At 40.1% G+C, this 144,179-nt stretch overlaps 1 protein-coding gene across 1 annotated transcript; it reads left to right on the plus strand.

Moving 5' to 3' along the window:
- Positions 1-33,501: 33,501 nt before the first annotated feature.
- On the plus strand, positions 33,502-111,861 carry LPAR3 (lysophosphatidic acid receptor 3). Its single transcript, XM_077119489.1, has 3 exons — positions 33,502-33,600; positions 55,661-56,417; positions 111,439-111,861. Exons 2-3 carry the CDS (start codon positions 55,682-55,684, stop codon positions 111,765-111,767), a joined length of 1,065 nt encoding a protein of 354 aa, XP_076975604.1. The 5' UTR covers positions 33,502-33,600; positions 55,661-55,681; the 3' UTR covers positions 111,768-111,861.
- Positions 111,862-144,179: the final 32,318 nt, after the last annotated feature.

Consider the following 144,179-nt stretch of genomic DNA (forward strand, 5'->3'; position numbering starts at 1 on the left):
GATGTGGCAGAAAAGAGCATGGGGTTGGAAATCATTTAGATCCACCTTAGTTTAAATCCCAGGCTAACCTGCAGTTTTGTGGCCCCAGGCAAGTTAATTTTGTCTTCTAAATAATGATGATGATAAACCTCAGCAAAAATGTGACACTGACATTGAAAACTCATACCAACCCTGGTACTAAACGTTAGCTGTCTTTTCTTTTTCTCTGCCGTGTTTGTGAATTGATTCTATAGAAAATGCAATAGTGCAGACATCAAGAGAATTGCTTCTGCAGCCATTTTGTCTGCCCTTCTGTCCTCTCCCTGCTTCCTCAGTGTCCTAGGACAGACTACGCCATGCCTTCGTTGCCTCATCTATAAAATGGGGCTGATAGTACCTACCTCATAGATTCGCTACAATGATTAATTGAGTTAAATGTAAAGTGCATGGAAACTCAAAAAGCCTCATTTACCTGATCTACAAATGTACAAATCTGTGCCCCTGGGCCTGCCAGAGAGCTCTTTATTTTGTAGTGTGCTCACCATACACCTCAGGTGGACTTTGTCCTGGTTAGGACTTCCTGATGGAAGAGGAAAGGTCCCTGAGTTGCACAGGCTATCATGAACCCCAGGAGCTTCACCCTAGAGCCCACTGCCTTAACTAAACTTACCAGAATGTAAGAAAATAAAAGTCAGCTTGCTTCTTGGTCCAAAGTGGCACATGCAAAAGGGTGAGAGGGTACTTAAGAAAAGCTCTTCATGGCCAATGCCATAACAATGGGAAAGGGTACATTGACCCAGCAGAAGTCTAGGGTTTAGAAAAGCACAACAGCCCAATCTTTTCACCTTAAAGCAAGTAGCCAGTCACCTCGCAGGTGATTTGGAGTTTGAACAGCTCAACCTCAGTATTCCAATGATGCTGAGCCTTTTTCTACCTAATACTGCCACATTTTTCCTACCTGTGAAAGTATGCAAGAAGTGTTTCATGTGTGACGGGGTGCTGTGAACATCACAGACCAAACCCTAAGCACAGCATTCTGGTTTTAGGTACTTTAGGGAAGAAACATGAACAATAAGTGTAGAAATAGGAAACTGGTGATTCGATGTGTTGGAGCCAATGCTGAACACCTCTGTTTTCCCTTTTGTCCCCCTCAAGATCTTCCCCTTGTAGCACCCTAACTTGATTCTTTGCCAAGGGAGAAAAATTAAATGGAAAGTCATTTCATGATGATTCTCATCATTTCACAATGATACCCATGGCTGTGTGACCTGTACATTCACAAAGAGCCCCACGCTTGGTTTTTGCTCTGCTGTGATGGTCTTGACATTCTTAGTATTTTTTTTAATGAGGAGCCCCACATTTTCATTTTCATCTGTCCTCCAGATTGTATCCAGTTCTGGTGATATGACTAAATAACTCAGTGATTAAACCCATCTGAGTCTGACCTTTCTGGACAAGGCTAGAAATCTAGCACTGTACTCTTTCTTTAAAACAATTAATTTAAATGAAAAGAGTGAACCTCTGTTGGAATTGCTTTTTTTAATTTTATTGTTTATTTTTGTATTTTTTGGAATTGCTTTTTAACAGAAATTTGGCTTTGCCATTTCCTTTCTCTCTGTCTTCACAAAATAAGTGGCCATGGAGCTGCAAGACCAAGATCAGACTTTTGTGGTTGTTGTATTGATCAGTGTTTCCCTAGATGCTTTCCTTTGCCCCACAGTCCATCAGTGAAGAACTTCATTTTCTGGCTTTCCGTTTGATGTTTCTCCCTTGGCAAAGAATCGGTTTAGGGTGATATGATTTCGAAATGCTAGCATGTTGCCCAATTACCATATAACCTCTAACTTTGTATGATGGAATCTTCTGGAAACTGCTCCAGACACTGGTCATACAATCATTCTCTCCAAGACCTCTGTAGCCATTAGAGTTTAATGTGCATGGGCCATCTTTGATTGGGAATCTGTAGGATTGTTAAACATGCTGTATTTTGGAGAAAATTGAGTATTTGTGCTGGGGAGACTTAAAGATGAACTAAATTTCAAAATAGATACTTGAGTTGTTAGGGAAAACAATAAAACTCATGCCCGTTTAACCATTGGCTCATTTATCACTAGCGCTGCTGTAAACCAGTTGGTGGGATGATGGCAAATGTTTCTCCTGCCATCTGTCTCCACCGGACAACTAGGATGTGAATAGGAAGCGAAATGAGTTACCTCTGAACATTTTCCCACCACCTTACATAACAAGGACAGTGAAACTCTGACTTCTTAAAGACTCCTGGGAGCTATTGGTAGTGGTGAATGGGGAAGACAATTTATTAGCGTGATGTATGTTTCGAAGTTTCTAATGACACATAAATTATCCCATGAGCCATGGTACATATGGTTTAAAGAGAATTTTAAATGAAAGCCATTATTTTTTCTAGCAACACTAATAGCCTAGCAGCAGTAAATTACTCATCCTCCACTGCCTGTGGGCTGTGGTCATTACTCTCTCCTCCAGGTTGAGCAGATGTCCCCCAAGAGGAGCGTTTGCTCTGACAAAGTGGATTTACATCCTCACTGGTGAGCAGGCCATGCTAGGACTACAGGAGAGGGTATTAATAATGTCTTTCGGACCCAGCACCATGTGTTGGTGCCATCCTGTGTACATTAGCGACAATAATGGGACCACAAGTTGGGTTTTAGCTTTTGGTTGCCTTTGGGGGAAAGTGAGAGAGCTGCAATCAGCACTTAGTCTTCTACAGCTGAGGGAAAAAGTAGGCTTAGATAAACAGTGTGGACATTTTCTAGGTAATTTATGCAATGGAAGTGACCAGGACCTTTAATTTTAGGAAACACTGGGTAATTGCATGATGTGTAGAAAGAAACTGCTGATGATATTAAAGACCATTAATTCAGCATATATTTGTTGACTTCTAATCTGGTGCTAAGAACCAAGGACATGGGAGTGAATAATAAGACCCTGCCCTCAAGAAATTTGGACTCTACTCAGTCAATCACTTCAAAGGTCAAGGATATAGAAAAAACTGTAGAGAAGGAAGTAAAAAACAACCATATTCCTACCAATCCAAAGATCATTCTTGTTAATATTTTGGTATTTCAAATTTTTGTCTATATTTTTGTTGTTGCTAAAATAAGTGAGTATTTTATATCCCACGTTTTTCAATCAGTTTACCATTTTTCCCTTTATAAATAGCCTAAATAGCTCTATAATAAAAGTGTTCACAATAAGAAGAAAAATTTAATGACAATACAAGGTTAGCCCAAGGTACTATAGTACTATATGAGAGAAGAGTGGCAGTGGCTTCTGCCTGAAGTGTGAATGAAGGCTTCTTAAGGGGGATGAGACAATACTAGGATTGAAGAATAAGTAGTATTCGATGGGATGACTGTGGTGTGGAATGAGAAATGGACTTCCTGGCAAAAAAAAAGAGCATGGCTTTTTGGGAAAAAAAAATAAAGAGTGTGGCAAAGACTTGGACATTTGAGACAGAACCTGGCAAGTTAAGAAAACTAAATGTTTTGGAAAATAGTAGGAGAGAAGAAAAGACAACATGAATAACAAGGCTAGACTATAAGGACTGTGTATACCATGGAAGAGTTTTAGATCTGGAACTACATGATCTGATTTCTATCTTAGGGAGATGTGGAGCATGGACTGTAGTCAAGTAAGATAGGCTGGGGAGTCAATTACACAGGCGCTGCAAGCATTCAAATTAACAGAGAGAGAAAGAGAGATGCTATTACCTTGTCATTAAACACAGTAACAAACACAACGAGCAATTTGCTTGAAAATCGTCTCTTAGAAATATATCAGTTTTCATATATATTTTATTTACCTGTTGTTCTAGTTAATAGCTGCCAGAATGCAATACACCAGAAACAGAACAACTTTTAAAAGGGGAAATTTATTAAGTTGCAAGTTAGGAGTCCTAAGGCCATGGAAATGTCCCAATTAAAGCAAGTCTATAGAAATGTCCAAATTAAGGCCCCAACAAGAGGTTACCTTCACTCAAGAAAGGCTGGTGAAATTCAGGGTTTCTCTCTCAACTGTAAAGGCACATGGCGAACATGGCGATGTCTGCTAGCTTTCTCTCCAGGCTGCTTGTTTCATGAGGCGCCTCTGGGGGCATTTCTCTTCTTCATCTCCAAAGGTCTCTGACTGTGTGGACTCTCTCCTAGTTCTCATGGCTCTCTAGTGGCTCTGCTTGTGGCTCTCAAGCTTTTGGCCAAAATATTTTCCTCTTTTTAAAGGTTTTCAGTAAACTAATCAAGACCCTGGAATGGGTGGAGTCACATCTCCTCTAGGCAACTTACCCACAACTGGGCAAGTCACATCTCCGTGGAGATAATCTAATCAAATTCCCACCCAGCAATACTGAGTGAAGATTAAAGGACATGGCTTTTCTCAGGTACACCACAGATTCAAACTGGCACACCTGTATATGTATTTTTCTTTCTCAAAAGACTCTTTGACTAAATACTCTATTTTCTTGGAGGTTCATGCTTTTGGGCTATGCATTTGGAGGGCGGGTCTCCTTTCATAATTTCTATTATTGGGAAAGAGATTTGTTAAGTTGAATGGGTTGAATGCATATTTCTGCCACATGGATATTTCTCCTTCCCACAGTCTTAAGAAGTGGGAGATGAGGCAATACTAGGCTTTCTGTTTCTGTGACATATACCTCTCCCTACACCACCATGCTACCTTGACCAGCAGCAGTTTGTGTCTCTAAAGGTGGCAAGATTGTGGGTATAAGCCAACAAAAATCGTCTTGACATCTGTAGCCCTGAGGTTGACAAATTGCACAGGGAGTTTATGAATACTCCATAACCTCCATGACCATCTTCAAGATTTGGGGATAGAATCTCAAATGCCTAGAATCGAATGTGACTGCCTGGGAAAGGGGGGTGTTATAATAAAGTGCTAGGGGGTGCTTTGCTTTTATGCCTTACTCAGGCTAGGGCAGTATGTATGGTGGGGTGGGGGTGGGGTAGGAGGGTTAAGGCTGGGAGACTCCGAGAAAGCAGTGCCTTCATTTGGAGGGTGGTCATAAATACAGTCATGTTAGAGGAGTTTTCTTGGGACAATGTAGCCTGAGACTGGGTTGCAGAGAGGGTGGCACTGCCCCCACCACACAAAGAAAAGATGGAGTTGCGCAAATGCAAGAGTACATGTGGTGCTGAGCTATCTATTTCCATCCAGACCCCTGCTGAGAAGGTTAACAGTCTTAAACTCCTAACATTTCCTTAATATGAGGCAGGAAAAAAAAGCCCCATCAAGGATTTCCTCACATCTCACAGCTGGAGGTCAGGGGAGCTGGCTGGGTCTTGATGGCGAAGGAGAATTTTCCCACGGTGTGGGCTGCCCAGAGCGCAGGTACCCATCTCCAGCCCCGAGGGGCCTAGGGGTTAGCCTGGCACTGGCCATGGGGCACTAGCCCTCTGTGTCATGCTCAGAGGGCCAAGCTGTGGCTTCAAGGTGATCCCCACCAGTCCAGCAACCTTGGAGGACCAACGAGACCCTGTGAGGAGAAACTGTCATTGTCCACACTCCTTTCTGGACAGTGAGGTGGCCCAGCCCTACTCTGATCTCTGGGGAAAGTGCATTCGAGACTCATAAGGAGACTACTCATATGTTTTCTTTCGAAGGTCAAGTACCTGGGGCAGCTTTTGAGGAACCATAGAAACAGAGTGAGGAAGGTGTGGGTGGATCAGTGGTGATTTTTTAAAAATTAGATTAAAAAAAAAATCTCCATGGCATAAATGAATCCACTGTGCATCTGGAAAGGATGAGCACAAGCGGAGGAGATGACCGGCAGATGGAGGGGAAATTGCAGGGTCAGGGCAGAGGTGTCCACGCATTTCATAGCGTGATGAAATGACTTCACCTCGTTCACACTTTTTTTCTAGGGTTAGGGAGATTCTGAATGCATGCAAAACAGTCTGTCAAACTTTCCACATTTATATGCTCGAGACTAAAGAATTGACACGTATCATTGTTCAACCAAATGGGACAAGACCCACATATATATGTTTCTTTCCCATTGGACTCTGAATGGCAATCCATTTTCATATGGGCAGCTTAGAAGGTAAGTTATTGAGACAGAAATGGGTACAAATCAAGCAAGGCAGTAATCATTAGGAAAGTATCTTTAAAAGATGATCTATTCACTACCTTGCACCACATGGCTAAATAATTTCCAGAAGGATTAAAGATGTATATGTGAAAAATTAAACCTGTAAAAGAACCAGAATAAAACATAAGTATATATAGATCTGATGCCCAAAGCAAAGTGCTTTCTGAGCTTAAAGCTAAACATGAACCACAGAAGAAAAATCTGATAGAGTTGATTACATAAAAATGAAAAACTTCAGAAAATTCTGAATATAAGCAAAATTTTAAATGCCACTAGGGAAAACTAATTGCAGCCTATACAATTGGGTAATTATCCTTACTGCATAAAGTACTGTTACAGATTCCTGGAGGTGAGCCCCCTGAGGGCTAGGACTCTGTTTTCTGCCTTTTTTTAATTTCATGTGCCTAGAAAGGTTCCTGGTGTGAAGTAAGTGCTCAACAAATAATAATTGTTTTTACAAGCTCTACGTTGTTGAATGTCTACTGTGCACTAGCCACTATATATAGATTGTTATTCACCCCAACAAAACTTACATGTTATGTTTCAGGATCTCCATTTTACCCAAGAGAAAACTGAGAGCAGAGTAAGTGGCACAGCCTGGTTCAAACCCAAAGCCTCTGACCCCAAAGCCCTCTCCTGTTTGCCCTCCTTGCTGCCTGCCTCCTACATAAATGCTTATTGAGTGGGATTGCATGGCAGAAAACAGAAAATCAGCCCACTGTATGAGAAATGGAGCCTCTATTTTCAAACAACACCTTGCTAAGCAGCATTCCATTAACTGAAACAATGCTGGGCTAATGAAATAATCCTTATCTTTGTGGGGGAGTCAAAAAAACTCCATAGAAGTTTCCAGCTCTAACACTAAATTGCTTAGTGATTTTTGACACGTTGTTAAGCTGCTCCAAGTCTCAGAATCATATCTGTAAATGCAAGGATAATAAAATTGAGGGTATAGAGAGGTTAAATTACTTTCCAAAGTAATGCAGTAATAACTGGCAGAGCTGAGACTCAGACACATGCAGTCCGGCTTTAGAGTTGGATAGTTCACAAAGTTGATGTAATGTCTATGAAATAATGGATGGAGGCAAGCTTTCAAATGGATAAACTTCTGTACAAATTGGGTCATTGGAGATAAAACTTAAGGAAATAAGCCTGGCTTTTTGTGCAAGAATCATGAAAATTAGAGCTTGATAGGGACATCTCAGATGTCTGAGTGTTTTTCTTGACCTACTTTAAAATGTCTCCTTTTTAAAATTTACTTATAAATTTCCATAACTTAACATAGAATGACCATCCCCTCCAACGTATCCCCTTTAAGTAAGCGAGTATGTTAGTACTAATAGATCAAAGTTAGCATGCTAAAAGTTAGAGTCTTATCTAACTTGTATGTTAAAAAAAAAAAAAAAAAACCAAGAAAACGAAAGATAATTGCATCCACTTGGGGTGGAGTTTCTGGCAAGTGCAATAATGAATCACTGAACAGTTGGGATTGAAAAAGATAGCCACCCCATAAAATCTGGGCTCAACACCTCTTTCATCTCACTGGCCAGAAGCCAGGAGAGTCGGTGTTAATGATGTGTTTTAATGCCACTCATGTACTTTTCATGCCTGGGCGCAGTATTTGATCACTGTTGAAATCGGTGGTTGTACATGCATCTCAATTAGTGTACCTTTCTGAAAATGTCCTTCCTCTTCTCTCTATTTTATATAATTTGTTTTTCTGAATCATTTGAGAGCAGGTTGCATATCCCATGCCCCTTTATGCTTTAATACTTCAGTGCATATTTTCTAAGATCTAAATTAACCTCTTACAGAAACACAGTACAATGATCAAATTCAGAAAATGAAACATTGATACAATGCTTTTATTGAATCTGCAGTCCATATTCCAATTTCAATTGTCCGTCATGCTGTTTAGGACATTCTTTTCTCTTCCAGTACAGAATTCAATCCGGGTCATAATTGAATATGGTCATCAAATCTCTTTAGTTTCCTTTAATCTGAAACTGTTTCTTGGCCTTTCTTTGTCTTTAATGACACGGACATTTTAGAAGACTGCTGGTCATGATTTGGCATATACTCCCTTTATTTGCCTTTTGGTAGTGTGTCCTCATGATTAGATTCAGATTGTGCAGTTTGGGCAGGACTATCACAGAAGCACTATTGTGTCCTTCTCGGGGAGTCATATCCAGAGGCACATGAAATTGGTCTGCCTCTCATTGGTGATGTTTCTTTTGATCACTCTGTCAAGCCGTCCTCTGCTTTTTGCATTGCAGTGCTGGCCAGACTAACACAGGCCCATTCCTGCCACACAAGGGACTCCTCTGATGGGCACCTTTGGCTCAGGGACTCCCTATCAGCCTGGCTAAATCACTCGCAAAACTATGCTGCATCTGAGACTCATCTATGCATCACCTTTTCTTTTCTTCTCTTCCTCACTGGAGGCAAGCCTGAATTGCAGATTTACAACACTTCCTGCCTTTCTGGCTCACTCTCCTTTTTCCCTCACAGCATTTCCCAAATAATTCTCTTGCATTTTGAATTCTTTTCTAGTAACCTCTTTTGGAGGATCTGAACTAATGCAAACTGATACCAAAAGTGATCTGAGAAAACAGGTGTTAAGATGGAAATTTAGACTGGTTACTCATCACCTGGTGGGCAAAGAGGACACCATCCTGAAAGGTAGATGGGGAACAGATAGTCCCTGATACCAGGTGGTCCCAATTGTTTAAGATTTCACTAGTATTGACCTGGGAAAATGCCTCCTGGTAGGAGACACCATTGCAGCTGCAATGACTAGTGCGTTTAAAAGTTATGGGGAAAGAGTGGTGCAACTGTAGCTCTGTGGCAGAATTCTTGCCTGCCATGCCAGAGACCCAGGTTCGATTCCCGGAGCATGTCCATGCCAAATAAAAAAAAAAAAAAAAAAAAAAATTATGGGGAAAGCAATGCTTATAAATGCAGTAGAGTTAGCTAATTATTTCAAAGTTGATTGACACTCTGCAGAGGGATGAGAAACTGAGGACTGGTAAAAAGTAATTAAAGGCAAAGTGTGAGTGCCAGAGATCCTGGCATTTATAAAGAGGCCCTGATTTCCTGCAATGGAAAAGCAGACATACATGAGCAGTAGACTGAAGATCTGGTAGGTAGAGTTGCAGAGCTCCAGAGATGTTTAGATGTTAAGCTGTGAAAGGTCTGTTTTGCTAAGGTCGAAAGCCTGATTGGAAAAATCAGGGACCTTAACACTGGGGATGGGGACATCTGGATGAATGCCCATGGGGTTGTTGATTCTGTAGAACCCCTGAGCCCTCAGAGCCACAGAGTTAGCCCACTCTTCCTTTATAAGAGCTGGATGATGCTGCAGAGTTCTCTCCTGATGAGACAACAGGTGCATCCTGAGCATCTGCTCCCACTCTCATTCCTGGCTGACAGGATAGTAACCAAAGTTAAATCCCAGAATAAACTGGCTGGGAACCTACTGGGACTAAGGGAGAAAAGAGACTAAAAGAGTTGCAAGAATTAGCTGGCATGTATTGATGGGAGCCAAAGGAATAAGAGCTTTTGGAGTTGGATTTTAAGGGTGATTGATCATGAAGGTGGGTCAGAATGTAAAGCAGGATAATAAAAAATTATCTGACTTGGCCACATTCTCGGGACTTGGGATTCAGGACTTAACAGGATTGGTAAGACCTCAGGGGATGGGGCAAACTCACTCTTTTCCAGGTGTTCTAGTTTGCTAGCTGCCAGAATGCAATATACCAGAAACGGAATGGCGTTTAACAAGGGGAGTTTAATAAGTTTGCTAGTTTACAGTTCTAAGGCTGAGAAAATGTCCCAATCAAAACAAGTCTATAGAAATGTCCAATTTAAGGCATCCAGGGAAAGATACCTTGATTCAAGAAGGCCGATGAAGTTCAGGGTCTCTCTCTTAAGTGAGAAGGCATGTGGCGAACACAGTCAGGGTTCCTCTCACACCTGGAAGGGCACATGGCAAACACGGCATCATCTGCTAGCTTCATCTCCTGGCTTCCTGTTTCGTGAAGCTCCCCTGGAGGTGTTTTCCTTCTTCATCTTCAAAGGTCACTGGCTGGTGGACTCTGTTTCTCGTGGCTACGTTGTTCTGCTCTCTCTGACTCTCCCATTCTCCAAAATATTTCCTCTTTTATAGGACTCCAATAAACCCATCAAGATCCACCCAAATGAGTGGAGACATGTCATCCCCTAATCCAGTTTAACAACCATTCTTGACTAAATCACATCAACCAGGGAGATGATCTCATTACAGTTTCAAATATACAGTATTGAATAGGGGTTATTCTACTTTATGAAATGGGATTTATATTAAAACATGGCTTTTCTTAGGGGGCATACTTCCTTTCAAACCAGCACACCAGGCTACTATGGCAAATAGCATACAATGGGTTGGCTTAACAGCAGCATGGCTCATGGTTTCAGAGTCTAGAAGGCTTGATTCCTTGTTAGGTCCCTAACATTCTGGCTAGCCAGAAATCCTTGGGTTCCTTGGCTTTCCTGTTACATGGTAATGTACTCTTCTTTCTCTTCTGGGTTTCTGCTGATTTCCAGTTTCTGACTCCTCTCCATGGCTTTCCAGTAGTGGAAATAAGACCTGTCCTCATTCATTGGCCACACCTTAACTAAAAATAACATCTTCAAAAGGTCCTATCTACAATGGGTTTATGCCCATAGGACTGGGATTAAGATTAAAAACATGCTTATTTCTGGGGTAGGTACATACTCAATATACCATAGCCGGTTCTTTAGAACCTTGGAAAAAGTGCTGTCCAATGCTGACTGAAGTGAAAATATCTCAGTTTCCCAGACAGGTTGTAGAAGAAAGAATAAAGAGACTGAGTAAGATGGGCATGCTGGAATGGATATATTGTGTAAAGCCAAAAGACCTGCCAGGGGATTTATGCTCCATGGGGATGCATAGGAGGCACACTATCCACCAAGGCCATCAAAAATGCACTACTACAAGGTGCACCAGCATAGCTAAGATGCTTGGTGATGACTCTGCTCTGCAGGCCAGGGATGATGGGTGAGAAGATGTCACAGAGTTGGGCTCATTAATATAGATGGGGACGATGAAGCATGTCAAGTAATAGAGAACAGCTGAAGGCACTTAACTGCAAGAAGCCAGGAGAACACAATTACCAAAATGAGGGAAGATTGAAGGGGCATCCAAAGGGTTTTGACCTGCACAGTGTTGTAGAGATGGTTAACAGAGCATGGAGTCCCTAGTGGCAAAATAAATGGGTAGCCAGCAAGGGCAGTGCTTAACATCAACAACTAGAAAAGGTAAGAATGGATGAGCAGGAGGCTGAGAGTGGTTGCCCCAATAAAAATCATGATCTTTTGCTCATTCCCCAGACCTGAGTCCATCTGCTGGTCTATAGCCCACTGTAGGGTGACCAGATCCCTAGGAGAAAAGACCCTGTAATACCATGGCAAGAGTAATACCAACACTATCCATTTCCTTGGGTGACTGTACACTGGGGAAAGGAGAATTCTCAGATATTTTGAGGTCAGTTGTATGCATGGTTTGTGTTGACATTTATATTTTCAGAGACCCAAAGCACCATTATGTTCTAGTTTGCTAGCTGCCGGAATGCAACACACCAGAGACGGATTGGCTTTTAATAAAAGGGGATTTATTTTGTTGGTTCTTCAGAGGAAAGGCAGCTAACTTTCCACTGAGGTTCTTTCTTACGTGGAAGGCGCAGGATAGTCTCTGCTGGTCTTCTCTCCAGGCCCCTGGGTTCCAACAACTTTCCCCGGGGTGACTTCTTTCTGCATCTCCAAAGGCCTGGGCTGAGCTGCTAGTGCTGAGATGAGGAATGCTGAGCTGCTTAGCAGTACTACGTTGCAATCTCTCATTTAAGCACCAGCCAATTAAGTCAAACATCACTCATTGCAGCAGACACACCCCCTAGCTGACTGCAGATGTAATTGGCAACAGATGAGGTTCACGTACCGTTGGCTTATGTCCGCAGCAACAAGATTAGGTATGCTCACGTGGCCAAGTTGACAACTGAATCTAACTAACACAATTATGACTACCCTGTTAAGTATGCGACTTCTGAAGTCCAGGTAATAAATGGAATCCTGACTAAAATCTACATCACAGTGGGCCCTCTGATATCTAGATTCAGCCAGTGGTCATTCCCTCAGAACCCAAATGTGGAGACCCAGGGCCTGGGTCTCCATATTGAGAATAAGTTACTGCATGTGGCTGCCTACATGACCAGGACACATGTTAAAGGTCAACAGACCTCCTCAGGAGAAAAATGTATGGATAGTACTGTAAACTACTTATCCTGTAAAGCATTAAAACTCCTCTCCCTGATATGTTGATAAATCTCCAAACCCCCATGTCATGAGACCCTACTGAAACTCTGTTCTCATACCCTGTGGGATGGTCTTGTCCTAAACCCTTATAAACTGCCCCTTGCACCCCCACCTTCACAGAGCACTGACTTCCATTTTCTGGATGGCCACCACCGGGAAAAATCTCCTGTTTGTAAGTCCTAATAAAATTTATGTCTAGCTCTGTGCCAGACATGTTCTGTGATCTTGGGGCTGCACCAACCCAAGTCTTTCAAAAGCTGGGTTAGAACACCAAGTGAATAATTGGAATTGATATTCTTGACATTTGGAGCAACCTTCACATTGGGTCTTTGGCCTATGGCTAAGAGCTATGACAGTGGGGAAGACCAAATGAAAACTTCTAAAACTGCCATCTACCATTCCACAAAATGGTAAATAAAAAAAACAATATTACATCCCAGCATAGGAGTGAGGAAAAGATATGTGCCACTACTACAGACCATTCGTTTACCAGTCTAACTCCTATAGTAACTGGAGGGTCCTAAACAATGACTGTAGGCTTAGCCATGTAGTAGCATTGACTGCAGCTGTTAAACCATGTGTGGCATTGCTGCTAGTACAGGTTAACAGCCTGTCATGCTGCCATTGATTTGGCAACTATGTTCTCTGGTGGGTTGAATGGTGGCTGCCTAAAAGGTAAGTTTACATCCAAATCCCTGGGGCTTGTGAATGCTACCTTATTTGGAAAAAGGAGCTTTGCAGATATAGTTAAGGAAATTGAGATAGGTTCATCCTGGACTACCTGGAGCCTGGACTCCCATAAAGACACTTGTGGGAGTGAGGCAGAGGGAGATTAGACAGAAGAGGAGAAGGCAATGTAATCAGGGAAGCTGATGTTGCAGTGATGTGGTCCCAGGCCCATGGGCAGCCACCAGAGGATGGAAGAGACAAAGAATAGATTCTCTTCTAGAGTCTCAAGAGGGAGTGTGGTCCCACCAATTATGGATTTCTGGCCTCCAGTGAGAAAATAAATTTCTGTTGTTTTGAGCTGCCTAGTAGGTGATAATTTGTTATGGCAGGTTCAGAAAACCAATACACATTCTTTTCCAATTCAATTAGAAAAGGAAATCAGAAACAGGTCACATTCATTGGAATGAACAAGATTCACATATTCTTTTGTCTTAGGGCTATGCTAACTCTCCCGCCCTCTCTCAATATAGTCTGAAGAGATCTAAATTGCTTGTACATCTCACACAACGTCACGGTGGTCCATTATACCGATGATCTCATGATCAAACTCATTTTGAAAGGGAAAAGTTATTATTTTGACATAATAGAGGAAAAAAAACTATAGAACTTCTACCTTGTAATCACCTTTCCTGAATTTATTTCTAATGGATTCATGATATTTTGATTATGAAGTTAAACATATTTTGTTATATGGGTATATGGATCTAATTCCCTCCCTCTCTTCTGGATTTGTTTTCTTTGTATTTCTTCTTCATTACTTTACTCAGTCTTTACTGTTCATTTTGATAGATTAAACTATCACAAAGATAATCAATTCTAAAAAATAAAAAGGTAGTACATATTATGTGCCAGGCATAATTTCACGTTTATATGTAATGCCTCCTATTCATTACAATAGTCCTATTTGATAGGTATTATTCCTCTATTTTATAAATGAGAAAAATGTCAATGAAGTAAATTGCCTTTATTCACCCACCTTTTTAAAAAGTGCATTTATTTATTTATTTATTTATTTATTTATTTATTTATTGCATGGGCAGGCACCAGGAATCGAACCCGGGTCTCTGGCATGGCAGGCGAGAACTCTGCCTGCTGAGCCACCATAGCCTACCCTAAAAAAAGTGTATTTATTTTTAATTGTGGTAAAATATGCTTAACATAAAAAATAAAAAAATATTAAAAAAATTATTTTAAGTGAGCAATCCTTTGACATTAACGGCATTGACAATACTTGGTAATTTTCACCACTATTTCCAGACTTTTCGTCATCCTAAACCAAAACTCGTACTCATTTAGCAGCAACTCCACATTCTCACCCTCCTGCCACCCTGGTAACCCCTATTCTGTATTCTGTCTCTAAGAATTTGCTTATTCTGAGTATTTCATATAACAGAAATAATGCAATATTTGTCATGTTGTGTATAGCTTATTTCACTCAGCATGGTATTTTCAAAGTTCATCCATGTTGTAGCATGAATCAGCATGTCACTTCTGTTACTGCTGAATCCTATACCATTGTATGGATATGCCACATATTGTTTATCCATTCATCTGTTGTTAGACATTTGGATTGCTTCCAACTTTGGACTATTGTGATTAGTGCTGTATGAAGACTGGGATACAAATATCTATCTGTGTCCCTACTTTGAATTCTTTGGAGCATAAGCCTATAAGGAGAATTGCTGGACCATATGGTAATTCAATGTTTAATTTTCTGAGGAACCATCAAACTATTTTCCACAGTGGCTGCGCCGTTTTATATTTTTATCAACAATGTATAAAGATTCTTATTTCTCAACATCCTCACCAATACTTGCTATTTTCAGCTTTTTAAAAAATTCTGCCACCATCATAATGGGTGTGAAGTAGTATCTTATTGTAGTTTTAATTTTTATTTCTATAATGGCTGGTGATATTGAGCATCCTTTCATATACTTATCGGCCATTTGAATATCATCTTTGGAGAAATGTCTGTTTAATCCTTGGCCCACTTTTTAATTGGGTTTTTCATCTTTTTTGTTGTTGAGTTGTAAGAGTTCTTTATATATTCTGGGTATTAAACCCTTGTCGGAAATATGGTTTCCTAATAATTTCTCTCATTCTGTAGGTTTTTTTACTTTATTGCTAATATTCTTTGATCCCCAAACTTTTTAATTTTGGTGAAGTCCCATTTATCTATTTTTAATTCTGTTTCTTGTGCTTTTGGTGTAGTCTAAAAACCCATTGCCTTACACAAAGCCTGAAGTAATTTCCCTGTTTTTTTGTAGGCAGTTTGTGCTGTTTTGAAACTGTTGTATGCCACAGAAAGGCCATGTTCTTTAATCCTGACTCAATATTGTTGAGTGGGATCTTTTTTATTAAGTTGTTTCCATGGAAATGTGACCTACCCAATTGCGGGTGGGACCTTTTGATTAGGTGTGTCTCTACCCACTCAAGGTGTGGTTGCTTACTTGAGTCCTTTAGGAAGGAAACATTTTGGAAAAAGCTTTAGAGGCAACAGAGCCCAATAGACATCATTTGGTGATGTAGAAGAAAAATGCCCCCGGGGAAACCTTATGAAATGAGAAGCCAGGAGAGAAAGCTAGCCAAAGATCCTGCAGATGCCAGCCACGTGCCTTCCCAGTTGACACAGGATCTGGATGGTATCAGCCTTTCTTGAATGAAGGTAACCTCTTCTTGGTTGTCATAATGTGGACATTTTCATGGCTTTAGAACTGTGAAGTTATAATGTAGTAAATTGCCTTTTTAAAAGCTGTTCCATTTCTAGTATATTCCATTCCAGCAGCTTTAGCAAATCAAAAAACAGGTGCTCATATTCATTCTTTTGCATGTGGATTTTCAGTTGTCCCAGCACCATTTGTTGGAAAGACTATTCTTTCCCCATTAAGTGGACTTGGCACCCTTATTGAAAATCAACAGACCATAGATGTGTGCCTAACTCATGCTTTTGGTCTATATGTCTACCCTTATGCCAGTACCACACTGTTTTAATTATGGTAACTTTGTAGTAAGTTTTGAAATCAGTTTTGACAAGTCTGTCTATTTCTAAAGCCCTTACTTTCTATATATACTTGTGCAGGTCAGTGGAGTCTACAGAGAGAAGAAGGCCATGGAATTTGGAAGGAACATTGCTGTATCATAGCTATTTGTATTCCATATCAGCCCCTCTTCACTACAATTTTGACTACTTTTTTGAGGGCTGGCCTCATGTAATCCACCTCAAGTATTCAGGGTTACCTCAACAAGTGTAATGGGTCAAACTGTAGTAAGGCATGGCAAGATAAAAAAGAGCTAAAAACCTATTACTAAGAAAAACATTTCTTTTCATTAAATACTGAAAACAATTTTCCTTCTCTTTGGTTTACCATAGAGGAAGAGCAAGAATTGTTTTTCTGGGTCATGATTGGCTTATATTTGTTTAATACATAAATGGCAGTTGTTGCATTATTTAAAATTAGATAAAGCACATTTACAGAAAACAAATTTTACAGAAATGGTAGGTAAAATTTTAATACGAACAATCCATTATAGGACCACGAATTCATGGTAAGAATGATATCTTGCATTTATATAGTACAAAAATTTGTAAAGGTCTTTCACATACATTACTTAGTTTTATTCTCATAATAACCCTGTGCCAGGTAGAGCAGGTACTATTATCCCCATCCTATTTTCTATATGGGGAAATTATATTCTTTCAAAAACATTAGAACTAAGGAAAGAAACTTAATTGAAATGCCCATGGAGTATAAGAAATGCATCTGAAACCTGGCATAAAAGGCACTAGTTTCTGAAATTACCTACTGCTTTGCCTGGAAACTTTCATTTCTTTTATAATATTTAATATTTAATATAATTGCAAATACACTAGAGCCAGTGTTCTCAACCCGCAGAGAATCCTCACTTAAATCTATAATTCTTTTTGCTGCTCTTGGCAATCAGGATTTAATAAATAAAATATGTATATGAGCACTCAGCATGAATCATTTTCCTTTGACACTGCTGAAAATTTTAAGTGGCTTTAAACCTTTTAGATTGCCATGGAGTTAATTAAAAAGGCAAGAGAAAAGAACCAAACTGGGTAATTCTACACTTGACCTTAGCCAAAAAACTGAGAGACAATCACATTTAGTAGTTCTCTATCTGGCTTATTTGGGAGGTGGAATAGGAAAAGTGTTATACATTTTTTCTAGTGGGAAAACTTCTCTAAAGATTGCAGCCGAAGTTGTAAGAAAACTGTTTTACAGGCCAAAATCTCACCTTTTAGCAAAGCAGCTTCTTGGAGAATTATTTCTTTTATATATGTAATGATTGTCTTTATCCCAAATAATACCTTTTGCCTTGAGGTTTCTTTTGTTTGATATTAATAGAATTACATGAGCTTTCTTTCATTTGCTAATGTTTGCTTAATATGTATTTTTTCATTATGATTTAAACGTCTCTTATTCAGATAGTATTTAGCTGGATTCATTGGTTCATTTGCAGTAGCTCATAGCTTATTATTGTGATAACTGATATATGTAGACTCATTCTACAATCTTAATTTGTGTCTTCTATAAATCTTATTCTTTTTGCTTGCTTCTTTTTCCCTTTCTTTTCTTTCTATTTGATTAATGGAGTTTTTCTTTATTCCTTTCTATTTCTTTTATTTTAGTATTTACTCTTAACTTTTAAACTTTTTTACCTGACTTGGAAAAATCTGAAGTCAATCAAAATTTCTCTGCTACTCTTTAATAATATACGAACCTTAGGCATCCATTTAATTTCTTTTACGTGTCTTTCTTGACCTTTCTTCATCCTCCTCCCCTCATTGATTTTTTGGTACAAACAATTTTTATTCAGATTTATTCATGACTTTACCACAAGTCATAGTAAGATATACCATAGTAAAAATGCTTTTTGCAGGCCACTGCTTCCTCTGGTTTCAGTTTCCTTCTTCCCTTTGTAGTGCTTTTCTTAAGTTTCAATCTTCATCTGAAAACATTTTTATTTCACCTTCAGTTTTCAATAAGTCTTTAGCTAGAAGTTATATTCTAGGTTGACCATTATTTTCCTTCAGCAATTTGGTAATGACATTCCGTTTTCTGCTAGCCTCAACTATTGTTGAGAAGTCAATTATCAGTCTAAGTAACCTGTCTTTTCTTACTGTTTGTTTTTAAGAGCTATTAATCTTAAATATTTTATTATATAGATGCATATATGTAATATTTGTACGACATTACTCATATATGTATATATACAATAGACATATATATACTATTAAAAATTTTTATTTGAAATAGTTGTGCATCTTGAACCTGAGAATTCAAATCTTTCATCAATTCTGAAAATTACTGAGTCATTCATTTTTTTAAAAACTTCTTTATTGTATAGTATAACATATATACAAAGCAAAGTAATAAAAAAGCAATAGTGTTCAAAGCACTCTTCAACAAGCAGTTGCAGGGCAGATCCCAGAGTTTGTCCTGGGCTACCATGCGATCCTCTCCACATTTTTCCTTCTAGCTGCTCCAGAATATAGAAGGATGGAAAGTTTAAATTTTATCATCGCAATCCTGAGTCATTCATTTTTAAAGAAAAGTTATTTCCTTCTGCTCATTCTCTTTTGTCTCATTTTCTGGAACTCTAATTAGGAACATATTGACACTTCTCATTCTGTCTTCTAGATCCCTCAACCTCTCCTTCGTATTTTCCATCCCTTCTGTTTCTGCTACAGCCTAATGGATTTCCTTAGATATTTATTTAGTTCGTTAATTCTTTCTTCATTTGTTTTTAAACTATTGTTTAAGTGGATTCACTGAGGTTTTCATTTTATTTCAACGACTCAAATCTTCATTTCTAGAAGTTCCTTTTACTTTTTTTGATATTGACTTCTTTTCTTTTTAAAGTATCTTGCTTTATTTTCATTCTTTACCCAGCTGGACTCAGTAAGATGTGAACAGAAGATTACCTTAACCTTTTAACTGCCAATTTAAAACTCATATATGACCTAGATTTTTTTCCCTGCCTTTTGGATGAAATCTTGAGCAATTCTCATAAACGTTCCACTTATTATTAGATAATAAGTCTTGTGATCACTTTTAGACACAAGAACAGTCTTACGTGATTATGATACCCTGTTTGGTATAATAATAATTACATTTCTGAATTTCTTTCAAAGTTAAAACCTTCTTTCCTCCCAAGGTTTGAATTTTTCCAGCTGAGAAACCTGAAGTGGGGAAAGGAGAGACTGACTGCCTTTGTTGTTTTTTTTCCCCCTCCCTATGCCACTCTACTCTGACTTTCCAACCTCCCTAGGGTCTAGCTCAGGAAATATAAGAGTAAAGGGGCCTGGTACTGTCTTGATCTGGTCTTGGAACCCTCTAGATAGCAAATATTCAATTTCTGTCTCTTTCTCTTATAGAGTACTTTTCTGAGTTTCTTAGAGATACCCTCCCTCACCCCATTCCACACCATTAGGAAACTACAGCTGCAACTCCCGAGTGGACAATGCCTCTCTTGTAGCCAACTCCTTTACTGGTCCTGGGTCTCTGGCAGTGCCCCTGATGGGTCACTTCGCTTTGCTTTCAAGAAAGCTTCCACAGCAAAGTCCCCTTCGAAAGAGTCCCAGGCTGACAGTACATGGTGTGGATCTTGTTTGGTTCATAGAAATGCCAGCTCTGTGCTGCCATGCTGAGAGTGCAGTCTACCCTCATTGTGGCCCTCTTCCCTTCTCTGCTTTGCCATCTCAGGGTGGCTGAGTAATGGCTCCTCATTCTAGTCCCTGCCTGCCCAAGCTCTAGCATAGAGCCTCTCCAACTTTAACGTGCAGACCAACCCCTGGGGATAACATTAAACTGCTTCTTCTGGTTCAGTGAGTCTGGGTTGGAGACTAAGATTGTGTATTTCTAACAAGCTCCCAGGTGATGTCTAGGCTGTTGGTCCATGGACTTTGGATTCCAAGGCTGTAGGGCACATACGTCGAGTTCCTTGAATGGTGCCTTCATGTGCTTCAGATGAGGGAGGCTTCTCTTTATTTGGATATGGAGGAGATAAAACATCTCATGAAAATGTTATTTTAGTAAAATTCTCCAAAGAAATCCCCTCATTTAACCTCTTCTACTCCCATCCTTTTATAGGCTAGAGAGGGGAGACTGTCAGTGCTGGAAGAAATAGCTTTACATAACTTAGTAAATCTTGCAAAAGTATGGTCTAGCATACTGCTTTAGAATGTAAGATCCTGGTAAATATTGTATTCTAGGTCTTGGGGCTTCAGTTAAAACTGAATTTTATTGTTAAAATTTTACTATGGAAACTTAAATATATATCCCAAAGTAGAGAAAATCATAATAAATATAGAGTTTCTATGTGCAGATCAATGATTTCTGAAAAATCAGGATATAGAACATTTCCATCACCCCAGTAAGTCCTCTTGTGCCCCTTTCCAGTCAATCCTCAATACTCTGATTTTTTTTAATCACCAAAACTTAGTTTTGCTTGCTCTACAACTTCATATAAATAGAATCATACAGTATGTGCTCTGTTATGTCTGATTTCTTTCATTTAATTTAATATTTTTTATATTCATCCAGGTTGTTGCTGTATCAGTGGCTCATTCCTTTTTTTGTTGTTCTTGAGTAGTATTCCATTGTGTGGCTACATCACAATTTATTTATCCATTCATCTGTTGACGAGCATTTATATTGTTTCCAGCTTTAAATTATCAACCAATAAAGCCACTGTGAAAACTGCTGTACAAGTTGTTTTATGGTCATCTATTCTAATTTCTTTTGGGTAAATAAGTAGAAGTGGAATTTCTGAGTCATAGAGTAAGTGTATGCTTAAATTTATAAGAAACTGCCAAATAGTTTTCCAAAGTGGTTATATCATTTTGTACTCCCATCAGCAATGTATGAGACTCCCAATCAGTTCACGTTTTGCCAACATTTGGTATTTTAGTCATATTTAGTCGTTATGTGGCATCTCATGGTGGTTTAAATTTGCATTTCCCTGAAGATTTTATCATCTTTTCATGTGCTTATTAGCCATTCACTTATATTCTTGTTGAATGTCTGTTGAAGCCTTTGCCTTACCTTCTTTTTTTTGCTAGCAGCTCTATTAGATATATTTCACAGACCACACTGTGATGGTAACTTTATATGTGAATTTGGCTAATATTTTATATGCCAAGTTGGCTTGACTGTAGTTCATCATTATTTAATCAAATGCTGACCTAGTCGTTGCTATGGGGGTTTTGTGTAGATGGGGTTAAAATCTACAATCAGTTGACTTTATTTATTTATTTATTTATTTATTTATTTTTTAATACAATCAGTTGACTTTAAACAAAAGAAATTGCCCTCCATAATGTGGGTGGGCCTCATCCAATCAGTTGAAGGCATTGGGAGAAAAACTAAGGTTTTTGGTTCCTGGAAAAGAAGAAATTCTTCCTTAAGCCTCCAGCATCAATTCCTGCTGAGTTTCCAACCTGCTACCCTGCCATACAGATTTCAGACTTGACAACCTTCACAATCATGTGAACCAATTCCTTAAAATAAATTTCTTATCTATTGCTTCTGTTTGTCTGGAGAACCCTGACTGACATACAATTCACCCACTTAAAGTGTACAACCATTCAGTGTTTGGTTTTTTCTTTTCAGAAATGTGAAATCATCATCACAGTCAATTTTAGAACAATTGCATTAACTCAAAAAAAAAGCCTGTACCTTTTAGTTATCACCCCCATGTCCCCTCACTGCCCACTCATCCCCACCGGAGGCCTTACCAACCAGAAATTTAATTTCTGTTTCTACAGATTCCTAGTACCACACTGTCTTGATTACTGTTGTTTATAGGATATACATGTTGTTTATATATACATATATAGCAAAAGACCCAGAATAACCAAAACAATCATGTTGTTTATAGAAAACTTCAAAATTGAGAAGTATGAGTCTTCTTACTTTGTCCTTTTTCAGGACTGTTCATTTCATTCCAAGTTTAGGATATGTGCTGCCGAAGTGAGCACTGTCTTATTTTTTTTGATGCTATGTGAATGAAGCTGTTTTCTTAATTTCATTTTTGGATTGCTGGTTGTAAGTGTATAGAAATACAATTACATTTGTGTATTGGCCTTGAATCCTGCAACCTTGTTGAACTGTTTTAGAGGTAGTTTTATTTCTTCCTTTCTAATGTAGTTGCTGGGTTTTTTGTTGTTTTTTTTTTTTTTTTTTTTTGCCAATTGCACAATCTAGATCCTCCACTACAATAATAAAATCAAAACATATATATATAGTTGTTTTGGTGTATCAAATGATGATGTGTTCTCAATTTCTTAGACTCCTTTGTTGAAAACCAATTGACCATATATATTGATCATATATGTGGAAGCCTATGTCTACGCTTTACTCTGTTCTACTGATCTATTTACCTATCCCTATATCAACAGCACACTATCTTAATTACTGTAGTCTTGAGATCAGGGTAGGATAAGTCCTCCAACTTTGATCTTTTTTTTCAAAATTGTTTTGGCCGTTTCACTTCCTTTGCATTTTATTATAAATTTAGAATCAACTTTGTCAATTTCTACAAAAAATCCTGGTGGGATTTTTTTTTAACTTTTTTTTTATTGCAAAATATAACATATATACAAAAAAGCAATACATTTCCAAGTACATTTTAACAAGTAGTTATACAACAGATTTTAAAGTTTGGACTACAGTTCCACGATTTTTCATTTTTCCTTCCAGTTGCTCCAAGACACTGGAGACCAAAAGAAATTTCAGTGTAATTCAGCAGTCATACTCACTTGTTAAATTCTGTCTTTTCTAGTATACTCTTCCTTCTCTATATTTATTTTTCTTTTTTGTCAAAAATAACAGATATACGAAAAAGCAATAAATTTCAAAGTACATTGCAACAATTAGCTGTAGAACAAACTCCAGACCTTGGCATGGGCCACAGTTCCCTAATGGGATTTTGATTGGGATAGCGCTGATTCTAGAAATTTAATTGGAGACAGTGAAAATCTTAATCTATCAACATGGTATAACTTTCAATTTATTTCCAATTAAGATGACCTTTTATTTCTTTTTCTCACCTTTTTGCACTGGCTAGGACTTCCAGTTGTATGTCAAATACAAGTGGTAAAAATGAGCATCTTTGCTTTGTTTCCAATTCAATATTTTGCTATTATGATGTTAGCAATAGATTTTTCATAGGTGTCCTTAATCAGATTAAGGAAATTCCCTTCTATTTTTACTTTGCTAACATATTTTTTATCATAAATGGGTATTAACTTCATGTATCTATGCATTAACTGAGATGGTCATGTAATTTTTCTTCTTTATTTCACTCTATGGTGAATTGTTTTGATTTTCAAATGTTTAACTGAATTTGCATTCATGATACAAATATCATGCGAGCATAATGTATTATCCTGTTCAGTGTTGCTAGATTTGATATGCTAATTTTTGTTATAATTTCTTTTTTACGTTCATTAATGACATCGGTATGTAATTTTCCTTTCTTGTATCATCCTCATCAGGTTTTACTATTAAAGCTATGCTGGCCTCATGAAATACATAGGCAGGTTTTGCTTCCTCCATTTTCCTAAAAAGTTTCTGTGATATGGATATTATTTCTTCCTTAAACATTTGAAACAATTTACCAGTCAAGCTATTTGGACCTGGAGTTTTCTTTGTGGGGAGGTTTTTAACTGTGAATATTCAATATATTTGATAAGCATCAGACTATTCAGATTTCCTATTGCTTTTGCTGTGAGTTTTATTAAGTCATGTTTTTTAAGGAATGTGTCTTTTTCATCTAAGTTGTTAAATATATCAACATAAAGTTGCCCCAGCATTATTATCATTTATGTGTGTAGAATCAATAGTTTCCTTTTTCGTTTCTTGATAATAATAATTTGGTTTTTTTCTCCATCTTTTATTGACCAATCTACTATGGGCTTATCAGTTTTATTAATTTTTCAGTAAACCAGCTTTTGCTTTTTAAAATTTTCTTTATTTTTTGTTTTCTACTTCTCTGCTTTCCATTCTTTACTTCATCATTTCATTTTTTCCTATTTACATTGAGTTTAATTAGCTGTTCCTTTTGTAGCTTCTTAGGGTAGAAATTTAGATCATTGATTTTTAAACTTTATTTCCTTTTAATATAAGCACTTTTTTTTTACACCCATCCCATAAGCACTTTTTTTAAGTTGTAAATTTCCCTGTACTGCTTTGGTTGCTGCTCATAAATTTTGGTATGTTGTATTCTTCTTATTACTTAGATCAAATTATTTTTCTAAATTCCCATGTGATTTCTTGTTGATTCATAAGGATCTGGAGATTTTCTAGATCTTTTATTGTTATTGGATTCTAATTTACTACCTTTTCTGGGGGAGGGTGTGTGTGTGTGCATGTTTCAGGAATCAAACCCAGGTCTCCCGCATAGAAGGTCAGCATTCTACCACTAAACCACCTGTGCACTCCTAATTTACTACCATTTTAACCAGAGAATAATTTCAACCCTTATATATTTTGTTTGTTTGTTTGTTTGCTTGTTGTTTTGCATGGGTAGGTACTGGGAATAGAACCCAGGTCTCCAGCATGGCAGGTAGAGAATTCTGCCACTGAGCCACCATTGCACCAACTAACCCTCAGTATTTTTGAAACCCATTTTATAGGCCAGAATATGGTTTTTAGGGGAATATTACATGTGCACTTTTAAAATTATCTATTCTTTTAGTTGATGGGAATAGTATGCTGTGCCAGTTTGAATCTGTTGCGTACCCCAGAAAAGTCAAGTTCTTTAATCCCCGTTCAGTATTGCTGGGTAGGATCTTTGTGACTGTTTCCATGGAGATGTGACCCACACAACTGTGGGTGGTAACTTTTGATTTGGTGGTTTCCATGGAGATGTGTCTCCACCCATTCAAGGTGGAGTTGCTTACTGGAGCCCTTGAAGGGGGAACCATTTTGGAAAAAGCTTTAAAGCCTATACAGCCAGGGACCTTCGGAGATGAAGAAAGAAAACGCCCACAGGGGAGCCTCACCAGAAGCCTGGAGAGAAAGCTAGCAGATGTCCCCATGTTCACCATGTGCCTTGGTTGAGAGAGAAACCCTGAATTTCGTCAGCCTTTCCTGAGCGATGGTAACCTCTTGTTGGTGCCTTAATTTGGACATTTTTATAGCCTTGTTTTCATTTGGACATTTCCATGGCCTTAGACCTTGCAATTTAATAAATTTCCCTTTCTAAAAGCCATTCCGTTTCTGGTATATTGCATTCTAGCTTACAAACTAGAACATATGCTATAAATGTCGATCAAGTCAAGTTGATAGGTGGTGGTATTTAAACCTTGTATAACCTTAATTGTTGTTTGTCTAACTGTCCCATCAAGTACTGATGGACAGGCTAGATTAATATATAGTGTTTTAGTATAATTTGAATAATAGCACAGTAGACTAAGACTATGTTTATAGATTTATCTATTTCTCCCTTTAGTTCTGCTAAATTTTAATTCTTATATTTTGAAGGTCTTTTATATGATGAAGTGATCTTTATATCATTATAAAATAACTTTATTTTTTCCTAATAATAAGTTCATTTTTTATATCACTATAGTATACCAGCCCTTTTGGAGGTAGGTAATATTATTCCAATTTGTAATTGTGGAGACCAGGCAATTAGTATGTAGCTGTATAACTAGTAAATATGGTAGCACATTCTAAAGTTTTGAACTTCACTGTGAAGCTTAGAAGTCATGGGTCCCTTCATTAATCAAATCTTCTATGATAAACTCCTCTAACATGTGTTTTAAAAATCCTTTTGGTTTCACAACTTTTTATGTATGTTTATTCCCACATATGTGAGTCGTTCTTCTCCTTACACATTTTCATACTTTTTGTTTCTCTTTGTTATTTGCCTCTACTATTTCTGGTCATACCACAGCATAACAAAAAGTAAGCCATGTCCCAGAAATGAGAAGGAAATTAAGATTTGAACCCCTTAGAAAACCTATTATAGAAAGGTAATTTATCATGACCTGTATCCTTGTTTGTAAATGAGGAATTTATTAATGATGACATAACCAAGTATAAAAGTACATAATAGAATTATCTTTCCTAAAATTGCAAAATCTAATTTATCTTAGTCTTCTGTGTTATTATTCAAATTATACAAAAACATTACATATTAATCTAGCCTGTATCTAACGAATCCCATTAAAAAATCAGTCCTGGAGATGAGAATATTAGTGTCACATTGCAGCTTTCTTTTGCAAAACAAGGAAAAGAATTTAGTGCATAGAATGCAGAGAATTCTAGCAAGATTTATTGACACCTATTTCCTTTTTATTGCCCAGGTTTGCCAGGACAAATATTTGAGCAGCTTAAAGTGTTACTAGTAGCAGCTACTTGGTAGCTGCCTCGGGCAAGGCAAATATCTAATCATAGCTTGAGCATCAGGTTTGGGCACGGAATTAGCCTATTATATAAAGTGAAACCATTGACTGAACATGGCTTTGCTATCAGCATCTCTCACTTGTTGACTGTATGCAACCTCAATGAGGCTACCCACCCTCTCTTGAAATATCTTGCTATAGTGTGTACACAATTTCTCAGGTAGGCAAACATAATAATTGTATTTTATAAAAATGGATGTAAAGTCCATCTTGAACCCCCTCCTTCTATCAGTGACTGAGAATTTAATCTTGTCAGTCTCCAGGTCAACTAGGTTGATTCAACATTCTCAGATATTTTACATTTATACTCAGGCTTCTGATCCTTGCGTTTTCTTCCTGTCGTGACATCTAAGTTCTGAAGGAACTTTATAGTGTTCAGGTGTTGGAGTAGGGGTAGGGTGGGCAAGGAACTCCTGGTTTACTACATTCTTTTGAGAGTACTTCCCCCTCCTCATCTTTGGATGTTGGCCTCTGTCCCTGCTGCATCTATTGCAGATGTTTCCCTTCAGGTACTTATCAGCAAGAAACTGACAATACAGTTCTGCATCTCTCTGGGATCCACAGAAAACTCAGGAATCATTCCCTCCAATGTCTAGCTATGCCACGTCATCACTCCTATATTGCTATCCCATATCACCGTGGCATCGAGCTCATAATCGTTTCCTATCTGAGTCTCAGATGGATAGTAGGACACAGTAGTCTCTATTTGTATTAGTTAAGAGGGGCTAGGTTATGCTGTGGTGATAAATGGTTCCCGAATCTCAATGGCTTAGAAGAATGAAGGTTTATTTCTCATTTGCATGTCCATCCTGGGTCAGCCCTGGTGTTCCTTCACACCATCTTCACTCCTAGATCCAGGCTGATGGAGCGGCCTCTATCTGGAATGGGGCTGACATCAGGGTGGAGGGAAAAGAGGATTGAGTAAACTTTGTGCTGGTTGGTAAAGCTCTCACATTATTGGCCAAAGCAAGTCCAATGGGCAAACCTGGCATCAACCGAGGCAGAGAAAAGTAATCCTTTCCTAAGGATGGGTAGCTTATATATTTTAAAAATAATATGATGTATCACACCACTTATCAGTTCCTAAACTCCAGGGAGGATCTATGGTTCTGTAATAACGTGGCCTGCAAAGTACGTGGCCTGCAAAGTAGTTAGGGGTTAGAAACCCCATGCTCATGGCTCTCAATGTTATTACTTCTCCAACTCAAATTCTCCTTCCCTGGTCAGGAAACCCCTATCTATTCTCCAAAGAAAGTGGTCTGGCTACTTATTTGCTCTCTTCTATTTGACTGCTTATGGACTAAAGAAGTTTATGTTTAGCTTCTTTCAGGGTTTAGCTCTTTGAAGCTCTAGAGATCCCACCTTTTATAAATGTTGGTGTTTCAGATGATTTTTTCTCTATGAGTTTAAGAAAACCTATTTAGGAATGTAGGAGCTGGAAATGGACTATTTTGGTTCTTCCTGTTTTGTTTTATTTTGTTTTTCCTTTAGAGATTTTTTTGCTTGTTCCGTATCTTTCCTTTAACAGATGCTCCCAGAAACAACAAATGTTCCAGTCTCAGTGGGCTGAGAAGCCACAGGAGTAACAAAGAAGGGTCGTAAAAGAAAACTTCAATTATCTCCAAATCTGATTTCACCACAGTTGTAAAGAAGGTGAAGTAGTTGCTAAACTAAAATGTGATTGGGTGGAATCTTTAGGCTGTTGTTATGCTGAGTGAATATCTGAGGCAAGTTTGCTTTCCTTGGTGGTGTGGATTATCATTTCCCATCCCATGATCTTCAGGTCTCATTGTAAATAATTTTTGTGAAAGACTTACAAAGCTAGGTTCCTATCTTATGCTTGGGATCTTCCCTTTGAGAAGTACAGTGCTTGTGTGTGGGAGCTCTAAGCCAATAGGTGTATTAAATCAGTCTCCAAGTAAATCCACAAGAAATTAGTATTAAAGAGAAAATGAGAAAAACAGAAAGCAAATCCTCTCATTTTTGGATTCTGGTTTCTTTGGGCCATTTAAAAGTTAAATCCTCAAATCTACAGGTGGCTGTACACATTTTTCTTTATTTATAATTATTCATGTTTGAAAAGAATTGTGCTCCACGTGGCTGTATTTATGTATAGGAGTTCATCCTTTTAAATATTTTTTAAAGTTTATATGGTAAATGTTATACATATTCATTGCAGAATATTTGGAAAATATAGAAAAGTACATAAAAATAAACATTACACATAATCTCATTTCCCCAAAATAACCATAGTTAAAATATAGGAATATCTATTTCCACTATTTTTTCTTTCATACAAACAAATGCATATTTTAAAAATTAAAAAAAAACAACAGTCTTCATTATATAGTTGTTATCCTGCTTTTAATAAAAGCTTAATACAAAATGTTGAATATATTCCTATGTCATTATATATTCTTTGAAAACATGATTTTTAAGGCTGCATAATATTCCATCCTATGGATTCATGATAATTTACTTGATCAATTTCTCATTATTGGACTTTCACGTTTTCAACCTTGCCCTTGTGTAAATAATACTGAGATGCTCATATTTGTACTAAAATCTTTGCCCCCTCCCATGGTATCTTTAGAATAACTTCCTAGATGTGAAATTACTGGTTCAAACAGTATGAACAATTTCAGAGTTCTTGAAGAAATCACAGTTCATCATACCCAAGATCTCATAAATTGTAAGATGCACCATTATTTTATGTAAAACAAAAAAAATGATGTCAATTAAACATAAATAAAGGTTTCTTATCACAAACCTTTTTATAGGTATTAGAAGATTTTCTGGGCTTAGTTTAAATTAAATAATCTTATTGTTACTAGGAATGTAGGAGCCGAAGAAATGGATTTTTTTGTTTTGTTTTATTTTTGTGTATTCATAAAGTCGAAGCAGAAACCCTGGTTAAGGTATTCACTCCTACAGCTTCCTCATCCTTCTGAATCGCTTCTTGGCTGAGTATGGTCAGTGAGTGCCAGCAGAAGCAGTAGTGATGCACCACATAACTTCAAGTGCAAGGACAGCAGTGACAGCCAGTCCCACAACTGCTGCCTGCCTGACAGTGATCGCAAAGCACGTCTCCGTTTCAGAGATATTAAAATGTGAAATAAACGTGCTTCTGGGAATTGGTGAAATATGCTCTATTACAAACTGCCCATCAAAACTGTTTTATCAGTTTGTACCCTCGCCAGCAGCACATAAAATGACCTATTTCCCTTAAACCTTAGTCACTATAACCAAAAACCTTTGCCATCTTGATAGGTGGCAGGTGAATTGTTCACATATCTGTCCCATTTTTTCGGCTTTGATGTTAATCTTTTGACTTCTAGGAGTTCTCTACATGCCTCTCAATAAGTAATGCAAAAAGATTGTTAATCTTTCACCCATTATATGTTGCAAATAGTCTCCTCCACTGATTTTGATTTTTTGTTTAAAATTGTGTGATTTTTAAATTATCTGCAGAAGTATCTAATTTGCATGCAGTCATTGAATATTTTCTTCTGTGAGTTCTTGTTCCAGCCTTTCCCTCCTCCTTCCCTTCCTCCCTCCCTCTCTCTCTTGCTTTCTTTCTCTTCCCTTTCCCCACCTCTTTCTTTCTTCATGGTTTATTCCCTATCAGCTACAGACAGCCTGAAACAGCTCTTCCCAAGGCCACTGTTGCTCCTTCTGTCATCATAATTCCTTTCCATAAAGCACTGCAGAATTCTCTTTTTTTCCTCTTACGGCAACAATGTTATAAAATCTTTGTGCCCCCGGGAACACAAAACACAGCAGTTTGTATATAGAGGCAAACCAGCAAATTTGATTGTTGAAAAAGTTTTGAACTACTTTCCAGTTAGTGACCTTAAAGGCGAGGATCAGGTTTCATTCGTTTCTGATGCTAATCTTTTTTTTTCACATGGGCAGGCACCAGGAATCGAACCTAGGTCTGGGGCATGGCAGGTGTCTGATGCTAATTTTTTTCCCATTTAAAAAAAAAATTATTTATTTATTAATTTAAAAAATTAAGAACAAACAAAAACACTAACATATCATTCCGTTCTACATATAATCAGTAATTCTCAATATCATCACATAGTTGCATATTCATCATTTCTTAGAACATTTGCATCAGTTCAGAAAAAGAAATAAAAAGACAACAGAAAAAGAAATAAAACGATAACAGAGAAAAAATAAGATTATACATACCATACCCCTTACCCCTCGCTTTCATTTATCACTAGTATTTCATCTAAATTTCTTTTAACATTTGTTCCCCCTATTATTTATTTTTATTTCATATGTTCTGCTTGTCTGTTGATAAGGTAGATAAAAGGAGCATCCGACACAAGGTTTTCACAATCACACAGTCACATTGTGAAAGCTATATCATCATTATTCAATCATCATCAAGAAACATAGCTATTGGAACACAGTTCTACATTTTCAGTTCCCTCCAGCCTCTCCATTACATCTTGACTAAAAGGTGATATCTATATAATGCATAAGAATAACCTCCAGGATAACCTCTCGACTTTGTTTGGAATCTCTCAGCCATTGACACTTTGTCTCATTTCACTCTCCCCCCTTTTGGTCCAGAAGGTCTGGTGCTAATTTTAATTTGGCTTTACTAATAAAAACATTTTGGTAGAGAAAAGAGACGCCCTCGATCTCAGATGTATGGAAGGTTCTGGTGGATAATTCTTGAACATTCTTCTAAAAACTAGGATTTGGGACTACATCTTTCTTATTAGTTTGTCCTTTGCATCTTGTCCCTTTTGTTCAGTTCCTGCCCATACCTATTCATAGCTGGGTGTTCTCTCTGCTTCTTTCCCTCTGCATCTGTTTTTCTATTCACTTTCATCCCTCCTCCTTCCACCTGACTCGTGTTTAAAAACCATCTAGTTAGAATTCTTTTTCCTTTTGTAACATAGCTCACCATGTCCCTTCTCCTTTCTCCTTTTTGATGACTCATAAATTAAAGGTAATCACATCACAGATTCCCTGCACTCCTTTGCAGTGTTTGACTTCAGGAAGTTCCCAAGTTACAACATAATGTATTTCCAAAGTTCCTTTGTTAGTAAGTTGTTTGGTACTTGGAACAAATTTTCCCTGCAGACGCTCTAAATAGTGTTTACATTTCCCAGTCCAGCCTACAACAACTCTCTTAGTCAATATACTTCAGATGTATTGAGGGATTTGCTAAGTAGTTGAGAATTTTTGGTCTTCACCAGGTGTGTTGTTTGAGTTGTGCCGTTTACTCCTCTAATCTTGCTCTCATATATCATATTCAAAGTTTCTGCTTGTTCCAGTAAACATATGATCTTACTTTAGTTTCAGCTTTGCAAGTTGCACCCTTTTCTAGACAGTTCATCTCCAAGACTCTGCAGCAATTATCTGAACAACCAGATGTGGCAGCCATAATTTATACATGTTGATCAAAATTTAGCCATAAACCTGTGTGAACGACTTAGACACACCAGGTTGTCATGCTCACGGGGTGGTGGCCACTGTGTAAGGAATATAACATTATGTAGACATTGTCTTCAGAGAGAGCAGACATTTTTTGATGGCAAGGGGGAAAATATTAGGACAGTATTGTTTCCTAGGGCATGGATTCTAGTCGGCACACAGAAGGGCCCATAAGAAAGTGGAAGGAAGGAAAGGAGCAATGGTAAAAGTCTACAGGAAGACATCTAACACACACTCTTAGGGTGCGCCGGAAGGGAAGATCATTCACCTCTCCGTATTTCTCTCCTTTGAGGTCAAAAGGGAAGCCCAATTTTTAGCCTCTCTGTGACCTATTTTTGTTTTGCAGAATTCAGAGAAAACAATATGTGACTATGTTTCACACCCCCCTCTATTTTTTTTTATTAGAGAAGTTGTGGGTTTACAGAACAATCATGCATAAAATACAGGATTCCCATATACCTATTATTAACCCTCGCAGTGGTGTGATACAGTTGTGATGTGAAAAATCGGAAAGCACATTTTTGTAATTGTCCATGATTTAACTTAGGATTCATTATTTGTGTAGTGCGGTTTCATGGATTTAAATTTTTATTATTATTCTATTACCATGTATAATAATATGCATCTTCCTTGTTACCCAAACTTGGGTCTGCGGAGGCTTTACATTTCAGCTACTGAAAAGCAAAATATCTAGGACTCTTTACCCTAGGAAGCCAGGAAGTTCTTACAAGACTTTTGTGTTGTTGCTGTCATTCTTCTTTGAAATAAAAGGGCCTTAGGACAGAGGTACTTGGATATCCGGGGCCTCTAGGGGCCCCCTGCATCCTCGGGAGTTTGGAGTCCGAGTTCTAGATCTTCGGGCAGCTGCTGCCAGGTAGCGAGCCTGCCTCCCACGGGTGGGTGGGTGTACACGGGCTGCGCTTCCCGCGGCCCCTTCAAACAAACCGCTCGGCAGCGAGCAGGGAGCCAGGGCAAGAGTGCGCTTCATGTCGGGGCTCCAGCTCCGCACGGCCCGTGGGCGCTACTGGTCCTTCAGTGTGCGGCCCCTCCTCCCGGCAGGCCGCCGGCGTGCGGTCGGGTCCCCGACAGGAGCGCGTCTGGGTCGGAGCTGCCCGGCCTCGGCTAGCACAATCATCTCTGCCCGCGGATCGGGACTTCGCCGGTGGGGGGCGCCCTCGCGTGGGAGCGGTCGACCGGCCCGGGCAGGGCGGGGCAGGGCGGGGCAGGGCGGGGACACGGTCCCTGCCACCCCCCCGCCGCCGGTCTTCACCTCCGCTCGACTCTCCTCCGGCTCCCGGCGCGGTGCGAGGCAGCAGGAGAGGAGGCGCCCGGCCTCCAGCGCGCCGCGTCCTCCGCTGCTCCTCCTCCGCTCCCGGCCGGAGCCCGGCGCCCCGCGCCCCGTCGCGCTCAGCCCCGAGGGCATGCGGCAGCTGCAGGGGCCCCCGGCTCCCGGGCTCCGCCGCGCGGGCTACCGTGAGCGGTGAGTGGAGCGCGGACCGTCCGGGGCCGCCGGCGGAGCGGGGAGCGCGTGGGGAGGTCCGGGCGCAAGGTGCTCTCGTGTCCCAGCCTCTGCACTTCGCGCTTGCCTGGCTTCCAGCCCTGGCCTCAAAGCCATCCCAAGCACCTGGGACGGGATCTCCTCCGAGTGGCGCGGGGATGGGGTGGGTGGGGGCCGTCCGTTTTTCGGTTTCTTGCTGTTTTCCAGGAGCAGAAAGCGATCAGAAAGCAAAACCTGCGTTCCGCCCGCCTCTGCCGCAGGGAGGTTGACCGCGGGGCAGGCTCCGCTTTGCTTTTGCGGAGGTGCTTCTTTTCAAACTTGCTTTTACAGCCCTTGAAGATAGTTGGAAAACGGGACTCTCCCGTATAGCCTAGGGATATAACATATTTCAGCCTCCAGTTATAGCCAGTATGATATGTCACTTGGGGAACAGCAACCAAATACTGGGGTCTAAAATTTTGGGAAATAGCTATTGTTTCTGTAGCTAGTAACCCCGTTGCGGGGTGTGCCGACTTAATGAAGGTCCCAGGAATCCCTCTTCCCCACGGGCAGACAAAAGTGCTTTGTTTTGTTGCAGTATTACTTTATTGCTTGCCCTGGACAAGTTGCAACTACCCAGCATTGGTTAGAAATCTCTCAAGCGTGTAATTTGAGGAGTGACTGTGAATATTGGAAACAATTTAGTCTTATTAAGGTAATCATTGAAAAGGCCCTCAAAAGCGTGTGTAAGTCAATTTTTAACAGGGTAATCTCCACGAAATGTTTCTCCCGTAATTTGTTAGTGTAATTGCAAGGCTCTTCTCTCTCTTCACTCATTTGCCACCCAGTGTATTACCTGGTCTTTGAATGTTACTTTAGAAGTAGAGGGCAGCTCAGCTTCTCACAGTCTCTACTTTTCTTTATTCAATTGGAGAATAAAGTCAATGTCAGTCACAAATAGACAGTCCCTTCATTCCAAATGCGTATTATTCCATGGACTGCATGAACTTTTGCATTCGTCAGGAGAGTTATTGGGTTTGCCAGTGAACTGTCTATCAGCAGTTGCTAACCTTATTTCCCATGAGACTTTGGATCTAATTCTGCGTGGTCTAAGTCCAGTGAGCAGAATATTTTCTCCTTTCACCCAGAAGTGATAGTTAGAAATGGGTACACAACCTTGGCTCTGTTAACACCATGCTTGTCTAAGCAAGCTGGGCAGTTCTTAAAAGACAGCAAGCAAATACTGCCAGTGAGGATTGTGCACATGGAGTAAACTTCACCATTTTGGCAATTTTTTCCTTGTTCTCTTTTTTGCCTTTGAATCTAAAACTCTGTAGCTTTGACTTGACAAAATCTGGCAGATACGTAAATTAATTATCAGGCTTTTTTATATCAGATCAAATCTCTTAATCTGGCTGTTTTATAGGATGTTTGAAAGAACAAATCTGCACAGGTTTTGTATGAATGAAAACTGAGATGCAAACATTGAAAGATATAATTTTTTTAATGCATTAGTCAGAATTTATTCTCTCTCTCTCATTTTTTTTTTTTCAGAAAATACACAAATGTGGAAGGGCAATGGCGCACATAGAATTTTAGCCAGGCAGCAACCAGGGCATGTGCTCTCTGAGACTGGCTAAAGCTGGCTGCTTCTTTTTACCCTAAGTTTCCCAGCTTCCTGCTGAGGAGTGACAATCTACCATTGCTTAAACCCAACCTCTTATTTTTCTGGGCTGGGATTAGGGGAGTCACTTTAATTTAGATAGGAATGACCATAGCTCAGGTTACCTATTAGCCATTCTCTTTGGAGTATACCTTAGTTCAAAATGCTTTCTGGCCTGTAATTATACCCAACAGAGTGGTTAAATCTGATTGCAAGCTTCTAAGTGGCAGAGACCAGGTCCAAGACATTATTAATGTGATATGAAGGGAAGAGCAGGGCTTTGCAGTCAGACCAGCCTTTGTTTTAATCCAGGTTTTGTGGCCTTGGGCACAGGGCTTAACTTCTCTAAGCCTTAATTTTCTTATCTGTAAAAAGGAAGATAATATCCACTTGGAAAGAGAAACACTTAGCAATGCTTCTGATATATAAGACATGCTTCTTAAATGCTGGTTGCCCCCTTTCTTTTCCTCCTTGATAAACATTAAATTAAAGTATTGGCATTTGTGTAAACATGGGCACAAGCGTATTTTGTTCTGGTGAGTGCAAAGATAGATTCCTAAGCTCTAGGTGATTTAGAGATGTTATGCACATTTTCCTTACTTGCTTTCCCCTTTCTTGGCCATAGTCCTTTTGCTCCATCATTCCTCCTAAAGGTACTGAGCCTTCTCCTCCCTGACCCTGCTGATCCTTACCTCTCATCCTGAATTCTGTATGTGTGGGGAGGAGTCTCTTAGAACTTACTCCTGTCCTGGATGGGGAAAGATAGTGGTGAGATGTGTACCTGAGTGCTGAGAGTTGGTGCTTTTACAATGCTGGGTCAGAGGGACGTTTGGAGTATAGGGGTTCAGGGTTCTAATCCCAGTCCTACTTTTGTGAGCTGTTATGAACTTGAATAAATCACTTGCCATCATGGAATCTGTTTTCTCATTTACACAGTGGGGAAAATCATTCTTTCTCTACCTACCTCCATGGATTTTTGATTGGTCCAATCAAATTATGTACCCTGTGAAGGGCCATATACGTTTTGGAAAGGGGCAGGGCCTCTGGGATGTGACACTCCAGGCAGTCTCTCTGAGCACTGGCTGTATGGGGCTGGAAGGATCTCTTTGTGGGTGCTGGATGTGCTAAGTGAATATTTTACTACCTACTCTCTACATCCCTCTCTCCTGCCCTCTGAGGTTCTTTTAGACTTCTGGAAAGAAAACTTGCCAAGGATGCTGCTTGGTGGGGAATAGGAGAGGAAATTAAATTTCTGCATTGAGATTACCTAACATTGTGTAATCAAAGGCATGAGACAAAGTTTTGAGGAAGTTTTAATGCCCCCTTAAAACTACCTGTGCTCTTGCCTCCTCTCTGTTCTTCATGAACGAAAACAAAGTAGCATCTCCCCAATGAGTCAGAAGGAGGGTAGGAGTTGCAATCATCTGACAGTGAATTGGAGGGCAACTTGCCTGCTCCTTCTTGCTAATTCAGATCTCTGAGGTTCACTTTGCCATGCATTAAACTGACTCAAGGCTTTCCCCCCCTAAAACAATTGAGCAAACTGTTTTCTTCAATCTGAAAGATCTGTTTTGCACTCTGACTCATCTGTTGAGCCATGAGAATAGCACCCAGTGGGAACAAGGTTCTGACATCCTGGGTGGTGTCTTTTCCCCCTCCCCCCTTCCATGCCTTCCTCCTTATTCCTCTTCCCTCTTCACCCCCTGCATTGGCCTCTGAAGTGTCTGACCCCTGACTCCTGCCCTTTCTGCCTACAGCCTTGAACTCCCCTTTGCCAGTGACCCCTGGCACCACCCTACTTGCCTGAACCTTAGTTTCCCTCCTCAGATGTGAACCATTCATACACTTTAGCCTGGGCCAGACTGGGTGTCACTCTGGGGAACAACACACCCAGTACAGCCTGCCCCACCCCTTCCTAAAGGTGTTAGTCAACCCCCCTAATTACTCCTCATCTAGTCCTATGTCTTCGATGTTCCCTGGGACCTTAGGCTGGAGGTCCTACCAGCCCTCGCCTTGACTCAGCCAAGTGAAGACCAAGTGGTGTCATCAGGGGATGGCTGGGCAGGCAGCAGGGCTGATTGGAGGCTCTTTAGCTCCTTCATGGGCTCCACCAGTCTGCCTCAAGGCCCTCCAAGCTAACATGACATCTAAATAAAAGCAGTGGGCTTGCTTTATAAATGCAACTTTAAGGCAACCTTCCTGGTCTCCCTTTTCAGCCAGGTTGCCCCAAAGCCCTTCCTCTAGAAATTCTGGAGCTGCCTTCAGCAGGCTGATAATGTGTAAGTCAAAGGTGAATGGTGGGGTTAGTCAGAAGTCTTCAGTCCTCAAGGAGAGCTAGAAATCCACACTTCAAGAGTCAAAGTCATTGGGAGTAACTACTTACTGAAACCTAAAGCAAGGGATCAGATGTAGAGCGCATCAGGAGAACCTCAGTTTGCCTCCTACCCTAGCTGATTTTTAAGTCAGTCCTTTGAATTGGGGTCCTTTCTTTGGAGTAAAACTATTTTGTTGGTCTGGCAAGGAGAAAATAAGTAAAATCTTTTTATATGTCCCAATGGCATTAATATCAAAATCTCAATATCCTCTCCCTCCCTCTCTTTTTCCCTTACTGTCCATCCATCCATCCATCCATCCATCCACCCATCCATCACTCTATCTGGCTTTTTTCCCTGAGACTTTTGAGAGCAAATTCTAGACATTTTCCACTTCCCTTAAATACTGCAATGTGTATTTTCTAAAAAAAAAAAATAATAATAGAAGCATGCTATCTATACAACCAGCAGACAACGCACCACATCACAAAATCAATAACATTGATTGAATTGATCATATCCAATTCCCAGAAATCCGTTCTTGTTTCAGCTATTTCCCAGATGTCTTTTCTTCCTGTCTGATCTAGGATCTGTGTTACATTTTAGTTGTCATGTCTCTTCTGAAATAGTTCCTCTGACTTACCCTGTCCCTAACGTCCTTGAGGTTGTAAAGAGGACAGGTCTTAGGTTCTGCAGGCTTACTGCCAACCTGGGCCTCTTGGATGTTTCCTTATAACCAGATCAGCTCATGATTCTTGGCATGAATACCACAGAAATGAAGCTGTGTATCAGGCAGTATGTGATGCCCACCCACTCAGGGGAATAGTAACTTCGATCACCTGGTATCTGCTAGGTTTCCACCTTAAATTCATAATTTTTCCTTTGAAATTTATTGGTATTTATGGGGAAGTATTCCAAGATTATGCTAATATCCTGTTCCTCATTAAACTTCTGCCTACAGCCTTACCATTCATTAATGACTTCTGCCTGCATCAGCCACCTTCTACGAAGGCTGCCAAATGGCCATCCTTTATTTCCATCACTCCTTCTTTGTATATTAGTTGGTGTTTAACCATCAGGAGGAACATTCTCTCACCCCCTTCATTTATATATTCATTTATATTAGTAAGTATTCATGGATTCCTTTAGTATTCAATAAACTGAAATCTGTTACTGTCATTCTTTATTTTGATGTTCAAATTGCCCTCGGTTTGGCCAAAGGGAGCTCCTTTGAACTGGTTCCTCTATCCTTTGACACATCCCTATCATTCACTGAGCACTTCTTTATTTTCTGGCATTGCAAGATGTCCCATGTTTATCTTGTATTTTCCCTGACCTAGTCCTCCCTTTTAATAGAGAATAGTATTTAGAAACCAATATATAGAAGTTTGGTGTGGTCACTCTTACTGGGTGCTTCTAGCCCCTCAGAGGACAGAGCTAGGAATATACATATATGTATGCACACATATATGTTTATAAATATTTCTATATCAGTCCATGTATATATAAAGATAGGTGTGCACATGTGCATGTGGGAGGGTATAAAAATAAAATTATGAGCTCATACTAATACCTCCAATTACAGTTCAATATCTCAGGGATCATTGTATTCTTTCCCCTTAATAAAAAGTTTGCAAATATGAGCTCTGACGATGGGAGAGTGGCATTCCTTATCTTCAGTATCTTCAGTTACTTGCTTGAAGTAATGTATTTCCGAGCCAAAAATGGCATTTAGCCTCCTCTGCACCCACTTCTCTCTCCATTGCTGCTTCTCTTAGCTGCCAGTCCTGCCTGCTGTGCCTCTGTACTCACCCAACCCTACCCCCACCCCTTGCTCCCCTTCATCAGCCTCCAGAGCCTCCCGAACTCCCCTTAGTGGGTCTCTCCACCTGTAGCCATGCCTCCGTGCAGCTCTCCAATCTCCACGCCACTCACCGGAGTTTTCAGCCACATGCTGACCCCTCTGTTCTGAGAAGGAATGAAAAGAGAAAGGAAGAGAGAAGAAGATGGGAATGGAAGGAAGGTGGAGATAGAGTATATACATATTTAAAATTTTGACATTTATGTCCAAATATGCCCTCCCCAAAGATTACCTTCTCATCCCACGTCTTTTGAGAGCTATTTTCCTCACACCCTTGCCAGTCCTGAATAATTATTCACCTGTATGAATTTTGTTAATCACTAGCCCTTCACTTTTCTCTCTGTTAAACTAAACCCACAGTCAGCCCTGTATTTTACTGACTGTGTAAAATACATGTCTTAGCTCACCTTCCAGAGCAGGGTTTCTCAACCTCGGCACTATTGACATTTTGGCCTCAATAATTCAATGGTGGGGGACTGTCTTGTGCATTGTAGGGTATTTAGTAGCATTTCTGGCTTCTACCCACCTCATGCCAGTGGCTCCCCCACCCCCACCCCAGTGTGATATTGCAAATGTCCCCAAACGTTGTCAAATGTCTGCAGTGGGTAGGAGGGGTTTTGCCTGATTGAAAGTTGCTGCTCAAGATTATGATCTTCCTGAGGGCACTTTACATTTTTAAACATCTCTCTGTGCATCTCTGTGTTACTCCTGCATATGGTGGACAGCGGGGAATGTTAACTGGCCAGGGATCAGAAGAATCAGTTGCTGGGGAGAATTCACTGTTAGCAGGACCACTGGAATGTACCCATTGTGCTTGTAACTCTCTACATATGCAAATTCTGTGAATGTCCGGGAAATGAAAGGAATGTCAGCAAGGTTAAATTTCCGTGAGCTGCTCCCATATTAGTACTCTATACCCACCATAATTTCTTAAAATCTGATAGAGTCAAAGTACGGGAGTAGTTGAAACTTGTAGACTGTATGTTATTGATGGGGAAAGTAAAATGTTTTAGGTGAGCGTGTTTCTTAAATTACTTCCTTTTACGTTCTAGAAGTAATCCAGGTTGTTTGCTCTTCTGAAGCTGTCTCTGAAACAGACAAACCGACCAACCACTGCTACTTTCTATCACGTATTTAGTCTTATTCTGCCATCTTCACTTGATTATATGGATTTTTTTCCTCATAAACCCTTATCAAAAAAGTCTACTGAGAGTAGTCAATAAAAACTCACTTTTATTGACATTTTCCACAATCAGATTATATTTCCTCTAGAATCAGTAAATATTTGCAAAAGTCATTAATATCATTATGGAAGACAAATCAACTGCATGTTTCCTTTCTCACGGGGGCATACAATTAGCTACCAAAAGGGGGCCCTAAATAGCAATGTGGTAAGAAGAGCAGTGGGCTAGAAGGATGAGACCTAGTCACAGTGAGTTCGTCTCTCCCAGTTTTGGTTTTCTCCTCTATGAAATCATTATACTAACTGCCCATCTCACTGTGGGATCAAATGGGAAAGGAGATGTGAACTCACACTGAAAACGGTTTCGTGGCATATCAATGAAAGTATCTGAGGGATTCTCTGAGATCCGGTGGAGTAGTCTAGATGAGCTGTGTAATCTAGTTAGAAAGTTAAGCATCAGGATTTCCACCCAACTGGCCAAAACTTTCTTTCCCAATTAAAATTATTCATCTGGGACTAAGTGTTTTCCAGTGGTAGTGACTTGCTCACCAGCTGGTGACCCTGGGCAGTTAGAAGAGGAAAGTCTTGGTTTTTGTTTTGTTTTCCCAGTGCCCTACCCAGTCTGGGAGAGGAAATTCCTCCCGTGGTCTCTCTTTCCCAAGGGGTCTCTCTTGGACACCCCTTGCCCCGCCTCTGGGGAATAGGTTCACTTGGAGCTCACTGCACTGTCTCTGACTCCACTGGATCCAGAAGTGGGCTGGTGGTTTTACACTGGCTATATTGTTCACTTTGTCTTGATAACCCATAATCTGGCAGTTAGATTTTGTCTCCATTTTACAGCAGAGGCAACCAAAGCTTAAAGAGCCTCAATCACTTCCCAGTGTCTCATGATAATAACAGTAATGAAATTAACCCCTGTGTCAGAGGTGATTCTCCACACTTTATTTAAGTGTCCAAGAGCCTCAGAAAGAAGATGCTGTTATCATCCCCATTTTATAGATGAGGAGATTGAGGCACATCAAGGTTGACTCACTTGCTGGTGAGCAAGGTTGCAAACTCAGACACTCGAGCTCCAGAGGCTGTGCACTTTAATCACTCTGCCCCCCTGCTGATCTGCTAGGATTTGCATCCAGCCTCTGCATCCTGTGTTCTTAGACCACACGGTTTTGCCTCTGCTCTCCTTCCTTCTCTGTCCCTCCCAACCCCACACTCCTGCCTACCTGCTTTGTTTTTCGTTTTTGTTTTTGTATGCTGTATGGCAGGGTCACAGTTCATTATTTTTTTTCCATGTGAATATCTCATTATTGCAGCACTGTTTGCTGATTTTTTTTGGTTTCCTGGTTTTTGTTTGTTTATTTTGCTTGTTTGTCTGCTTTTTGGGGGGGAGGTAAGCTTCGCTATGGTGGCACTGGGCCCATACCCAGCCAGGGAATTTCTTCCCTGGATTGTTAGTTATTTTAGTGAAGGTACAGGATGACCTTGTCATTGCTCCTCATTAAATTGAGGTATTAGAGTTTGAACAATTAAATTCAGAAAGCCAGTTGTATATTCCTTTGAATTTTTTAGAAAATTTGATTTAGCTAACTTTCTTGGGAAGTACTTTCTACCATTTGTTGAGCACTTCCTATGCATCTTGCTAAGCACTTTATAAGTATTGCTTTAGTTTAATCGTTGCCATTATTATGCTAGTTTTAGAGAGGAAGGAGCAGCTCTGTGGCAGGATCAGCAGTGTGCCAGGTGAATGTCTGCGTGGAAAGAGATTTGAGCCCAAATCTAGCCCAGGTCCAGGGACACCAAAGCTTGCGTCCTTCCTCTGCTCTCCCTCCGTGGCCTCAACGCCTGCTGGGTTTTCCCTGAAGGGTGTAGGCTAGCCCAGGGCTCTGCAAGAGGGGCCATCCCTTCTCTGACCTCATGTTTTAAATACCCATGCTTTAATGAACTGTTCTTTCTTTGTTCTGACCAAAAAACACCCACTATAGCATGGAGGAGTAGAAACGAGAACACCACAGTAAAAACTCCCACTCGGAAGACTGGGAGAAACACAGCAGTCACAGGTGCATGAAAATGATGGAGCCTCATGGGCAGGAATCATCCAGATGCCCCTGCCCTGGCAGGGAGGAAATTCTGTACTTGGTCCTTGCTTCTGCTCTCTGGGGGAGGCCTCCCTAAGGCCCTGATTGTGACATTACCCCTGCGAAGATTTCCCTCTGCAACCATATCTGAAATGGGGGTTGGAAAGTGTGTGCTCCTTGAGGAAGAATGAACATGGATCTTTCCAGCCAACCTGTGGGTTCCTTGGAAGCACAATTCCTTAAAAACTTTGTAGGCTTCTGGTCCGTTGGCTTCCAGTTCATGTGCTAATTATCATATCCAAATCCTCTTCTGGATCAATAGAATTCTTAGGCATGTCTTATTTATCAACTTCTGTGCATGACCCATCCCTCTCTCCCTCTTTTTAGTGGTATGTGCGTTGAGATCTCTGAAACATGGGCTTAGCTGGGAATGTATGCTCTTGATCTGATCTTTGCTGCAGACCTGTCTTCCTTTGTTCCACTGAGAAGTCTTTTTTTTTAAATTTATTTATGAAACATAACCAAACACAAACATGCTTACCATATGATCATTCCATTCTTGTTATATAATCAGTAACCCACACTATCATCACATAGTTGTATATTCATCATCATGATAATTTCTTAGAACATTTGCATCAGTCCAGAAAAATAAATAAAAAGAAAATAGGAAAAAATTCATACATACCATACCCCTTACCCCTCCCTTTCATTGATCACTAGCATTTCAATCTAAGTTTATTTTAACATTTGTTCCCCCTATTATTTGTTTTTATTCCATATGTTTTACTCATTTGTTGATAAGTTAGATAAAAGATGCATCAGACACAAGGTTTTCACAATCACACAGTCACATTACGAAAGCTATATCATTATACAATCATCTTCAAGAAACATGGCTACTGGAGCACAGCTCTACATTTTCAGGCAGTTCCCTCCAGCCTCTCCATTACACCTTAACTAAATAGGTGATATCTGTTTAATGTGACCTCCAGGATAACCTCTCGACTCTGTGTGGCACACTGAGAAGTCTTTTGAAGAAGGCTTTGAGAAAGTCTGCTAGGGTAATCCTATTTTCTTCTCTTTAAGATTACAGAAGGAACTAACTTTTCTAACCTCCAAGGACCCCAGTTTCTGGACACTATCCATCCCTTTTCACTTTTGTTTACTGTTTCGGTTTGCTAAAGCTGCTGGAATGCAATACACCAGAAATGGATTGGCTTTTTCAAAGGGATTTATTAGGTTACAAATTTACAGTTCCAAAGCCATAAAAATGTCCAGACTAAGGCATCAACAAGAAGATACCTTCACTAAAGAAAGGCAGCTAGCATCCAGGGTTCCTGTGTCACATGGGAAGGCACATGGTGATGTCTGCTGTCCCTTCTCTCTTGGGTTGGTTTCAAAATGACTTTCTCAGCTCCTGTGGGCTCTTCTGGTTTCTCCTAAGGTGTTTTCTTCCTAAGCTCTCTCTCTCTCAGTGAGCTCTCTTAAAGGACTCCAATAAAAGATGAAGACCTGCCTTGAATGGGTGGTGTCACATCTCCATGGAAACAACCTAATTAAAAGGTCCCACCCAACAGTAGGTCCTCCCTCACAAGATTGGATTAAAAGAACTTGGCTTTTCTGGGGTAGGTAACAGTGTCAAACCAGCACATTTACACACTGCCCTGTTTTTGCCTGAGCTCATTTCTTTCTTGTAATGTCTTACTAAAAGGAGCCAATATATGCTGACATTCTGGTTCTCTCCAACTCCTTTACCTGGCTCTTCAGGCTTCCTAGGCCTATAACCTGCTCTGCAAGTTATTGTAGGTGAAAATTTCACTGGATCTTCTGCAGTGGCATATCAAGCATCACCAGCTTTACAGCTTAGGTTATCAACTTCTTTACTATCTTCCACCTGACCACTAAGCCAGTGACACATATGTTAGGTTTTAATTATGGTAGCACTTCCCATTTCTGGAGTTAATTTCTGTGTTGTTTGTTTGTTTGTTTCTTGCATATAGCCTAAGCTGCTATAACAAAAGCCCCAAAACATAGTGACTTGAAGAAAGTAGTTTATTTTTTCCCATGGTTACAGCCCTGGGGTGAGTGGATGGGGTTTGAAGGATTCCTTCCATCTTGTTGCTCTGCCATCACCTAGGGCAGTGCTTCTCAAGCTCTCTGGGTTTAAGGGTCAATTTTATTTATTCATTCCATCACAGACAAATATTTTTCATTCATACTCTATTCAGATAGACCAGCCCACTGATCATGTGCTTGATTTCACAGCAATGTCAAACTACTGTAAACTTTTCTAAGTGTTTGCTCTCAATTGGTATCCTTGTCTCCTATTTTGATGGAAACTGATCCATGGCCCACACTTTAAGTTGTGCTGTTTTAAAAACCGGATCACAGGACTATTTGTGTCCCAACTTGCAGGAAGGGCAGAGAGCATGGAGGAGTGCACACTCAGTATCCTAGGGCTAACCTGTAAGTAGCACACTTCATTTATGCTCACATTCCACTGACAGCAACATAGCCACAAACCACCATAGCTGCAAGGAGGCTGGAAAACAGAGTTTCTAGCCAGGCATCCATGTGCCTTTGATCTTCCCCAGACATGTTTGTCTTCAGATTACAAGGAGCAGGTGGAAGAGTGAGGTTAAAAAGGCTGAAGTCCACTGCTTCCTTTCCTTTAGTTTCTAGTTTCAAACTTGGCTAATCCTTAATTAATACTTAAATCCACATCATGTATTTTCCATGGTATGCAAAACTAACACTACAGATAGAGTAGGAACTGATCCTGCATTACACTGGGGGGCATTTGGGCGGTAGACCCTGGTATGCAGAACCCCACACAGTCCATCTTTGCTTTGTGTAACCCCTATAACGTGGTTAAGTCTTCCTTTATTGAGCCACTCTTCTGTGTGCTGAGACATTTACTAGGGCTTTGTAGGGGGATGTTGGAGGCATCAAAAGAATTGTGATACTGGTCTTAGCCCTTGAAAATATGACTCATTCTTCTTTCCCTCTCTGAAACTTGTTGTATTTATAATCAGGAAATGTTATGTGTACTACATCATTCTAAAAGATTTAAGAAAATCCATAACATGTAATTTTTCAAATAATGGTTTTGTAGTATTGCAGTGCACTCTGAAAGACATCTGAATTTTAAAGAACCCACGGGAAACAAGTGGTATAGTGTAACTGGTAATTGGAGGGGAAGGACTATTTATAAAATGAAGGCACAGTTCAAGGAAGCCAGCAAGAGATGGTGCAGTACCCCAGAGCTAGAAATGAAAAGGAGCAGTAACCAGCCCTGGACCTAAAGGCCAGAGGAGGGCGAAGGGGAGGTAAGCTCTCTGAAGAGGATGCCTGATGGGAGCTAACCTTAATCCACCCACAGTGAGGAAATTGCCATCTCAAGCTCACCCTCCTTCCCATCTCTTGCCGAACCTCTCATTGAGGAAGGCTGACGGTCAAGGTAGCCCGGTGCTGTGGTCCCCAAAGGGCAGCCTTCCAGGGCACAGAGCAAATGGAGAAGAGCGGGTCGGGACGCCGGAGGGCGTGCTAATGGGTAAGATCTGCCACAGCATCCAAGTGACTTTTATATTCATTGACAGGATCTGCCTACCTTTACATGATGTGATATTTTACCACCACGGGGCGCCCCCATGAGGCAGGGGAGGGAGATGTGGGGAGGGGTATGAGCTTCCCATTTTAGGAAAGAATCCTGCTTCCTGACCAAAACAGAATTCCTGCAGGAGGCTTCTCTGACTTGCATGCATAGCATCAGCCGTGCTCTCCTTCGGAATCTCTGGAGGTTTGATATGGACTGGTTCCCACCACAGCTATGTGCCTTTAAAATATTACTTCCCTGGGGTGCAAGGGTAATTCATTGGTAGAATTCTCGCCTGCCATGTGGAGACCCGGGTTCGATTCCCAGCTGGTGCACTTCCCCAAACAAACAAGCAAACAAGTGAAAAAGCAAACAAACAAAAATTCAGCAAATGGTACTGCAATAAGGGGATACTCACATGGAAAAAGAATGAAATGTGTCCCCCCCCCATACAGCAGACAATATACGCATATGTATATACTCCCTTTCTATACAGGGTTTCAGGATTCAGCCAGGCAGCACCCCGGGTTTGATGTGGTCTCCAGAAACACCCCGTGGTCACTGCAGATTGCTACTGATCTGTCTGTCCTTGGTAGCAATGGAAAACTGCCAGGAAAGGTGATTATTTGGAACAAAGCCATGTAGAGCCAGAGACACTTAAATATCCCTTTCAGGACTGCGGGCAGAGGATGGTGTCACCAAATGGAGTAGGCAAAGGCGCACAGAACCACGGCTAGGTTAGGAGAAACAGGTTGGACCAAAATTTTGTGTGCTGTGGATTTTACAAAGTAAAGAAATCAGATTTTCTTCTTGTGGGAAGTCACTTGTCATGGGCACGCACTTTAAAATTTCTCACAAAGTATTTTCTCAGGGGGATGAAGCTCTTTATGCGGAAAGAATATCTCTTTCAGCTGTTAGAATCCACACTTTAAAATTTGGCCTTCCATCTTGCTTCCATCCCTAAAGCTTACTAAAGTTTAATTACAGAGCTGTCTAAGGATTATTTGCTATATGATAGAACATACGGAGTTATGTATTATGTATTATGATTTTAAGCATTTTGATTAGCATCTTCACTTTTAATAAGAATCAGAAGACAAACTGTCTCCCCAGTCTTTATGGCCTAATGAATCAGATGAAATTAAAATTTTATAATAGATAAAGCAAGTATAATTGTAGATTTACATGATTACTTTTACATATGGATAATAAATTAAGTCAGGGAATTTGCCTGTCATATAAAATCTATGTCCCACCTCTTTTATTTAGCTTCGTTTGGTATGTTTTTGAGTTGGCGTCCTGTTTAATGAAGTGGTTTAAAACAGTCTTCAGTCATCAGTAACATGTATGGAACAATACATGTGATTATAGTTGTTTATTAAACAAGCCCTAGGGTAGAAGCTGTGTGTATATACCACGGCCTCCTGTGACCACCCACTCTTTGGAGAGAGAAAGCAGTGGTTCAGCTGACATGCAGAAGGCCGGCTTCCCTGCCTGAGGGCCTGTAAACTTTAACTGACACGATAAATCTGTTTATTCTGCTAAACTCAGGCTGCAGCTGCATCCCACCTCCCCCACCCTCCACCCCAGCCCCGCTTGTCACTACCTTTGAGCTGGTATTCGAGGAACAGAGGATCTTATCAGAACACTATTGGGTGCTTAAGTTTACGAATCCTTCCTAAGAAACAGAGTAACCAAACTTTAGCAGGGTGGAGGGTTTAGCTTTCTTAAGAAAAAGAATCTAGTGTATTAAAACAGGGAAGCAGATTTGTAACAGCTCTACACTTAGCAGGTACCCTTGAAGAAAACATAGTAGTCTTATCCAAGAATTTTAGATACCTCCAATACTTTATTACAGGACAGTATCTATTTAAGTTTATTCTCAAACAAATAGCTGCTCCTGTGGTATTGTACCATGGCAGAGGGTAAAGGAGATGCTTATGCAACTCTGGAGCTTTATTTTGAAATTACTGCACTGAAGTAGAGTCTAGAACATCCTCTACCTCTCTTTAAAATTTCTATTAATTAATTTTTAGAACAGTTGTATATTTACAGAAAAATTGAGTAGATGATAATGCCCCCTCCCCCTTACTCATACAGTCTCCCCAATTATTAACATTTTCCATTTGTATGGTACATTTGTTCCAATTAATGAACCAATATGGATCCATTATTATTAAGTGAAATTTATAGTTTATTCAGATTTCCTTAGTTTTTAACCTAATGTCCTCTTTCCGTTCCAGGAATCCCAGCCAGGATGCTACATTACATTTAGTTGTTATGTCTCCTGGGACAGTTTCTCAGATTGTCCCTGTCTGTGATGACCTTGATGATTTTAAGGAGTACCGGTCAAATATTCCGTAGATTTGTCTCACGTTTTTCTCATAACGGGGCTGGGGTTACGGGTTTGGGGGAAGAAGATTACAGAGATAAAGAGCCTTTCCATCACCACGTATCAGGATTACAAACTGTCAACAAGGATCACAGAGGTGAAGTGCCGCTTTCATCACATCACATCCACATTGTACTGTCAGCATGACGTAGACTTCTGATGTTGACCTTGACCACCTGACTGAAGTAACATTGTCAGATTTCTCTACTGAGCGGTTCCCCTCCCCTCCCCTCTTTTCCATGTCTTCAGAAGGAAGTCTCTCTACATATACACTCCTCCTTTAGGTTGGACTAGCTATATGATTTATTTGGAATTCTTCCACATGAGAGATTTGCTTTCTCTCCTCCATTTATTCATTTATTCAGTCATTTATGTTCATCAGCATGGACTCCTGGATATTTATTTTACACTTTGGGTTTTAATCCAATACCACTTTATTCATTTTCTTGCTCAAGTTATTCCAGTTTTGGCCATTGGGTCTCCTCTCTTTTGAAGTTATTGCAAAAAGGAGAGAGAGTTTCTGATTTCAGTTCTACCAGGACGAAGGGCTCCATGGTCTGCCCCTAGACTACCCTGGGCTCGCTGGTCTGCTTTAGCTGCTCTTTCAGGGGAGCAAACCCCACTCCTCACACCACTCAGCAGACAGGGGTTTGTGCCAAGTGTATATGGAGAAATGAAAAAGCAGCGAGTTCCAAATTAGAGGGTTTGCAGAAGAGAAAAGCAATAATGCTCGATTTGGGTAAAAGGTTAGGGCACAGGCATGCCTGGCTGCATACAGAAGGACACTCCATTTTATTCTGCACTTGATGAGTGTTTACAGAGTGCATACTGAATGCCTGGAACCGGGGGTGCTCTGTAACAACACAAAGTTCCTGCTTCCTAAGCACACGTTCTAGAGGGGGAGACAAGATGATACCCCAAGTAGATAATGCCAGGTAATGAGAAATACCGAACAGAAGAATGAAGCAGGGTAAAGGGCTAGCGTGCTGCGTGGGTGGGGTAGGGTAGGGAGTCCTTTTAAAGAGTGGCAGGGAAGGGGTCTATGATGAAGTGACATTAGGGCAGGAACCAGGTGGAGAAACGAGTCCTGTTACCCTGGGGGTAACTGGGGAAAAGGCTTCTGAGCAGAGGGAACAGCAGGTGCAAAGACCTAGAAACCAATGGTGGAAATGAACTGCAAGAACTAAATATGGTTTAAATCTCCCACGCCACTTTGATTTTGCCCTTAGCATTAAATATTAAAAAGAATTCAGTGAGCAAAGTTCATTGGTTCTGCAAAATTGACCTCTTTTCTTGCCACTAGTGTCTCAACTGACCTAACATCCAGAGAAGAGAGTTTTACATTCAGGGACCGTAGGAAAAGGAAATATCTGTGGTATCAATTGCTCTGGTATTAGATGCCCCCATGCTTCTTTCTAGGGAGGGAAGAGGAGAGCAGTATTGAGAGCCAGCTAAAAGACCTGGCAGCAACTTGTTTTGTAAGTTATAGCTAGAAATAAAAGCTGCTTGAGTGGTTTTCAGATGTCTTAATTTTCATAATTGCTTCCACATTATGGGCTAACTGAGCTTTGTTTTTTTCCAGAGAATCAAGTTTGGAATACATCTAAATGAAAGCTTTGCTCATGAAGTTTTCATTTGGATTCCACATTTAGACCTCCTAAACCATCATTTTATGAAGTCTTAAATTACTGAAATTTGAAGTTGTGGCAATAGCTCCAAAGTTTAGCATCTTTCATTTCTGGGTCAGAACTATCCAGATCCTTTAAACTTTTAGCGTAAAAAGAAAAAAGCAGCTTGGGATTTGGCAGAAGTAAAGTTTGGTGTCTTTAACCTGGTCCTGAAATTGACTGTATTGTGGTCTACTTTTCCTAAAATTTTAAATCATATTTTCAGAAAAGTGCCTTTTCTATGTGTCTCAGAATTATAAAACGCCACCACCAGCAACAAACTAACGGCTATTTAGAATGTCCAAAGTTTCAATCATACGGGGCACTCCTTGAGGGTTATTTGATTGGATCATTCTTTTCGGCAATTCTATTTGGACAATTCATATTTTCTTACCTGGAAATTACCAAAAACTTTAATGACCTTATAACAAATCACCCATTTATCATCTTTTGGCCCTCCTCAAGCCTTAAAATACAATTCTGTGATTTGAAAACAGATCAGTAAGTTATTTCAGTCTTAGCTGTAACTATAGTTCTTGGTTCTGTCTGGTGTTTGCCTGGGAGAGAAAGCACATTGTTGTAGACAGGAATCCAGAGTTTTCCATTTATTAGCTGTGTGACCTTGGGCAAGAGCGCTATAATATTCTTCTCTGCACAATGGGTGTGATAATTGGATCTCCATTCTCGTGGTGAAGATTCAATGAGATGATACTTGTGGAATGCTTAGGCCAGCACCTGGCACAAGCTATACCCTCATAAATATTAGAAATTAAAAACACTAATAATAGGGTGGCCGGGCTCTGATTCCCGGAGCCTACCCATGCAAAAAAAATAAATAAATAGTAATAACAAAATGGAGTAACTTACCTGCAAACACATAGTTAATAAGTGGCAGAGCTTTCTATTGTCATATTTAGGGATTGGCATGTAAGTAAGCTCTTTTAGTAGGGAAATGATACTGTAGAACAGGGATTCATTCAACAGATGCCAGTATTGTCTGCCCTGCGGGAGTGGAATGGTCTAGTGGTGGAGAGGGACAATAGATGGATAAATACAAAAGGAAATACTGGGTAATGAATGATAAGTTCTCTTATGAAGATCAAACAGGGCTTTATTAGCAAGAGACACGACTAATTTGGGTTGGTCGAGAAGGTATTTCTGTGGAAGTGATGTTTGGGCGAAGACTGAAATAACTTACTGATTTGTCTTCATATCAAAGAAATGTATTTCAAGGCTTGAGGAGGGCCAAGAGATGGGAAATGGGTGATTTGTTATGAGCTCATTAAAGGTTTTGGTGATGTCCAGGTAAGAAAATATGGTAAAGGGTAGTTACTATGTATTGGGACCTGCCAACAAGCTTGAAAGCATATGGAGAATGAGAAAATCAAAAGTACTAAATCACAAAATAGTTATTCATTTTTGGGACTCTGGGGTGATGGCTTTAAGAAATATTTTATAGGGGAGCTGGTGAAAATGATATCCTGATGGGATTAGTTGTCAGCAGGTAAAGCTTTATGGTTGCATGAAGTTTTAAGTAGGAAACCATTTTGTTTTCATTCTCACTGAAAAATTCTAAAGTGTGTTGGTAAGAGTAAATTGAGCATAGATCTTTGAGGTGTTTCCTTTGAACATTAATTTTGATTTTTCAGAGCTCTAGTTTTAGAACAAAGATAGAATACATTAAGTCGATTATATGCTCCTAAAACAGAATTTGTAAACTAGCTTTAAAAGTCTATTTATTTGTGATAGAAAAAAAAAGTGGAAAGGAAGTTTTAAAACTGTGTGCAATTACCATACTTAATTAACTGTTTACATTTTGGGATTTTTTTCCCTTATCTTTTTTCCCTATACTTTTTGGAAGTGATTGACATGTACATGTATGTGTATACATAAATACTGTTCTAGTTTGCTAGCTGTTGGAATGCAATATACCAGAAATGGAATGGCTTTTAAAAAGCGGAATTTAATAAGTTTCAAGTTTATAGTTCTAAGGCTAAGAAAATGTCCCAATTAAAACAAGTCTATAGAACTGTCCAATCTAAGGCATCCAGGGAAAGATACCTTGAGTCAAGAAGGCTGATGAAATTTAGGGTTTCTCTCTCATCTGGGAGGGCACATGGTGAACATGGCGTCATCTGCTAGCTTCCTCTCCAGCTCCCCAGGAGGCATTTTTCATCTTCATCTCCAAAAGTTGCTGGCTGATAGACTGTCTGCTTCATGGTTCTGTTGCGTTCTCTGCTCTCTCAGAATCTCATGTCTTTCTCTCTTGTTGTTCTCTAGCTTTTTCCAAAGTTCTTCTTCTTTTAAAGGTTCCAATAAAACCAATCAAGACTTATCTGAATGGGTGGAGACATGTCTCCACCTAACCTAGTTTAATACCCACTCTTGAGTGAGTCACATCTCCATGGAGATAATCTAATCAAGTTTCCAACATACAGGGCTAAATAGGGTTTAAGAGAAACAGCTGCCTTTACAAAATGGGATTAGGATTAAAACATGGCTTTTCTAGGGCACATACATCATTTCAAACCTGCACAAATACATATATATATCTATAGCTGCAATTAAAAGAATGGCATACGCTGTTTCTCATATTACCACAACTCCAAGGTAAACATGATTCCGATGGCTGCATAATATTATATTCTGTGAGTGGAAATAGTCTGTTTCACCAGTTCCTATAGGAATTTAATTTGCTCTCATTGCCTGCTTCTTCCAAAGTAGAATCCAGGAATGCGGCTGGTGGGATGGGGAGTTGCTTAATGGAAGTTCTGGTCAGCCATGGTTTTTCAGAGATCTGTCAACTTTACAAAACTTCTCAGCAGAACAATTTTTGTTAAAAGATTTCTAATACGAATGTGCTATTTTGGTTGTGATTAGGAAATTTAAATGTATATTTCTGAAGTAAAATCATTGAGGTTTTAGTGCATTTATAATTACAAACTCAACCAAATTTAAAGACAGTAATCAAAATTTTAAGAGCCATTCAAAAGGAAATTAGAACTTTTTTGTAGAATCTTAATTCAAAGATATTTTTGATATATTAATCTTGATACTGCAAATGAATTAATCAAGGATATATTAGTCAAGGATAATATAAATTTTCAACTAGAAATGCATTTCTCATAGCTATCTAGAGCATGTAGCAAAACAAAATGTAAATTATTTTTAATTATGAAAGACACAATAATTGCATCATTGAACTTTCTTATATGTTCTTGGATTGTTTGTCTTGAATTTCAGTATACTTCAACATGGTTGAAAATGGAATTTTCTCCTTTATTCAAATATTTAAATTAAATCTCACTAGCTAGTATCTCCTGTTCAAGGCTCTTCCATATGCTGCTAATGGGATCTGAAATATGAAATATTTCAAGAGTAGTTTGACCATACGCATCAGAAAACTTTAAAAAAATTTATATCCTTTACTCCATCAATGTCAAATCTATGAACTACTCTTAAGGAAATAATTGGACAAGTATGTAAAGATTAATGCAGTAGACTATAACCTTGCTTATAATAACAAAATACTGGAAACAAACATTAATGCCCAACCTTAGGGGATTAAAGTACAATACATTTAGATAATGGACTATTATAAGCCATTAAAATTATCATATGTATATTTTTAATTTGGGAAAGTTATTGTGATACTATGTAGAGACAGTGGTCTGCTATATGGAGTTTGTTTTATTTTAAATTTTCACAGTTACACACTGGTGAATGTGAGCTTAAGAGAGTGACTTTTGTTTTGCTATTATTAAAGCTGAGTCTTCCTTTCTTAAAATTGAAAGGCACCAGGACCCTTTGTGTCTTGAAACCCCTTATATTTTAAGTATATAAAACGGTATTCTACCTCCCGTTTGCTATGACAGAGAAGCAAGCATCTAATTAATTTTAAAGTATCATTACATCATTAAAATATAAACAAAAAAGAATGTCTGAGTCTGCTTTTCCTGATTCTGGACATGGTATTGGATTGCAGAATTTGTACAGATCTTAAAAGCTGGGAATTTCTATTAAGCTTGTGCTATTGGAGCCACTTCATTTCCTACCAGTAGGCAGCTGGGCCTACTGGCTGTCCCATTATCCAGTAAATAAGTTGCAACCTCTTTCCTTGTGAGGGAGTCCTTTGTCCTTCTCCCAAGAGGCTTGTTTTTTTCATCTTAAACCCTATTCTCCCTTGATTGGACCCTTCATAGATGTGGCCAGGCCACTGTGAGGCAGAACACCTGCTCCTTCCCACCAGTTTTGGACTTAAGGGGCATCTTTGGAGTCTCTGCCCAGCCTCTTCCTAGTCAGAATCCCTCATTTGTGGGGTCCAAGGGATCACGTGCTGAGAAGATAATGTCTTATCTGCCTGCCTGATACTCCACTTTGGGGTCAGCTTTCAGACATGTGTCCCAAGGGGTTGACCTTCACTTGCAGCTATGTTCTGCCGTCAACCTTGGTTGGGATGTCTGCCTGAACTCCAGGTCTCAGTCTTAGCTATGAGACCTGATTGTTCACACCTGCTGGCTTGGAGAGACCCCAGGGAGGGAAACTGAGTTGAAGTGATTGAATGGAAAAACCCAGTAAACCAATTCACATTAGTACAATATGGGTTGGGAGCCTAGAAGAAAGAGGGTAAGGAAGGGGCATGGAGACCAAAGTCTCCAGCCTTGTACCACATTCTTAGTAAGTAAGCATTGCAATTGTAGCTTGAAGGCAAAAGGAGGGTCAGGAATGGAATTAGGAAAAGTGGAAAACTGGTCTCTTGGGGAAAACATTTGGTCATGTGAAGAGTAATTCATCTTTCCTCATCTTGGCTAGAGTTTGTATGACATTACTAAGCCATTTTGATTAACCCATGAATAAGAAATGAGTTGGAAACTACCAGGAGGAAGTGTTAACATGCTGTGCTACAATTGTCACTAATGTACAGTGGATGTTTCAGAATCATTCCTGATAAGATTAGCACCTTTGACCTGTTGCTCTCCGTAAGGTCATTCATTCATTCCATCAGCCAGCCAGCCATTCAACAAATACTTGTTACATGGCAGCAGGGCCCTGGGATTGTAATAGTGAACAAAATGAATAAAGATCTTCCCTCACTGAGCTTGCCCCCTAACCTCAGAAACAGACAACAGTTATCAGTGCAAGATAAATGCTTTTATAGGAGGTTAAGGGTCTAGAGTCATAGGACAAGGGACATTTTCAGTGAAACCTGAAGGATTATAGGGGTTGGCCAAGAGGAGTTTAGCAGTGGAAACTGGCGGTCTTGTGTTTGATTTTACAAATAGTGATATTTGTTTCTCCTTTAAATTTCTTTCTAGGATGTCCAATTCTTCTCCACAATGAATGAGTGTCACTATGATAAGCACATGGACTTTTTTTATAATAGGAGCAACACTGACACTGCCGAAGAGTGGACAGGGACGAAGCTTGTGATTGTTTTGTGTTTTGGAACGTTTTTCTGCTTGTTTATTTTTTTCTCTAATTCTCTGGTCATTGCAGCAGTGATCAAAAACAGAAAGTTTCATTTTCCCTTCTATTACCTGTTGGCCAACTTAGCTGCTGCAGATTTCTTTGCTGGAATTGCCTATGTATTCCTGATGTTTAACACTGGCCCAGTCTCAAAAACTTTGACAGTCAACCGCTGGTTTCTCCGCCAGGGGCTTCTGGACACCAGCTTAACTGCCTCCCTGACCAATCTGCTGGTCATTGCCGTGGAGAGGCACATGTCAATCATGAGGATGCGGATCCACAGCAACCTGACCAAAAAAAGGGTGACTCTGCTCATCTTGCTCGTCTGGGCTGTCGCCATCTTTATGGGGGCAGTCCCCACACTGGGCTGGAACTGCCTTTGTGACATCTCTACCTGCTCTTCCCTGGCCCCCATTTACAGCAGAAGTTACCTCATTTTCTGGACGGTGTCCAACCTCGTGGCATTCTTTATCATGGTTGTGGTTTACCTGCGGATCTATATGTACGTTAAGAGGAAGACCAATGTCTTGTCTCCACACACCAGCGGGTCCATCAGCCGCCGGAGGACACCCATGAAGCTAATGAAGACAGTGATGACGGTCTTAGGTAAGAGGAACCAAGTGAGTGACTATTCCCATGCGCTCAATAAATATTTACTGAGCACCAGCTGTGTGCAGGACACTTCCTAAGCAGTAGGAATGCAGCAGTGAACAAGGACAATATAAATCCCTACCTGCCTGGAGCTTATATTCTAACGGGAGAAGATAAGATAGTAAAAAATAAGTAAGATTTGTAAAAGAAGATGTTGATGAGCTATGGAGAAAAATAAAGCAAAGGATAGAGATAAGGAATGCTAAGCAGGTGTTGTGAGAGGCAGCTTCACTAGAAGTTGACTTATGAGCAGAGACGTGAATGTGTTAAGGGAGCAATGCTATCATATGGATATCCAAGGAAGGGTGCTTCAGGTGGAAGGTGCAGTAAGTGCAGAAGCCCTGAAGTGTGCATGTGTTTTGTGCATTTGAGGAACAACAAGGAGGACAGTGTGTCTGGAGTGGAGTGAAAGAGGGACAAGCAGGAGCAGATGAGATCAGGGAACCTATAGGGGGTACTGGAGTCTCAGATTAGGTAGGCCTGTGCAGTTATTATAAGGACTTTGGCTTTTCTGAGTGAGATGAGAACCCATTGTAGGGTTTTAAATAGAGAGTGACATGAACTAATTTATATATTTTTTTTTTTTTTTTTTTTTTTTTTTTTTTTTTTAAAGGAAAGACAGAGAGAAGGAAGGAAGGATAGAAGGAAGGAAGGAAGGAAGAAAGGGAAACATTTTTAAACATTTTCTTGTTTTATTGTATTCTGTTTCTCCGTTTTTGTTACATGGGCTGGGGCCGGGAATCGAACCGAGGTCCTCCGGCATAGCAGGCAAGCACTTTGCCCGCTGAGCCACCGCGGCCCGCCCCTAATTTATATTTTAATGTCATCTCTTTGTCTGCTGTTTTGAGAAAATATTGTATTGGGGCAAAAATGGGGAAATTGGGTAAGAGAGTATTTCAGGACTGGAGGGGAGAGATGAGAGTGGTTTAAACTAGGGGATGGTTTGGAGGTGGTGAGGCATGGTTGGATTTGAATATATTTTGAAGGTAGGATTGAGAGGATTTGGATATATTTTGAAGTTAGAGTTGAGAGGACTGTTGGATATGGGAACTGGTGAGAGAAGGAAGGGAAGGTGGAGGATATCATTAACCAAGATGGGGAAGATAGCAGAGAGGGTTTAGGTAAGGAAGGTCAGAGTTTGGTTTGGGACCAGCCATGTTTAGGATCCTAATACACATCCAAGTGGAGACACTAGCAGGCAGTTGAATGTATGAGTCAGGAGTTCAGGATCAAAGTCCAGGCTTGAGGTATACATTTGGGAGTTCTTGGAGAAGAAATGGTATGTTATACTGTGAGACTGGATGAGCTTACCATGGGAGCCAATGTGTATGGAGGGAGAAGAGGACCAAGGGATGAGCCCCAGGGTACCCCCGCAATGTAAAGATTTTGGGAGATAAGCAGCAGCCAGAAAATCCAGGAGGGCATATGGTGGCCTGGAAACCAAGAGAAGAAAGCCATCAAGGAAGAAGGAGTATCACCAGTGCTAGAACTTCTGAGAGGTGAAGTAAGAGGGGGTCTTACTAGATTTAGCAAAGTGATAGTTTTCTGATGATCTTGAGAAAACCACATCTGCCAGGGTTGGAGTGCAGTTAAGAGAGAAAAGGAGGAGAAGATTTGGGACATCATTTTGAGAAGTTTTGCCTTGCATTGTGAGTTGTGTATCAAGAAGGTGCATATACTTTTCCCTTCATTTTGTTTTCTCTCTGGCAGTTGACCTGCTGCCCCCACTTCCAGTCCTGGATTACAAGTAGAATTTGTGATGTGTGGGCAAATAAGAACTTTTGTGGTACCACAGACTTTGCCTTCTAAGATAAAGAGGCCACTTCTCCCCAAGTGTCGTGGCTATAGCCATGGGGTCCATTACTTGGAGTGATAACACAGTATATTACTGTCAAGCCCCAAATGTGAACAAGTTATGAAATGAGCTCTTGGGAAACACTTTGTATTAGAAGATGCAGGGTGAATGTGGGGTGATATGGAAGTTATCACTATGTTACTAGGTTCTGAAGATTTGGGGGTCAGCAGATACACACCATGATTGTCAAAAAAATTTCAAATTCAGGATTTATTTTAATTAACAAGTATTTATGTACTGTCAATTATGTGCCAAGCATTGGTCTAAGTGTTTTACAAATATTAGCTGAATTAATCTTCCTGGCAATCCTGAGATGTAGGTGCTACAAGATGAAGAAACTGAGCAGAGATTTAAGCACCTTACCTGCCTGTTAATGGTGGAACCAGGACTCACCATGCAGTGTGTTGGCAGAGTTCACATCTTAATCACCACACCCTGCTGCCCATTTTAACTGGTTTGGACTTTTTACTGGTCTTCTCTTTATCCTATCTTCTGCTTTGCCCACCACATTCTCCTTTTATCACCTTTATAAGAGCATAGACAAGAACAAGGAAGGAGAGTTCCATTCATCATTTTTACCATTTGTTAGCTCAAGTGGATATTGATGTTTTTGAAAGAGAGTGAAGTTTGGTATTTTCAGTGATCTCTGCTCCTCCTTGCTTAATTTTCAGGCATAAGCATTTGCTTTGCTATGAGTCTTGACAAATTACCTGCCTACTTAAAGAGAACATTTTCTTCTTTCAGCATGTTGTATATCATATGCAGCATGAAATCCTAGGGAGAGAGACCAAGTTACTCTCTGTGAAATAGTCATGGTCTGTAGCCTCAGGTTTGTATGTAGCTTTATCTGAAGCAGTTATAGTCTTGAAATAAAGGAGCTATGTGGTTTGGGCAGGTGTGGTGTTGGATTAGGGGGAAAAAAACAGAATAAACAATGCAATGGCTATGTAGGATAAGAGAAGTCATGAGTTTGAGATGGAACAACATCGGGGAATTGGTTAATGGCAGGAAGACAGTTTGGTGTCAAACAACTGGGGAAATTCCTCAGTGGTGAGACCTAAGGATTTGGTGAAAGATGGGAACTTGGGGATAGAGGAAATGAAACTGAAGCACTAGGTTGTTTGAGATTTTTAGATTTCTAGGTCCTGATTTCTTTAGGGAAAGATTTGGATTTTACCTCCAGCTGTATCACTTACTACAAAGGTGATCTGAAGCAAATTAACTCACCTCTTCTGGGTTAAAGATCTTCATCTGAGGGTTAATAGATCATCCTTAAGGTCTTTCCAAGTTACAAAATTCAGTGATGCCTATTATAAGAGTAAGTAAGGTAAGTAACCAAAGGTGGGCATGAAATAAGAAGAAAGGAATGTGTGAGTGCATGTGTATCTTGTGTTACTGGGGCAGCAGCCAACACGGAGTTCTATCAGTGTTGTCACTGGGCCTGCGTATGCGGAGATGAATAGCTAAATAGTAATTTCTTTACTGATTACATGATTTTAATATCTTCATGATAAGATGCTAAACCTTTCTATCTACTGCTTAATATATGTGTTGTCAGAAGGGTTCATTTATAATTAAATCCTAAAGTTTATGGCAAACACATCTTCTTTTAAATACTAGAAAGTGAATTGATAAATATATATTAACTGCCTATTAAACAATGTCTAACAGACACATGGTTGCCTGAATTCAGTGAGCATAATAGCCTCATTTCAGAGAAAAAGGAATCAATAGGCAGGGACTGTAGAGTCTGAGGAAGTCTTCCTGGAAGGCTTGGGTTTGAGCTGAAAGTTTGGGTGGGATTTGTATTAGAAGGAGGGAAAGGAAAGCAGTAGGAGGAACAGCATCATCAAAACTTTGGTGGCAGAAAAACGTAAAAGTTATGCAGTTTTACGAGGAAGACCCTGTGGGCATAAACACACATTACAGTGCAGTGGGAAATAGCTTAACTGATTCAGGAGAGTTTAGTTGACTATCTTTGGAAGGAGCGAGGTAAACCAGATGACCTTTGGGTTCCTTTCCAGCTATGGGGTTTTGTTTGAACACAAAAGTACATAGAGCTGGATGTAGATCTGACTTTTTCTTTGTTGAAGGTGGTGGTGTGAATTTTCAACCTGCACTTGATTGGGAGGGCACTTAGGCATTGTGTTCCCATTTCAGTAGCCCCCAGGCAGAATACTTTCTCACTTCTGGGTTATGATGTGTGACACAACACTTTCTATGAAACATGTTGCTTATTGAATGTTCTTATCTAAAAGACAGTGGAGACATATGATTCTGCTTTCAAAGGGTGCCCAGGCCCTGCCTAAAAGTGAGTCCTGTATTTTGAAATTCTACTGGTCAGCAAGCTTAATTGGGTGCTGCAGCCAAACAGCAAGAAATCCCACATAGAAACCTTTTACGTTGTTGAACAACTTACCGTGTGAACTTAAGCACACAGGGATATTTTGTTGGGAATGACCTGGAGTTTCTTCTATATTGCATTGTCTCAAAATGCAAAAGAAATGAAAGGTGGAAGGGATTAGTGACCCATATTTTTGAAATCTCCATGAACTCCCCTGTCTCTCAAACAGGGTGCTGTTTTTGAAACTGTAAATTGCAATCCATTAGTGAGTAATGAAATCAAGCAGAAGGTTGTAACCAAGACTTTAAAAAATAGCATACAAGAAAATAAAATAGAAGTGAAAATGTCAGAGTGCATTGCACAAAGTATATAAAGATATAAATATTGTTTCATAACTTTTCTTCTGTGTGTGTGTGTGTGTGTGTGTGTACTGTTTTGTGATATTAAAGACTTACTATGGGTTATAGTCAAGAACACCCAAAAAGTCATAGTCTTACCATCAAATTTTCTTTTTTTTGGCCAAGGATTGAACTCTTTTGAAAACTGAAACACTTAGTTGTTAAGGGACTTTGAAATGGTCTGTAGTAATTGAAACGAAGCTGTATGTTTTCTTCTTCCTTCTTTCTCCCACCTCTCCACTTAGATCAATGCTAAATCCTCCTTCCTTCTCTCAGAGGTCAGAGGGAGGAGGCAAAGTAATGGTAAGCGAAGAAACAATACCCAGAGTTCTCATATTAGGAGGAAATAAGTGAAGATTCAGTACCATAAAGAGCCTTGCTAAGGCACTAATGATAATCCATACCTGACATTTCTGCATCACTTATGTCTTTTTTCAGTGTTTTTTAATACATTGTTCTCATTTGGTCTCATAGTAAATCTGCAAGGTAAGTAGAGAACATATTATCCTCTTTTCCCACCACTCCCCTCTATGCACCCACACTCAAGGTGAAATGAACTATGTACATTTCCCTGTTTCGAACCTCTAAGCATTTTCACATGCTGTTTATTCTACCTGGAATACCTTTCCCCTCATTCTGCTAAGAAACTCCCATTCACCTTGTCAGACCCAACTCTACCTTCTTTGAATCTTTCTTTGACCCATGTAGGTAAATCTGATTAGTGCCTCCCTGGGGGTAATCTATCTACACTATCTATACGTCAATCAATACACTTAATTGTTTATATATCTTTATTTTGAATTAGAATGTGTACTCTTTGAACTTAAGAACTGTACCTTGTTTATCTATGCATCCTTAACATGTAGTGTGCTGTCTGGTGCACATTTGTAGAGGTTATAATAGAACAAATAAATGGGGAAATTGAGGATTAGGGAAGTTAGGGGGCTATTCAAAAGTTATCATCAAAACTGGAACTAAAGGGCGGGCCACGGTGGCGCAGCAGGTAGAGTTCTCACCATGCTGGAGACCCCGGTTTGATTCCCGGTGCCTGCCCATGCTCAAAAAAAAAAACTGGAACTAATATGATAACCCAGGTTTCCACACTTCCAGTCTGGTGTCTGGGCAGGCTCTGACAGTGGGAGACAGAGGCAGGGGGATGGATAGCTATGCCATTTTATAATCTAGGAATCCAAGTTCTCGGGAGGTAAAATGATAGTACTATCTTGAGAAGGGGGGTGGGAGGATAAACATTTCTTGAATTCCTACTGTGAGGAGGCAGCATATTACATGCTTTTAGGTTTTATTCACCAAACTCTCACATTTCAGTGAGGATCTGGATTACAGGTAAAGAAACTGAGGCTTCAGTGGACATAAATTTGCCTATAGACCCATAACTGGTAAAAGTAATTAATGTTCAGCGAGTTCTATACATGGTTCTAAGTGTTTTGAATGTTTTATTTCACTCAATCTTCATGAAACTCCGATCAGAAGGTTCTGCTATTACTACCAGTTTATGGATGAGGAACCTGAGACTCAGAGAGGTTTAGTATCTTGCCCAAGATTAGTGGCATAGCCAAGATTGGAACCTTAGAAGACTGGCTCCAGTGGCCCACTCTTCCTGATCAATTACCAGTCACTAGTCAAGTGTAGGGCTATAGAGTTGACATCAACTCAAGTAATGAGAGTTATAACTTATATCTCCCTTGATTTTCTGTTAAATTTATTTCCTTAATGTCACCTGATCTCTCAATATTTAGCTTGCTCTGGTTTGTTCTGAAGATTTTGAAGCATGATAGTACCAATTACAACAACATCTGGGGAATGACAACTCCACAACTCTTCTAACTGTATGCTTACTAAAGTAGATGATAAAAGTAGGTGCTTTAGATTAGAGAGAGAACTAGATTCAAATCCTTGCCTTGCTATTTCCAGGTTGCATGAGCCTGAGGATATTACCTAAATTGATTTCCCCATTTCATAGATGGTACCATGTTTTAGTTTCCTAACTGCTAAAACAAACACCATATGATGGGTTGATTTAATAACACGGATTTCCTGGTTCTCAGTTTTGAGGCTAGGAGAAGTCCAACATCAAGGCAACAGCAAATGCCTTCTCACTAAAGACCATTACATCTGGGGCTGGCTGCCAGTGACCCTTGGTCCCTGGCTTTTCCACATGGCAGTGCACATGACTGAATCTTTTTCTTCTGGGTCTCATTGATTTCCAGCTCGCTTTTCTCTCTGGGGCCTTCTCTATAAGTCCTCTAGTAATAGGATCAAGACCTATACTGATTCTGTTGGGCCACCCATCCACTGAAGGAACCTCATCCAAAGGTCCTATTTACAAGGGTTCACACCCACAGGAATGGATTAAGATTAAGAACATGTTTTTCTAGGGCACATAACTCTAAGCCACCACATACCAGCATAGAACGGTTGTGAGGATACAAGGAGGTAATGCCCAGAAAGTACCCAGCATAGCTCTTGGTACATAGTAAATACTAAGTCAATATTAGCAACTCTTCTTAGGCTTTAATTTAAGAGCTTTGCCCTGTATTCAAGCGAAGTGTGCTGTTCAGCCTTCCCTTTTGTCCCTGAGAATGTAAACAGATACTGTGCTGGCGGGGCATAGAACCTAGCACTGGTGCCATCGTAAAGGTAGGTTTCGAAATGTGAACAAGTGGCGAAGTGGAAGTTGACCAGGTGTGTTTACAGAGGCTGCCCAACAGCTAGCAAATGGCACCAGCTCTCGGCTTCTGGAGACCCAAGCCAATCTGACCCCGTGGTCACAGAGAACTGCAAAGCTCCTGCATTGACATTATTAGTCCCTATAAACTACCTTCTCCATGGAATTCTCTTAACGATTCCTGTCTTTGGTAGATGATGTTTACATTAATAACACATTTGCTTTTATAACATTTATGAATAAAATATCATAAGCGAGACCCTGACTACCATGCATTAGCTTAATGTGAGTCTGGTAATACAGCACCGATATCTTGTGGGTAGGTCTGTAGGATGCTTCTTGTAAGAAACTGTCCCCCTCTTGCTAATGAGCCTTACCTAGTAGGATGTTTAGGGTGCCTAGTTAAAGTGCTACGATTGCCCTTCCTTGGATTGGGGAATGTTTGAAAAGAATCAGGATTAGAACCTGGGCCTTTTGACATTGTTTGCAGGCCTCATTTATGAAATGCCCTTGCATCATTAAAAAAAAGAAAAAGCACAAAACACACCTTAGGAACAGTAGGAAGCTTACCAAAAGTCCCTGGGAATTCTGAAACGTTTGTTTTCAGTTTTGGTGATCTTGCAGTGACTTCTGCAATAAAGACCTAACTTTCAATGCTGGCTGCCTTGCTTGCCTTAGTAATCAAATATCTTTAAAAAGAAAAAAAAGTGTTAAAGCTCTGCCTTCAGAAATGCTGAGAGAAATGAACAGATTGTTGGCACGCACGAGCTCTCTTGTTGCTATGTGTTGCTGTGCAGGGTTTCATATGAGACAGAGAATGACTAATCCTTTTCACAGTCAAGCCATCCAGGCACTGATACTTAGTACATTGAGTCCAGGGGTGTTCATAACTCTTGTTTTGAAATGGCTAATCAAAGGCACACCTTTGTTGCAGACGTTTTCCCTGTGTGTTTCATGACGTTGTGGCAGGGAGACATTTGTGTCCAGAGCAAGCAGTTTATGAGCGAGCACAGAAGTGTAATTGCCCCTCTGTGACTGTCTCCAACAAGACTGGCTGATGCACGTCCTCTCATTCTGAGGGGGATCGTAGTGATTGAGAAGACTGAAATATCTGATAATAGGAGAAAAACAGCTTCAAATAAAGGGGGAAAATTTATACCACTGTATGCCTCTCCATCCCGTCTTTTAAAATCACTTCCACTTCCTGAAACCTCTTCCACCATAACATGTTTTGGAGGCTGTCTCTCTTCATCTGCCTCTGTCATATGTGCCTGTCTGTCATTTCAGGTCTAGCTCTCAGTTCTTTGTCTTTGCTTTACTGTTTCAGACGCTTCCCTTTGCAATCGGTTTGGAAGTCATTTTTCCAAATTGGTGTCGTCGCTTCTGGTGTAATCCTGCTGCCTGCCTTCTACTCCCCTCACCTCCCCTTAGCTCAGTTACCCTAAATCCACTCAACTTCTTTTATTCCCCCTTTCACACTTCCAACTTCAGAACTCTTTCTTTTTTTTTGGCTTTTCTTCCTTTTAGAAATGTGGAACTTTTCTCTTCAGCTGGATCGATTATTGAGTATTTCTTGAGTGGTGCAGAAACACGACTCCAATTCTTCCACTTTGAGATGAAATTTTAGGGAGATGTTCCATAACTCCACTGGACCCAGCCCTCCTGCTGCCATCTAGACTTCTGGATGGTTCCCAATTCCAGGACTGAGCAATGCCCCCTTTTAGAGCCTTGGTTTCTGCCAAAGGAGAATGTGTTATCTGTTATCTGGTGTCACGCCACTGGGCTAATTTAACACCAGGAATAGTTAGGTGTGTCTGACCCGTGATAGAATTTGTTCCTGCTTTTAAGATTTCAGTTGAGGATGGTTGCATCCAGTGTGTGGCTAAGCAAACAAGTGGGTGAGGTTTGGGAGTAAAAGGTGCTTGCTGGGTTCATGAGCATATCACAGACTTCGGGATCAACATAGAAAACTGGGAGAAAGGGCAAGCAAACCAAGAAGCATGGGCTGGGAAGCTGTAGGTGAGCAGCCCTTCCCTCCTGCTCTGTCCCTCTGGTCCAGCCATCCACTCTCCATCCCACCCGATTGTTATTCTCAGCTCTGCACAGTACTTGAAGGAACGATCCCAGTGCCTTGACGAGCCAATGTCTGTTACAAAATTTGTTCAAGTTCACCCTGTAGCCATGGCTAGATCATTGGCCACATTTCTGGACTTCCTACTTCCTGGTGGTTTCTTATGGGTCATTCTTTTCACCCCGTGAAATATACCTGGACTTGGATGCCTGAGTGACAATGATACACAACAATGGTTATTTGTTTTCATCAAGCTATAGAGTCTACCTTCCAACGGTGGGCCTATTTTATCCTTTATGTTTCTTTGGTTTATTTTTATTGTAGTAACATATATGAACAATGTACAATTTGCCATTTTAACCATTTTTAAGCATGTGAGTAGTGGCATTAATTACATTTACAATGTTGTGCTACCATCACCACCATCCAACCTTTGTCATCACCCCAAATTGAAACTATACCCATTAAGCAATAACTTCTCATCGCCCCTCCAATCTAGTCTCAATGAACTGGCTTATTCAATGTGCTTCATGTAAGTGAAACCATACAATATTTGCTCTTTTGTGTCTGGCTTATTTCACATTGCATATCTTCAGGGTTCATCCATGTTGTCACATACATCAGATCTTCATTCCTTTTAATGGCTGAATAATATTTCATTGTTCTATATACCAAATTTTGCTTATCTGTTCATCTTCTTTTTTGTTTTTTCAACAAGAGGAGATTTCTGCTTTATGTATTTTCTCATCATAAATGTCTATTGAGACATACTAGGTACTAGGCAGTATTTTAGTTTTCTAAAGCTGCTGAATGCAATATACCAGAAATGAAATGGCTTTTTAAAAAGGGAATTGATTAAGTTGCAAAGTCACAGTTCTAAGGCTGTGAAAATGTCCAAATTAAGGCAAAGCTATAAAAATATCCAGATTAAGGCATCCAGGGAAAGATACCTTGGCTGAAGAAGGCTGATGGGTTTCTCTCTCAGTGGCAAAATATGAGAATTTGGGTGCTCCAAGAAGGTCCTCTTTAAGGTGGTGGGATATAAGCGAAATTTCCGTTGAGCACATGGAAAGGAGAGGGCATGGCATGAGAAACAGGAGGAAAGGTAGGAAGTGAGACAACCAAAACATATATGTAGGAAGACCTTATTACCAGGGGAGGAGGAGGAACAGGGCAAACCTATTTCTGGAATAAGGAATTTGTGTAGAGATGACAATCTGGTTTGAGAGGCATGATGGAGCCAGAAAGTGGGAGGCCTTGAATCCTAATATAGAGACCATGGACTTTGTTGTCCAATGTCTACAGATACCTGGCAGAGAACATCAATCTGTGAATTGGGCCTGGGGTGAATGTAATGCAATAAGGAGAGGTGGGGCCTGTGACTAATCAAGTAGATCATGCCCCATCATAAGACATTCAGATTAATTTTTTTCTTAAGTCTATGCAAGCCAAGCTGAATAAGTCTGAGGCCAGCCATCCGCCTACAGTTAAGAAGTCCCATGTGGCAATGGAGCGTCCCTGTAGAATCTTGAGGATACTGATGAGTTGAGAGGAAATTTGGAGTTGCTAGGTGCAAATCAGAGTTTTTAGGAAGATGGAAGTGGGCTGGAGAGGGAAAGACCATTCAGGGGATTGCTGGGCGAGTCCCAGGGCTCTTTGGGCAGTAGGTAGCTCAGCTGCTAGAGAGAGGTGGAGCTGGTCCATCATAGCAGATGCTGCAGGGACATAGAATCTGCCAGCTGGCTGAATCCTCACCTGGCAGGAGCAGCAGCCTGGGAGACCCAGCAGTAGTAGCAGATGGGCAGAACTGGGGCAGGCCAGTGGAACATAAGCTTGTGGAAATCTTGCAGGAGGCAGAGGTTCCCAAAAGCAGGTAGTCAGGGTCAGAGAAACCAGGAAGCCAGAAACAGGGACCCGTCATGGAGGTAGAGAATGGGAAAGAACAAGATTGTATTTAATCAAACTTTACCACTCTCCGTAAGGCCTCTGAGCTTTGGCCCTTTTAACGTCACAGTTGACCTATCTTCCTTGCTTCTCTGAGAAGATAGAATTCATCTGGCATGAAATCCCCTAATTTCCCTCCCTTCACTGTCTTAGGCAAGCTGCAAGGGCCCCCCTCCTTACCTTCTAACTTTCCACTAGAGCCTCCTCAGGAGCCTACTCGAATCCTTATTTGTGCTCTCCTGTGTGCTTGACCATTTGCAAAAACAACCCCTGACCTTTAGCTTCCTTCCTATCTGCTATATCCCTCTCCTTCTCTCATCACCAGAATTTTTACCCTTTATTCGCTTATTTTCTTAATGTCTCAAACCATGGGAAGCTAACTTCTGCCCTTCCTACTCTATTAAGATTGCCCTTGACTAGGCCGCCATTGCTCTCCTGGTTGCCAAACCCAGGGATCTGACTCGACCTTCCTGTTGTGTGGCTGCCCTCCCTTTTGCTACCCTTTCATGGTTTCCCTCCTCCTCCAGTTCTTTCTCTCTTATCTTGTCTCTCCCATCTCTGAAATGTCCAGATTCCTGTCTCCTATTGCTCCTCAGGCTCTCAAGGTGATCTTATCCAGTCTTGTGGCTGGAACAGCACCTCTACGTGATGTCTTCTAAAGCAGCGTCTCCATCCCCAGCCTCTCCCACAAGATCCCAATCTCTATTTCCAGCTGCCTGCTGGATACACCCACCTGGATGTCCTGTGGGAACACATTCCACAAAATGCATCTTCTCCTGAAAACTGCTCCTCATATTGTATTGGATCTCTGTACTGGTACCATTCACCTTGTCTTCCAAGCTGGAAAACTTGGTGTCACAATCTCTTCACAACTTACATCCAGTTAGTTACCAAATCTGCTGTGGTTGATGTCCCAGATCCTACCATACCCCCTTACCCCAAGCTTTGTCATCTGTTGCTTGCTATCAGTCCCTGTCTGGATTCATTGTCTTCAAGCTTTCCCTGCTCCAAGTATTCTTCCATATCACCAGCTGGGGCTTCTTCTCAACAAGCGCAATTAACTCTGTCTAATCTTTTGTTGGCTCCTCTTGCATACTGGATAAAGACCAAATTTCCTAGCTGGGATTACAAGGCCCCTTTCACAGTTCTGTTCCCGACATTTTTTTTCAACCACTCCCCCCTCCTTGCTTCTGCTATGCCAAGCTTCTCACATCCTCCAGACAAGTAGCAACTGCTTGATTTTGGGGGTAGGGGGGTGGGGGTGGGGTGGGAGGAGCATGGCAATCACCTATCTATCCTTGAAGGTCCAACTCAAAGGCCTTCTTTTTCTATGATAGCTTCTCTGACTCCCCCCAGGAAAAGCTAATTATCCAGTGCTTCCATAGCACACTACTTATATGCATAAAATATTTAACCCATCTTGTTATAATTTATTTGTGAAATGCCTCTATCTCTAGTAGACTATGAGTTCACTACAGACAATGCCATTTCTAATTATTTTCATTTCTGAAGTGCCCACCATGTAGTCGATATTCAACACGTTTATATAAAAAACAGACACAAAGGTAAGAGGGATGAGATAGGAGAGGAGAATTGACATTCATAAAGTGCTTACAGTGTGTCAGGCATTTTATGTCTAATTGTCTCATTTAATCCTTATAACAACCCTATAAGGAAAACAAAAAAGGTTGTATTTAATTGTGTACCTCTTTGTGCCAGGCACTTTGTATACGTCCTGTTTACTCTTCACAATAGCTCTGCAGGGAAGGTATTGCTACCACTGTTTTAAATATGAGGAAATGGAAGCCTAGAGAGATGAAAAACCTGCCCCAGGCAAACATTAAGGTGTAGAAAAGCCTGCTAAGGCCCTACTCTGCCTGCTCCAGAGCCAGCGCTCTTTGCACAGTGCAGGAGCTGACATCCAGGCAGCGGAGGCTGCAACTCGGAGCAGTGGGGTGATCGGTCCGTGAGACCCGCTCATGGTTCACTTCCAGGCTCACCTGCCCGGAGCAGCTGCCCCAGCCTCAGCCTGGTCCTGACCGCGACCTCAGGGGTCAGTTCTGTGACAACCAGAGATCCTTCTTACTCTCCCCATGGTGTCATTATGCGATTTCCTTCCTGGGAGGTGGGCCACCTGTTTCCTGATTCTCCCCATGGCAATCCTGTCCTGAGCTGACGGGGTTCTGAGGAGGGTGCCTAATAGGCCTGTGGCTGGAATCCACTTCTGTTCGTGACCATCAGGAATCTCCAGAGTATTGTCTGGTGATTATGATGCCCTTAATGCCCCCTGCCCGGGTTGGCTGGTTACTTGGGAAGGGGTCCCCTCAGGGTTGCTCACAGGGCTGGCTACATAATTTGTAGGTACCCCTGGTTCAGAAGGCAGGAGGCAAAAGTACCATTAGAGGTACTTAAAACCTAGTGCTTTTTCCTTTCTTCTGCATATCTCCTCTGTTCATGCTCATGCCCCATTGTCCCATTGGACCTACTTACAAAAAACAAGTTCAAAGAAAAAGCAATGGGAATTTCAAGACAGTGATGGCGGAGATTTAATCCAGGCTCAGGCCTTCTGAAGCCCCACCTTCTGTGGGACTGCGTGGGGCACTGGCCCATGAGGCTGGCCCTGGCTGCTGAGTTTAACCCCTTGGTCTTAACCACCTGTCACTGTCCAGGGCACACTGTCCAGGGCCTCGGTCTCATCCTAGGTGTCATGTATTAATTAGCTCCCCAGGATTCTGAGGGCTAGTCTCCATCTCAGTTGGAGGAATTATTTTCTCAGAGGCCTCTTTGTCCCCTAGGACTGTTTCTGTTTCCCAGGACAAGGTACCTTATCCCCAGCCTCCAGCAGCAGACAAGAGGGAGTCTGGTGCTGTGCATGAGTAAGACCTCCAGCAATTTGTCTTAGTAACTAGGCTCCTACTTGAAGCTTACACATGATCAGGCTTTTAGAACTGGACTTACCAATGGATCAGGGAGCTTTCTGTTCTTGCACTGTATCTATGCTGAGCCTGCCCATCTGGGTCCAGGACCAGGCTTAGGAGATACGTGTCGAGAGTTGTCCTTGTTGTCTCTCATGACCGGCTTCACCTTTAGAACCCCACACACGAGCCTTGGAGAAAAGGTCAGGACTTTCCATGGGACTTGAGCAGTTCCTCTCTTGGAGGGTCAGTGTCTCCCTCCCCAGGCTATGTTTCCAAACTCCGTGGACCTGGGGCTTCTTGTGGTAGGTCTGATGTTCTGTCAAAGGCTCTGGGCTTCAGAGAAGTAGAGGTACTGAGTTTACTTCTGAGGGTCCAGGTGCTGCAGAATCTGTAGCATTGTTTCTAGGATGACTGCTCAGACATCCAGAGACATTCAGCAACCTTATAAACACTGTCTCAGAGTGGAGGTCCATGCTTTCTGCTGAGGCCGGACGCAAATACTAAGGACTCTGAGGTAGCACTGCAGATTTGATTCATTCTGGAGACTACTCGTATCTGTAGGCAGCTTAGAAGCCAAAACTGTGTCTTTTCCAGAGCATGGATTAGACCCTCAGAAGGACAAAGAGGAGGTCCTACAAGAGGTTAATACTTCTTTATGAGATGATAACTGGATTTTCTTCCAGTTGTTCTAACTCGCAGGGGAAATATTGTTCCTCTGCTTTAAGGCAACTCACAGTTCAGGGAGGATAGCATTTGTGTGAGCCGGGGAATCTTTGGGATTCCTGATTCTCCTTTGCTGGCTTCTGCCTAATGTAGGATCCTCTAGTCCCCCTGACTCAGGAGTCGCTCTGAAAGTGGTTCACAGTCGTTAAGACCAGCCACTGGATTCTGCACTTTTGTCATTTGGGAGGAACGATGGCCAGCCTCGGGACCCAGCAGCAACAGTGTAGAAGTTAGTGAGTTGAAGGCTTTCTTGGATTACTTTATGCTCAGGAGGGAGATAATGTAGTTCACCGCTGGGTGGGATAGTCAAACCTAGGCCTGCCCCATGTGTAAATGGAATGGTTGGACTCAGCCTGGGGCATCCTAGTTGAGTGTGGAGAGGGGAAGCCAGGGCCAGCAGGATCTGGCAAAGATGGAATTCAGTGGGGCCCAGCTCTGCAGCACCTGCCAGGCTGCTAGGGAGAGGCTGTGGGCATCTGGGAACTTTAGGGCAGACTTGAGAGGCTTCAGAATCTCAGAAGAGAGTGACTGTCTTGCATAACTTAAGAGACTGGCTTAACCAGACCCTGGTGATTTGGAGAATACATGAGCCAGGGTTTCTGGGACCCATCAGCTGGAGCCAGACTTAGATGATGGAAAAAAGTGTAGAATTTTCTGTAAGAAAAGCCTCATTCTCTTAAAGTCTCTTAAAGACTTACAGGATCACACTAAAGTATGCACCCATACTTATCAGTCAGGTGGCCGTAGGCAGAGAAAACCCTTCTTAAAGTGAGCACAGAAGATTGGATACAGACATCAGGGCATTCATTTGTCCACAAGGAGATAACCTTCTCGAACATCTCTGGACTCCTACTGAGTTTCCCAAGAGTTTTCTGGGCATTTTCTCAGGCTGGAGAAATGGAACCCTAGAGATCTAAAGGCACCAATGACCTCCCATGGCCTCCTGGGTGGAGCTTCTCTAACACCGTAGCCCACGGAAGGGTGATGAGATGATTGCAGGACCTGCATTTAAGGCTGAGGAAATAGTGCAGGTGGAGGCTGGCCAGCTTCAGGTGAAAAATACTTGTCCTTTCAAGCTGCCACCATCTGAGCTCTGCAGCTGGTGAAAGGTTGAGGCGGCTGGCAGGCTGAGGCTGGGTTGTTGGATGATTCAGTGGAGGGAAGGAACTGGTTGGATCTTAGCAGACTCACTAAGGCAATGTTGAGGGAGTGCCGCAGCCGTATAAATATAAAGTGGCAGTCCTAGATGATGGCACAAAGCTTGGCTCCAACAGCAGTGTGGGCCCTAAAATAATGCCCAGGGACCACAAAAAAGAGTTGGGATCCAGGGAGGAGAGTCAGAGAAAACAGATGGTTCTGCTTCCAACAATCAGGTGCTTCAAACCACATTGGGATCAGTGAAGGCCTGACTGAAAGTCTAACAATGGGTTATGAGGATCTGGTCACTGACCTGGGCCAGGAAGGGGATCAGGACAGAAGATGCACCCCCTGGAGGGCTGGCAAGTCCTTGGAAGATTGACAGGAGTCAGGCAGAGCCTCAGCATCTATTGAGCTAGATCATCAGGGATCCCACTAATCAAAGCGGATATCTGGGTGCTGGTGAGCAGTCACAATTACCAGGATTTGGATTACGGCTGAACTGAGGGTTGGAGCTCTTCAGATTCCCCCTTATCAGAGGTAGATTCACTGCCATGACCTGCTCTGGGCTCTACCTGGCTCCAGGTGCTTGGTTTCAGGCGGCCGCTGCAACAGGGCCCAGACAATTCCAGAAGAAATGTGGTTTGGGGACGTGGTGTGGTGCTTTGTTTCCGAGTCACCTGTGCGAATTTCCAGCATCTGAATGAGCTTCCCCACCCCCACCCCATCCACACACACACAGACACACACACACACACCAGTTCCTGATTCCGGGGTTAGAGCCCTGACACACACGCTCTGAAGAAAGGAACCGAGTTATTTTAGAAGTAGGAGAAAGGAAGAAACACTTCAGAGGCAAGAGTTACTCTGCCTCTGCCTCTGATTCCAGGGAGAAAGGAAATGAAAGGATGGGTTTAAGAGACATTGAAACAATACAAGCCTCAGGAGGCAGAGAAACATTAGGCATGAGGAGAGCAGAAAAAGGATGAGTCTAGCATTAGGCTTTTAAATTTGGATGATTAAACGAACAAAGAGACTGGTGGTTTGTAAATAGAAAAATTCAATGAGAGAGAGAGAGAGGCCCAAAATGGCCTCTGACAACATTAGGGAATAGAAAATATAATTTCTTTAAAAATTTTTGGGGAATACTCCCTAATTCTAATGTCTGAGAGAATAAACTAGAGGGAAGATCCCAAAAATGTCCAGATAGTACACTGAAGCTACATAATTAGCTCTGAGAGAACCCGTTTATTTGATACATTTCTTCTCTTTTGCCTGAATATCATAAAATCCTTGGCAAGTTTTTTTTTTTTGTCATTCTCTTATACTTTTAGGTTTTTAAGAATAAACTGCTTTGTTAGGTTAGAACAAGCCAGTTTGAATTTGTATCAGATCTCATTTGCTCTGACACAAATAACCCCTCTGAGGGTAATGAAAACAATTTAATGGCGTGGTCTGAAGGAGAAAACAGTATTACTCAAACTATTAACACCAGGGGACTTCTCACTGGCCTCTCACAATGACCTGCAAACTGTACTTCCAGTATTATTGCACTCTCGAGGAAGAGGAAGCGTGGTGTGAAGTCTTGCCCAAAAATATTTTAGAGAATGCTTCATGTGAAAAAGTCATAAAAAAAAAAAAAAAACCCAGAGCTATAAGTAGCTATACATGAGAGGGGAGGAGGGACTTCTAAAATTAACCCATGACAGTCTAGACTTAATTGTGAGTTCCTTATTTCAACACTAATGTGTCTGAATTGGGTTCAGGAGCTTGTCATATTAACATCTTGAAAATAAAAAGTGCATAGAGTTCTGCACTATTGTGCTTTGAGGCCCTCTGAGGACTGGAACTTGATACACAAATTCTGTATAGCATTTCTAACCATAATTCTCTTTTAGGTGCTTAAGAGCTCTTTTAAGAACTTGGAGGCAGAAACTGATCCATCTCATTCGTTTTTATATTTGTATTGTACGATGTGCTACATGTAGTAGGCCTCAAGAAATGTTTGTTGAATTGTCTAAGCAAAGATGTCTTTCAGAAGAGAGTCTTGAGTGGACAACGGTGGCTCAGTGGCAGAATTCTCACTTGCCATGCCAGAGAGACCTGGGTTCGATTCCCAGAACCTGCCCATGCCAAAAAGAAAAAAATGAAGAGAGTCTTATATTGCTGTGAAGCCTCTGGCTGACACCTCCAAAGAAGAGAGAATAATAATTATTATTTAAAAAATAATTTCTAGGAGCAATTTAATTGGTAGTTCTCTACTGTCCGCTTATAAGGTGCTTAGGCATCTTTTAAATGGCCTTTTAAAAAAAAAACACTTAGGAAAATTAATCTGGGCTGTCTTTTTGACATGTTTATGGTCAATAAATTTGCTCTTTCAAATTTGTTTTCCTTACTAATTAGATTGGACTTGTTCTGGCAGGAAGTTGATAGAACTTCGTAATGTTGGACCAAAATTTGCTTGCTTGAAAATTGCTTGCTGAGGGAATTGGAACCCACCTGCCTTATTCAGAAATGAGCCCTTTTATTCGAAGCCTTAGTAAGAGTCATAATGTTTAGTATATGGCTGTGAGAGACCTGTCCTCTTGCTTATATACCTTGTTTGTATATAGCAGTAACATTACCATAAGAAGCGAACATCCAGAAACTGCCCAGTGGATACAGTATCACCATCAGCAGCTTGGTGAATTCATCGCCTCCATTCCCCACTCCCTACCCCCTGAAGTCTCATTTCTCCTCTAAGTCAAGCCATGTTTGTTTTAATCAGGTTCTAAATTTGCCCTTCCTCCTCCTCTTCTTCTTTTCAAAATCTTGAGTAGTTCTTCTGAAGAGGTTTTCCTAAACTGTTCTTGTTTCTAACTTTGGGTGCATAAAAACATATAATTTGAGCATCATTAAAAGGATTAATTGGCCTTGTGATAATGGACCAACATACTTTGCAGGATAAGAAACATACTTTTTTTCACTGCAGTTTTATTTTATTTTATAGTTCCAAGGGTACTTATTACTGCTTCTGATTATTATCTCTGTTCCTCACATTATGGAAGAATTTATAGTTTACAGAGCCTTTCACCTATATTCCCTCAGGATAGTGCAGGAGACAGGAAGAAGGTTTAAAGTTAGAACTTTCAATGTTAGTTCTGCTGTTGAGAAAGAAGTTTAATTTCTCCAAGCCCCAGTTTCCTTATCTACAAAAGTCATAATGCAAATTCCTTTCTAGAGTGTATTCTTAGGAGTCAATGAAATTTAATGCTAACAAGAAGCTTAAACAATGTACATAATGGCTTCTTGGAATTTATGTAGTAATTTTAAAATGCTTTCAAAGCTTTTCCCATGATTATTTGATTTAGCCACCCAATAACCCTGAGCAGTAGACAGGACAAGTATTCTTAGCCTCATTTTCTGGATTAGGAATAAATAAAACTTTGATGGGTGATAGAGTTTGTTAGTCTGAACGTTGGGTCTAGAACTCAGAATTTAAATAGTTCTATCAATATTAAAGTGCTTTAATGTGTTTAAAATCTGTATTATTTTTGTTATTATACATGTAATACTTCCAGAGGTTGCTAAAATTTATACATTGCAGAAATGTATGATTTAGAAAGTGAAAGTCCCCTTTAGTCCTCTCTTAAGATATATTAGAACTGCTGTTGGTATGATGTGCAATCTTGCAGCCATTTCCCTCAAGTAATAAAAGTGTTGTGTGTATGTTATTATATGTGTGTGACACACATAGTAGTAATGATTTTTGTACTTGACAATGATTTTCTTTACTTGACAATATGTTTTGGGTATTTTTTGTGTCAGTATAAATAGATCAATCTTATTCTCTTCAGTGACTATATAAAATTACATTATAGTTCACACTGAATTGTTGATATTGAAAGGCTATTTCTAATTTTTCACCATTACCAATAATGGTACAGTGAACATCCTTGTATGTACATCTCAGAGCTTCCCTACAACTATTTTTATGAGCTGTATTCTATAAGACATAATGGTACATCAAGAAAATGACTGTTTTAAATGTTGGGTATTTCCAAATTACCCTCTGCCAGATTATACCAATCTACATCCCACCCCAAACAGTGCGATGCAACTTTGCCCTTATGCTGCCTATCAGCCCAGGTTTTTATAATTCACATACCTTTAAATGAAACATTTCTGCTTTAGCACAAGACATTTGAAAAGGTAAGAGCCCTCTCTGTGTCAACCCCTGTCAACAAACTGAGGGCAGGAAGCGTAGAGAAGTAGGTTAGAGCTGATAGAGAGGTGAGCACAAGTAAAGCTAGGAATTGATATGCAGCTTCTAGTCCTCTTCAGCCGTTCATTCAAAGACTTCTTGCCATCATGAGCCTGACTGTATTTTAGGCACTGGGGATAAAGTGATAGAAAGATGAAGTCCCTGCCTTCATGAGTTTACATTCTAATGTGGATGAACCATAAACAAACAAATAAATTAGAATAGAATGCCAAGTAGTGTTAAGACCACTGATGGAAAATAAAGCAGAGAAAGGAATAAAGAATGACAGGGCACAGGGGAGGGGCTACTTTAGACAGGTGGTCCTGGAAGGTCTTTCCGATGAAGGGGTGGACATCTGAGTAGAACCCCGCGTATGTGAGGATGGAGCCCAGTGAAGATGTGAAGAGAGCACACTCGAGGCAGAGCCTGGCACAGTGAGTACAAAAGCCCAAAGTAAGGAGCCAGATTGGCTGGTTCCAGAAGTAGCCCCAAAGTTGTGCTGATTTTTGATTTCTTAGAAGAGGATGAACGGGCTACTTACTTTATAGAATGCCATGTTCAGGTAAATGAACTTGCTTGTCTCTCTTTAGAAGGATGACTGCATTAGCAACAGACTATAGTTTTAATCACTAAAATCTATCATTGAGTCTCTACCAACATAGCCTAAATATGGCATTTCACAAAGCCTCTCTGCCTAGCGATGAGACCGTCTGTGCTGAGATGTGTGAAAGTATAAAATAGCCTGCTCCCACTCCAGCACAGCAAAGTTTAGACCATCATGCTTGTATGACTGGCAGGTCCGTCTTCCTGCTTCTCTGCTCCTAAGAGTCCAGTCCATTTATTAAATGTGTTTTAATGCTCCTGGAGAGCAGAAATCACAATTACAAATGCAGTTTGTTGGAAGGTGTCACAGAGAAAAGCGTCCACTAACCAGGTCTGGAAATTTACTAATGTTTCCAAGGACATGTCAACACTCCTCTGACTTAAGGGACTCCAGCACTGGCCAAGAACAGCAACTGGGGGATTAAGGGGCAAACTGTGCAGAGGGGAAAAGAGAAGATGGTGAAAGAAAAAGACAGTTCTAATGTAAGGATGAAGACAGGTGTTAGAATTTTCTGCACACCAGGAGCTCCATAGGTGCTAGGCCTTTGGCTCAGTCCTGCCACCCACCCCAGGTGTGACTGACTCTTTTTTTTAAGTTTTTTTATTGTAAAATGTACAGATATACAAACCAAATAGAGAAAAAGTGCTAGTTTTCAAAGCACACTTCAACAAGTAGTTACAGAAGAAATTCCAACATCTGTCATGGGCTACCATACCATCATCTCACATTTTTCCTTCTAGCTGCTCCAAAGCACTGGAGGCTAGAAGGAATATTAATATAGTGATTCATCAGTCATACTCATTTGTTAAATCCTATTTTCTCTGTTATACTTTCTCCTTTTCCTCTGATCCCTTCCCTAATCTTTAGACATCTTTATGCAATGCCAGTTCTGACTTTTTCATGTTGAGAAAGAGTGAGGCCTTGTAATTCTATATTACTTAATGTAATATCAGGAAATATCTCAGACTATGGTGGGTTGATAATGAAAAAGTACTGGTAGAGTCCCTTGAGGGTCCGAAGGGAGAAATAAGGTGTATATGGAACTACTAAATTTTCCCATCTGGAAAACTCCAGGTACCCTCTCAATCACTCGGGACTCCCAAGAAAATAGGCCAAGCACTTGATTTTGAAGCTTGCTTTTTATGAAACTTATTTCTATAGGGAAGAAGCTAAGACTACCAATAACAAGAGCTGCTTCTAGGAAACCTCTTTTGTTGCTCACATGTGGCCTCTCTCTCTTTAAGCCCAAATCTGCAAGGAAAAGCATTATCCTCCCTGCTAGGTGACACATGACATTCATGGGTGAAATGCTCCCTGACAGTGTGGGGCTTGACTTCTGGGGATGAGTCTGGCCCTGGCACTGTGGGATCAACTACACCTTTTGGACCAAAAGGGGGAAAAGAAATGTAATAAAATAAGGCATCAGTGGTAAAGAGAGATCAAATAGAGTCAAGACTATTCTAGAGGCTACTGTCATGCAAGCTTTAGTTAAATAGTGCTAATTGCCATGGTTTGCTAAACCCCAAACAACATCACTCCTGTTGACTCTTCAGAACACAGAGGGCTCTATAAAAGTATCATGCACTAAGTTTGATTTCCTGGAACCTATAATTCCTGGAGGGTTCCTAGGTCAGATAAATCCTAAAATCCAGAGAGACCGGCTTCTCCAAGGTTATCGATTGATTACATCACCCTATCCTTTAGTATTGTCACCCCTCCTCAACACGGTTTACTTATAGAATCATGAAGACCAAGGTAAGAGTTTACTTTGTCTTCAGAATTTGGTCCCCATCTTTTTAAACCTCATCTTTTTTTTTTTTTAATGTAGAGCTTATGCAGAGGCTGACACATTACTTATTTGGTAGTTTGCATTTCCTGCACATTAATTCCTCCACGTCTTAACATGTAGTGAATCTTTATTTTTTCTTCTTTGCGCTTCTCCAAGTTTCTTATGCAAGAGGGCTCAAACAAGTAAAACCTCCTTGTGAACAAAACAGCACCCCTGGGAGACTTTGAAATCCATGCCAAATGTGATATTGAACTTGAAATTCAAACATAGGACTGTTATTATTATCTTCTGTTTCTAAAAAGAACTCAACTCTACCCTCATCTTCCCCTCATAAAGAAAAAAAGTTGTTACTCATATGTACTTTAACAAGCGTAGATCATTTTTAAAGAACAAAATCTTAAGAGTGCTGTGAATAAACAGACTGATGAGGTTTATAATTTATACTAATACTTTTATTTTGTCAAAAGGAAAACTAATCAACTTAAATGTGTTTCTTTTAAGACATCTCCAGTGCTCTAACTTATGAAACTAAAGGAAATGTAAAGGAAATGATTTCTGCTAGTTCATTTGCATCATTAAAATCACTTGTGTAAACAGAGTCAAGAGATCATCCCAGAAGTTATTCTTACTCATTTTATAGATATCCCCTTTTTAGTTTAAGGTGTATTAGAGAGGCTAATTCAGGAAGTGCCTGAAACCAGTGTGTGTTCCAGTAGCCATGTTTCCTGAAGATGAATGTATAATGATATAGCTTTTGCAATGTGACTATGTGATTGTGAAAACCTTGTGTCTGATGCTCCTTTTATCTATGATATTGACAGATGAGTAAAAAATTTGGATTAAAAACAAATCGATAAATAATAGGGGGAACAAATATTAAAATAAGTTGAGTAGATTGAAATACTAGTGAATGATGAAAGTGGTAAAGGGTATAGAAAAGAAATGGGGGAACAAAGGTTAAAATCTATTGAGTAGATAGAAATAGTAGTGGTCAGTGAGCGGGAGGGGTAAGGGGTTTGGTATGTGTAAGTTTTTTCTTTCTTTTTATTCCTTTTTCTGGAGTGATGCAAATGTTCTAAAAAATGATCATGGTGATGAATATACTACTAGGTGATGATATTGTGAGCCACTGACTTTACACCATACACGAATGTTTGTATGTTAAGAATGTTCATGTTTGTATGTTGCTTTGGTTTGATTATACAAAATGAATTAAATTTTAAAAAATCACTTGTATAACCACATGTTATGGATTTTTGAAAACTCATTGGAAATAGTAGGTTTTTAATCAGTGACTGAACTTTTTCTTATTTGAGACTCTAAAATTACAGCAAATGATTGATCTGATATGGGTGGTTATGACATATCTGGGAGGAGCTATACTTACTTTTAGAGTTTCATTCATGAACTAACTATCCTGTTGGCTGCGGGGAGAAAACACGGAACTAGCTCAAGTCAGCTTAAAGGAAAAAGGAGAGGAACAAGTGTGTGAATACAGCCGTGAATAAGGAATAGCCTAGAATCGGAGGTTGAAAAGCACTGTCATAGCCAGAAAACTCTTTCTGTTCACTTCTTATCTGAGTTTCTCTCTATGTGCTTATTTTATTCTTATCTCCCTCTGCAATCTCTCTTTTTTTTTCTGTTGTTTCTATTTATATTGTGCAAAACATGGTAGCCAGTAGCTCTCAAGTGTATATGTGAAGGTCTATGCTCTCAGATAATGATCAATCACTCCTTTTCGCTCTTTCTTTCTTTCCAATTTGCAAAGTCTCTGAGAAGAGACTCAACTGTTGAGGCCCATCTTGGGTTCAGATGCAAACACAGAAATTCTAATCTGTCTAGAAGCTGGGGTTTGGGGGAAGGAGGGTGAAATTTTGATTGTTCCAGTCTCAGTTAGGTACTTAAAAGCAACTAATTTTCGTTAGGGGTGGAATCAGGTATACCAGATGCCTCCCCTGTGTAACCATGTGGTTGGAGGAGATGTGTGTATAAGGTGTGTGTGTGTGTGTGTGTGAGAGAGAGAGAGAGAGAGAGAGACAGAGAGACAGAGAGAGAGAGAGAATGGGAGAGCGAGAGAAAAAAAAGTCTGGGATTAATTGAGAGAAGGGTGTGGCTAAAAAGCAGTTACCAGAGAGAGAAGAATTTTTGAATTATAGGTATTCATTTTAATCCCAAAACATGAAGCCTTAACAATGGAATAACCTAGAAGTATAGAGGTGGAAGTGTGAAGACAGAGGAGCTATTGAGAATTTCCTAGACTCTCATGGGGTCTTCACGCATTTTCTTTGTCCCACTTCAGTGAAATCCAGGGACTCCTCGATTTTAGTTATAATGGGATTTTGTGTTTTTTTCAAAGTTTTTATTAAATTAATGACTAAAATAAGTATTATTTGTAATAAGGGACAATTGATAGTCCTTGCCAACCTTTTTTGGTAATAAAGATTGTCTTGATTATGCTTTATTTTAAATAGGATTTAATTTTTATCACAAAAATGGGAAACTGGTATTCCCAAGTTCAGGGATTCACTTTTGACCTACAATCTAGAAAGAAAAGAGATAAACCTCAACGAACACTTTTAACGATTTTCATTGCCAAGCATTATCAAAGGAGGGATCATTGTTCAAAAATGAGGGACTAGGTAATGTTTATACTGAAAGTTCAGGTTAATGTTTATTTTCATAAGGAAATTTCAGTGCAAACTTAAATGCGTCAGAGACATGAGTACCAAGGCTTTAGATTATTCAGCAGAAGGTCAGCTTTGAGTAAAACTTTTCTTCATTTTCGTGTCTCCTGTGGGGAAAACCAGCCACTGTTTTCAGCAAGTGGGTCTCTATTCCAATAACCTTTAAACAAAAGACAGAGGCTCCAACAAGTGGTGCAACACTTGATCACTCCACGAAATCTGGCACAGTGTTGACACCTTTGGTTATTCTGTATCTTTTCTTAGCCAAAAATATTGTTTGAATAAGACATGCTTTACTTTAAAAAGTCTACAACCAAATCCCCATCCAAAAATCTGAAGATGTGATTTTTTTTTTTTTTTTTTTTTTACTGTTAATGAGTAGATTGTTCAAGAAATTTCACCATGAAAAGGAACTTGTTTGGGCCTAAGCATTCTCACAAACCCATGATTGTTCTAATAGTCTCGTGATATTCCTTATAGCTTTCTTATAAATTTGGTCCTTATATGCAAGAGTGTATCCTAGATAGAAGTAAGCAGTGGGTGTTGAATGATGCTTCAGCATCATTTCCTCTTTAGAAGTTTGTTTGGAGCCTACTCACTGGTCTGCTGGTTTTTGTTGGTTGGTTTTTAAGTCTACTGATAAGGTATTTTGTAAGGAATCCCTAAGCTGTATATTTGGTACTTTGCAGCAAATCTTTGGATGATAATATTTACCAGTACATCTTTGGGGACTGCTACTACCTTAGTTCTTGCCTGTATAATAGAGCTAATGGTAATCATTCAATTTTACAAGTGCTTTTAGTTTTTTATTAACCCTGAAGTTAATAATAGCAATCACTAATATAGTTCCTATAGTGTCCCAGGAAGTCATCTAAGCACTCCACATGTACCAATTTATTTACTTCTCATATGAAACAGTTGTTGTCATTATCACCATCATAGGCAGAGAAGTTCAACAGCTTGCTCAAAGTCACACAGTAACTGGACAAGTTGAGGTTTGAACGCAAACAGGTTGGTTCCAGAGTGTGCTCCTAATGCCTACACATATTGCAGAGCATTGTCATCAGTTGTTAATTCAGCAAACATTTATTGGCCTTTATTTAGGGGATCACCAAAAATCAGAAATGTCTTTGTCCTTACAGATGTGTAGTCTGGGGTGGAAAAAATTGGGAAATAGACAATTATGAAAATAGAAAATGATAAGTTCTACAATAACCACCGAGGGCTCTGGGAGTGCTTAGGAGAAACACAGACCCAGCTTTGAGAGGTTATGCAAACTCTCCAGAGCAAACAACACCTGAAGTGCCTCAGTTTCTTTATCTATACAAGGGCCACGTGACAGCACCTACCTCAGAGGCCTAAATGCATGCAAAATGCTTTGAATAGAACCCCATAAATATGTGTATGCTATTATTTTTATTAAATTGACCAATAAAAGCTGTAGAGTGGTGTGAGGAGCTGGGTTGTGATTCTATAGAGCATGTGGAAAGCAGAGAGGGGACAAAGACCCAGAAGTGAGAGACAGCATGACCAGTTCAGCACATTGTAAATAACACGCAAGCTGGGAGCAAGGGGTCAGAGAAAAGACTGATCAGAAGAGGCAGAAAACGGGTGGGTCAGTCGGGTGAGTCATAGAGGATCTGACTGTCAGGCTGGACTTTGGACCTTGTCTTGAAGACTTATAAGCAGAGTGGTAGCTTTATCAGATATGCTGTATAGAAGGGTCAGCTTCCACACTGTGGAGAATGAATTAAGACCAGGAGTGGGCAGACCATTCGGAAGGCTATTAAATTATACCAGGCCAGAGATGGTGATGATCTTATCTACAGGAGGAATAGGATGGTTGGAGTAAATGGATGAATTAGGGAGGTAGTAAGGAGGCAGAATCAATAGTTCTTGGTAATTGTTTGCAGGTGGGGCTGGGAGAGGGGAAATCAAGAATGACCCAAATTTCTGAGCTGAACAACTGGGTGGACAGCGATACCATTCATTGTAACTCGGGGCTAGATAATCTGATGTATAAGAATACAGAGTCTGGAATCAGCAAGAACAGGAACACGGAAAGATGAATGAGTATACCGCGCAGGAGAATGATCCATGAAAGAACTCGCCAGGGAGCTGGGTGACACAGATCTCTCAGCATTCATGCAGAGACTAATGACCAAGCCATGCTGGTCACAGTGATCCTCACCCTCAGGTACCTAGGGCCTCGGGGATCCCCTGCTTGTCCTCTAGCCTCCAGGGCTTGCCCTGGCAGGAGGTAAGTACAACTTGTATCTCTAGGAGTTAGCCTGATGCTCTTTATGCTCCAATACATACTAGACCTGTGTTGTGCACAGCTCCAGTGTTCTAAGGAGGTTTATAAAATCCCATTGTATTATACTGGTGGGAAGTTGGAAACCATCTCATTGAACCATCCCAAGAGGATATTTCACAGGTATCTGTGTGCTAGTTCTGAACTATGGATGCTCTGTGATCATTTTGAACTATGGATATTCTAAAAATATAATTTCTGAATCACATCCATTTTTCTCCCAGCTCCACTTAGCCCTCTTTTCATCCTCGTTTGCTCATTTGTGCAAATAAGAACATAAACTGCTACCAGAAGTAGAAACCATATCTCTTTGGTTTTACTGTGGCCCAGATAAGAAGTGGCATGTAAGAAAAGTGATGCTTTATTACATTCTTTTCAGACTCATGAGCCTGTTGTTTATCTTGTTACCAGCATTAGTATTTTAGCCTTCCTTTCAGTGGCAACAGACTGATATGTTCAGTGCTTTTTGTGCATTGTTATTTAGGGATTGCTCATAGTGTGAGTGATTGGATAAGCAACTTGTCAGACTTTCCTCAAGCCTCACAGTCTGGGATTCTATAAAAAAAGATTTCATTAAGATTTATTATTAGATATGGAAGGTGACTTGATCTCATTTGAACTGGCACAACATTAAATATTTTAATTACACAGGTGTGTATCATCTGCATAAAGCAAAACAATCATGCCAAAGACCCCATGAAATATATTTGTTCCAACAGACCTAATAGAGCTGCTAAGCAAACAAGATGATTCATAATAAAATTTTGTGTAATGAGAAAATAGACACGTAAAAACTATAAAATTGAGGTTCCAGGTTATAGGAACATCACCCCTATTCATTTGTCTTTTCATTTGCTGTTGGCTCCTGCCTGGTTAAACAAGGGTCAAATTCTACTCTGGTAGTATTAAGAGATCTTCTTGCACTTGGGCCAATATCTACATATATCTTTCAACCATTCATTTGTTCACCTGCTTACTTGGTCATTCACTCACTAATAAATATTGATTATGTCCCTGATTTGTGTCAGGCACTCTGCTAAGCACTGGTAAATAGGCCATAAACAGTCCCAGTCCTTGAGGTACCTGTGGTCTAATTGAGAAAATGGACAGGAGAATAAAAAATATTTGCAGCAGCATTAGTGCCACAATAGAAGCAGGCTGAATAGATAGGTCTTGATGGTACCACCTCTGCCACTTGGCTCTTTGTCATTTAGTTCCATCTATACAGCTATTTTCTAAAAGACTAACTTTATTTTTTAAAAATCACCATCCCCCTGAAATTACTTCAAAAACAACAGCTAGTTTCTGTATCTGATTTCTTAGTATTTTTTCAATCCGTCCCAGATTCTTGACTTTGATTCTGACCATCTTTAAACTTGGAGAATGCAGCCAACAGCAGTCATGGCTCACACATTGAGTACTTACTGTATACCAGCTCTGTTCTGGATATCTTCCATTTAATAAGCCACTTAGCCCTCAGAGCCACACCGGAAGCTGGGTATTCTTATTAGCCCCGTGTCACAGATGGCGATGATAAGGTCCAGGGGGCTAAATAGGCTAAATAAAAGTTGGTACACAAAAAAGAAAGTGGAGAGCTGGGTCTTGAGCCCAGCCATCCGGCCCCAGAGGCCAAGACACCACCATACTGCCCCTCTGACCAGTGCTGCTTGAGGTTTCCCAAATATCAGCTCCAGCCTTTCCTGGAACTATGCTGAGTGACAGTGACCATGATGGTGGTGGTGATGATAATGAGTCAGTGGGCAATTACCCTGAGCATGTGCCATGTGCTGAAGGGTTTTGTAGGCATTCTTTCATTCAGTCCTCACGCCAACCGCACAGAAAGATTTTATTGTCTCAGTTTTACAGATGAGAAAACAAATATTAGAGAGTTTAAGTGAATTACTCGAGTTTACCTAACTGTGAAATCCTTCTGTAAATGCTTGCCTTTAGGTAAAAATGCCAAATTAGTCATAGTACATAATAATAAATATATACATTTATTTCAGGAAAAAAAAGAAATACCTGGAAAAGGAAATTTTTAAAGTTGTCCCTCTTTGGGGTAAAAAAGGACTAAGGGATAAGAAGATAAGCTCTTTGTTATTTGCGTTTCATAATGTCTTTAGTTTATCAGTTTGAGCAAGACAATGTCCCAGAATCCCTGTGTTGAACTTGGGTTTGATTTGTCTCATAACCTGGACTAAGTTAACTAAATGCTCATTAATTCAAAGATGATCTGTCTGGAAACTTTGAATTATCTTTCTCAGCTTCTATATTTATGTGATTTAGTTGTTTCTTTTTCACTGATTGACAGTTTGCAAAATATTTATTGTTGTTTACAATGTGTAGGCTTGCTAATCTCATTTGATTACTAAGACAGTAAAAGTAAATTTTTAAATAGAAAAGGGCTGTTTCCAACTATGACATAATGTGATTTAGATATATTTGACTTACCCAAATGTGGAAAGACACAGTCTGTAAGAAGAGGCTCTTCTGTTCTAGATTATAATCAACTGTTCAAAATCAGAATAGGAGTTCTGGCTTCCCAGTTTTGAGTGAAATGTGCACTGGCAGTTGCTCCAGCTTACTTTTAATCTAGCCCAAAGTACCATGCCTGATCTTTAAGGTGTTTGATATATGCACGTGTTACGTGTTTGGGGACAAGACAAATTGAACATTGTTTCTCCTTGAAATTTAATTCCTGCATTTCTTTCCTAACACCAGTCAAGTCATGTGTTTTCCATCAAGTCTTTCTCACTTACCACAACCTGCTAGTTTTCATCTCTTAGCAACTCTATCATTTGCTCATTCCATTCATTTATGTGTCCTTTATTTGTGATAGTTATTTTTATGTGTGTGCCTTTTTTATTCTCCTAGAGGACAAACACTTTGATGGCAGGAATTATGTCTTAAACCACCTTATTTTCTCAACACCTACTACAGAGTTTAATAGGTATGTTGCTGATTATTCAAAGAAATAGCAAGGGAAAAAACATTAGCATTTTGTATCAGTGATCTTAGATGAGGAGGGGGCATATTTACAATCTGCCATGCAGATTGTAACCGTGATTGTCCTTTCCCACAGGCAAATGCAATGGTTAGGCAATTCAGTACTTTTAACCCATCCTCACGGTTAAACCTGCTGGTTGCTTTCCAGGATGAAGTGATAGAAACGAAATTCAATCTAATTTTCAGTAGAAACAATGTCTTAATAAGGAACTGTGTTCCCACCCATGGGTCTGGTATGTTTAGGCTTTCCATAATGGAAAATTTTATCTGTATTATATTTTATCACTCTGAATTATATACTTGTGTAAAGCTTTTACAGTGTGTTTGTATTTGAAGTGTGCATATTGTGAGCGTATGAGCATGCATATGTGTATATGTATTATATAGAGTAATTAGGATTAAGTGAGCTTATTTTCAAATACACTCATTTAAGAGATATGTAGAAGGGTGGGAAGGAACTGAAGGGTCTTGAAGAAATAGCCAGAAAAGACTAACAGACACCCCGCCCACCTCTTACAGGATCTGGTGGGGTTTTAAACAAGATGAGGCTCACAGTTTGAGAAGAGGCTACCGGAAATTCTTCTAAATGTTAGAAAGGGTAAAAAGGATATAACTGGCCATGAATCAATGAAAAAAATCACTGCAAGTCAAATTGTTGTAAGTCAAGAATTGCCTGTAAAGTCAACAACTATATACAGGTTAAATAGACTGACCCATGAGCTACACATATCAGTGTTCATGACAAAATATGTTTGCCTTCCACACAACCAGCTGGCAAAGTATGAGAACAGACGTGGCTATGGAGTGCATTCATAAGTGGGTCTCCTGCTGTCTGTGGCTGATTCTGCTCAACACTTCTGGGCCATCACTTCCCTTGATGAAGGGTGATGATGCTTGATTGCTTGAGAAGTGTTCAGTCCGGAAGCAGTCCATTGGAATGAATCGTTCTAAGGGAAAACTCAATAGGGAATACATTTAACTTTCCATTGTGTTGCCTCTGTGTTTCCTCTCTTTGACACTTCAGCTTCCCTTTTCTCCCTTCCTGAAAATTGAATGAGCACCTACTAAGCACCTGGCCCCGATCAGGTATGGGGATTCAAGGTGAATATGGCAGCATTTATGCCTTTGAGTTGTAGTTCGTCTGACCAGAGAAATAATCCACTAATTGTGCCTGCTTTGATAAGTGGTGTGTGGCGAGTGCCATGGAAACAAGAGTGGAGAACATTTGGGCCACCCTGGGCAAGAGTGATTGGGAAAACTTCACCTAAGGGGTAACAAATGAGCCAGATTTCAAAGAACAAGGAGAAGATCTTCGGGCACTAAAGGTGGTGGAGGGAAGAAGGTGAACAAGGTCAGAGGGTCAGAATGAATTTGCCTCCTTCTTTCCTCCCTTTCTCCTGCTCTTTCTCTGTGTATGTGGGTGTGTGTGTTTATACCTAATTAAACTAGAATGCCATTGTATTTATTTGGCTTGAGGAGATATAATTGTCAAGGGAGTCAGGTACTCAATATTTGTCAAATCCAATTATAATTTGAAGTTGTCTGTTGAGTAGAATCAGAATCAGAACAATAGAGACGTCTCTGTCATACGAACAGACTGACTTTAATCAAGAACTCATCTCAGTTTGTCCTAGATATCCCTGGCTCCTAAAGCATGTTCTTTCTCCTGAGATGTTGAGATATTATTGCTTTCAATCAGATTTCAGTAAAGGTTTTTCAGGTCTGGGAGCTCTGTCTATTTAAGGTGGCTTTGTGTGCCTTGGCAAGCCCCATTCTTTATGTGTTGATTTGGGATTTAACTCAAAGGGCAAGCTATTTTATATATACATATATATATATATATATATATATATATATATATATATATATACAATATGTGTATATATATATATATATATATATATATACAATATGTGTATATATATATATATATATACAATATGTGTATATATATATATACAACATAAATATATGTATGCTTTTTTATTGAGAAATCTTTACACATATACAGTCCATCCATAGTGTACAATGGCTCACAATATTATCACATAGTTGTGTATTCATCACAATGTTTTAGAATATTTGCATTACTCCAGAAAAAGAGGTAAAAAGAAAAACCTCATAGATCCCATACCCCTTACCCCTCCTTCTCATTGACCACTAGTATTTTAATCTATCCAAACTTTTTACCCCTTATCCCCTTTATTCTTTCTTTCTTTATTTTTCCCTATTTTTTAATTCATCTGTTCATATCTTAGATAAAAGGAGTGTTCGACTCAAGGTTTTCACAATCACACAATCACATTGTAAAAGCTACAGAGTGGGGCGGGCCGCGGTGGCTCAGCGGGCAAGAGTGCTTGCCTGCCGTGCCGGAGGACCTCGGTTCGATTCCTGGCCCCAGCCCATGTGAAAAACAAACAAACAAACAAAATATAATAAAACAAGAAGATGTTTCCCTTTCTTCCTTCCATCCTTCCTTCCTTCTCTGTCTTTCCTTCCCTTCCTCCCTCTCTCTTAAAAAAAAAAAAAAAAAAAAAAGCTACAGAGTTATACAGTCATCTTCAAGAACCAAAGCTACTGGAACACAGCTCAACGATTTCCCTCCAGCCACCTCAGTATACCATAAACTAAAAAGGGATATCTATATAATGCATAAGAATAACCTCAAGGATAACTTCTTGACTGTTTGAAATCTCTCAGCCAGTGAATCTTTATTCTGTCTTGTTTCTGTCTTCCCCTTTTTGATAAAGAAAGCTTTCTCAAGCCTATGATGTCAGGTCCCAGCTTATCCCAGGAGTCCTGTCCCATGTTGTCAGGAAGATTTGTACCCCTGAGAGTTATGTCCCATGTAGTGTGGGAGTAGGGCAGTGAGTTCACCTGCCGAGTTGGCTTATAGAGTGAGAGGCCACATCTGAGCAACAAAAGAGGTTCTCTGGGGGTGACTCTTAGGCATAATTATAAGTAGGCTTAGCTTCTCCTTTGCAGGAATAAGTTTCATAGGGTCAAACCCCAAGATCAAGGACTCAGCCAATTGAATTGGTTGTCCCCAGTGCTTTTGAGAATATCAAGAATTCCCCAGAATGGGGAAGTTAAATATTTCCTCCTTTCTCCCCAGTGTCCCAAGGGGACTTTGTGAATACTTTTTTATTCCTTTCCCAAATTACTCTGGGATATATCAGGCCATCACACTAACCTGTACAAATCAAAAAGGTCTCATGCCCTATTCAAGAGTCCATGTAATTATGATGTTCAAATAAACTGACCATACAAGTTAAATTAGACAGTGTGAAAAACAAGCTTTTTTCTCTTGTTTCCAAGTTCTTATGGAATACTTTAATAGTGTCTCCTTGTATGTCTCATAGTTTCCATCCTCATTTTTCTTGCATCGTTAGTGTTTATACATATTGTACTTGTGTGTTCTACCCTTACTTAACCTTCTTCTACTTTTTTCCTTCTATATACTTAAGCCACCCATTCCCTCACATTCTTTTATCAAACTTTGAAAATTTGCTCAATGCCAACTAAGAGTATTCCCAAAAAACATTTTTTTTTCTTTTACTGATTGCATAGTTTGTTCATCATAAGAGGTTATTAACCAGCTTGGGCTTTGCTGACAGTTTTCTTTTTCCTGAAGCATGATCCTGGCTAATAATGTTTCATCATAAGTTCCTGAATGTTTGTGCCATTCATTACTACTGAATTTCATTTCTGAGTTCCTTAAGCTTTATAATGAGCCTCCAGGGTATATCAGAGCTGAACATCTTTTCTTTTCCAGCAAAAGAATCCCGAGAAACCATTCTGTTAGTGGGTAGGAAGCAGAAATGGTCATCCAACTTCTGGGTTGACAGTTAAGAGTTGAAGACCTGGGCTTTTATAAAATCTAGCACTCCCCATACTCATATGAGTATAAGAATTTCTTGAAGCATTTGTTAGAACCCCATCCAGACTCATGGAAGTAGAATCTGCAAAGGGGGATTAGAAATCAGAATTTATATGGAAGGTGTCTGTAGGTGAATTAAATAAGAAGTCCCCACTTTCAAAGTGTTTACTTGCCCATTGGGGTGATAGGTAATTAGTAAATCAATCAACCAACTAACAGATAAACAGAATAATTGCAGAGTTATACTTAAAAATCAAGCAGAGTGATATTTTCAGGAATGGCTGGAATGGGTGCTACTTAAGATGGCCCAGTAAAAGGAAGGCCTTGCCAAAGAGGCAAACTCTGAGTGGAGACCTAAACTCTGAGAAGGAGCTGGTGAAGACAGGGACTGGGAAAGAACTTGTGCCTATCTTGTGTACCTCTGGGTCGTGTGTAGCTAGCACTAACATTGGCTCCTTGTGGGGGTTCAATCAATAGTTGTTGGATGATGGGTGAAGCCCGGGGCCATCAGTATTTATGCCCAGGAGCTGAACAATGGAATCACGTGAGCCCTATTTAGGTTTGAATGGGTAGCAAAGTTCAGTGGTGTTATTACCATAACTAGGATGCGAAGAGATTCCTGCGGAAAAGGTGAAGAAAACTAGCTAAAAGAGACAAACTGAGAAGTAGCTGGACATGGGGGTCAAGGGAGGAGCTAAAGAATTGAAGAACGAGGAGAGTAAGAAAAGTCCATGTTTGCATCTCTAGCATCAGGAAACTGCTAGATAAAAAGTTGATCAGGGGTGGGCAACGGTTGCCCAGTGGCAGAGTTCTCACCTGCCATGCCGGTGACCCTGGTTCAATTCCCAGTGCCTGCCCATGGGAAAAAACAAAAAGTTAATCAGTAGGTACCACTATAGTCCTGTAATTTGAGTGGACAGTGTGCTCTTGCTAACCTTGTTTTGTATATTACAGAGTAAACTAAAAGATAAATAAATATAATAAAGCTTTAGAAAGCAAAGAGTGTGTTATATTACATTCCTTAGAAGCAAATTAAGGCAAATATTGATTCTAACTGACTTAGAGAAAAGTTAGGAACAATCAGAAGTAACAAGTAGAAGACATTTCGAAGTATTTGAATGGCATTTTGAATCATATTCCCACCAATTTAAGGCTATAGATATTTGTCATTTATATATATATTTCCCATTTGTAGCAGATAGCATGAATAAAAGCAAAATGATTTATTGCACAAGCTGGCTATTTAAGAATTAGCAGGCCATTGTACTTGTTAGACAGAATAACGCTATGTCTGTGTGTGTGTGTGCGTGTACACACAGCACTTGCTTAGCCTGCTTTCACTGTGAGGGACTGAAACAGAGAAAAAAAAAAGGTGACTCTGTTTTCCTGTTTCCTAGTACCAGATTCCAGACCTCAGATGAAATTTTAAAACTGAACTATATACACTTCTCTCTTAACCATTTTTTGTTTGATTGGGTTTCTTTTTTCATTTATTTGTTTTTATAGTCATAATGGAGGTGAATTAATTGTCCATCTTTTATGGGAGGGGGAGAAATTCTTAAAATTGGCAATATGGATATGAATTGTGGGATTTTGGGGGTGTCCCTGAATTCATTTAATCTATAAAGCCATCTTCTGACACCTACACCCGTAGTGGAAAATGTCCTTTGGGTACAAATAGATATCTCAAAGCCTTTTAACAAACTTTATTCTGAAGCCATTCTTAAGAGTTCTATCGATTTTATTTAACCACACTTCTTGCCAAATGTGGCTGCGTGCCTCTAGGACCACAGGAGATTTGAAAGATAAAAAGAATCTCAAGAACTCTTCTCGGGTTGTCAGGCTTCCAGGGCCAACCCTCTGTAAGTCACCATGGTGTGAGCCCAGCTCTCCCAGTTCTCACTGCTTCCTCTTCCCTTCGGCTGAGCTCAGAATGCTATTTTGTGCCATCTGGGTGTCCAGAATCCGTGTCCAATTCAGGTCAAGTTCCCTGTGCAGCACCCCGTGATGGTAGGTAGCCCTTCCCTAAATTGTTTGTTCTCAACAAAGATCCTATCCTTTTTTCACATTTCCCCAGGCCCTGGCTTTGTGCAGAGTACAGTTTATGTGATAAAATATTGCATGCTTTCAGCTTAATATGGTAGTGGTTCTTGGTAAAGTGCAATGGAGGCTTTCAGAAGGGAATATCCTAATCTGAAGGAGTGACTCCAGTAGGAGGAATTTCAGATCCTTGGGCAGCCTGGTTGGGAACTGTTCATTTTAGAGATTATACCAGGGAATGGCTGCCCCTCTGCCAGTGTACACACAGCTGACCTCACACCTTTTTTTAGACTTGAGACAACCTTTGCTGGAATAGTTTGTATGGTACGAACTACTGCTGGTTTTTATATATGATGCTTAAAGAGGATCTTGGAGGTGGAGATGGTGTTCTATTACTTATGCAGTTAATGATTTCCAGCTGTTGACCCTGGTTAGACACTAGAATTAGGTCTAGCCTGTGGTTCTGGCTGGCATGCCTCTGCTTTAGATTTTATCTCATAACTCCTTGGCATCAAGATTTTCAATTTTCCAAAACTGGTCACAAATTTAAAACAAGTGTCTAAAATCAGCTGTTAGAATCAAAAGATCCAACGGTCGTGACCATAGTGTTAAATGAATCATTTGTGGAATGTTTAATTGCTCATCGTCTATTTGAAGTGTCATAGTGGTTTTTTGTTTGTTTCGCTGAAGTAAAAATAAGTGTGATGTACTAGAGGTACATATTTTCATTCCTTTTCACATATGTGAAAATCTCTTTTCTGAATTAATGGACTTCTAAAATGCTTATGGGAAAATGAATATGAATTTGAATGCAAGCTGCATCTGGAAGTGTTATTTTTAAATTGTTGAATGAATTCTTTAATGTTGCAAGAGCATTTCCTCTTGAACATTCTTTTAATGTGTGTCTCACACATTATAATGTTTCTAACCAATAGTAAATATATATAAACTTTAAAATTTTACCTTAAAAATTCCACTTTGAATATGAAGAGAGCTTCCTTAGGATGAGAGCCACAATTTGATTTTTATGTAGAGTTATAATTTTCTATTTTGGTAAATCAGACAGCGCTTGTGGCTTACTAGGTTAGTATTATTGCTTGTGTCCTGCTGCTTTCCCCTGGGCTAAAAACAAAGAATAACAGAGTGAACATATTTAAAATATATCCTTCTATTTGATGAAATTAGTAGCCCATGTGCCAAAGGGAGATTATTCTATGCAAGTGAGGGTTTTTATTGTTATGGATGCATGTATTGCACTCACATGTCAAGATGTTTTTAATTGCATATGTGAATTTTTAAACAGATGGAAGTATAATTTGGTTACAGGTCTAGCTGGATGGAATAGAAAGGTCCTGAATAATAGGTTTCATGGGACTTGAGATCCCAGTTTCGTACACATCCTATCTCACCAAAACCCCAAGAATGCTGAACTAACTTAACTATATTCCAATGAATATGCTCTTGTCCCAGATGGAGTGAGGTTCTACATTTTTTATTCCCTGTAATATGTAGATGAGGTATTAACCATAACATTGTTTGAGATGTTTTGAAAACATCCAAGCAAGGCTGTGTGTGTGTGTTGGGGGGGGGGCAGTTGTAGATTATCTAAAGGTAACATTGATTAGAGACTTCGAAAGGTTTTCCAAGTCTCTAGTCAGTCCTCACAATTTTATCTTCTTAAGTGTTAGACATTGCTTAATCTGAACTTTCTGATTATCTAAATTGCAGTCATTAAAATATCATTTCAGTACTGTAATTGAATATTCTAGTATACGATTCTCTGTACTTTAAAAATTAACATTGAATTCATGATATTGATTTTTGAGCATCACACTCAAACTAGTTTATTCAATTACTTGAGGCAAAACTCATTTATAGTCTAATTGACCTACTAGAGGGTATCTTAAACAGATGCTGAAAGAACTTCATAAAAAAATAATTGCTTCTTATCAAGATGACTGACCTGTCACTTGACAATAGAAGGAAATTAGATTTCTTCTCCAAGCGCAGTCATTGTGAAGACATTCAACTCGGTAACCAGACATATTAGTTGATTTCTTAGGAAATATTTATTAATGGAAAGGCATAGGGCTTCTGCTACCACCTACTGCTGATGACTCCCGAGTCAACATTTCACTTTGGAGCTCCTGAGTTCCTGACCCCTATTTCTAGCAACCTTCTCCATGGCTCCAGCTGGAGGAGCCACTGACGCTCTACATGCCCAGTGAGTATGTATCCTCCTCCTGAACCCGTCTGACCTCTGTCTTCCCTGTTTGGTTATCAGAACCGCATGCTACCAAGTCACCCTGGATTCTTTCCTCTCCCTCACTTTCTAGATCCAATTATTCGCTGCTTTACTTTCTTCCTCCTTACTACTTCTCTTCCCCATCTACTCCTGTCTGTCTCCGTGACTGCTGCTCTTTCAGTTACTTACAACCCTCACCTGGATTTTAGCCATATTCTTCAAGTGAGTGTCCCTGCCTAGGCCAGCGGGCCTTCCACCTTACTGTGCGTTCCGTAGGGAGCTGGCCAGAACTGGAGATGCCCAGATCACACCTTTATCAGCTTTTCCTTTTTAGGTCTGGGTGGGGTGCAGAAATCAGAATTTCCAGCAGGAACCCCAGGTGATTCAGCGGCAAGTGCGATCAGACTTCTAGTTTCACATACTCGGAGTCCATCCCGAGCACTTGATAGAGCTTGTCTCTAAAATATGAGTCTTGCCCACTCTCCTGATTAAAAATCTTAAAAGAATTACCACTGCAGAGCAGAAGTTTTCAAACTGTGTTCTATGGCATTCCCAAAGGTTCCTCAGAGGTGCCTTTGTGTGGGGGGGAGGGGGGACTGGAGTATGAGGAGGGGGTTCCAGTGGCAGTGCCTTAAACCCATCCACCTCCGTCTCTTGCTTTAGGAAGAGCAGGTCTTATTTTGGAGTTTCATAAGAGATTTCCCTTGGAAATAAGTGTTCCTCTACCTTAAAAAATAATTTAAAAAACACTGATCTGTAGCGGTTTGGACCCACAGTGAGAACTACTATGTATTCTTCATCACAGCCCAGTGCACACTTGCGTTTGTGTATTTATAAATAAGTTGATCAAGTTTCAAGAAATATACCCTTAGTATACTTGATGAACTCTGCTATTTTCTATTCTATTCCATTTCATTATTTTAAGTTGCTGATTGCAATCCTCTAAATTGATTTCATAGCCCATTAATGAGCAGCAACTGAGTTTGAAAAATCTCCCTCAGCCTTTCTTCATGGGAGTGGGGCTATTTATGGCTCATGGAACACAGAAATATTTTCTTAATCGCCCCAAGGAAGGAGCAATAACTCATACCATTACCATTCTAGATTCTTGAGAGATAAGTTAATTTTTTATATATGATGCTTGCCTTAGGGCAATTGGGCTTAATTCTCTCCCAGAACTCCTGGGTGAAAAAGGTTTAGAGTGTGCCATATATATATGATAAATCCAAACTCCTGTGTGTCCATGGTGAAGAGAAGCACCCTTCCTGATCAGGCCCATGCCACCTCTCTGACATCCTTTTACTTCCTCCTTCACCTTACTGGGATGAAACCATCCTGAAGTGTTAGTAATTCCTAACATCCTGCTGTTTCTCACCTCTGCATACTCATTTTTTACCTTCAGCACTCAGCTCAGCTGAGTGTCACCTCAACTGCAGCCTTCCCGAAGGCAGGCAGTCATCACATCCAAGTTACATCCCTGGGAACCCCTGCAGGGTAGGACTCTGCTCAGTGTGCACTGCTGGTGCAGTGCTGGGGATGGGGTTGGCTCTGACTTGTCTCCTCTGCCACTGCCACTGCGGAAAGGGCTCTATGCTTAGTTCTGAGGAGACCAACACCCAAGAGGCACAGCCTGCATATGTGGGAGCTTATAAAGGTGTGAGAGACAGGGCATGTATATTGCAAACAAGTTCTCCACCTTACCTCTGTATATTTGTACATACCCATGTGGCAGACGCAGAGGCTTGGACTCAGATTGCTGGGCAGCCGCTGCCTCCCAGCCCACCCCGCACATGCATGGGCTCTTCACAGCTGCCCTCAAGTTCTGTGCCCCCTCCCCTCCACCGTCAACTGCTGTCTTGCTGTTCCCCATAGTTGGTACTTTTTGGTCTGGGGCGGTGGGCATGCATGGGGAAGGAAGTGTGCTCTTTCCAACCTCCAGGCCCAGTGGTCTCCACACCCCCTTCTCCAATAAAACAAGCCAGTCAGGGATGATTATAAAAAACAAAAACAAGTTCTAGATTAGCACAATGCTGAAGAACCTGCATGGAGGAGCCAGACCCAGTTTCAAATTATGGCTCCACTATTTGTTGGCTTCTTGATCCAGGACAAACTTTGAGCCACTCCAAACTTCAAATTCTTCATGTATGAAACTAGGAGGATAATGATAGTGGCCACCTTGCGGGGCTGTGAGTTGAAGATGGGAATGCATGTAAGGCCCCAAGCACGCTGCCTGGCCAATAGCTCTCCATAAATGTTAGAGCAGGATTAAGTGGGTAGCATGCCCAGTGCCACTTGGGTGCTGTAGGCAGTCACTGCTGCAGGAGCTGAGAGGAGGGTCTGGTCACTGTGAACTGGACACATGGAGAGGTCTGGTGGAGGCAGAATGTGAGCTTAGCTTAGAAGGAAAGCAGGCCTTAGATTAGGACTTGGGAAAGCATTCCTGGCAGAGCTAACCAGGGAAGGAAAGGACAGAGGAGTGTGTGCCTTGTCTGTAAACCAGTCTGGCTGCTGGTGTTTGCATGTTTATTTATGTGTACAATATGTCCAAATATTTTTCCAAGTACAAGTTGAAGATATTGATCTCTAGAGATGATTATTTCCTCATGTTAAAGAATTCTGCCCCCTCTCTTTTTGCATGACTTTTTGCTACATCTGTAGGAAGCCTGTGATTTTGCTGATGGGTCAGCATGGAGAAATGGTTTACAGCCATGTGCATCATAATCGCACCTGGGGAACTTTTTAATCCTGTAGCTTTCCAAATCTCATCCCAGAGATTCTGACTATCCAGTCTGGTATGGGCCCAGGGCCTCTGTATTATTGAAAGCCTCCTCTGATAATTCAGATGGCCAGTTAAGTTCGGGAAACACGTTGCTTAGAGAAGTCATCTTAGTCAGTTTTTAGCCATATCACCCTCTGATAGTGTTAGAATTTTATGGGGAGTTGAAACCCATAGTTTCCTAGAATTTAGCGGTTTTCTCCTTGGAAGAGACTTGAGAAGCTACTTAAGCCTGTCTCATTTACGGAGAGTCCCTTCCTTTGCACCTCTTGGGAAAAACACTCATCAAAGGACACTCTCTGCCCACTTAACAACCTATTCCACTCCTAAATAGCTTTGTTTACTTAAAAAGAAGTCTTATATTCAAATTCTGCCCCTTTATACTTTTCCATTTGTTCCAGGGTGATATTCTGGAGTGATCTGGATTAGTCTGTGGTTGTTTTTACAATGGAATGGCCCTTTGGGTTTTTGGAGGCAGCACATCCTATCTTCCTTGGCCTTTTCTCCTGCAGGAGAAGCATTCCTACTTTCTTTCACTAGTTCTCTGATAGACACATCTGGACCCACCCCTATTTGTTAATATCTGATTAAAAAACAATAAAATGATTCGGGCCTGGCCTCACCTCTTTTTTGCTAATCCTGGTCCCCAGCAGTCATCATAGACTTTTCTAAATGCTCAAAAAACATTCTTTTTAATTTTTTCCTTAAAGTTTATGGAGGATTGATAAGAGACTCCCTGATGTATATCTCCCAGGGTCCATCACTGCCTTCTTTTAAGAATTAGAACAGGTGCCTACTTATATGTTTCTGGCATCTACATTCTCTAAGAGTTCTTCAAGATTACAGATGCCCGAGCCAAAACCATTGCTGACATTTTCTTCTTATATTTTTTTCTTTTGGCCTCCTCTCTAGCTGCTGACATATAATAAAAACTGCAAAAGAATGAGCTGTTAGGTCAACTGTGCATCCCTCCTGAGATGTGTTTGGAGAGAGAGCTCGGCTGGGTGGAGGAGTCGTGGAACAGCTGTGCTCTCCAGGGTTCACCGCTGGGAAACATAATCACCACCTTGAGCCGATGTCTCTGCGGCGCCCCTTCTCTAGTTTGGCAGCGCAGGGTGTTTGGGTTGTTCTGTCAGAGAAGGCTTGACCTTCGTTTTTCAGTGGAAAACAGTATAAGACAAGGTCAGCAGATTTTAATTTTCTTTTTATCCCATGGCCAACTTATATTGATGTTGGAATTCTCCTTCCCTCTTTCCCTCCTCCCTTCTTTCCTTCTTCCCTCCTTCCCTCCCTTGCCAGAAAATCTTTCTATTAGCAATCCAAAGAATTAGTTGTGGTTACTAAGCTTCACAGTCAAATATGACATATCAGAAATAACCTCCCCCTCCCACCATCTCTCACTTTAGCAATGGCCCACTTTTGAGCAGTTTAGCATATAGACAAACTGGCCTCAGGCTGCCTGGGTTCAAATCCTAGCATTGGTACTTACCAGCTGTGTGACTCTGTGCATGTTCCTTAACTTCTCTGTGCCTCAGTTTCCTCAGGATAAAAATGAAGGTGGTCTTAGTACCTATTTCTAAGAGTTGTTAAGAGGATTAAGTGCACTAATTCTAGAAGAATCTTAGAACAGTGCTTGGCATATAATAATTGCTCAATAAGACTTTGTCTAGTTTTGATCAAATAAATTATTTTATGTTATTCAATGTGAAGGGAAGATACAAATGAATTACTGCATTATAACAAGCTGGGTATCAATTTGAATATTAATTTAATGTATTTAGGACACCTGTCCAAACCAGAATTTCATGCTGGGGAAGAAAAGTTTTATCATAAGAAAAAAAGCCCTGTCTTAAAAAAAAAAAAAATAGCAGCCAGTGTTTCTAGGAAACATTGGCGACTTACTTTTATTGTTTTTTCTTTTGATGTGAGTGTATGAAATATATCATTCAAATAAAATTTTGTAAGTATATGTAGATTTTAAAGCATAGCATATAAGAATAAAATGATTAGTTACCTGTGTACTTTCTACCCTCCTTAAGAAATAGAATATTACCCATATCTTTAAAACCTCCTGTCTGTCCTCCCCGGCGGCCTTCTCTCTGCCATAGTAATAACCACTATCATAAATTTTGTGAGAATCATCTTCTTGCTTTTCCTTATGGTTTACACATGTGGCTGTAGCATCAAACATCGAAGTGTTCAGAGTCACCTGTTTGTTTTTGTTTGTTTTTTAACTATACCACAATTTACATTGATTTGTTTATCAATGTATTTGGACTCATTTCCCACGTCTTATTCTCTTCTTTCATTTGTCCCCCTTTTTCTATATTTCACTCTTTTTCCTGCCTTTCTTCCCTCTTTTGCATTGAGTTCTCTTTTCCTTTTCTTTAGTTCCGTTTTTCCTCTTCCACTGGTTTGGAAGTTGAATACCAATTAAATGTTCATGTGCACGTTTAACAAAGTATAAAGTTAATCAGTATATTCCTACCTTTCCATCAACACAAGGACCTTGGAACAGTCCCACTGAGATTTTTTTGGAATTGTGCCGTTTCATACAGACAAGGCTTTTCACATCAAAGTTGGTAGAAGGCTGGTTTGGTTCTACCCTCTTGACACATAGTAACTCTTTCTTGGGAATAGGGAAGAGAACAAAAGAGATACTGTTAGCAGAAGTGCAGACTGTTGCAGTTTTAAAGATGATGTAAACTCATGTTTTCCTAATTTTTTGACTAAGCCAATAGGAACAAGTACATTTTATTTCATAATCAATACACATTCATAAATACATAGAACTGAAACAAAATGAAACAATCCTTTATTATTTTTAAAATAATAATAACACTGGTCTGAACCCATTGGGTTGATTCCACACCTATTCAAGGGTCCTGACCCACGTTTGAAAAACCCAGACTTAGCCTAAAGTCCTCAATTTACAGCTTAGGAAGCCAACTCCCAGAGCAGTGACATGGCTTTCCCAGAGTTGTGCAGAAGGTGGAAGAGTTAAGACTCAAACTTTTGATCTCTCTTGTCTCTAAGACCAGTTCTTTATTCACACACGTCAACCAGACCAAAAATAATACAAGACAGAGAAAAAAGAAAGCCAGTGAGGATATTTCCTAGCCCTTTAATTTTGGTGGAGGCAAAGCATCTCATAAAAACCACCACTTAGTGAACCCAACACAACGTTGAGAGACACTCTCCGTTACCGGCAACCATCACACAATAATTATTTTATAGCTGAGGGCATGGAGGCTCAGAGAAGTGAAGTCATTTGTCTGTTATCTTGTAGCTCATAAAGTGAGGAGCTGGGCACAAAGCTCCTGGCTTTACCCATCTGTTACTGTTTCTATCATATCTGACTTGTCTTACTTCTTATTATATCTCTCAGAAGGAAGATTAAGCACTAAGAGTACTGTCCAGGACTAATTCTAACCAGTAAGGGTATCTAGTTGGTGATGGGGTTTATGGACTTGTCTATTCTGTCGCCCCATTATATTTTAACTCCCTGACTGTGCAGGATTTGCCCTGCTCATTGTCTGGTACAGCTCCCGGCACTTGTAAGCTCACGAAGAATAATTATTGGGATAGGTGAGCGCATTTAGTGATGATAAGGGTTTTGGGAGAAAGGGGCAACATCACAGCACAGAGGTGGTCACATGGTGGCCAAGAGCTCCGTCTCTGGAGACAGACTGCCTAGGCTCAAAATTACATGTCCCCTGCCAATCACACAATCACAGACAAGTTGCTTAACTTCTCTGTGCCTCAGTTTCCTGGGAATAATGACAATAGTGCCTGCCTTGCATAGTGTGGTTCCATCGGTTAGTGAAGGACAGCATTTACCCCAGTGCCCAGCTCATAGTAAGCACTCTCTAGAAGTTAGCTGAGGTTATGAGGTGACCGTGATCTGGGGTTACAATAACTAGTTAGGGGAATATTGAACCTATGTCTCATGTTTTAGGAAAAAATATCAGAAAGCTTAGCTGTAAGCTCAGCATGATCAGATTGTTAGAGACAGAGAAAGAGATTATTGCTCCTGTGCATTTGGGGAGTCTCAAAAGTACATTTCTAATTGTCTCATCATAAAAAAGAAAGATTTGCTCCTGCAAAAAAGATCTAAATCTAGAGCAGATTATTAAACAGATGGCCTGTGAATGCATTAAAAAGAATAATGTATCAACATGGATTTATGCCAAATAAATTTTTGAGCAAGTAATTTACTTAAAAGACTAAGAAACACTTCCAGGAAGATGGCCAACTAGAGTAGCTTGAGCCCTGCTCCACGGAAAAGTTAGAGAAGGGATAGGAAGGCAACTGAGGTGGCAATTCAGGAGTGCAGCTAACCTGGGAGAGCATTCTGCACCACATGAGGCAGCCCTGGTTGCAAAGGCCAAGGAACAGAGAGGCAGAAAACTTGAGCCTGGTGCAGAAGTGTGGAGCCGCGGAGCCTGTGGGAGTGCATGGATGGGAGCATGGAACTAGGAAGTAAGCCAGGCTTCAGTCCTTGGGCACACTATCCTCACCAGTGCAGCCCCGTGACCACACCCCATGCACCTGAACCCCATCACCTGCTCCCATTTCCCACACTCCTACCCCACCAGGTCCCAGTGCACATACCTGCCCCACACCCCCACCACAAGTATAGCCCAACTCACCTCTCCTGCACCCCTCCTGAACACTACCTCCCCCTCCCTGTTCCCTGCAGGCTGTTGCCAACGCATAAAGGTTGCAGGCCACCCTGCCCCCCACCCATAGTGTCACAGCCTCACCCCACACTCCCATCTACAGCGCTCCCAGGCCCACGCATGCACACGGGCCCCCAATCATGTCACTGAGCTCTGAGAACTGCATTTTATAGCAGTCCTAGAACCTCACATGCACACAGCCCCCAGCCTTACTTCCCAGCTCTGAGAAAGTGCCACCCTGCACAGCCGGGTCACATCTGCCCTTAATCTGGAAAGGCATAAAGCTGACTTGCTGCCACAGCTCTAGGCATATGCACAAAGGGCCCTGTGCCTTAGACCAGTGCACACTAGGGTTACGCCCACAGACCGGTCCACCCACACAGCTACATCCTCCCTGGCCACTGGGCGCCCACATTCACAAGCATCAGTGTAACATCCCCAACTTGTGCCCATTCCTGCCCTGAAACAAATCACCATAATCAGTGTTCCACCCCATGCCCTGCTACCTGCTGTACAACCATCCTGCAAACACAAGGCTTTAGACTACTAAAAGAAATCAATTTCCAAAGTAAATCAATCAAGATATCTACATGCGACAAAGACACCAGAAGATCACTAAGCATATCACAATGCAGACAGATATAGCTCTGCCTAATGACTAAATTAAAGCACCTGAGGAGACACAGACATTGGAATAACTAATCAAGATGTTCATACAATTCTTCTTAATAAAATAAGTGGGATAGCAAATGACATAAGGGAGCTCAAGAAGACAGTAGAAGAGCACAAAGAAGAACTTGAAAGAATAAAAGAAAAATAGCAGAAATCAAAGAGATTAAAGACTCTGTTGATCAAATAAAAAACATACTAGAGGCACACAACACCAGATTTGAAGAGACAGAAGAAAGAATAATTGATACAGAGAATAGGATAATTGACTTCAAATAATCAAAACAACAAATGACAAAAAAAGATGGAAAAAATTGAATGGGAACTCAGGGAAATGATAGACAAAACAAAGCACCCAAATATGAAAATCATTGGTATCCCAGAAGGAGAAGAGAGGAGTAAAGGGCTAGGAAGAGTAGTTGAGGATATAATGGGGGAAAACTTCCCAACCCTCATAAAGAACATAAATATGTAAGTCAAAAAAGCCCAAAGAACTCCAAACAGAATAGGACTTTCCCAAGACACCTACTAATTAGTCTGCCAAATGTTGAAAAGAAGCAGAAAATCATGAAAGCAGTAAGAGAAAAGCAATCTATTACATTCAAGGAAAATCAAATAAGACTGAGTTCAGACTACTCAACTAGCACTCTGGAGGTGAGAAGGCAGTAGTATGATATATTCAAGATCCTGAAAGAGAAAGACTTCCAGCCAAGAATTCTGTACCCAACCGAATTATCCTTCAGAATTAAGGGAGAGATTAAAGTTTTCACAGACAAAGAAGCCCTGAAAGTATTTGTCAACAAGTGACTGGCCCTACAAGAAATACTAAAAGGAGTTCTATGGCTGAAAAAAAAGACAGTAGAGGGAGGTCTGGAGGAGGGCACAAAATTGAAGATTACCGCTAAGGGTAATTTAAATAACATAAAGAGAAAGAGGGAAAAGAATATATAGATTTGACAAATAAAATAAAAAAGATAAGATGGTGGAATCAAGAAACACCTTTTCAGTAATAACTTTGAATGTTAACAGACTAAATTTACCAATTAAAAGATACAGATTGGCAGAATGGATTAAAAAATGTAATCCAGCTATATGCTGCTTACAAGAGACTCATCTTAGACACAAGGATACAAATAGATTGAAAGTTAAAGGATGGAAAAAGATTTTCCATGCAAGTTGTAACCAAAAGAAAGCAGGAGTAGCTATACTAATATCAGACAAAATAGACTTTAAATGTAAAGACATCATAAGAGACAAAGAAGGACACTACATACCAATTAAAGGGTCAATGCCTCAAGAAGATATAACAATCACAAATGTTTATGCTTCCAATCAAGGAGCTCCAAAGTACATGAGACATTGGCAAAATGGAAGGGAGTGATAGATGTTTCAACAATAATAGTGGGAGACTTCAATACACCACTCTCCTCTATAGATAGAACAATCAGACAGAAGATCAACAAGGAAACAGAGAAGTTAAATAACTTGATAAATGAATTAGACCTAACAGACATGTATAGGTCAATGCACTCCAAAGCACAAGGTTATGCATTCTTCTCTAGTACTCATGTAACATTCTCCAGGATAGATCATATACTGGGGCACAAAACAGGTCTTTATAAATTTTAAAATACTGAAATTATTCAAAGCACTTTGTCTAATCACAATGGGATGAAACTGGATCTCAATCACCACCAAAGAATGAGAACATTCATAAATATATGGAGATTTAATAACACATTCTTAAACGACCAGCAGGTCAAAGAAGAAATTGCTAGAGAAATCAGTAGCTATCTGGAGATGAACGAAAATGAGAATACAACTTATCAGAACTTATGGGATGCAGCAAAGGCTGTGCTGAGAGGCAAATTTATTGCCTTAAATGCCTATATTAAAAAACAAGAAAGAGCAAAAATCGAGGACTTAAAAGCAAGCCTGGAGGAACTTGAGAAAGAACAGCAAACTAACCCCAAAGCAAACAGGAGAAGAGAAATAACAAAGATTAAAGCAGAGATAAATGAATGCGAGAACAAAAGAACAATAGAAAGAATCAATAAAACCAAAAGTTGGTTCTTTGAGAAAATCAATAAAATTGATGGGCCACTAGCAAGACTGACAAAGACAAAAAGAGAGGATGCAAATAAACAAAATCAGAAATTAGGAGGGGTGCATTACCACGGAACCTGAAGAAATAAATCATAAGAGGATACTATGAACAACTATAGGACAACAAACTAGACAACTTAGATGAAATGGACAAATTTCTGGAGACACGCAAACAGGCTACACTGACTCAGGAAGAAATAGAAGATCTCAACAAACAAATCACAAGTAAAGAGATTCAATCAGTCATCAAAAATCTTCCTACAAAGAGAAGCCAGCCCAGGGCCAGATGGCTTCACAGGGGAATTTTATCAAACATTCCAGAAAGAACTAACATCAATCCTGCTCAAACATTTCCAAAAAATTGAGGAAAAAAGAACTCTATCTAACTCATTTTATGAAGCTAATACCATTTTAATACCAAAACTGGGTAAAGGTGCTGTAAGAAAGGAAAACTACAGGCCAATCTCCTTAATGGATATAGATGCAAGAATTCTCAATAAAATATTAGCAAATCAAATCCAACAGCACATTAAAGGAATTATACACCATGACCAAGTGGGGTTTATACCAGGAGTGCAAGGATGGTTCAACACAAGACAATCAATTAACATAGTACAGCACACTAATAAATCTAAAGGGCAAAATCACATGATCATCTCTATTGATGCTGAAAAAGCATTTAATAAAATTCAGCATTGTTTTCTGATAAAGATACCCCAAAAGATAGAAATCAAAGGTAACTACCTCAATATGATAAAGGGAATATATGAAAAACTGATAGCCAGCATCAAAGTCAATGGACAGAGTCTGAAAGCTTTCCCCCTAAGATCAGGTATAAGACAAGGATGCCCACTGTCACCACTATTATTCAACATTGTGCTAGAAGTTCTAGCTAAAGCAATCAGGCAGGACAAAGAAACAAAAGGCATCCAAATTGGAAAGGAAGAAGTAAAATTCTCATTATTTACAGATGATATGATACTATACTTAGAAGATCCTGAGAAATCTACAGCAAAATTACTTAAGCTAATAAACAAATTCAGCAAGATGGTGGGATATAAAAGTAATGTGGAAAAATCAGCAACATTTCCATACACATGCAATGACCTAGCTGAGGAGTCAGTTAAGAAAAAAATTCCATTCAAAATAGCAACTAAAAGAATCAAATACTTAGGAATGAAGTTAACTAGGGACGTAAAGGACTTGTACACAGAAAATTACATAACATTGCTAAAAGAAATCAAAGAAGATCTAAATAGGTGGAAAGACATTCCCCATTCATGGATAAGCAGGCTAAATATAGTTAAGATGTCAATTCTCCCCCAATTGATCTACAGATTCAACACAGTACTAATCAAAATTCCAACAACCTACTTTGAAGATTTGGGAAGCTAACTACCAAATTCATCTGGAAGGGAAAGAGACCCCAAATAGCCAAAAGCATCCTAAAAAAAGAAGAATGGAGTGGGAGGATTAACACTCTCAGAATTTAAAACCTGTTATAAAGCCACAGTGGTCAAAACAGCATGGTACTGGCACAAAGACAGAAACATTGACCAATGGAATCGAATTGACAGTGCAGAAATAGACCACCAAATCTATGGTCAACTGACTTTTGACAATGCCCACAAATCCTCTGAATCAGGATAAAACAGTCTTTTCAATAATTGGGCATGGAAGAACTGGATATCAATAACCAAGAGAATGAAAGGGGGCTCCTATCTTACACCCTACACAAAAATTAACTCAAAGTGGATCAGACATCTAAATATAAGAACTAGTAACATAAAGCTTCTAGAAGAAAATGTAGAGAAACATCTTAAACACCTAGTAATGGGAGGTAGCTTCCTAAACTTTACACCCAAAGCACAAGCAATAAAAGAAAAAATAGATAAATGGGAAGTCCTCAAAATCAAATGCTTCTGCACCTCAAGAGACTTTGTCAAAAAGGTGAAGATGCAGCCAACTCAATGGGAAAAAATATTTGAAAATCACATATCAGACAAAGGTTTGGTTTCCTGTATATGCAAAGAAATCATACAACTCAAGAACAAAAGAACAAACAATCAATTATAAAATGGGTTAGTAATATAAGTAGGCATTTTTCTGAAGAGGAAATACAGATGGCTCAAAAGCACATGAAGAGATACTCATTTTTACTGGCTATAAGGGAAATGCAGATCAAAACCACAATGAGATACCGCCTCACTCCCATAAGAATGGCTGCTATTAAACAAATAGGAAACTATAAATCTTGGAGAGGATGTGGAGAAACAGGGACACTTATACACTGCTGGTCGGAATGCATAATGGTGCAGCCTCTATGGAAGACTGGTGGTTCCTTAGGAAACTAAATATCAAGTTGCCCTATGACCCAACAAAAGTACTACTTGGTATACACCCAGAAGAGCTGAAAGCAATGACACAAACTGACGTTTGTAACTGATGTTCACAGCAGCACTATTTGCAATCGCCAAAAGGTGGAAACAAATCAAATGCCCATCAACAGACGAGTGAATCAACAAGATGCGGTATATACATATGATGGAATCAATGGTATAAGACAAAATGTAAAATATAAGACAAAATGACATCCTGAAGCACATGACAGGATGGATGAGCCTTGAATACATAATGCTGAGTGAAGTTAGCCAGACATAAAAGAATAGATACTGTATGATTCTACTTTTATGTCCAGCATAAAGGTAAAATCAGAGGCCTATAATGCAGAATATAGAAGACTTAGAGATACATGGAAGCTAGAAACGGGTGAACCGTTAGCTAATGAGATTGAACTCCAATGTAAGGGAATAGACAGGAGCAAAGGTGATTCTCTAGTGGGTCTAGAAGTAATATTACCATATTGAAGATGAACAAGACTGAAAGGGGCTGTATAGACCTATGTGTCCCACTGACTCACACTAGAAAGATGGATGAGTTCTCATAAGAATTGCTTCAAAGAAATGAATCTTGTATAAACAGTGTTTAAGTCCAGGGTACAGGGGGAAAACTGCTATTGCATGTTATGAGCTGTGTTCTAAAGGAAACCATCAGCACTACTACAGCAACGGCAGAGGCAGCTGAAGGATGCACTGATGAAGTAGATTGGCGAATGTTGGTGTGTACTTATGAACGAAGGTTGTGCTGCTACAAAAAGGAAGAATGGCGTGAAGCATGCACTGATGTGAATGAACATGTGGGACATTTGGTGAGACTAAAGAAGCCAGAAACAAAAAAACAGCAATGGTACGGTCACCTTTAGAAAATGCTTATAGGAAAACAGGGACCTAGATTGTAAGCTTTTAGAGCAGGCACATTAAGTCCGGAGTGGTGATTATTATTTCTGGATTTTGAGAGGCTGTTATATATATATATATATATATATATATATATATATATATATATATATATATATATAAAATGTGATATTAAGAGGTAAGAACGAAGTCAAATAGGTTGGTTCTAAAGTAATTCAGAACATAGGGGTAAGGAAGACAGTGTCTATATTTTAGAACCACACACAGTCTTTGAGACCAATGAAAGAAAGGTTTAGTTGATCTGGAACTGAAATTTTCTGCTGTGCATAATCTAATTCAACCTATCTGTATAGTTCATTTGAACAACAGAAACACAGGAAGCACATAATAAGAAAGAGGTCCTTTAATCCTGTAGAGATTATTATAATGCTTGGAAACATCCTAGAGTATATTAAGCTGATAATCAAAAAGTATTGGCAGGGTGGGCCACGGTGTCTGAGCAGGCAGAGTTCTCGCCTGCCATGCTGGAGACCTGAGTTCGATTTCTGGTGCCTGCCCATGCAAAAAAAAAAAAATGTATTGGCAAAGTCCCCTGAGGGAAGGGAGAAAGACTATGGAACTATTAAATCTTACCATCAGGGAATCCCCTGATACTGTGTCAAACTTTAGGGATACCCAAATCAATAGGCCATGCCCTTGAGCATGAGGCTTACTCTTGTGACGCTTATATATGTATCAGAGAAGCCTAGACTACCTATAGGCATGCCTAAGAGTTACTTTGGGAGGACCTCTGTTGTTGTTCAGGTGTGGCCTCCGTCTCTCTAAGCCCAACTCTGCAAGTGAAATCATTGCCCTTCCCCTACATGGGACATAACATCCAAGGGTGAAAGTCTCCCTGGTGACGTGGGAGATGACTCCCAGGGATGAATCCAGACCTGGCACTGTGGGATCAACAATTCCATCCTGACCAAAAGGGGGAAAAGAAGTACAATTAATAAAGTATCAGAGGCAGAGAGAGTTCAAATAGAGTAGAGAGGCTACTCTGGAGGTTGCTCTTACTCAAGCATCACGGAAACCTTGCTACCTGTCATAACCTGCCAACCCCCAATCAGGACCGTTCCAGCCAATCCTAAAGAACACCTAGGGCAATATATAAGATTCCACAGGCTTCCATGCAACTAGAGTGACTTCCAGAAACCTACAACCCCCAGATGGGTGCCTGGACTAAATAAGTCCTGAAACCTAAACCTAGCCCAGCCTCTCCAGAATATCAGATAGTTCCATCTCCCTACCCTATATTAGGAACCGACCCTTCCAATATCAAAAATTTAAAATTGCTATAGCCCAAACAACCTCAAAGAGAGGTATGGAAAGATAAAAGGTGATGTTGGAATTTTACATAGAAGATAGGACTTAACAAATGAATATGAATGCTGAATCATTAAATTGATATCTCTTTTAGTCTCCAGTATTTTAGAGCAGCTAGAAGTAAAAACCTAAAATTGTGAAATTGTAACCCATTTCAAAGTCTGAAATACAACTAATTGTGGTGCTGTGCTTTGGAATTTATAGCTTTTTTGTATATATGCTATTGTTCACAAAAAAAGAAGGAAAAAAAAAGGTCGATTGTCATGATAAAAAAGTATTTAAGCTCTCTAGCCTCCTATATTGTGGAGCAGGTAGAAGGAAAATTCTGAGAGGATGGTATGGTAGGCCATGACAAACTCTGGGATCTGTCCTGTAACCACTTGTTGAAGAGTGCTTTGAAAACTATTGCTTTTTTATTTCTTTGCTTTCTCTATATATGTATACTATACAATAAAAAAAAGTTAAAAAAAAAAAAAGAAAACAGAGAGAGAGAAGAGATAAAGCCAGGAAGCAAAAGGGAGGACAGGACTACATGCTCTTTAGTCTGGCAGGCATCCTTTCTTCTATACTCATGTATTCCATGTGTGCTTATATGTATGTCTCCTTTCAAGATTATCTGCCTCTTGAAACGAGAGACCCTTTGAGTACTACTCTGCATTATTATAATATCTTTTCCCCTGACAAAAGAATAAAATATAATTTATTAAAAAAAAAAAAAGACCTGGAAAATGCCATTGACGCAGTGTGCCGTGTTTTCAGAAGAGCATTTAGGAAATCTGATTTAGAGAGCAGCAGGGTGTTGGGTTAAGTGTGTAAGCCCCAGAGTCAGCCCTCCCCACCCATCCTGGGGGGACTGGGCCTTGTTTTTTGCATCTGTAAAATGTAGATGATGATAGCACAGCCTGCTGAGTCAGAGCCTCCAAAGAGATAATAAACGCTTAGTAAGCGAGAGGCAGTGTAAGTTTTTCACAATAATGGGGCCTGGGGAGGCAGATGAGAAAAGTGAAATAGAATGTGCTTATTAGTCAAGGAGGTTCCCAGCGGTTTGCCTCTGACACGCCCGGGTCTTCATCAGAGCTCAGATGAAGTAGTTTCCTTCGCTGTTGTCAAAACCAACCCTTCTCATCCCTTGACACCCCTGACTGAAGGCTGGAGGAGAGGAAACCTAAGTGAGCAGCCTGAGCTCTGAACTGAACGCCTGTTGCTTCCTTTTCTCCCCCCACCCCCACCCCCCCAGGGGCATTTGTCGTGTGCTGGACCCCCGGCCTGGTGGTGCTGCTGCTGGACGGCCTCAACTGCACGCAGTGTGGTGTCCAGCACGTGAAACGGTGGTTCTTGCTGCTGGCGCTGCTCAACTCCGTCATGAACCCCGTCATCTACTCCTACAAGGATGAGGATATGTACCGCACCATGAAGAGGATGGTCTGGTGCTTCTCTCAGGACAGCCACCCGGAGAGGCCTCCCTCGTGCGTCCCGTCCACGGTTCTCAACAAAAGCGACACGGGCAGCCAGTGCATGGAAGATAGTCTCAGCCAGGGCACCATCTGCAATAAAAACAGCTTGTGAGCCGTGGACGCCCCTCCACCCAGCCTGGCCTCCTCTGGGGGTGGGGCTGTTAAGAATGGCTGCCTGTCTCTAATAAAGCCCATGTATAGTGTTATTTGAGGTCTGAAATCAATCATTGCTCGATTAAAAGCAATTTTTTTATTTATAGTTTAAAAGCACAGGCAGTAAAGAGAGCACACAATGCATTTAGAGAAAAGTGCACAGAAGCGGGGGTGGGGAGGGCGGGGATGGGGGCGGCGACAGGATGGATTCCTGCTTATTGTCCCATGAAGTGCTCAAGTGCTCGGTCCTGCCGTGCATTCTGGGCGCTGCCCTTAACTTGCAACCATTCTTGTCATGTGTTAAAAGGGAATTGTTAAAGGGCTTAGGCCAAAATAAAAAATAAATAATGTTACTTGAGCCGCTTTATGTAGCTGCTGGTACAGCCCGTGTAGCTCCCCGGGTATTCATTGAGCACTTTTAAAAATGCTTCCGCACTGGTATCTTTTCCTCCAAGAAATCACAGCCAGTCGCTAGATTTTTCAATAGGAATCTAAGGATGACAAATCAGGGAGGGCTTCAGATCAAATTTGATTTCTAACTGAAAGAACGTTCTTAGTAACAAAGACTTACTTAAAAACGACAACCAAAAAGTTAAACGTAAAAAAAACCTCTTTTGAAGTGATAAAGGCCCTGATGTGATCCTTCTCTGTGTGGTGTGTGTGTGTGTGTGTGTGTGTTTGCACATTTATATTTATACAATTAGGTTTTCCATTTAAAAGCAACAAGGACAGGGATGGTGAAATAAATGTACCGACCACCTAGATTTTCCAGTCCTGGGTGGTAGATACAGGAATGACCTGTTGTGTTCTAAAAGAAAAGAGGAAGAGATGACTCAATTGAAAACAGACATTTTTATACAGCCAAGTAAAATGTTCATTGAAGAGTGGGCTGAATCCTTTCCATATAGGGTCAAAAGCGTGCCTGGCTCAAGCTCTCATTTTCAGTTACCTCCATACCATTTTTTTGTCCAAGACTAAAATATATTTCTGGTGCTTTTTACTTGTGGATTGAATTTTGATCTGGGTTTTGTTTTGAATTTTTTTTTTTTTTGGCTGGTGCTTTAAATGAGAGAGCGCAACATAGCATGGTTTGTTTTGAATTTTTATCCTTCAAAGACCTAAGTAAGCAACATGAAAGGTAAGTCAGTAAGAAAAAATATATATTTCATATGTATAGACTACTGACCAAGGTTTTCTATATAAAGCATGTATAATATATTCTGATTTTATTAAAATAAGAATAACATCAAGGCAGATATTATAGTATTTATGTAGGTTGCAAAAGAAGTTTACATTTTTTTTTGCTATTATGATGGAACACATTTATGTGCAAGAACTACTTGTAATTAAAGGGTTTGAGAAGTCACGCTTTTAGATATAGTGCCCCCAAATAGAGAGTGTTATGATTTCAAGGTCTAGATTTCACCAAGATCTAGATTTCACAAACTCTGTGTAGTGAGTGAGTTGATCTTAAGTTTATATCAAAGCTGTCTATAAAATAAAATAAATATTTGTTCTGTCTTACTGAGGTGCCTCATTGCTTTGTGTACTTTCTGCATGAAAAAATGGTTTGTGGTAGTAATAGCACATTTCTGTTGTAGAAGAAAAATCAAATTTGCCATGAAGTACATACTCTGAATGTTTTACATAAGCGTTTTGAATTTACAGCTGGCCAAAAGGTGGAGGAATGAAATTGAATTCCAGTTCCCAAATAGCTACTAAGGGATCTTTAAAGGTTTTATTTTGAAGGAAGCACCATTTTTAGTACCCTGCAGCAGAGTGTCATATTCAGGCTGGTGTCTGGAGGGGAGCCAAAGTATAGAACCTCAGGGTGGCAATACATAGCTTTTGTTTTTATTGTACACACATATCATGGCGATGACACAAGAGTAGAGAAGACATGCATAGTCATAAATGACAGGTGCCAGGGGCCATGTGTTTCACCAAGAAGACTCAGCAAACCCATCTCTTAGTTGGAAAAAAACGTTCTTCCTTGAATCTTAGGATCTCAAGCTTATCTACAAGACATCAAGCTAAGGATGATCTGAAAATTTGATCTAGATCTTTTCAGACCAGACTTTGACTGAAAGGCATGGGATATTCCCTAGCCAAACAAGATTTCGTTGGCTTCTTAGATTTATTGCACTCTCCAAAGAGTTCTGAGAAATCTGTATTGATGTTTGTTTGGTCCTTTGTGAAGACTGCCTGCTAAAAAAAAACCATAATTTTTTGAAAATAAATTGCTGAAATTTCTTGGCAAAATTTAAGAAAATGAGTGGTGGATTTGGATCCAGATTCTGGCCTGTTGTAAGCATGAGATCTAATTTGAGTAATTCCATTTGTGTAATCCCAAATAAAAATGATACTAACTGCCCTGAACAAAGTATCTGAATAAGATGCTTCAGGAAGAGCAGTCAAGTGACTGCAGGAGGCAAGAGACTGCCTGGCTGTGGAACATACAGTGCTATTGCCAGGACTAGGAAATGTTTCTTAGGGAAGAGGGGGCATTTGTTTCTGTGTAAATTATGGGGTTCCCAGAGCCACATGCATAGGCCCAGAACAAGTGCCGAAACAATCAAGGTGGCGCTGCATTTTGGCCTGAATCTATTTTCTAAACTAATTGTGTGGAGAAGTCCTGAAGGAAAGTATTCACATGGGTCCATCTGCAAAGACTGGAAAAAGTATTTTCTTTTTTCCCTCTCTCTCTCTCTCCTTTTTTTTTTTTTTTTTTTGTAGCTCCTGGTATTCAAGAAAAACTCTATCATAATCCTAGCTGGATACGAACTTAAGTAGCAAACACCTGAGAGTCTTAATTCCAGAGATAGTATATTAAAATATCAAAAGGTCAAAGTTTCAACAAAAGGCTATAAACACGCAAAGAAACAGGAAGCAATGGTCCAGCTTAAGGAAAAAATTAAAGCATTAATAACCATCAATGAGGAAAACCAGACCTGGGGTAGAATAAGACTTTTAAAAAAATGGTCCTATTTGATCTTTGATAAGGCAGTCAAGCCAACTCACCTGGGACAGAACAGTCTCTTCAATAAATGGTGCCTAGAGAACTGGATATCCATAAGCAAAAGAATGAAAGAGGACCCATATCTCACACCCTATACAAAAGTTAACTCAAAATGGATTAAAGATCTAAACATTAGGTCTAAGACCATAAAACAGTTAGAGGAAAATGTTGGGAGATATCTTATGAAACTTACAATTGGAGGCGGTTTTATGGACCTTAAACCTAAAGCAAGAGCACTGAAGAAGGAAATAAATAAATTGGAGCTCCTCAAAATTAAACACTTTTGTGCATCAAAGAACTTCATCAAGAAAGTAGAAAGACAGCCTACACAATGGGAGACAATATTTGGAAACGACATATCAGATAAAGGTCTGGTATCCAGAATTTATAAAGAGATTTTTCAACTCAACAACAAAAAGACAGCCAAACCAATTACAAAATGGGAAACAGACTTGAACAGACACCTCTCAGAAGAGGAAATACAAATGGCCAAAAGGCACATGAAGAGATGCTCAATGTCCCTGGCCATTAGAGAAATGCATATCAAAACCACAATGAGATATCATCTCACACCCACCAGAATGGCCATTATCAACAAAACAGAAAATGACAAGTGCTGGAGAGGATGCGGAGAAAGAGGCACACTTATCCACTGTTGGTGGGAATGTCAAATGGTGCAACCACTGTGGAAGGCAGTTTGGCAGTTCCTCAAAAAGCTGAATATAGAATTGCCATACGACCCAGCAATACCATTGCTGGGAATCTACTCAAAGGACTTAAGGGCAAAGACACAAACGGACATTTGCGCACCAATGTTTATAGCAGCGTTATTTACAATTGCAAAGAGATGGAAATAGCCAAAATGTCCATCAACAGATGAATGGCTAAACAAGCTGTGGTATATACATACGATGGAATATAATGCAGCTTTAAGACAGGATAAACTTATGAAGCATGTAATAACATGGATGGACCTAGAGAACATTATGCTGAGTGAGTCTAGCCAAAAACTAAAGGACAAATACTGTATGGTCCCACTGATGTGAACTGACATTCGAGAATAAACTTGGAATATGTCATTGGTAACAGAGACCATCAGGAGTTAGAAATAGGGTAAGATAATGGGTAATTGGAGCTGAAGGGATACAGACTGTGCAACAGGACTAGATACAAAAACTAAAAAATGGACAACACAATAATACCTAATTGTAAAGTAATCATGTTAAAACACTGAATGAAGCTGCATCGGAGCTATAGGTTTTTTGTTGTTGTTGTTGTTGTTGTTTTTTGTTTGTTTGTTTTTTTACTATTATTATTACTTTTATTTTTTTCTCTATATTAACATTCTATATCTTTTTCTGTTGTGTTGCTAGTTCTTCTAAACCGATGCAAATGTACTAAGAAACAATGATCATGCATCGATGTGATGATGTTAAGAATTACTGATTGCATATGTAGAATGGTATGATTTCTAAATGTTGGGTTAATTTCTTTTTTTCCGTTAATTAATTTAAAAAAAAAGTAAAAAAAAATGGTCCTAAATATGCTTACAGAGTTAAAGGTAAACATGGACAAAGAACTAAAGAAATCAGGAAAATGATAGATAGACACAGAGAGTATCAACGGAGAGATGGAAATTATTGAAAAGAAACCCAACAGAGCTAAAGACCCCAGTAACAGAAATTAAAAATTACCTAGAGGGCTTCAATAGCTGATTGGAGCTGACAGAAGAAAGAATCTAATGAGGGGAAAAAGGAAGAAAGAATGAAGGAAAGTGAACAGAGCCCACGGAACCTCTGGGACACCATCAGGCATACCAGTATATACATTGTGGGGATCCCAGAGGGAGAAGAAATAGAGAAAGGAGAAGAGAGAACATTCTAAGACATAATGGCTGAAGACTTCCCAAATTTAATGAAAGAGATAAATATACACATCCAAGACACTTAATAAACTCCAGACAAAATAAACCAAAATAGACCCTTGCTATGGCATGTTATAATCAAATTGCCAAATGCCAATAATAAAAGGAAAATTATGAGAGCCACAAGAGAGAAGCAACATGTCTTGTACAAAGGATCCTCAATAAGATTAAATGCTGATTTCTCGTTAGGAAACATGGAAGCAAGAAGGCAGTGGGATGACATATTTAAACTTCTGAAAGCCAAAAATTGCCAACCAAGAATTCTATATCCTGCAAAACTGTCTTTCAAAGTCAAGGGAGAGATTAAGACATTCCTTGACAAACCAAAGCTGAGGGATGAGCCCTACAAGAGATGCTAAAGAGAGTTCTGCAGGTTGAAAGGAAAGGACAATAAACAATAGATTGGAGCCATGTGAAGCAATAAAAATCTCTAGAAAGGGAAACTACAGGCATAAATATAAATGAAAGTACTATTGTCATTTTTGTTTGTAACTCCACTTTTTACTTCCTACAGGATCTAAAAGACAAATACGTAAAAGTTAATGAAAAATCGGTGGTTTTGGACTCATCATAAATGAACATGTAATTTGTGTCAAGAACTACATAAAGGCGTGAGGGAAAGAGAGGCATAAGAACATAGCTTGTATGTATTATTGAAATTAGGTTAGTGTCAAAGCAAACAAGAATATTACACATTTAGCATGTTAAGTTTAAGCCCCATGGTGACTAAAAAGAAAATATCAGGGAATATCCAAACACATGGAGACAGAAGTTAGAGGTTAGGTTGTTAGGGGTACAGGGTAAAGGGAGCAAAGAGTTAATGCAAAATGGGTATAGGGTTTCTGTTTGGGGAGATAGGAAAGTTTTAGTAATGGGAAGTGGTAAGAGCACTGCAGTGTCGCAAATGTGATTAATCCCACTGAATGGTATGGTAGGAAGTGGTTGAGATGGGAACGTGTATGCAATGTATATTCCCACAATTTAAAAATAAAAAGAGCAACTAAAGAGACAAGGACAATTAAAAACAATACATAATCCCCAACAGAATCTAAAAAAGAAGAGAGAAGACCCAAAGGACATACATATGAAAACATTGGACTATAGACTGTAAGCTTTATATCAATGTTAAATTTCTTGAATTTGCTATCTGCCCTTAAAATGGACACATAAACGAATATCCTTGTTCTCAGAAAATGTACATGGTATTAGTAAGTGTTCAAGAAGCACAATACATAAAATTTATGTTGAAGTATTCAGAAAATGGATTGATAAATAAGTAGACAGAGGGATAGACGGATGGATAGATGGATTGACAAAGCAAATGTGGCAAAATGTAAAATTTTGTGGGTCTGGTATCTGGGGGTGTAAGGGTATGTTGGAGTTCTCTTTATGGGAAGTTAGCATTATTTTTTTTAACTGTCCTATAAGTTTGACAGTATTTCAAAATAAAAAGTTTAAATTTTTTTTAAAAATTGTAAAAAAAAACAAAAAAACAATAGAATAAATGTAATCATCCAACAAAGTTCTAGTTTCCTTCATATTCTGCACTTTGATGCTTTTCATAAATGCTAAATTTCAATTTGTTTTTTATCCCGATGCCTCTGCTTTGTGACACCCTAGGCCATGCTTGGTCCATGGTTGTATGGCCCAGGAAGGGGTGGCATCAGTGACAAGGGCATGGCGGGGTTGGGGGGGGTGGGAGAGGAGGTGCAGCTCCGTGCACCTGCTGAGACCCTGCGCAGATTGCAGGCAGTGCCATCCCCAGTGTTTATAGTCTAGGGGGTTTCGGGAGGTTGAAAGTGTTTTGTGCATGCTAGCTCGTTACTCCTCTAATCGTTCTGGGGCTGAGGGGGCAGGGTCACTTGGCCTTCCTTTTTAATTGGATGAATATGCATCGTGAAGGAAAGCCTGGGAAAGATACCTGTGAAGGTGACTTAGCTACAAACTCAAGTCCTGCTAAGGCCGGAAGCAAAAAGAACCAAAACATTATTCTACAGGATACTGTGTCTCACTGTGTACCAAAAAAAAATTAAAAACATACCAAAAGAGATATGACTTCTGGGAGGCTTACTAGAGAACCTAAATAGGATGTTAAATTGGGAAATCTTTACAGGATTTCCATTGCATAATCAGTGTCTTTCAGACATAGATGTCTGGGTGAAAATCATAAAGAAATGAAGAATTTTGAAAGTAAGAGGCACTTTATTTTGTGTGAAGGGTGCTTTCCTGAACACATTACATAATTTAAAATACTCATAAGTTAAGACCAGTTTTCACAGAGAAATAAACTGTTAAATTGGAGAGACCGATGCTATACATTTGTTGCCTTAGTGCTCTATTCTTTTTTTTTTTAATTTTTTTATTAATCAAAAAAAAGAAAAGAAATTAACACAACATTTAGAAATCATTCCATTCTACAAATGCACTCAGTAATTCTTAGTATCATCACATAGATGTATGATCATCATTTCTTAGTACATTTGCATCGATTTAGGAAAAGAACTAGCAAAACAGCAGAAAAAGATATAGAATGTTAATATAGAAAAGAGAATTAAAATAATAATACTAATTATATATATATATATAAAAAGGAAAAAGAAAAAAACAAAAACAAAAGATACAAACACACAAACAAACAAACAAAAAACCATATTTCAGGTGCAGCTTCATTCAGTGTTCCAACCTAGTTACATTACACTTAGGTATTATTGTGCTGTCCATTTTTGAGTTTTTGTATCTAGTCCTGTTGCACAGTCTGTATCCCTTCAGCTCCAGTTACCCATTATCTTACCCTGTTTCTAACTCCTGCTGGTCTCTGTTACCAATGATATATTCCAAGCTGATTCTCGAATGTCGGTTCACATCAGTGGGACCTTACAGTATTTGTCCTTTAGTTTTGGGCTAGACTCACTCAGCATAATGTTCTCTAGGTCCATCCATGTTATTACATGCTTCATAAGTTTAGTCTGTCTTAAAGCTGCATAATATTCCATCGTAGGTATATGCCACAGTTTGTTTAGCCACTCGTCTGTTGATGAACATTTTGGCTGTTTCCATCTCTTTGCAATTGTAGATAATGCTGCTATAAACACTGGTGTGCAAATGTCCGTCTGTGTCTTTGCCCTTAAGTCCTTTGAGTAGATACCTAGCAGTGGTATTGCTGGGTCGTAATCCATTCTGCCATTCTATGTCTTTTGATTGGGAAATTCAGTCCATTAACTTTTAGTATTATTACTGTTTGGATAATATTTTCCTCTACCATTTTGGCTTTTGTATTATATATATCATATCTGATTTTCCTTCTTTCTACACTTTACTCCATACCTCTCTCTTCTGTCTTTTCGTATCTAACTCTAGTGCTCCCTTTAGTATTTCTTGCAGAGCTGGTCTCTTGGTCACAAATTCTCTCAGTGACTTTTTGTCTATAAATGTTTTAATTTCTCCTTCATTTTTGAAGGACAATTTTGCTGGATATAGGAGTCTTGGTTGGCAGTTTTTCTCTTTTAGTAATTTAAATATATCATCCCACTGTCTTCTAGCCTCCATGGTTTCTGCTGAGAAATCTACACATAGTCTTATTGGGTTTCCCTTGTATGTGACAGATTGTTTTTCTCTTGCTGCTTTCAAGATCCTCTCTTTCTCTTTGACCTCTGACATTCTAACTAGTAAGTGTCTTGGAGAACGCCTATTTGGGTCTATTCTCTTTGGGGTGCGCTGCATTTCTTGGATCTGCAAATTTAGGTCTTTCATAAGAGTTGGGAAATTTTCAGTGATAATTTCTTCCATTAGTTTTTCTCCTCCTTTTCCCTTCTCTTCTCCTTCTGGGACACCCACAACACGTATATTTGTGCGCTTCATATTGTCATTCAGTTCCCTGATCCCCTGCTCAAGTTTTTCCATTCTTTTCCCTATAGTTTCTGTTTCTTTTTGGAATTCAGATGTTCCATCCTCCAGTTCACTAATTGTAGCTTCTGTCTCTTTAGATCTACCATTGTAGGTATCCATTGTTTTTTCCATTTTTTCTTCTTTGTCCTTCACTCCCATAAGTTCTGTGATTTGTTTTTTCAGATTTTCTATTTCTTCTTTTTGTTCAGCCCATGTCTTCTTCATGTCCTCCCTCAATTTATTGATTTGGTTTTTGAAGAGTTTTTCCATTTCTGTTCGTATATTCAGCATTAGTTGTCTCAGCTCCTGTATCTCATTTGAACTATTGGTTTGTTCCTTTGACTGGGCCATATCTTCAATTTTCCGAGTGTCATCCATTATTTTCTGCTGGTGTCTGGGCATTTGATCAGATTTCCCTGGGTGTGGGACCCAGCTGGTTGAAAGGTTTTTCTGTGAAATCTCTGGGCTCTGTTTTTCTTTTCCTGCCCAGTAGGTGGCGCTCGTGGCGCTCGTCTGTCTGCACGGCAGTCGGCCTGGGAAACCGCTGGCCGCCGCGGCTTGGGAGAGTGCCGGTCCTAATTGCCCAGCTGGCCCGAAACGCCAAGCGTGACGGGAGGGCCCCGCTATCCAACGTTCCCAGTCAGACCGGGGAGCCACGTACGTGGAGGGGACCCCAGTCGCCAGCCGCCCCGCCGGAAAACGCGCGCCCCTCGGGTATCTCACCGCAGCAGATTCTCCCTGCCCGTTCAGCTGTTCCAGAATGGGGTACGCTGTCTTTTTGGTCTCTGTCGTGACTCCGGGAGCTGTTTCGTATTGTTTCTGTTTCTTTAGTTGCTTTTCTGGAGGAGGAACTAAGACCCGCGCGTCTTACTAAGCCGCCATCTTCTCCGGAAGTCTCTATTCTTTTTTACAGCATTCTTTTCAGTGCTTTTTAGTATGTATTCTCTCTTAAATTGACAGATTGTAAAATTGTTAATGGGAATTGTTAGGGGTTCAGAGTGTTGTTTCATATATAACTTCTGATCTAATAGTTTTGTAGCACAAACAATAGCACAGATATTGCTAAAATGACTGTGACCACATCACACTTTGTAATGCAGCTCCCCTTGCATGGCAATTCATGAGCATGTTTTACAATTCACTCAGCCAGCAGCCTTGGAATTTACAGTTCTTGCCAACTTTTTAAAGAGATACAATTTCACATAGCAAGAGTTTATAATATTTTTCTATATCAGCAATTTCACATTTGCATAATTCAGATACCCATAAAATGCATCTTATTGTATTTGTTATTGAGATTAGAGCCTATACATTTTATATTAATAATAAGGTAATTTGAAAAAAAAGGAGAGGATGCCTGCCATAAACCCATATAACGTCTTTGTGGATTTTAGAAAATATCCCTTACTCAAGACACTTCACTTGTACCTATTGGATAATTACTTAATACGCTAATTTTGTTAGAACTTTACTGCTACCTGCCAGAAAACTGTAGCTATGCACATGCATTCCCACTGTGTGATTGGTGCACGCAGGCTTACACAGTGCATGACCTACATAGACGTACATGGCAACCACATGAAAGAAAGCTCTGGGTTGGAATTCAGAATACCTTGATGCTGATTCTCATTCTACCCTAAACTGCCATAGAACTGTCTATGAAATTTTTGATATGATTACTGATCTCCTAAGTAATCCCAAGGGGTCTAAATTAAATGAACTGTAAAGACCTTTCCAGCTCTACACTTGTGTGATTCTATGCATGATCTCCCAGATGTAAATCCTGCAAAGAATTCTGTCTTTGGATTCTTTGGATTTAGTGATTTCAAAGAAAAGATGCTCTTCTCTCACTTATTGCAGTGGTTCTCAAGCTTCAGTGCGTGCCTAAAAATCATCTAGAGAACTTGTTTAAGATGAAAACTTGAGATTCTGATTCAGTAGATTTACAACAGGGCTCTGGAATCTTCATTTTTCAAAGCACTTATTGGATTAGGGGCCATCTAAAAAACGATGAGATTCAGGCAAGTGTGGAATGTATAATGATTTGCTTATGTTTGCTAAGAGTAAACTTAAATTTGAAATGCATGAGTTGCTATTTACTCTATCAAGACAAATAGAAAACCACACATTTATTTTTACATTTAATTGAATCAACAGTTGAAAAAAATATTTCCTGGGCGCTGAGGACTAAAACAAAAAAAGAGACCCTGTCCTTAAAAAAAAAATTGAATTCATAAATCAAACATAAACACAAATAATCCAAGGGAGATAAAGTGAAGGGAAGCTGAAAGTATTGAGGATTAACGTGTACAGATGTAACCATTGTCAAGGTGTCACACTGGAATATTAGTGATACTGGTTGTACTTTTAGATCTGGCCTCTGTGGTTTGATTTATGGGTTGAGGATTTGTTACTGACAATCTACGCTAGACTATTTTTTTAATTTCTTGCTTAGGTAGATGCCTGACCGCATGTTTATATAAACCTAGGAGATGGAATACGGCAGTCAGGATTAAAAAAAAAACAGAAACCATTCTGGGCATTTCAAGCAGGAAGAGATTTAAAACAATTAGATGCTTATAAAACTAGTAGGAAGGCTAAAGGTGCAAAGGTAAGGGAAGCTCAGGGTTAGCTCTCAGATTTGCAGCTTCCCTTCAGGGAATTATGGCCACACAGGTCAGGAACTTGTGGGTATTGCTTCCTGAGGCAGGTGACATATGCTGAGGGAAACTGGAGGACACGACAAAATCTCATCCCATTTATCTGTCTAATGCTGCTGGGAGAATAACAGGTTCTTCCCTTCTGCCCTCCTCATCTCTCAGAGTTGTCACAGACTGGCAGAATTTAAACTGGTACATCTGCTGCCTTGGCATTCTGGGAAATATAGTTCCTGGGTTTTCAGCCCCTGAAATGCAGGGGAGGGCATAGAAGCAGTCAGTAATAGAGCTGACTGACAACAGACAATCTGGCAGACAGAGGGAAAAAAAGGGAAGATGAGCAGGAACTGGTTGGTTCTGGAACTTTTTATTTTTTAAAATACCAGTTCTATTACTTTTTCTTGGCTGAGGAAAGAAGATACTAAAACTAGCTCTAAAGTAAGTAGTAAAAATTCTCTTAAAAAGTTCTGTTGGTTTTTATAATTTACAGGTTTTCCATCATAGTAATAGGGATCTTCTGAAGGCTGAATGAAAAAAAAAAGAAAGACAAAAATGAATGTAAGTATATTTCACTCCCTGGGCTTGGAGCTAGTTTGCAGTAATATGTTGTTTTAGTTTGCTAAGCTGTTTATAACATGAAATCATTGGTTTTAACTATAGGAATTGATTAGCTTACAAGCTTACAGTTTTGAAGCTGTGAAAATGTCCAAATCTAGGCATCATCAAGACGATGCTTTCTTCCTGAAGACCAGCAGCCAGCCATCCTGAACTCCTGTCACATGGCAAGGCACACGGCAGCGTCTCCTGGTCTCTCCTCTTCCAGGTTTCCTTGCTTTCAGCTTCTTGCTTCCTTGGCTTTCTCTCTCTGCGTGTTCATCCCATTTACAAAGGACTATAGTAAGAGATTAAGACTGACCCTGGGCCACGCCTTAACTGAAGTAACCTAATCCAAATGTCCTACATAAAATAGGTTTACGCCCACAGGAATGGCTTGGTTCTAAGAACATGATTTTCTTGTTCCAAACAAACATACAGTTCCAAACCACCACACATGGCTAAACGCAACAAGAAGGTCAGGATTGTTGGTTATTTTGGTATCTGAAATATGGTGCTTCTCTCCAGAAAAATGTGAAGAAAATTGAAATCAGCCAGCATACCAAGCGCACTTGCTCCTTCTGTGGCAAAACCAAAATTTGGGTGTGCAAAGTGACTCACAAGTTAGCTTTAGTGTTAAAAGATGGGTTGTATTAGCCCCTTTCTAAAGTGGAACAATAATAGCCTTAAGTTTCAAAGTTTGTGGTTTGTTTTGGGAAAAATAACACTAAAGTTTCTTCTTTTGATAGATAAATGGCCTGATTTATGCATCCTGATGAGGAAGTTGGAATGTAGGGATGCTGCTGATTTTACAGATGTGGAAACTGAAGACAACATTGAATGAGTATTTAAGATACATAGTGACTAGATCAAACTTAGCTAGCCAAGTTCTCCTCTAGATCTTCTCTATTCAGAAAAAGTTAGTGTCCTAATCATATGTAATTTCAGATTTCAAAGAGCCAATGTTTACTAATAATAGGTTAGCCAATTTAAAGGTTGAGAGTGCTCACGTTCTTTGAGTAATTGAATTGAGAATGTACTCCAAATAAATGACTCTAAATTAGGAAAAGGCTTTGTACATAAATGTGGTCAAAACAACATAATTTATAGCACTGGGAATTTCTAAGCAATCTAAATGTTCAAGCACGGGATCAATCTAAAGCATAGTGTGGACTATATCTCAGCCCCTTCAGCTACTAGTTGTGTGACTTTGGGCAACTTCTGTGCCTGGATGTTTCATTTATTAAATGGGGTTAGCAATTATACATATTTCATAGGGATGTATTGGAGATTAAATAAATTATATATGTAAAGAGCTCATGGCAGTGTTGGACACCGTATTGCGTAGTTGTTTTATGTATGGATGGCTTTTTAGCAACTTTAAATCTAATAATACCTAACAGCATGTATGATTTAGAATTTTGATGGATTAGATATGGTAGCCAGTGCTGTCATAGTGATACCCTCAAGGTCTCAGGGCTGAACTACTACAGAAGTGGAATTGCTTTTCACTAAGATGGAGAAGATTGGAGGAGTGGCAGATTTGGAGATGGGTGGGAGTCAGGGATTCAGTTTTAGATGTGTGACATTTGTTGCCACAGAGAGACAACCAGGTGGAGATGTCAAGTCAGCTGGATAAACAAATCTGGAGCTCTTGGGAGAGAATCAGGCTGGAGGTAGCAGTCTAGGAGTCACCAGTATATGGACGGTATTTAAAGCCATGAGATTGGACAAAAATCATTTGGATCATGAGCGTAGATTGACATAACAGATCTGAAGGATGAGCCCAGGGCAGTGTCTAATGATTAGAGGTCAGAGAAATGAGGAGCCAGTTAAAGAGACTGAGAAGGAGCAGAAAATGGAGTAGGGAGAGAACGAAAATTTGGGGGTGACCTAGAAGCGAAGGGAAGAAAGTGCTACAAGATGAAAGTGATCAACTATGTCAAATGCTGCAAACTTGAGACTTGGCTATTACTTTGGCCTATGAAGGTTACCGGTGACCTTGACAAGGCTGTGGAGTGATTGGAGGGGCTTCCAAAGAGAATGAGAAGAGAGGAATTAGACACAGTGAGGAGATGCTATTTCTGAGGGTTTGGTTTTTGTTTCCCGAAAAGGAATGAGAAAAATGAGGCTGGAAAGGTATGAGCTGGAAAATCTTGTGGAGTTAAGGGAGGAATTTTTCTTAAGATGGAAATTATGACAACATATTAGGTGCCGATAGGAGTGACCCAGTAGAGAGGGAAGAAGTGGTGAGTCAGGAGAGAGGTAACAACCACTGGAAGGAATGGGTTCCAGAGTAGAGGTGGAAGATCTGGTCTTTGATATTAGATAAGAAAGGACATTACCTACTGTTTTGGTTTGCTAAAGCTGACGAAATGCAATGTACCAGAAATGGGTTGATTTTTACAACGGACTTATTAACTCACAATTTACAGCTCTTAGGCCGTGAGAATATCCAACTCAAGGCATCAACAGGATGATACCTTAGACTCTGAAGACAGATCGCCAGTGTCTGGGACACACCTCTGTTACATGGGAAGGCATCTAGCCGGTGCCTGCTTGTCCTTCACTCCTGGGTTTCATTGCTTTCAGCTTTTGGTTCCAGTAGCTTCCTCTCTGAGTGTTTGTGGGTCCTCTTTTAGCTTCTTCGGGGCGTTTCTGTATGAGCTTCTCTTAACTTCATCTCTTAGCTTTTCTGTGGTTCTTATGCTCTTATAAAGGTCTGCAACCACAGGAATGGATTAAAAGAAAATGGCCTTTTCTGGGGTACATACAATTTCAAACTACCAAACCTATTAAGTGGAGAGTATAATTGCAGGGAGGTAGAAGACATGGTGATGAAGGTGTATTCAATTATTTTTTTCCTGTCTTGTCAGTGAGTGAGTGTGCCAGATCATTAGCAGAGAGAAATGATAACGCAGGATGAGTTGAAGGTTTGAAGAGAGAGGAGAAGGTAAATACTGTCCAGGAGAGTAGAGCAGCAAATGGACTATACAGCTGTAGCAGGGCTGTCAGACCACAGGCCCATCCAGTGAGGCTGGCAAGCACAGGTTTCAGGGGCAACCATTCTGAAAGGTTGTATTGTTTTTCCACTGATCCAGTTGCCTGGCTAGTTTTTGTGTAGACAGAGAGTTTATTTTGCCAGGTAATGTCTGGGCTGCACCTCAACCAATGAATCAGAATCTCTGGGACTCGGGCCTAGCTGTAGTCATCTCCCATGAGATTGTCATGTCCAGCTCAAGTCGAGAACCATGGATTAAGGAAAAAGGTGAAGAGAAGGTTCACAGAAGAGCCTGAGATCCAAGGCATCCTGCTGTAAAAAAAAAAATTCATTGTCTGTTCAATTGCCTAATTGTGGGCTGCAAATTTAACTGCTATAGTCATTCGGAGAAAAGACGCCAAGGACGAAGTGTTAGGAATTGTGCTAAATTCTGAAAACAACCCTCAGAGATGAGGAGTTGAACCTCTATTTTATAGATAAATAAGCAGAGACTCAGAAAGGTGATATAGTTGCTCTCAGCCCCACAGCTAGTAAGTAGGAAAACCAGGATTTGAATCCTTAAGATGTTGTGGAAGAAATGAGACTTGAGCTGCATGTTAAAGGAGGGGTAGAGTTTTCATTTTTGAAGATTCAGAAGGCTTCCCAGGTGGAGGGATGTTCTGAGAAAAAAAAACACATGTAAAGTTGTGAGGCATGTAACATTGTAAATGAACCTGTCGGGACATTATGTGATATAAAATAAACCAGAATCAAAAGAGCAAATACTGTATGGTCGCGCTTAGAAAATACTTATAAGAGGATTGGGGCCTAAGATTGTAAGTTCTTATAGCAGTCACATTTAGTCTGGAGCTGTAATTTCTATTTCTAGATTTTGAGAAGCTGTGCTGTATATATATAACCTGGTATTTCCCTGGGACTTTGGGTACCTGTGTGACACCTAAGACTCAGAGCAGGAGTTCTGTGGGTCTAAAAGTCAGCATTGCCACATACAACAACTGTTAAGGAAAATGAAAGGAGATCAGGTTTCAATTAGAAATAAGAACAAAGCTGTTTGGGTCAGGGATAAAGTAAATCAGAATTCAGGGTAAGGAGGACATTGTTTATATTTTAGAACTTCACCTACTCTGTGAGACCAAAGGAAGAGATTAGCACATAAATTTTGTCCAAAACCTAAATTTTCTGTAGCACATAATCTAACTCAGTCTGTCTGGATAGCTCATTTAAACAATCCAAGCACATAAAGCCCAAAATGGGAATGAGGGCTTGTATTCCTATATAGCTTAATGTAATGCCTAGATACATCCTAGAGCAGATAATTAAAAGTGTTGGCAAAATTCCTTGAGGGGTGAGAGAAAAAATATGAAACTAGTAAACTTTACCACCAGGAAAACCCATGAAAATGTCTCAAACATTAGGGACTCCCAAGTCAACAGACCAAGCCCTTGACCTTGAGGCTTGCTATTATGAAGCTTGCGTATGTACTGGAGAAGCTTAGCCCACCTAAAAGTATGTCTAAGAGTTATGTCCAGAAGGCCTCTTTTGTGGCTCAGATGTGGCTTCTCTCTCTCTGAGCCCACTCTGCAAGTAAAATCATTACTCTCCACCCCCTCACGCCAGAAGTGGAACATGACATCCAGGGGTGAAAGTCTCCCTGGCAGTGGGATATGACTCTCAGGGATGAGCCTGGCCTAGCACCATGGGATCCACAATGCCTTCCTGACCAAAAGGGGGAAAATTGTAACAAAATATTGTGGCTGAGAGAGTTCAAATAGAGTCAAGAGGCTACTTTAGAGGCTACTCTTATGAAAGCTTCAGCCAGATATTGCTATCTAGCAAACTCTGAAATCTGTTCTATAACTAATTGTTGCGGTGTGCTTTGAAATTTATTGCTTTTTTATATGTATGTTATTTTTCACAATTATATATATATATATATATATATATATATATATATATATATAAACACATGGAGACAAGAAAGAACATGATGTATACAAGGAATGTTCAGGGAGAAGAATGCCTTCCATGGCCAGGTGGGTTGGCATAAGTGAAGGAACAAATTATCCAACTAACCAACTGAATAAGTGAATGGGGGGAATCCTTAAGGGGCCACACTGCTCACAGCCTGACAACATACCTAGGGCCAGAGGAAGCTACACTGAAGAATTGCTAAGCGAATGTTCCTCGCATTGTTTGTACAATTCATTATTTTTAATAAATGATAGCTGTTGGGTTCCACTGTGATAAAGCATGGCCTCTGTGCATAAGCTCATTATCATCTGTCACCCTGGCTGGGGAGCTTTATGTGTCTGCAGAATGTCAGAATCTATTATTTTTCCAGCCTTAATCTCAGGGTCAATATCCCAACACAGCACTGCTCATAATAAATAGCTAGCATTAAATGATAAAGTAGACTACTGTGTTTTATTTTATTTGGCTTTCAAGCCAATCATTTTTATAGCTGTCTGCTTGAGTACTAAAAAAAAAATAAAAATTCTGGAGACAGCTATGAATCATAGGACCAACTAGATGCACTAACACAATGAATCTTTATCTCCCTTGCTTCCCCCACAAATGGAGGCCCTAGGTAGGCTGTGAATTTTGCATCTAATAAGGTGACTGCTCATGGAAATGGTCCATTTGATTAGTTTTCTGAGTCTATTTTATGCCCCTTTGGTCCGTGAATGCAGCTTCTCCTGTACTTTTGTGTTGGGTGCTCAGTGGAGATATCAGTCTGCTTGTCTTCTCCCATATATGTATTTATTTACTTTAATAATATGGAAAATCATAATTCCTGAAATGGTAGCAAAAAAAAAAAAAAGAGTATATGAAAGATAAAATAGCAGCCGTTCTCAACAATACCGCTAGTTAGAAAGCTTACGTCTTCCCTCTCTCTGCCTAGTTATTCTTTCGGAAATCTATGTGGTTCAAATAAAATGGAAAGTACCATGCCTTCCTTCAGTGGAAGGCATACATCTCTGAAATGTTATATTACCAGAAAAAACGGCAATATAAGTGAACCAACCAAAAAGTACATAATACATTCAATATAAAAGGCAACCTCTAAATATATGCTTGTGACTTTTAGTTTCTGACCAAGAAAGTCATTTTGGTTCATGTCTTTCTTTAAAGCAAGCATAGATGTATTCATTCATTCATTGAGCAGATTTTTATAGGATATCTCTGTGGGCCAGACATGTTTTAGCTATTGAGAAAGATACCGAGGTGATGATAAGCAGGATCTTGAGTGGAGAAAGAGCTTGCATACAGCAAGGCTTGCAGGAGATATTCCTGGGACAAGAAACAAGCTGTGTGCTTGCTTGTAGTCCAAACGGCCACACCCCTCACCAGATTTATGACTCTCAGAAAGTCTGTTGGTCTGGGATGGAAACTTTGTGTCCGTAATTAAATGCCACTGAATTGTATATTTCAAGGGGGTAAAAGGGAAATTTTAGGTTGTGTATAGGTTACCACACACGTGCATACACAAAACCCCATAGAACTGTACCACACAATGTAAGGAGTGCATTAACAGTTAAAAGCATTATTATAATAATATTGTCTCAGGAATTGTAACAAAGATACCACACTAAAGCAAAGTGTTAATAACAGAGAAAACTGGGGCCGGGAGTGGGAGGGGGGAAGCGGGGGAGGTGCGGCATGTATGGGAACCTTGTCCTTCCTGCATGACATTGCTGTAAACATACAACTTTTCTAATTGAAAAAGAAATGTTTAAGCCTATTGGATTGCCTTTGCACAACTTGTAGAGATTGGCATGAAATTCACATTGCTGTGGGACTGACTGGTATTTTCATAAGAACTAAAGACTCTTCAATAATAGCTTCATCAAATCGCCCGAAATATGGAGGAAATAATTCTCGATGTCGGAATACGTTTTCGTATTTGCCAGAGTCCTTTGTGCAGTTTCTCAAAGTCACCGTATCTCTTCTATACGATTTTCTCCTGGAGATCCTCTGTATTTCTTTGTGACACATCCAGGTGGTAACTCATTGTACCCTGCGCTGCTCCCTCGAGGATCGCCGGGCGCGGTGACCGCGTGGAGTCGGGCTGGGTCTGCGTCCGGGTCCCCGGAGGGCGCATCGGGGCAGCCCCTGCGCGGTGCGATTCCAGAGGCAGCAGCCAAGCGGCCACGGGGCGGGGGCTCCACCGTGGCGCTTCTGCCCTCCTTTATTTTTAATTATTAAAATGTACTGGATTCCCTTACAGAAGTCTCTACAGAAAGGCAAAAAGATGCTTTCCTAAAGAGAAAGGGTTAGGACGATTGGGAGGGTTGTGACAGGTGCGTGGTGTCATCGTGGTGGACATTCCCACAGAGTTAAATGCAGACTCTAGCACCTTTTAACCATGAAGGATATGTCTTCTTTACTTGGCTTCCAGGACACCACAGTCCCTCGGCTGTCCCTGCTCAATCTGCTGGTTTCATTCTTCTTGCTGGATTCTTAATGCCTGGTGGGTGAGCCACCGGTCCAGTTCTCCTCTCCATTTACCCTCATGCTCTCAGTGACCTCATCCGATCACATGGCTGCAGATACCTTCCATATGTTGACAACTTCCATATTTATGTCTACAGCCAAGACCTCTCTCAAATCCAAACTTATATCAAAAATGTCACCTGGATATCTAATACACATTTCTTCTGTGCTGGATTGAAACTGTTGTGTGCCCCAGAAAAACCATGTTCATTAATCCTCGTTCTCCATACTGAAGCCAGAGTGATCCTTTTAAAGTTCAAATCAAACTGTCTCACTCTTTTGCTCTTAAGGGCTTTCCATCTTGTTAGAGTGATGGCAGTGACCTTTCTGATCTAGCCTGCCACCTCTCTACTTTTTCTCCTTCTTCTCTCTGCCTCACTCACAGCATTCTGGCCATCTTGCCCTCTTGCTCCTCCTTGAACATGTTGACAATGCTCCTACCTCAGGGCCTTTGCACTGTTGCTTTCCTCTGCCTGGAATATCTTCTGCCCATATATCTGCATACGGCTCACTCCCTCACCTCCCTCTGCTTTTGCTCAAATGCTGCCTTCTGCATGAGCTCTGCCCTGAGCATCCTCTCTAAGTTGTAATCCACTGTTCATCCTCCTTACCCAGCTCTATTTTTTTTCCATAGCACTTACCACCTTTTTTAAAGGCTTCCTCTGCTAGAACATAATCTCCATGAGGTAGGATCACTGCCTGTCCTTTTGTCACTGATATATCCCAAACACTTAGAACAGAGTCTGGCATAGGTAGATTCAATAGATACTTGAACATAAATAAAAATAAATGAATATAAAATAAGCAGGAGGTTCCACGCACCAGTGTAACTTTCTAGAAACCTACATCCTCCTGATGGGTTTGTCGGCCAGTTAAGTCCTGAAACCCAGAGGGCCCAGCGTCTCCAGAACATCAGCTAGTTCCATCTCCCTACCCTATATTATTGGCAGCCCCTTCCAACATGAAAAAGTTAGAATGACCATAACCCAAATACCCCTAAAGAGAGAGATAGAAAGATCAAAGGTTATGGTGGAGTTATACAGAGAAAGTAAGATTTAACAAATGAATATGAATGCTGAATCATTAAGTTGATATCTCTTTTAGTCTCCAGTGTTTTAAAGCAGCTAGAAGTAAAAACCTAAAATTGTGGAATTGTAACCCATGTCAAACTCTGAAATATGTTCTACATCTAATTGTGGTGCTGTGCTTTGAAATTTATTGCTTTTTTTGTATATATGGTATTTTTCACAAAGAGAAAGAAAAAAAGTTGATCGTGGTAATAAAAAAATATTTAGGCCTTCTAGCCTCCTATATTCTGGAGCACCTAGAAAGAAAACTCTGAAAACAAAACAAAAATATAAACAGGAGTTAACTCCTTTTAAGGAGTATTTCTATTTAACAAATTTGTGTTCAACAGTCCCTAAGGAAACAGGGGAACACTCTTTTGAACAATTATGGGGCACACAAATTCTAGGATTCCAATTCCTAACGTTTTTTTAGCCTTGCTTTACTGTAGACACTGTGTGACGCAGTCTGTGTGCACCGTCTCTCTCTCTTTTTTTTTCGCATGGGCAGGCACTGGGAATCAAACCAGGTCTCCGGCATGGCAGATGAGAACTGCACCATCTCTTTTGATCCTCACAAGCCAATCAAGTACCTTGGGATGTTTCCCCCATGTAATAAACAAGTGTCCACTGACTCACAAAGGTTGAGGAACTTTCCCAAGCCACACGATTTGTACATTGGAATAGTTTTTAAGCTTCTCCATAACTCCACCACCTGTAAGTAAAGACCTATTGCCAGAATTGGTTCTTTGAGATTCCTTTTCAACTGTTTGTCCAAAGCCCTGAGAGAATTCCCACCTGTTTAAAATTGACAATGGAAAGACATTGTAAGTTGTGATCAGGGAGTGAGGCAAAGCCCTAGAAGATGGCATGCTTTAGACAATTGGGCCTAATATTAGAATTAATTGACTTCAGACCCAGATTTATAATGTGTGAATAATTAGTTAAATCTGTAGCTTTTAGTTACAATTTTGCTAAATTTATATACAGTATTGAAATATTTAAAAGAAGCTAAGTTTGACCCTATTTATAAGTTTGATTTGTTAATATTCTTTGACTTGTTTGAGTACTCAGGATGGTTTAGTTAGCTCAAGCAAAACACTGAAGTGATACAAAAAAGATAGAATACATTGATTTATAAATGCAGTCTTAAATGCTCAAAGATGTTAGATTAGCTAAGCTTAAAAATAGCAGCGCATATTATTCAAAGGCCTTTACATAGCTTTTAAAATGTGACAGATTATATGTAACATACAAAGAAGAGTAAGATTTGCTGCAGAACTTAAACACTTCAGGAAAAAATTCAATTTCTTAATCTGTAACTTTAATAAATTAAATATTAATTTTTTAAAGCAATGCTAACTTCTGAATAGTTTTTTTCCCTCAGCCCTCAAAACCACTCAAGGGCACCAAAAAGCTCACATTTAATAGTAGTAACATAAAAGAAACTTTCTAATTATGTTGCCCTGCAGGGTCAGGGCTAGGGGAGGCGGTCAGCAGAAGGGCCCAGTGCTGGGATGTGTAAAGATGACTGGTGACTGGTGCCGTGGCAGAAACAGCAGAAGGCTGTGGACTTCTCCAGTGCCGCTGTTCCAAGTCAAAGCGTTCCTTGGGACTTGGAGGAACATCAGGTCCAAAGGCCTCTAGCAACTGAGCAGATAACGTGAATTCTGTCAAAGCTCAACTCCCCCCCATCCCTGCCTGCTCCTCTCCAAGACAGGGCAGTGAGCCTGGTGTTCAGGCAAGCATTTGATCTTCCTTTTCTTAATCAGTTTAATTTGAGGAACCAACTCTGACCCCACAGAGAAAACCACAGAATGAGAATTTTGAAGTGGTAGTAATTTTTTATTTTAGTCATGTGATTCCCATTCATTGCCTCATGAATCACTGGTTTTCTTACATGTGCCTGCTGGTCTGAAAATCTCCTTATGCTTCCAAGTTGGTCAGTTGGTCAGTTGGTCAGTCTGAGTAAGAGAGCCCTGGGCAGGGGCTGTCAGGACCTAAGATATATCATTTCAGTCTTGTTTTAGTTTGCTAATGCTGCTGGAATGCAATATACCAGAAATGGGTTGGCTTTTATAAAAAAGATTTATTAAGTTACAAGTTTGCAGGTCTAAGGCCATAAAAATGTCCAAACTAAGGCATCCAGAGAAAGATACCTTGACTCAAAAAAGGCTGATGGCATTCAGAACACCTCTGTTACCTGGGAAGGCATGTGACTGGCATCTGCCGATCCTTTGGCTTCTGGTTTCAAACAGCTTCCGCAGGGGTGTTTTGTTTCTTGCATCTCCGTATGTCTCTGTCTGTGTCAGCTCTGAACATTTCCAAATTGGTTCCTCTTAAAAGACTCCAGTAAGTGGATTAAGACCCACCTTGAATGCACAGAACACATCTCCATGGAAACCACCTAATTAAAAGGTCACACAATTGGGTGGATCACACTTCCATGGAAACAACTTCAATCCAAAAGATCCAACCCACAATTGGGTGGGTCACATCTCTGTGGAAACAACAAGGTCCCACCCTAAGCAATAGTTCTGCCCCTGCAAGATTGGATTAGGAAAAGAACATGGCTTTTCTGGAGTACATAGCAGTTTCAAACTAGCACAAGTCTTAACTGTATGATTTATGAGTCCTCAGAAGAAGCCCCAGGGATGACTTAAGTCCTGTAACATGGCAAACATCAGGAAACTCTAAAGAAATAGAAATGATTTTATATGGAGAAGAACAACCTGAAAAGAGACTTGGTAATGATCTTCAAATGTATAGCCAATTTGAGAGGTCCCACTTCTAAGTTAGAAATGTGAAACTGTTTGATTGTGTTTCCTCAAGAAACTGCCACACTGTGCTCTGCTGAGCCTTCATGCACTGAGTAGGAGGTCTCTTTGATGAGCTCCATTCCCCTGCAGTCACTTTAATGCAATAGAACAGTTGGGCTTTGGTTAAGGTTTAGTTCTGCCTACTTCCCTCTTATATTCAATTCAAAGTTGCCTAAGGACCCCAGGGTCCTGGAGAAGGGTGGTGGGAGAAGCCTTGCAGAGGGAAGGTGCTTGTGGCACTGGCCCTGCAGAGACGGAGCAGGGAGACCCTTCCCCAGGGCCAGAGGATGTCCTACTTAGACTGCAGGGACCCCAACACCCTTTCTCTGCTCTGGGCTCTTGTTGCCAGTTCCAAGAAACTAGGAAGCATCCCCTTTGCAACCTCCTACTACTCCCTTAAGACAATAAGACACTGGTTTTTACTGGATTAAATAAGTAGGGTGTGTTTTAAATCTCCATGGAGATTTCAGTAAATCAAAGTTCAGGAAATCAAAACTTTTAGTATCTCAGGTTAAAAATTATCCCTGAAGTCTCTTTAAGGAAGTCTTGTGTACAGCTAGAGCTCGGTGGCAAGGAAGAGCACATATGTGCCACTTTGTAATGTCTTCTCCTGGCTTCCCCCACAAGAGCTCATTTTACCACCATCTGATCTTCCATTTACTTGGAATGCTTATTTGGTACCTGATATGCTGAGGCTACTAAAATGAAAGTTTGGTCTCTGAGTTTGAGGAGTTTTCAGTACAGTGAGGAGAAAGAAAAGTAAGCATAATGTTATGCAGTGTTATAAACACTATGATGGAGAGAGCTAGGGCCGCTGTGCATGGTAATGTGGGTTGTGTACTGCACAACTGTAGGTGGGGTTGGGGGCCACCATTCGCATTGCAGTTTAGGTGAATGTTCAGCTGTATTTGGCAGTCCTGGTAGCAGGTAGGAAGGGGAGCAGGCACAGAGGAGGGGCAGCTAACCTGGGCTAAAAAGGGAAGAGTGAAGGCTGGTATGGCAGGCAGACTCTAAGAAGGTTCCTGTGTTGGTCTCCTATATTCACATTCTCGAATAACCCTTTCCCTTGAGTATGGCTGGACCTCTGACTTTCTTTCACCAGAACAATATGACAGAGGTGATAGAATGCCACCTCTGGATCTGGTACTTGAGATTGCAATACCCATCTTGCTAGGAGACTCTTTTCTTTGCTGCCTTTAAGGAAGCCAGCCCCCCTCATGTTGTGAGCTGCCCCATGGAGAGGCCACATGGCAAGGGATTGAGGACAGCCAACAGCCAGCAAGAAAGTGAGACCCTGCAAGGAATTGAATGCTGTCAACAATATGGGAGCTTGGAAGGCTTCCCCAGTCCAGTCTTCAGACATGACGCCAGCGGTGGCCAACACCTAGATTGCCACTTTCAGATGAAAACCTGAAGCAGAGGCCCCAGCCAAGCCAGGCCTGGACTTCTGACACATAGAAACTGAGATAATAAATGTGGGTTGTTTTAAGAAGCTAAGTGGGATGGCATCTCAGGTCACACAAGCACTGTGTTCCCCTGTACTTTGGGAATACCTCACAACAGTGCACTGCAGTGCCTGTCTGCCCTCTGGAAGCCACTGTCATACTGACCCCTGGCTGTGTTTCCTCATCTGTAAACTGGGATAATAATTGTACCTACTGCTGAGGGCTACAAATTAGATCATTTCTGTAATGGGCTCAACACTGTGCTGACACTTAGTAAATGCTCGTTTAAAGCTACCTCTAAACCTCCAGGACTTAACACAGTACCTGGCACCCGTTTGCTGAGTGAATGAATGATTAAATGCAAGAATCGATGGAGAAGGCCAGGATGGCCTTTTAACATGTCTACCTCATGTTAAAAGGAAAAGTGTCAGACGTTTGGCCAACATCCCTTGAGGGTTTCCAGAAGGAACCAAGGGTTCCAGGGCAGCTAAGCAAACCCAGGCAGGAGTTTTTGAGGGAGACTTTTTTCCCATCCAGTAAGCTCTTTCCCATGGGACTGGGCAACTGATTTTGGAACTCATAGCCTTTTTAATCTAGATGGTCTTTGCATCCTCTTTTCTGATCTTTTCTCTGCAGTATGTGAGCTGGGGAAAGAGGAGGTCCCTTGAAGGTTAAAAAGCAGGAGTAGTTGAGGGAATGTTTTGGCAGGAAATGATTCTTTGGTTCTGCCTACTCTGGGCACCAGATTCTTGTCTGGAATACATATGTGGGTTTCCCCCAGGGGTTGTTTTAATTCAGGACTTTATGAACCCACACTTTGTACTGAGAACAATAAATAGGTTACACACTTATATACAATGAAATGTATACAACAGTCAGGTTCTGATGTCAGTTTTTAATTCCTCTTTTCCAAAGATCTGATAATAATCTTTAATACTCCCTTTGCTACTTCTTTCATTCATTATTTATTCATGCATTCCACCCACAAACATTTACTGAGAGCAACTCTATGCCAGTCAATAGGCTAAGCACTAGGAATACAGCAATGAGCAAAGTCAGACCATCTCACTCTCTCCAGGGGCTCACATAATGGCAGGTCTGGTCTGAATCTATTTCTGTGTATTCTGAGCAGCCCCCACCCCCACCCCCTTGCTGTTTGTACTATGCTTAAATGTCTTATTCTTGTTTCAGAGTCCCTAAGTATTCTCTGTTAAGTCTTTACCCTTCGCTTATGCACTTGCTTTCAGAGAGTCTTTAGGTATTGAGTCTTTATTAATTAAGGTTTCCAGAAGACTTTTTTCCCATCCAGTAAGCTCTTTCCCATGAGACTGGGCAACTGATTTTGGAACTCATAGCCTTTTTAATCTAGATGGTCTTTGTGTCCTCTTTTCTGGTCTTTTCTATGCAGGATGTGAGCTGGGGAAAGAGGAGGTCCCTTTGAAGGTTAAAAATCTTTTCTGGCTTGGAATCTGAGCTTAAAGTGATCCCACATTATATGGCACCTCACAATGACAGATTTTGTGAAAGTTAGATGAATAATTTTTAATACAAGCATATCCCATATAATATTTGGGACACACATACCAAAAAAAAATTTATTCATAACTTCAAAGTTAACTGGGCTTCCTGAATTTTATCTGACAATGCTACCTGTGGGACCCTTGCCAATCACCATACTGTGCCCTCTTCTCCAACAGATAACCATTCGCATATGTATTTCTAAACAACATATTGCTTTTTTTGCTTGTTTTCCAAGTTTACTAGAATATCATATTTCATGTATTCTTTTCCTCTAAACAAATTCTGTTTCTGAGATTCAGCTATGTCATTGATCCATTTTCACTTGGACAGCCGTTTTATGAATATACCACATTCCATTCTCTTGTTAGTTAACATTTGGGTTGTGTTCAATCTTTTTAATACAAATAGTGCTGCCTTGAACATATTACCTGGTGTTCATGTGCAAAAGTTTTTCTAAGGCATATTTCTTGGAGTCATAGGATATGTACAGCCCCAACTATCCTAGATAATGCCAAATTGTTTTCCAAAGTGAGTGTATCACTCAGTAGTGGTGTTTAGGTGATCCATTGTAAACTACAGCCATGTCAACACTTGGAATTCTCAGACTTGAAATTGGTACCAATCTGGTAGATGGAAAATATCTCTCGTTGTGATTTCATTCTGCTTTTCTTTGATTGCTAATGAAATTAAGTTGCATTTTATATACTAATTGGCCATTCATTCTTTCTCTTCTGTGAAAAGCCTTTTCATTCCTGTTGCCCATTTTCTATTGGGCTGTTTGTGTTTTTCTTACTGATTTTTAGAGGTTCTTCATAAATTCTGGATCCTAATCTTTTGTCAATTATATCCATGGCAGACATGCCTTTTCAATTCTTAGATTGTCTTTTCACTCTCTTTATGATATCTTTTGATAAAAGAAGTTCATTTTTTGAATTTCTCTAATTTCTCAATCTTTTCCTTTATAGTTTATGTTTTCAGGATCTTGTTTAGCGAATACTTCTTTTCCCCAAGGTCACAAAAATATTCTTCTATGTTGATGTTATAAAAAATTTTTAATTTTCCTTTCAAATTTTGTTCCACCTAGACTTAAATCCAAATATGGTATGAGAGAAGAACCCAATATCATTTTTCAGTATGAATAAGCTCTTGTCCCCATAGTATGTATTATGTAGTTTATTTTACCCCCACTGATCTACAGTGCCAATGGATCAGTCTTCATATATTCAGGAGATCCATTTCTGGGATCACTGTTCTTCCTTTTGATCTATTTTTCTACCTTGTTTTAATACCACATTTATTATTTACATAGATGTGTCAATCTTGTTGTTTGGCAGGACAAACCCAACTTAGTATGATGAATAACCTTTTTTATACCCTGCTGGATTTAGTTGTTAATAGTTTGATTAGAATTTTTGCAACTTCGCCTACAAGTGAGATTGATCTATAAAGTTCCTTAGTCGTAATATTTCATTTAATTTTAGGATCAACAACATACTGATCTCATAGAATGAATGGAAAGAGTGTAAGACATAAGAGGATCTTAAACTGAGTTTCTCTTGAAGTACCATGTTTCAATAGACATAAAATTTCAAAGTAAGTTGTTAGACCAAGGTATTTTTTCAAAGAAAATATCCAGGAATCAGTTCCTACAATCGCCCTTCATTCTCTCGAGCATATAAATAGCTTGAGAAAGTGGAATTTAGCAGAGATTTTAAAGAAGATTTCTTTGAGGAAAGTTACTGGTATGACTTGGGCAAACTGAGAAAGGATTCAATAGCTTCCCTTGGAGAACCCATAGGGGTCCTTTGCAGCTCGGAAGGCCCAGTGGACTTAGCTGGCTCCCGTCTGGAACACAGAAGGCAAGAAAGGCACTAGCTAGATGCTTGGTGGATGGAGTAAAAGAAAGTTACTGCCAGGCTTGAATGAGCTTGTACTCTTCAAATCTGCCTGGGCAAAGAACGCATGGGTGTTTCCTTGGGCCAGATATAGAGCTTGTGAAAGGAAGAACAGAACACGTGAAGGAAAGAACTGGCATGTGATCATCTTCGATCTTCTAAAATTGAGTCAGTTGGACAAGTGAGCAGTTTTCATTAAGGAAAGCTGGAGGTATAGATGCTGCTTTCCTTGGACACTGAATGATGAGTAAGCAACTTCAAGAATACTGTGCATTCATTCAGATGAAAGGAAATCACAGTGATGGGGTAAGAAGCTGGGTTCTCCAAAGTACACATAAAAGCACCCCATGAGAAAGAAGACTCAGCTTCAAATTCCTTGCAGGTCTAGAGAAAGCAAACCCTTCTAATGACAGTACCAATCAAGTCAAGATTTTCTGCTTCCGTTACTCCCCCATCTCTCAAATCTTCCTTTCAGCTTGAAGTTCACCCTTTATTCTCTGCTTTGTGATGCTGGGGCCAGAAATCTGCAAACCACATTTCTGCTTTGTTTGCTGCTCCCTGTTACTGTCTGCCATAGAAGATGCTAGAGGGAGGCAAAGGGGCTGGAAGAGGAGAAGGGGTGTGTTTCTCCCTGCTTGCTTCCCCTGTATGTCCTGTCTGCTCATGCTTCCAGTGAGTACTACCCCAGCATGGCTTCTTCATCATACCAGTCATAGTTTCTTCCATAAAGGCAGCTATCCTGTTTGCTGGTTCCATAAGATTTGTAGGACATGACTTATTGCCTCCACCCCTTTCATCCTGAGAAACACTGGCCAGCAACTCTCTACAGAGACTAGATCCCAGCCTCATAGGCCCCCTTCTCTTAACTCTGAGACACCAGTACTAGCTGGTAGGTGACCCCGCCTCAGATGTCTGCGTTTCAGCCCTTTGGGGTTCCTTCTATGAGCTCAAGAACACAAGCACCAGCCAAGCATCACTTCCTTGTCAGGGGTCACAGTTTCATCTCTGTAAGGTCCCTTGTCCAAGCTTGTAAGACCTAAGAATTCTAACCTCTTCCTTTCATTGCCTCAGTCCTAGGGATGGTAGGGGAAAATAAGTGAGTGGAGTGGGGGAGAAATCATACTCTTTAAATTGAAAGTCTAGATTATTACATTGGACTGGACATTTTAATTACTAATTTGAGTCTAGGTTTGTAAATGTAAATGTAGGCATTTTTTTGTTACTTACTAATAACCATAAAAATCAAGGGACTTGCCTGAGTTTTCAGCCAATGAAGAATTTATCTCCACTGAGCAAATTTAAAGAGATCGTGGGAGATAAACATGAAATTACTCTCTTGATGGCACCCATAAATCCTGCTTATTTAATATACTGGTTATAATTGGAGGTTCTAATTTAAATGTCTCATAAAATTACAAGTAAAACTCTCTAAGCCTAGGATTTATTTTGTGGGAAGATTTTTTCTGCCAATTATACAGGCTTTCTATTTCTTTTTTAGTCAGTTTTGATAAGTTATATTTTTCTAGGAATTTTCCCATTTAATAAATTTTTAAAATTTATCGGTAAAATGTTCTTCATTTTGTATTTTTATCATCTTTTTATTTTTACGTATTCCCCTTTTTTATTATTAGTGCCTTCTCTCCTTTTCTTATTTCCTTGCGCAGTTTTTCTGGAAGTTAGTCTCTTCAGAGAACCAATTTTTCTCTTGGTTAGTTATCTTAATTGAATCTGTTATCTGTTTCTTTAATTTAAAGACATTATTTTTATACTAGTGGTAAATGAGAGGGAGGGATAATGGGTATGGGATGTATGAGTTTTTTCTTTTTCTTTTCTTTTCTGGAGTGTTAAAATGTTCCAAAAAATGATCATGGTGATGAATAGATGATATTGTGAGCCTTGATTATACACCATGTATGAACTGTATGTGTACGAAGATGTGTCAATAAAAAGATTTTTTTAAAAAAAGCTGCTGTTTTTAAAAGTCATTATTTTCTTCTTTCTGCTTATTTTTACTGTATTCTGTTGTTTTCTTTTTATCTTCTTATGTTTGATGTTTAGCTTATTAATTTTAAGTCTTCCTTCTTTTTTCAAATAAACATTTAAACTATTATTTTCTTGCATGTATACTTTGGGGCCCACATCTTAATTCTCCCTTACTGCTGATTTCTCACCTGCAGTTCCCTGGATATTGGTGAATGGACTGCATCCCATAGGTTTTGATAGCAGTTGTCATGCAGTTCTTGGTTTTTTATAAATTTATAGTGTGATTTCATTTTGACCCATGAATTGTTAAGTAATATGTTTTTAGATTTCTGAATATATGGGGGCTTAAGTTATGTTTTCTTCTTCATTGAGATGTGTTCTATATGTTACTGCTTCTTTGAAAGTTGTTGAGATTTGCTTTATGCTCTAATCAGTTTTCATAAATATAATATGCAATTTTGGAAAGAATGTGCATTCTCCAATGGTTGAGTACAATGCTCTCTATAGTCCTTTAGATCCATATTAATCGCATGGCTCAAAATCTTTATAACTTCACTGAATTTTGCTGGCTATTTGATGTATCAATTTCTAAGAAAGATGTATTAAAATCTGATTATAAATTTGTCAATGACATCTTGAAGTAGTCAGTTTTAGAGATGGACTTTTCAGATAACCCAGAGAGGCATTAATCAAAGGACAAACTTCAAATGTGCTAGATGTGCAAAAATACTTTTAGTTGCTTCAGTCTTTTCTACCATATTAGCAGTTTAGGCAAAATCTTCCCACAACAAGTAGGCCCTGGCTCTCACTTTCTCTCCTCCTCCCTTCCCTCGCCCATCTATAATCCTCTCTCTGATTCCAGAAACACATATATGTAAAAATCAAAACAAGGGTTTAAGAGGATGCTGAATAAAAATGTTCTAGACACTTGAACTTTCCTTATTTCATTTCAGCAATGGACCTGAAACATTCCTTTAAAATATTTCCTTTAAAATATTCCACAAGGGCCGCTATGCACCCAAGGTTGTACCAGACCAAGGGTAGACCAGAATGCTGTGGATACTGCATATCTCTGTAACTTCCAGGGATTGTGCTGCCTCCTCCTCAGGCAGTGAATGATGAATTATTTGGTCAATTGAGGTATGGGACAGGATTCCTCATGATCATGAAAATGTCTGAATTCTCCCTGTGTTTTTCTTTACCTTATCTACAACATCAAAGAGAAGCATATGTCGTGAATCACTGGGCTGGGAACAGCATCTTTATTCCTCATTACTCTCCATATCTAATGCAATTGCTAATTGAAATAATTACTGTTTCTATCTGGCAGCCAACTTATATTTTGCTTATAAGCCAGACTGACTGACCGATATGCTTTGAAAAAAACTGTAAAACGTCTTTCACGGAGCTTGGATTCATTTCCCTTAGCAGATGATTTCAGTAACTTCACCTCATTTTTCATTTGGCAAGTCAAGGGAAGCCAAGTTTTGAGAGAAATAAAGCTTGTTCCTTGGAGTGGAACAATGCCACAGAAGGGGAAACAACTTCATTTTCCATGCAGACATGCGTGCCCTTCTAGTACTTGCGGGGAGAGGTGTCTGAGTTTGCTCAAATCATTTTATGGTGCTCATACTAATTGGTTGTTTTAAAATGGGCTGCCCAGCTGGCAGCTGTGTGGGCCTCTGGAATGGTCCCGGGGCTGCTGACTCATTTCTCTCCCCAGGACTGAATGGCCTATTATTTGAAGGGTGGGATTGAGCCAACCAAGTTTGTACCAACTTGTTGAAGGTAATACCTAAGAAAGCTCCCTCTCTTCCCTTCCACCCCCACCTCCAGTTCTCGAGTGCTTCTCCTGACCTTTGATCTCAGGAGAATAATAAATAGACACACCGGACAGCACCTGGGGTTGCTTCTGGATCCTCAAGCCTAGTGGTCAAAGAAGGCCACAGTTTGCTGGGTCAGTGTGGCCTGTAAGGAAGAGAAAGACACAACGATAAGCCAGGGTGTGCAAACCAGTTAGCAGACCTAGTTTACTGTCCTGGGGCTCCTTCTCCACCCCAGGACCCTTAA

This window comes from Tamandua tetradactyla, chromosome 11 (assembly GCF_023851605.1).
Source record: "Tamandua tetradactyla isolate mTamTet1 chromosome 11, mTamTet1.pri, whole genome shotgun sequence".
NCBI classification, from domain to species: Eukaryota; Metazoa; Chordata; class Mammalia; order Pilosa; family Myrmecophagidae; genus Tamandua; species Tamandua tetradactyla.

What these genes read in the sequence shown, in the direction of transcription:
- LPAR3 (XM_077119489.1), top strand. Translation starts at nt 55,682, where the DNA reads ATGAATGAGTGTCACTATGATAAGCACATGGACTTTTTTTATAATAGG. An exon ending in GACAGTGATGACGGTCTTAG is followed by an intron (nt 56,418 to 111,438) that starts GTAAGAGGAACC and finishes CCACCCCCCCAG; the next exon opens with GGGCATTTGTCGTGTGCTGG.